A 144,179-nucleotide genomic window follows, 5' to 3' on the forward strand; every position below is an offset into this window, starting at 1 on the left:
AATACAGAATATATAATACAGAAATAATATAATACAGAAAAAAATGCTCGTCAGGACTATTGCAGTCTCAAAATTGTGCAAAGTAATAGGGAATGTGGCGTAGAACAATTCATTCTTTGAAAACCTAAAATTAGACATATATATATATATATATATATATATATATATATATATATATATATATATATATATATATATATATATATATATATATATATATATATATATATATATATATATATATATATATATACAGTTTACATGTTATTCAGAGGCAAGTCGTCAGATGGTAGTTGGACTCTCTTCTTCGTTTATCTTCCACATTCCCTATTACTTTGCACAGGTGAACCTTAGTCATTTAAACCAACATCCACTTTAAACCAGTCTGTCATTCCTACTACACACCTCACTGCTGTCACACAGTTCTTATACATGTCCCTTACTACTCTCACATGCTTCTTCGCCACTCCTGCATCTGTAGTCACTGCAGATCAGAACATTTCCCTTCTACTTCTCCTGTTCTCAGGCATCCTGGGTGACCACTTTACTGCCATCTCTCCAGAGCATTTTTATTCCTCCATGTCATCGGATTTAACGGTTCCATTCTCAGTCCTCTTCATTGTTTTCCTTACTTCGTCGTTAGTAGTTGTCATCATTACTAGTATCTCGATTCCTTTGACCTTCTCTTGCTCTGCGACTGTGGTACAGGAGGTAGAGCAGTCATCTACCAATCCCAGGGTAGTTGGATCAATCTGGTCACATGTCTAAGTGTCCTTGAGCAAGACGCTGACATACCAACTTGGTTGCTCCCGGTGAGTGTGAACTAGCTGCATAGCAGTTCCCCATTGGCGTGTGAGTGTGAATGGGTGAAAAAGAAGCAGTGTAAAGTTATTTGATTACAAATAGGTAGAAAAGTGCTATACAAATGCAGCTCCTTAAAATACTTCCTCCACCTTCTTAGTATACTCTCTTGGCTTGTTAGCACATTTCCATCTGCATCCTTTAGAAACTGCATCACATTCCCCCCAGCTTGGTCCGTCTGTCTGGCCATTCGATACAAGTCAATTCTCCATTCCTAGCGTTCAGCTCATCATATAATCATTGTTATTGCATGGGTTGTTCTAGCTGACAGTAAATTTATCAGAAGTCTGCACAAAATTAAATCCAGCAGTGGAATACAAAACCTTACATACTCACCAAGCATAATTGTATAATGTAAAAATATTCCTCACTGATTGTGTTATTTAAGGAAAAGAAATAACCATTTAGTGTTGTCCCACTTTTGTAAACACGCATGGAAGGAATGTACATTAATTTCCACAGATATGTAATCAAAAATGAATTTAGGCACCATAGAGAGAAGTAGTTTGAAGTATTCAAAGTAAACTTACTTTATTTCTACCACTGGGTGTAACCCATGTGATGCATTTCAATCAGGAATCAATCATATGGCAGACCCTAGAGTAATGTGGATGACAACTGCTGGATTTCCTGAGGAGATGCTGATACAACAGTGAAATGCGTCAGCAAGGGAAGGAAATGAAAAAAACAGCTGTCATTCCCAGCAACACTTGCTCATTCTCCATCAGATTGGATGTTAAGATGTAGCTCGCCTGCTGTGGTGCTGTGACAGAATGTCACTCATTCACCTGGTTATCATCTCAGTTAAAAAAGAAATGTATGGGGGTGGACAGACATGGATCAAGATGAATCAACACTTTCTTTATCGGGAGCTGCTGTGAAATGCTTTGAGTTAGAAACAAGACACACCAAAGAGATGTTGTTTCAGCTTTTGCAAAATTACCAAATACTGTATCCTGACACATTAGACAAAAATTTAATCACTTGGAAACTCCACTTTTGAATATATTTACTTGACAATGAATATATTTTGTTCTGCCAAGATCTGCTGCACATCAAATGAATTTGGGGAAGTTGGGAGGATATCAAACTTTTTTCTGGTTGCATTACCTCTGCCTGAAATCATTCAAAATTTAATCTTAGTTTATTTTTTTCTGTTTTTTTTAGTGGCATTACTTTATTTTCACTATTGAGTCTGTGATCAGCCAAAAACAAAAATTTGGCTTGTAGTGTTTTTTCCAAATACTTGATTTGATTTCATTTGAAGGATACAAACTTAAAATGAAAACGGATTCAGTCATGTACATGTCATGTCATAGCTGTAAATAGAAAGCCCTTGGAATAATTTTTTTTTCAGTGAATTTCAATGTAACTTGTTTGTATATTTATTTTTTTTCTAAATTTCCTCCTTAAATTAAAATTTTATTGTGATGTTTTAAATTGCGTAAATATGTCAATAAAATTTCATTTTGTATTAGAAACTGTTTTTGTAGTACATTCAGTGTTTTTCAGCAGAACACATTGAATGACACCTTTGTTGAATTACACACGTAAAGCTGACTTTTGAAGCACCTATTTTAAAATCTGGTTTGCCTTCCTGCTTATAGTCTGCTTCTTCACTTTGATTAAGGCACGCTGCTACACATTACCACCAGCATTATGAGCAGGATAGTGTGAAATGGAAGCAGAAATTAAAAACAAAATTTTAAAGCACTTCAAACATCACTCTGCAGCATTACTAGTGGTCAGAAATACCACGTGATACATTGTAAGCATGATAAAACAAAGAAATAATAAAGCAAAAACCTCCTTCCCTGGTGGTTTGACCTCTTGCCACACATGCGTCTACCTACAGAAAATGATCACAGTCGGTGTAGAAATGGAGTCAGTTGGTTGCTGTTGAGCTCCAGTAGTGCGCAGCAATTCACTGTTTCTGGCAAAGGTGAATGAGGGACACACACACACACACACACACAGCCACACATGGACTGTGGTGTTTGTTGTATCGACAGAAACAGAATGTGAGAATAGAAAAGAAGAAGAAACACTTCAGTAAATCTGTAATGTGTGCTCTCCTCCACTGTGACTGACACATTTCATATCAGTTTCTCCTTCTCCTCCTGGCATCTTTCTCTGTGTCGTTTTACTCATCGTATCACATGATCGAAAGCTTCCACCATCTGCTTCAGTCCATCTGCAGCAAAGCCTGGATCACTAAAACATATCAATACATCTCATTCACATTTGAGAGGAAAATCCAAATATAATAATAATAAACTTACAGAAAGACTCCACCAACTTATTGCTTTGTAATGTACTATTGCATTTATAATCTTCATTCACTTCAATCATTCATTAAATACTTTACAATGAAGTGTGAGTTTGCAATTGTTGTCTTGATTGCTATATTCTTATAGACATATTTTGACTATTATATGTCAAAACGTTTTACAGACATATTTTGTACTAAAATGTCTTGAACATCCTTAGCATCAGAGCCTCGGGGATCTGCACTGCTGTGTTTTGGATTGCAAGTTAATCATGTATTGCCATCTGGCGATTATTCTATCCGGTGGGTTCCTTCTTCACTGCTGTTAAAGCAAAACAGGCTATGTTCAGTGTGCTACAAAATACAGCCCTTCACACCCGCTCACTGTTTTAAATACACTTGTAATTACAAGAGATTTCCATGATATTAATAACTTTTGTGAAAGTTGTTATAATAACTTTATAGTTATTATAGTAACTGACATGTATCAGTTTGGTAAGGGTTGCAAAGCCATTTCTAAGGCTTTGGGACTCTAGTGAACCATGGTGAAAGCCATTATGATAAAGCAGAATTACCAAAACTACTCAAAGAGCACAACAACGATTCATCCAAGAGCTGATAAAAGAACCCAGAACAAAATCTAAAGAACAAGAGACCTCACGACCATAGAGAACACCAAGGCTCATCTCACATTTGCCAAAAGACATCTTGATCATCCTCGAGACTTGAGGGCAAATAATCTGTGGATTAATGAGACAGAATTTAAACTTTTTGGAAGGTGTGTGTCCCCTTACATTGGGTGTAAAACTAAACAGTATTTCATAAAATTAACATCATACCAACAGTAAAACATGGTGATGTAAATCTGATTAAGTTGCGGTGGCATGACTTTAAACAGGCTGTTCATGCTCAAAAACGCTCCAAAGTGGATGAATGAAAGCAACTCTGCAAAAAAGAGTGGGCCACATTTCTCCACAATTGTGTGAAGGACTCAATGCCAGTTATCACAAATGCTTGATTGCAGTAGTTGCCGCCAAGGGTGGCACAACCCGTTATTAAGTTAAGGAAGTAATTACTCTTTCACATATGACCAAACAGGTTTGAACAGATTTTTTTCCTTTAATAAATGAAATCATCATTTAAAAACAGGACTTTGTATTTGTATTGGGTTTCTTGTGTAATATTAAGATTAGTTTGAAGATCTGAAACATTTAAGTGTGACAAATATGCAAAAAAATTAAAAAAACTAGGAAAGGGGGCAAATACTTTTTCACAGCACTGTATTTTTCTTATTTTAGTTGTCGAAGGAAGTATGAAATAAAACTCAAAAGGGCATCAACATTTTAGCCCTGTTAATGGTGTGCACTGCATGTGTGGATACCCAGTACAGTATTTCTTGAATCAAATATTTAAATAATAAAGTGGCATCTGGTATATCTGTAGCACACAGGCTTGCTACATATGGTCTGTCTCTTTCTCTCTCATATGCTACCTACTCACAAATTACGTTTGGGGTCAGGGCTCTGCATGGGCTGTTTTAAGAAACATCCTTAGATTTAAATCAGTTTTTGACAAATATTTTGATTATTGCTTTTTAAGTGATGCAAAATGAAAAGTCATTTCCACCAAGTTGGCCATACCTTGAATTTACATGTCATTGTGAATTATGGGGCCTATAATGAGGTCTTGAGCCAGAAAAGGTTGGGAAACTGTTCAACTGCTACATGGAGCCATGACGGCAGCATCTGCTACTGGGAGCTTCTGCATGTGACACTTGAAGAGCCTGCAACAGTTCACAGGTGGAAAGCTAAAAAGACAGACAGAGTTAAATTATAGCACAATCAGTAAACAGAAAATAATGCAACTGCTCCCGTGTGCTTCATGATGTACGACTCGGTTTTTGGGAAAATGAACTACTTTGCATGTTTTGAATCAGTCTGGCCCAGTCCTTAAAGCCAGGTCCACCACCTGCTTTTGTTGGCTACGTTAGAAGTTGTAATCCTGACCATGAATGCCCAAACTCCCTGAGTAAATTGGTGGTGCATGAGGCTACAAATCCATGGCAACAACATTCCACAGGGTTTACACAAGTGGCACAGCCTCAGCCCCAACTGCTTGTTTTGTGCTCCTTCTGCCCATATGCCTCATCTTCAGCAGCTTTCAGTGGCACAGTTAGTTTGAAATAGTAATCAGTCCTTTGAGTATTGGATCAAAATATCACATCAGGTCAGAGTGGTGCTGATTTTCTCTGACAGCAAATTGAAGCTCAGTGACGGAATACATTTTAAGCCTTCAGTGTGAGAAAACAAAATGTTTTCTCCAGGGATTAGAAAACCTTGACTTAATTCTTGAGAGTGCAGCCACAATAAGCAACATGAGTCAACTGGTGTTAATTTTTTCTCTGCTAGATCTGAACAATCAGATGAGTACTTAACAAGCTTGTTCGGCTAACAGGTCTAAACCACTACTATTTTCTGCTTTTGTCTTCCTTTTTTTTTTTTTTCCTGATAAAGTGACATGAGTTAAGGGAGTAAGACACTAATAAACGTCATTCCTCCTTCTCTGTTTTATTTAAAATCCTACAAACAGGTGTCTCAAAAACATGTATAAAATACATTTTTTCTTGACTTTTTTATTTAAAAAAAAAAAATTGAAATTTGAAAAAAAAGGAAATTTCTCCATTGCCTTAGTAAAATACTAATGTTGGGCTGTGATGTGCTAACCATTTTTATAAGTGGTGGTTTTAAATTTTATAAAGGAGGTGTCCAACAGACTAAATCTTTGACATAATGAAATAAACATAAAAAATAACTAAATTTAAATGTCCTTGTAACATAAAGAAGCCCTGTCCTAGTGTTTCTGTAAACACCCTTTGCCTCTAAATTTTGCTTGTTATCTACAGACAGTTCAAAAGCCTGCATCTCTAATACAATGGAGGTGCATTAGTGCCTATGGCGTGGGCAGCTTACACATCTGGAAAGGCCCCATCAATGCTGAAAAGAGGTTTTAGGGCAACATATGCTCCAATCCAGACAAAGTCTCTTTCAGGGGCGGCCTTATATATTTCAGCAAGGCAACGCTAAACCGCATACTGCATCCATCAAAAAGCCTGGCTTTGCAGGACAAGATTCCAGGTGGCCTGTCTGCTGTCCGGAACTTTCTCTAATAGAAAATATTTGGTGCATCATAAAACAAAAAAATTTGGTATCAAAGTCACAGGACTGTTTAGCAGCTACAATGCTGCATCAGACAATGGGACAACATTCCTCTCCTAAAACCACAAGCAACTGGTCTCCTCACTTCCCAGACATTTGCAGACAGTTGTTAAAAGAAGAGGCGATGCTATGCAATGGTTAACATCACCCTCTTTCAACTTTTTTGAAATGTGTTGCTGCCATCAAATTCAAAATAAGCTAATATTTTCCATGAAATGATAACATTTCTCAGTTTCAACATCTGATATGTTGTTTATGCTCTATTACGAATCAAATATGGGTTGATGAGTATTTGAAAATCATTGCATTTTGATTTTTTTTTTAATCCCAACTTCTTTGGAATTGGGGTTTTAAATAAAATTAACGAAATTAAATATGATCAGTAAAGAATTCAAAATGTTGAAGAAATGATGTGCAATGAAGGCAACAAAACAAACTCTTAATCAAACTGGCTGGATGAGACCTGGGAGGTGGTTAGAGATCTAGCCATCTAAAAAGCTGTCTCTCTAAACAATAGGCTGAGGTCCACTTTTTTTGCTTGCCTTGTACCTCACTTGTAAGTCGCTTTGGATAAAAGCATTTGCTAAATGACTAAATGTAAATGTAAATGGATCTCCCTACTCCGCATATTGGCTAATAAACCAAGAAGCCAAAACCAGCCATAAAAGCAGCAGGCAAAGGGAAAGGGATGTCACCCCACCAGAAAACTTCAAGGTTGACCAAAAAGAGCAATCGTAAACACAGTCAAATAAGTTTGATCCAATAATTTCCCCAAATGTTACTTTACTGTTACTTTAATTCCACACATTTGACCAGACAATTTAACATTGTTCACACTCTCAGTATTCAGCCCCTCTAGCAAATGCAACTGTACAAGAAGCAGCTCTGCCCTATTTCAACAACCTCCAGACTCCACCCTGTCATCCAGTGCCATCTCAGCAACCTTGGACCCTTATGTGCATATTAAGAGATTACATGGACTGGAAGAGCAGACGTACAACATATGGAACAAAGGCATGATGGACACAACATACTTATTTTTCATGGTGTATTAGCAGTGTTTTAAGGAAACAGCGTCAATGTATTTAATATTCGGTCAATGACAAAACACCAGTGTCCAGATGTTGAAGTGGTCTGCATCTAGGCAAAGCACCAGTATTAAAATGCTCTGCTGTTACACAATTTCAGCTATCAAAACACCACCCCACCTCTCCCCAAAATGGAATTAAAAAGTTCCTCTATCCCAAAGGCACAAAGGCCCTTCAACCAAAAAACTGTCCCAATAAACAAGTGCTAACACAAAGAGGACTTTGCTACATTTACAAAAGCTCAAACCATGCACAACAAAAAATATCTGATAATGACATGTGTTGACAACATAAAGAAGAAAACCAGGCAGGGACAGCCACCACAACAAACCGACCCCCCTTACCAACATTAGCCAATTAACTGAGATTAACATCAAAGCAAAATGCTGCTTCTCTTTTCTGAGCCTGCACCAAACAAACAGCCAAATATAAGTGATGTTGAGAGTTGCATATCCTTTGCATACAATGACAGATGTCTGCAAGTCACTAACCAACTGCAGATTCTCTTCTCTTGTGATGCTCTGCCAGGCCTGCATAGGAGCCATCTTTAGCCCAAGCTTATTTCAGAAGCTAGTCACATTTAATTTCTCTTCAAGAAATGATGATTGCTGGGATTCTGTTTTGGTTATTGACTTGCCCACCCAGTAATTATGTATTTCTCAGTTTTATTGCTTAAGCAGGGTGTTTAAGATCATGTTTAAAATGATAAATTAGTTGGTTACCACAATAGAGTGATAAGATACAGTAACTAAACCATTTCCTAAAGCAACCTGCATGTCCAATCCATAAGATCCCTATCACCCTGAATCACAGAGGAAAATGGTATTTTTCTGGATTCTTCAGTTGCTTTTTTAAAAACTTCTTAAATACTTGGCCATTGCATTTTTTGTAGCTTGCATTGTATTTGTTTTAGTTTCTGCTCATGAATGATCATGCCAGTATCTTTGTAAACAAGCTTACAACTGCTTTCCATAACTATGTTCCATGTTTTTCTTAAGCCTAAGGTTTTGCTGGTGTCTCTAGCCGTGTTATTCTTGTTTTTTAGTTCATAAAAACTTCTTTCACTTTCACTGGCACAACAGCTGATTACTGTAGGCCTGGCAGAGTATAACCAGAGAAGACACCCAGAAGTTGATACTTCAAGCTGTCATTCAATGCAAAGGATATGCAACAAAGTACTTAACATGAGTAGTTTCACATAACAGTTCTATGTTCCAAATATTATGGTTCTTATAATTTGTAATTGCTACTGTATGTAGTAAAACGAAAATAATAAAAAATACACTTATTAAACCTGAGGAAATACACTTAATCGACTGATTCTTTGTTACAAATCTCAAATTGAGGAGTACAGAGACAAATGCACAAATGATGGGTCTTTGTCCCAAACATTGTAAAGGGCTCTGTAAACAACAGATTGCTATTAAACATTAAACATATGTTGTTGTCAGTAAAAAACTAAACATTCATATGCATTTCATGAAAATGTTTGTATTATTTCTAAGTTCTTCAAAATAAAATTATAAATCAGGGACATTATTTCTAAACTGATAAATCTATCAAGAAAGAAGGGTGGTTGATCCTGTCACTTGGAAATGTTCAGCTGTGAGCCAGCTGTTGCTGTTTGCTTGCTTTGCCTGGAATATTCTGCACTATTGCTTTCTAATGAGCTCAGCAGAGTGTTGGCGCTAACAACGAGTCACCACAGCTAAAGCTCATGCTCGCTGCTGCAACACACGGCGTGTTTGGCCAATTAGAGACTGTGTTTTCTGTCTAGAAACGTAAACCTCTTTTTTTCTCCCTACTTCCTCATGCTAAAATGAAATAAATAAATCAAAACTGAGAACTAAATGTGTGAGCACATAAGCTCTTTAAACAACCCTATTATGTCACATAAAGGACGCTTTAAGACATGTATGTGCTGATTCTGTTATGCAATATTTGTGTGCAAGAGAGTCAGTGCATACTTGTTGCCATAGTAAAAAGCAATATTGCTGGACAAATCCAGTGATGGAAATTTGTATGTGTACCTTCTTCTCCTCTGCATCATTTTGACATCATGAAATACCATCCTACTACCGTTCCTCTCACTTGACATTTAGACCAAACACTCAGTGTATACATGAATCTGCTTTTGTTATTGAAAAACTGGTAGAAAAAAAAATCTGCACTCTAATAACTCCCCCTCTGAACACACTCAAATGCACACAAACAAATACAATCAGTCTTCCTCAGAGCATTGGGAACTCAGAACCAAGTGCAGTGTTTTGCAAGAACTCCTTTAACAAACTGATTATATCGGTGCAGTTGAACAGCAGGTGCTGCCCAAGTGGGCTGTGGGTGCCCTGGGCTGGACTGTAACCATTTTTGATGAAAAAGAGTAATGATGCATAGCTGAAAATTACCTGGATAAATTAAAAGAAACTTAGCATTTTGCGGAGAAAGTTACTCCTTTAGGCTTTGAAGCTTTTTTCTGTAATTGCTGTTTCATTCTCTTTCTGTGGGTAATAGGCACTGTGGAAATGAATACAAGTCCTAGTGGAAGTGAGAATGGAGCAGGAAGTCACCCAGGCAGAGATAATCCTGCAGTGGCAGTGGCTTGGATGACGAAATACACACTTCCTCTCAGTTTGGGCACACGCGGATAATCAGAGCCCAGTGTGTCCCCAGACATCTTACAGTAGAGGAACGATCATTGTTTTCATCTCCTGTCCCTTTTGGGCTTTTAACCCTGCAATAATAAAAAGGTTTTCAAGGCAATAGGCAAAGTAGCAAGTTGCCTTTTATCAAGCAATTGCGACTTTTCTGTACAAGGTGATTTTTATTCTGTGGGCACTTTCACAAAAGCTCTCCCATGCTGAGACATGTTGTTTTCACCCAGGACTTGAGTCTGACTGTAACTGAAAAGCCATGTCCCACTGAGACTGATAGAAAACATCCTACATGGCTATAAATTCTGTCAGATTCAATGACCCCTGGAGTCTATATTTTGAGAGATTTGGGTACTTAACTGTAGCTAAAGCAATGATAGTCATCTCAGATGAATAGGCAGGGAAGAGAGTGAGTCAAACACAAGCAAGAGGACGCCAGGATACATAGTGACAGAGATCTCAGAGAGGAGTGTACAGACACCACAATTGACAAAGACCTAAAAACAGTTAACATTTTTAACTTGACCTTAATCAGGAACACTTTGTTTTCTCATTTTCTCTACATCTTGTCCAAAACTACAAATGACTCATTTATTCACAAAGGATTTGTTTCCCCTTTTTAATGTGGACACATTAGCAGTGGGACATCTTTAAGTATTCTTTCACACCATTGACTGCCTTAACATGAGGTTCTGAGTCACTATCCTGGCAAGACACCTCCTTCATGTCCAGATGCTCACTCAGAACTCCATTGAATGCATTCCCTTATGAACCACAAACACACATAGTATGCTTCTGCTCACCATTTTTAACCTTCCTAGTGGTGCGGTTCAGGGAATGGGAAGGGCGGCTGGTCACCCCCAGACTCAAATATCTGAACAGCTAGATGAATGGTCTCTGGAGGATAAATCCTTTTGGTAATCTTCTGCTTGTTCATACAGCACCACCATAAGGTTAAAGTTTCCACTCATTTATTGGAATATCTCCACATCCAGATGACAGATTGGTACCAACTTTTGTCCAGATATTACAGTGTACATCATTTTATCTTAATATGGAGACATGCTTTCTTAACCCCTTTGGTCACACAAACTCCTGAATACCACACACCATTACCTTTTCAAGCGAATGGAGCTAAGTTCACTGTTGCTAAATAATCCGACAAGGTCAAGGATTTCTGAAGGTTTAGAATTTTTTTTTTAGCATTTTGTTTATTGTAACTAGAACCTGAAGGGCTGAAGAGCTGTGCAGGGCTGTGCAGCAAATGGTGAACCATAACAAGCCAAGAAAAGCTGTATCAGAGCAGGGAGAGGGAGAACTGGGCTTATAACTCATTTCAAGTTCCGCATTAGCGCTAGGTTAAGTTGGACACTGTCACTTCAATGGCTGCTAGTCAATGTATCCAAATGATAAATAATCCTCTAATGCCAGCCTGAGACTGCAATTTGCTTTGAAACATCAAAACTGGATGGATGAATGGCATGACATTTGGTACACAGGTACTGAGAATGAATTGTAAATGCATTTATGTCTGACTCTTTATCTAGTGACACGAACAGATACTGCTATGAAACCCAGACAATGTTATCTATCTTATGGAAATGAGTTAAGTGGAAACAGTGCTTGCTCGAGTAACCAAGTTCAATACCCAATTACACAAGACCAAGTTATTTACACTGTCTCAAAATAAAAGAGGCTCCTTTTAGTTAAAGGCCACCAAGGTACCGTACAGTAAGTGCAGTCACCGAAGGAAAAAACTAACAAAATGAATAACAAAAATCAAAATAAAGAAAGAGGGAAGCCCCAATCTGCTGCTGTGCAGTGCAAATTTTTGAAACTAGAGAATTCAGAATCCTGACTTTTAGTGTTAAATGTAGTATTGAAGTACCTCAGTCAGGCATCTTTATCTTAGAGTTGCAATACTGTCTATATAGTGGTCACATGCACAGGCACACAAACACACTCCCATATAAACACAAACAAATATATTTATTTGGAAGGACAGAGAGAGAGAGGGAGAAAGAGAGAAAACAGTGTTAAGCTTACACACCAAATGTCAGCTACAAGTTACAAGACAAATTTTAACACTGCTAAAAACAGCAGTAGGAAAACTAAAACAACTGCAGTGTATTTACATGAATGATAGTGGGTTAAGCATGTTGATTTTTGTTTTAGTAGACCATCTGTAGTTTGGTATCTGTTTTCACAGAAACAATGAACGCATATGTCGGTGCAGCTTAACAACCTAATTTATGTAGTTTCTTATCCTTTATCATTTCACATGAAGCCAGACTTTTTTTCTCAAATGTAAGAAATCGTCCTTTGCAGCAAATAGTGTTATAAATGGACCAATTAATGTACTAACAGTATTTACTGTCTAACAGTAAGTAGTCAGATCTGCTGCCTCACAGCTAGAAGGTTCCCTGTTTGAATCCCCAGCCAAGTGTGGAGTTTGTATGTTCTTTTGTTCTTGTGTTTCCTTCAGCTCCCTTATTATCAAAAACATACATTAGGTTAATTGGTGACTCTAAATTGCCTGTAGGTGTGAATGTGAATGTGAATGGTTGTCTGTCTGTATCTGTCTGTCTTTGTTGGCCCTGAGATAGACTGGTAACCTGTCCAGTGTGTACCGCGACTCTTCCCCCATGACCACTGGGATAGGCAACAGGTTATCACAACCCTGAACAGGATGAGCAATTAAGATGATGGATGGATTTACACCTACTGTAAAACCACTGGCTGCATTCTTTCATAATGCAATTACATCAGTTTTATTGAAGAACATTGCTTGGAAACTGAAAGAAGAAAATCTATTTATTCTAGCTTTGGCTACTTGCCAGCTGGTTGTAACATGGTTTTCAGATTTTTGCATTCAGAACATGAACATTCTCTCCTCTGGCTTTAAGTTGTATTTGTGTTCTTCAAAAATCCATCATTTTACAAACCTAGCAGCTATCCTTCAATAATTATGCATGTGGAGAAAAGCCCAGGGCAGCTGCTACTTTAGATTTGGCTGATCAGGGGAACTGGTGCAGTTCTATTGCATCGCCACTTACTGGAAACCACCACAGAAACGCTGAATAAGTGGCTTATCATAAGGAAGGGTTCCTCTGGGGTTTGGGCAGGTTAAGCCACGTAAACAGACTGTATATATTAGATTTCCTATTTAATAAAAACTGACATTAACTTGAGCTCCTATGTAGGTTCAGATCAACATAACTATATAAGTATGAAATTCAGGATATAATCCACAATTAAACTAATCTATACAGTAAACAACATTATTATTATGTTTTTAGTGTAGTGTGTAGTGGTATAGGATTTTGCTATGAGTGAAAAGAAACATTTTAGTTAAGAGCATATTATGTATCACCCTAAAGGAAAACAGCTTCAAATGAATAAAGCAAATTACCCTCAGGTCTGCTCCTCCCCATAATCTGTGGCTCCTTTGTTTGATAGCATATGATCTTAATTAAAGTGGAGAGAGAAAATTATTTTGGTGTGATTTTGTCATGACTTAGCTTCTGTTTACAGTCAGATCAGTGCTGTCAGAGGAAAAGAGGAGGAACAAGATGAACAGAGGCCGCTTTGGGGAATGAAAACCATGCTGGGACAATGTCATTGATCTTGCCTATAAGCATAGGATTTATTGAATGACACAGAACTGTCAGATGTTTCAGAAACACATCCGTTTGTGTTTTTTAAGCAACTTGTATAATTAACCTTAAATGGCACTTTGAATTTTTGGGGGAAATTTGCTTTCTTTAAACCTGCAGTAACTGGGTTTTCGGCCACCATAGGGGCAGCAGAAAGCAGCTGTAAACACAACACTTATGTATTGAGCAGATACAGCACATTTTTGGCCAACTGGCAAATCTAAGTCTAATTTGCACTGTTTTTTCTTCTTCTGTTCTCCACCAACTCCTCTGAGGAATTTGAGGCTTTTTGGCCCATAGTTACTCCATTATGTTCACCAAGAAGTCACTAAATTTGTCTGTCTGCTTTTTGGGGCTGTTACAGCTGTTTCACTGATAACAGCCGTCCACTGTTGTTGAAAAGATAACTATGAAATTTTAGCAAACCAAACAGTAAAACTGTAGCCAGAAATACCCAAAAAATGAAAGGGGTTAAAAAGCTCCTCAAAGTGGAACAGCAAAAATGTTTCAGCATGAAACCCATTCGACCACTTCAAGCTCCTCCCCTGTGGAACCAGCTCCCAGTTCAGATTCGGGAAGCAGACACCCTCTCCATGTTTAAGACTAGGTTCAAAACCTTCCTCTTTAAAAAAAACCTTATATTTAGTTATAGTCAAGCTGCTATAGGCTTAGACTGCTGGGGGATCCACTCCCGATGCACTGAGCTCCTTCCCTCCTTTTGTCCCTCCCGTAATTGTCTTTCTACTTCTCTGTCTCCCTCTCTCTGTCCCTTTCTACAGGTGTCCCCGGCTTTGGAGCCGTGTGTTTTCCAGTGTGCAGCTACTGGTCCTACCAACCTGCCCGATGTTTTGTTGTTGCTTGTTGTTGCTCTTTTCTTTTCTTTCTCCAATTTCCACTCACCCCAACCACTCAAGGTGGATGGCCGCCCACCCTAAGCCTGGTTCTGCTGGAGCTTTCTTCTGTTAAAGAGAGTTTTTTCTTCTTGCCTAAAGGATTGCTCAAGGGGAATTTGTTAGATTTTCTTTACATATCTGTAGAGTCTTGACTTTATTATGTGAAGTGCCTTGAGATGGCTTTGTTGTGAATCGGTACTATATAAGAAAACTGAACTGAGTGAAATGCTGCTCTGAATTGTATGACTGTGAATGAACACATAAGGGGATAAAAAGTTAACAAAAAGTAAGAGAAATTGGACTTGTTGGTAATTAGTTTGTTTAAGCCTATTGTCGTAGCAAAATTCAGTCAGGGAACACATTTAGTGACCACTTTTGCCAAAAAGACACAGGCCAAAAGAAAACACTTCAGCACATCAAACATTTACCTCACACACACTCTCCATCTTTAAAACATACACTCTTCTCCTACTCTAAAAACCATACCCCTCCAAGAAACAACACTTTGCTGATTCTCTCAGCCGCAGGATGCAAATTGTGTTTTTAATAGCTAAATATTGTGCCATGATCTTGTTATATCTCTACTTTAGAGCAATTCAAATTTGAACTACAATATTTCACTGTGAAGACTAAGAAGAATGACTCAAAGAGATGTTAAGGTAAGATGAAATCAGGACACACTGTAAGCAAAAGCCAATCAGATGCTGCCTCTGAATTATGCTGGCACTGTATATTGAGCAAGAATAGAAAAAGATGTGCTTTTCCTAATTCAATCACAGGCTTCAATGAACAATGTGATCTACTGAGAATCTCTGTGCCCAGAAGCAGATTGAAGTTTGGCTAGGACCTCAAGGACATGGAGCTGGTGGGAATAAAAACCATTTGAGCTAGTGACCAGATTTAGAAACAAAGAACGCCAGGTGGTACTATATGGTTTCACAGGCTGAAATCATAATTATTTCCCTGGCAGAAAGGAAAAACAATTGTCTCCAATTATTGCTGTGTATTTCATGCTGGTTGCAAAATAGTGAAGGTGAAAGGTGTCCTTATGTCCTCATTTAGCATGTATAACAGTAGGCTTAATGGCAGCATCATTGTTGGTGTCGTTTATCAGATTGAACTGTTATTATTTGTATCCACTTCTGTTTGTTAGCACTGCCACAGTTATCGTTGAGATGTGAGAGTGACTCCTTTCAAAGAGTGACTCATTTCCTCTCCGCTGAACTAAATATCTGGGCAAGTGCATTTTGGTGCATCTTTGCTTGCATGTGTGTGGCCTTTTCAGAGTCTGCAAGCAACCTCTATTATGCTTTTTGTGAACACCCCTTGAATGCGGCACATTCCGCCGCTGCCAACACGCTGTTTGGCTGGACTCGGAGATCGCTTAGAGAAAACCCCTGCAGTCTGCAGTAGTATGTTGGCTGGCACAGAGCTTTATAGGGTGTGACTGATATGTGCTTTTATATGCCTGACACCCATGTCAATTTTTAGAGTGATGCTATCAGGATTTTTGTGCTGACAGGAATATACTTGGGTTTGCGTATTTATAGTCCAAAAGCTCCCCTAAAGTGCAAGGATACATGGTCAGCCTAAAAATGCCCCTGAAACAGCTACGAGAGCAAAAGGACACTTAAACACAACAGTGAAAGTCAGACTAATGAAGGCAGACACTTACATGGGTTTTTCAGTTCCATAAGGCAGAGTGACACGGGTTTCGTTAAAACCTCCCACACAGTTACTCACAGTTCGTACAAAACGCAAACTGTTATTTAGAGGAGAAATTTTTTGCAGTCATTAGTCTGCAGTTCAGCAATTGCATGTACAGTGTACACAAACCAGGCAAAGGCTAGAAGGACAGACGTATAATTGTGTGCGTGAGTGACTGACTTGGTCTTTGCATTGTCACTGCACCAAATTCTCAGAGCACCTTTGATTACTCTATGTGTCAGTGAAATGATAATATGGAGTTTCATCAATCATTTTGATGGCCAAACAGAGCATTTGGTCACACCATAAAAGGTTTATAACTGCTTCTATACTTACTTCAGATGAATTTCTATACAGTGTCGTTTGGAGCCCAGACTTATGTATTAACCAACACAGTGGTGCGGCTGTCAGCTGGTCCACTACTTTGACCCAAACTGAAATTGTTTATCAATGTTGTTGCTCAGTTTGGTTAGACTTAAGGGCTTACTGGTCCCATGATGTCCTATCAGGCACTTTAAAAAGCCTGCTGCTGGACTAAATATTTTGGCTTGATTTGTATCTCACCTACTGTAGAAGTTGCTTTGGATAAAATCTAAATCTGCCAAATGACGTATCAAAACATTTTGTGCAGACATTACTCATAACTTTGGTGAATCTGTGACTTAGCCCACGCAGCAAGTCAGCATCCTGTGAGAACATCTGTATAATTAGTTGCAATGTCTTAAAACCTATTAAAAGAATTGTCATGACATGTCTTACAGATGTTTTTGGTCCCCTTTAGATTTAAGTAATCACTGTGGTGATACCTTACCTTTTCATATATCACAATCAGCATATCGGGCATTTAATTTGTCCAGTTCTTTGCTTCACTAAACATTGCCATCAGCTTAAAATGTGCTTTGTGTTTAGTGGTAATTAATTACTGCTAACTCACTGACATGCAAAACTTACTGTAAGTGGTCAATATTGTAAACAATATTTTTAAGTGTCATTACACTTTCAGCATTGTCATTGTAAGTTTGTTAGCGTGCTCACATCCCCATTGTGCTTAACTGCAGGCTTGCAGAGCTGGAGTCTTGCCACCTATTTTTTCAATCAGGGCATTTAAGTGTTCATTTATTGCCCATTTTATATGTCTCAGCAACAAGAACATCCAAGCTCTTCATGTCTATGATTGAAAATGCCTATACTCAGCAAACTATAATTACAAGTCTGAGGAAAACCGAGTAAATGAGCATGCCAAAAAAAAAGAAGAAATTAAAAAATCTCTTTTCCATCACTTCTTCCAAATACAATAGTGTGCAGAATGTGAATGCCTGCACAGTATAATGCAATCAAAATGCAATCACCCTGCATTATGAAGCTTGTAATGTTGGGTTTTTGTTGAGACTGAAGCAAAGTAGATGATTCAGCTTGTTGGTAATTTTTGAATCTCTAGTTTGTGCTGGTGGTGTTGTGTAAGGTGTCCCTGAGAGTGAAGTTTGCTCAAGCAAGAACATTCTTCCTCTGAACTTTTCACGCCATCTTTAGAGTTTAAAAGCAGTCAAACTGTAACGCCACACATTTTCCAGAGATTCTCCAGTGATCAAAATAACTTTTGTCTGTTTGCAAAAGTTGTATTTATTTATGTGTGAACCTGCCTCAGTTCTTACTCAGCAGCTCTATTGGAACCTGAGGCAGATGTATGGGGGATCTGAATTCAATAAAAAAATGTAAAATAAATAAATCATTTCAGAAGGTAATTTTTTTTTGTGCTCGTCACAAAACACAAACACCACGCTGGATAGGTCTTTGATTTTAAACTTCAGGAGAAATGGATATGAGACTGCTACAGACAGTATAGAGAAAATAGAAACTATTACACGTTGAAATTTGATTACATTGAAGGAGCCGTACCAACCATCTGTCTCTCTTAAATGACTAATAGCTGATGAACACTGTACTCTCGTGTTATACAAGTGTGACTCGAGGTTGTTTCGCGCTGTCTACCTTCACTACTGTTCCCACGCTGTGGATAGAACATTTGGTTCAAATTATTTGTGTTGCTCTTGATATGCAATTGTGTAGGTGGCGAAATAGCTGATTTGTTTTGGAAATAATGGACTGCAGTTCAGTGAAATCGAAAAATTATGATTTGAATGCTCTTTTACCAAGTGCTCCTTGATCTTCAAACTGGTAATTTATTGCTCCCGTCAAGGAATTTGAGTTCAATTCATAAAAGGCGAAAAGCAGGACTTTAAGAATGGGTACAATAACCCAAAACCAAGAAATAATACACACAATCCTAGTTTGGAGAATTAATATTTCTTTTTTTATCCGTGTAGATAAGACACAAGGCACACATTTGCAGACACGCTGTGGTGATTCAAAAGAGCCCTAATCACCAGAGCTGTGTTGTGACACATGAGAGGCTGGCATCTCTGCAGGGGTGTCAAGTATTTTTTACTGATCTGACACTATGCATCCACGCAACCCCAACTTTGCATCGAGTACTTATAAATACAGAAGAATGACGGAGATATTATAATTGTAATCAAAGGGAAGGCAACAATAACACCCAGTTCTCCTCAGCATTTGTTACGGGTCCCTTTAAATCAACATATGTGTCAAGCTTGACATTGTGGCTCAGAGGTTCTCATTGTAATTTCACACTTTTCCCTCCTTAGTGCAGTTCTAATTGCATTTTTGGTTTCCTGTAGACCAATAACATAGTTACCAGGTGTTTGGACAGCAATAAAAAAAAAATCATTGATGTGTAACATGCACATGGGTCAGTCTTCATGGAACCTGTAAATTGCATCTCAGGCTAAGGCATACGGAGCTTACTGTATGTGCTACTTAAGCCCATTGCATGCACTTGCTGTAAGTTTGGTGGGTTTTCAACCTCCACAGCGTAATAAATGCAAAGCTATTTCTGGATTCCAGTCACTCCAGTGGAAAGGTGAGCAGATAAGAATGTGGTTTAGTCAGAAAGAGGAAGTGTGGCCACTGGAGGGTTTTACTATCTCTCACAAAATTTGAGCATTTGTAATTCATCTTAATTACCCCAAATTTTCTCAATAATGTCTATAGTCCTAATTGCTGGTTGATACAATTCCTGTGTTTTTCTCTCTTCATGCTTCATATTGTTGCAACAAGACAAACTCATTGTGTTGCTACACAAACAACACTGAATAAAACATAAGATTGTCAGTGAGAATGCCATACTCATGCAACCTCTTGTTACTGTGCACTATTTAGAAATTCTGTTTTAGCTAAATGACTAGCAGATACCACACCAGTTCTATAGACCTGCAGGCGTTTGTGTGGCTGAACTTGTTTGATAACTTCCATGACAACAAAATGGATTGTAAAGTATTAGTAATGGACAAGACATTTTATTTTACTTTGCAAGCTTCAAGTGAACCCAAGCCATGTCTGTCAAAACATATTAGCTGCTCGATACCATCCTACAATGTACATTTTAAGACATAAATACCTGGCAACTTGAATCAACTATTTTACCACTCACCTGAGGATTCAGAGATTGTGTGATTTAGCATGCATTGTCTGATTGCTAACTGGTAATTAGAAAGGCAGCATTAAACTTTGGTGTTCAACACAGTGACAAGCACACATGCATAACTAAGCTGTTATCATGCTTCATTAATTATGCTGGTTAATCTTGACAAGATTAGAAACGAGCAGTCTTAGCTAATTAACAACAACAAGGTTGAATGTAATTTTTAAATTAAGCCATCTTAATTACGTTTCTTTGTAACAAAGAATGGAAGAACAACCTTTTTATATGGGCATAGGTTTTGCATTGCAAAACAATGAGGACATGGTGGGATGATAGCTTTCGGTGATTGAACTGTATTTTTTTTGTAGGTGACAAGAAAGTTGCCATAAACACTACAGTGAATCATGATCAATTTTCAAAGTGGGCTAAGTGTCTGCCCACTAGGAGCTCAAACTGCACTGCCTCCATCAAATCCTCTGTCTTTCCATTTCATGAGTCCATGAAGCTTGTTCACATTTGACAGCTGCATGTCCAAGACCCCAGAGGAGAGGATACATGCACAAACATTCACACTACATTCTGTTACATTTTTCAAGTTGTTAAGACATTTACAAACAGCTAATTTAAAATTTTAAAGGGAGTTTGGACTTGACTAGTAGCCAACAGATAAATAAATTTAGGTTTGGACAGAACAGAATGTGAATAATTCATACTTAACAGTCTTTTACTGCACCTTTCCCTACAAACCGTGAATATCTGTGTAAGAAAATACATTGGGAAACTATTATTAAAACAACTATGTAAATTATTTTAAACATATTATGTTGGAAACATGTTTCAAACCCTTATGCAAGGTGTAGTTGAATTCTCCTGTGGCTCAGACTCATTCAGAAGCACTGGCAGCATTGCAGAGATATTTGCTACTGAGAATCACCCTTCAAACCAGATTATTTCAGAATGTTCTTCTTCATTAGAAAGTTTTGCAGCATGATCATTTATGTAATTTGATGACTAAATCTTGAAGTGCTGGCCAGACCGTGGTGGAGCATGGCAGAGCAAGGAGATGGAGCGCTGGGCTGGGCTGAGTGGACTGAATTTAAGTTTCATGCCACCGCTAAAGATCAAATGGCACATAGCTTTAATTATAGTGTTTTTCTTTTTTTCATTTCACCTGCCTCACTACCTGCACTACACTTGCCAAACTTCGTGCCTCTGCTCTGTATACCAGTTGTTACAGTTAAAGCTGAAATCATTTAAATTCTTTATTTTGAGTATTTGAAATACTACAGTACATCTGTCAGCCTGAAATAATTGCTTCTCAAGCAAATTCTTTTGATCAGAAGACACAGTTGGAAGAAAGCTAGAAAAGTGTTATTCCCTGGTTGAGCGCCTGCATTTAAATGCGCTTCAAATTGAGGGCGCATGCATCAGTTAAAGGGTTAAAATTGTCTAACTGAGGCTATTATTTTATAACCATGATCTGTTAGTGACTAATTTCAAGCAAAATTAATATAAATATACATTATAGCTTCTTACTAAAAGGTAATAAAAGGACTCACACATGGCTTTTACTCTCAGGCATATTTAAGTTCATTTTTCTGGATCTCATGAAGAGGATAATGAAATTAAATCACTTTCTGAGGGGCTCTTAGTATTTCTTAAAGAAAAGGGAAAAATTCCCTTATGATAGTCTTGCATCGTGCCAGAGATACTCAAGTACTATTCTCCCAGGGAACATAAGAGCTCTCACCACACACTGTACAGCTACTACCAGCGCCCGAGAGCAACTGTAGCACATGCATTTAAAGATAGAAGACTTCTTTTTGGGTGGTTCGTCAGAAACTGGTGCACTGCTGTAATGAAATAGTTTAGCTGCAGGCATTTTCATAGACAATTCTTTTCATTCTATGAATTGGGCTTCAAGATGTTTAAATGGCAGCCAAAGTCCATACAACACCACTCACTAGAGTTTAATATTATAGCTTATCTTTTAGGAAATTGAGCATTTGTCCAAGAGTCGCTCCATATCCTAGTATCATCATTTATTCTGTCAATACTTGATTAAATAGAGGTTTTGTATCATTTGGCAGCCGACATTTTGTTCCCTGTGACTAATATCGGCTTGAGCTTCACTGAAGTGTTGTTGTAGGCAGCAGCTATCATACTGCTTCATCACTGTAGCCAAGACAAAGTGAATCCACTGAGGAAAATGTCCAGCTTAATAACCTGTTTATTCTATTTTTCACCCTTTAGACCTTTTCTTTCATTATATTAAAGAGCTAAATTTCTCAAGGTGAGAAAATTCAACATTTCTCATCAAAGCTCACATCTTTTAAAGAATCTGAAGGAAAAAAAATGATTTCACCAAGGATAAATGGGTGTTCACCATCCATTTATCAAGCTCACTATGAATCACTTATTGTCTGTCGGAACAGTTTTGGCTTCTCTTTTGTCAATCCTCAATGCACATCAGCCCACACATTACATCCGAGCGTTCACATTTTACCTCCGCAGCTCGCTACAAAACCAATCCCCATCCCAACAGTTAGTCAAAGGAACTTAAACATCAGTCAGTGATTTCTTACAAGAAAAGTGACTACACATTTACATAACACCCAGCTACATTAACAGCAGGGAGAGCTGCAGTGTTCAGAAGGAGGTGCGTTGGGAGATTGATGGAAAATGTAACACAACACCTCCAAATCAAGATCACGAGCCAGCTCATTTTATAACCAGTGTTTTCCAATTCCCTAATTACATCATCACCCATACCCCTAATATTACCAAAATTACATCAATGGCCTTTTCTACATTTAAATCAGCCTTTTGTAGATTCTTACATAATATATTTCGACTCTTTAATGGACCTTTCCATCCCCTCTGCTTTAAATGACTTCACACCTTCGCTGTAAAATAAGTGAGTGTTACTGTGATACTGTGAACCAACTTGTTAATGTGAGCAACTTGCATATTTTTTTTAAACAATGTCTATAAATTTTCGCAGTCTATAGAGCATTTCGTGGCCAGATTTTCTCTCATGTCTGGCACAAAATGTTGGTCCAAGTCTAAGTCCCAAACTTAACAACTACAAGGGATGAAAGGAGGCTTCAGGTCAGTTATTAGGTGTCTGGAGTATTTTATCCTGCTGGCCACTGTAACACTTATGGTTTCTTTAGCCTCAGAAAAGTTATAGAGTAATCCCGAAATATAATTTTTCCATAAGCCCAATACGTAAATGTTCTATTATTTACTGATTATAACAAGTTTATGGCTTGCTGTTTTATATTCAAATGTAAATAGATTTGGGACATTAATTAATTTGTTTCATTTTTTTTCTTTGTTTTTAAGCAAAATATAGTGGAATATTACATTTAATATCATTCTCTTTAGACTTTTATCTTCACAATTAGGCTGCATAAATAAAGCAGTATAGGGTAAGATCAGAGTATGATGATAATGACACAGACTCCTTCTGATGAAGTTTCACGGGAAATGTCGCATTAACTTGGTAGAGAAAACGATTGTCTTCTTATTACCCTTGGTTACAGGAGGGCTGTTATTACTCTTATCTTGTCTTCACACCTCCTCCTTACAGACGCATCTCTCCTTTGGTCTGTCTGTAGCCAGGCAGCGCGTTCCCGTTTGCGCGTCCCCGCTCCGTCGACACAGTGAGGGGTGTCGGCGTGAGCGTCGCTGTGCTGTGAATGGACATCAATGGGAATGTAATATTCTCCTCTCGTTGCCTGGTTTCTTCTGTCATATAATCTGTGCAACGGAAGCCCGGTAAGTTCATTTTCTGCAGGTCATACATTTGTTAAGGGATTTAGTTAGGCGGGCAACGCTTCTGAATTCCTGGACCGAAATTGTGAAGTAGTTTCTAGACAGTCACTCTGCGTGATGTGCACGCTGGATTTAATTAATATGAGCATAAATGGGATGTTGTCATCTTAACTGGTTCTGGAAATATGAAGGTCTCATCAGCGGTGTCACTTATCCATTTAAAAACCTATGCAGAGAGATTTGCCTCCACCTTTGTGCTAAGCATAACTATTTTCATGCATATAACTAAACAAAGTCAGGGATGTATAATTTTGTAGACTTTATGAAATGTATCTATGTATATTTGTCTTACTAAACACGTTTCAATGTGTCAGTGGAGCAGGATCCAATCACAGTTTATTTGTCCCCTTAGGTCTAAGGGAGTGACTACATTATAATCAGAGGGTGGTTTCAATTATGTATGACAGAGAACAAACAAACAAAAAAGAAGCTACATGCAGCTGTATAGAGTGATTGGCATTGACTAACTACTGGCCAGATCTTGACTTGGCTCACCATGACAGAGTAGTGATGAGGAGATTCCTCTTCGTTGATCTGAAAGTAAGGCTCTCTAGTGGTTGCATTTGTGTTTGTGGGTGTCTACATAGTGTATCTGCTTACAGGAACTTCTCCACTGGGGTAGATTTTATTATTTTATTATGCAACATGCTCTCCATGCATTTTTTATTTTTTTTTTACCCGTTTGTTCAGCTCTTCTGGAGCAGCTCATGGAGGATCCAACCCCCGACATTATGTGTGATCTGGAAGAACAGTGTGTGTGGATGAGAGCATTACAGTGCATGTGAGGGGGGTGTATGTGTGTGTGTGTATGTTTGTGTGTGTGCTGCAGCATTTGCGCAGGATTACTGTTGGACTGGTTTGGTGTTGTAAAGGGTCAGACACTGAGGGAATCACGTAGGTTAGAGACTTGCAAGCTTTTTCGTGTGCATTCCCATGAGTGTGCATGTGCATACAGCTGATTGTGTGCATTTGTGTCTATTGAATCTCACTGTGTGACACGAATGTCAACATTGGGGAACTCTGCAAAAGCCCAGACTAATATCAATGCCAGTTGTATTTATTTATGCATTTTCAATGTCCAATGGCAACACTTTAAAAAGTCTGTCAGTATTGGCACATGGCAGCTACGGCGTAGCTATGGTTAGAGAAAAAGTCATCGTAGATTTGCTATGGTTAGGATACAAAAATCTTGAGGGATGTAAATATGGAGAGGTTCATATATGGCCTTACTGCAAAGTCACAACAAATTTGTCTTTAAATTTAGGTGCAATAAAAGCAACAATTTCGTCAGTGCTGGATCGGATTAAGGACCCTTTCATTTAATGACTGAAATAGTGAAGGAAGTCTCCACACTGAGCTCTTCTTAGCCATAGAGACACATTTACTTGTGGTACTTAATTACAGCAGGGAAGTTATCTTGGAAAGAAAAAGAAAAAAGGGACGTCAGTGAAGAGTGGCAGAGTCAAACCAAGGACACATTGTGGTTGCAGATGATGAGACCATGGAGCAGCAAGTATCTAGTGTAGCTCTTCCTGTTGCAGTTAAGCCAAGTCTACTTTTATTTACTAATTCACCAGTCCCATTTAATTATTTTTAAAAACATTTTTTCATATTGCTAGTACATACAACACTGATTAGAACTATTATTCATCTTTCTGTTCTGTTTCAAATGAGACTAGTGTACTTTAGCTACAGTACATGCCTATTTAAACTCTAAATGCCATCTGCACTGATGCCAATAGCAATCCATCACTTATACTGAAGACATTTGGAAGCAGGACATCTTCACAATTCTTTGTACAGTATTCCTTCTTTGCTTATGTTCTTATTGTAATTTGATGTCCGACAATTAGAACTACATTTATGTTCACATTAAAGGGCAGTGGGGGAAATTTACTAGGTTTCATCCTATAATTGCACTAAAGCTTTAATAGTTTTTTTACTTACATATTTCTTGACTATGGTTGGAAAGTGGTCTACAGGACAAACATACAGACCACGCTATAAAAAGGAAGATAAAAGTAAAGAGAAGCACTAAAACATCAAACACAAGGAGAATGAAAGACCATTAACAGCAAATGGAAAACATAAAATAGCAAGAGTGCAACAGTAAAAACAGATACGCAAGTAAAGCATCACAAAAGCTCTCCACTAATTCTCCTACAGCCTATTATGGTAGGAGAAGTGATAAAAGGTAAAAGCATCCTTACAAGTTTATGAAAATCTGCATTTGACATCAGTATTTGCGCATAATTGACCCCAAAATGTAAGAGGTAGGTGAAAATTGTGAATTTGAAAAGGTGACTTCAGTGAACCCCAGACAGCATGCTTTATATCAAAATATGCCAAATGCATTAGAAAGAGAGAGTGGCTGTAGGTCTCCGCTGAGTCACCTGTTAAATGGATGTTTTGGCATTGCACTATTTACGAATTTTAGAGGGTGAATTACCCTACTAGCCAGAAAGCAAAATATCAAAGATCAGCCAATCTGAAAGAGTAAAAGACCTTTTTTCTTGTTTTTCCAATGATATTTAACCAGTGTTTCAGCTCTGTTTATCGGGTGCATGAAAGGTGCTCAGGTATATTTGTTTTGTTTTTTTACCTGCTGAATCTTAACTGTGAACTAAAAGAATATTGATCCATAGAAATACTTTGTGTAAATGTTAAAAGGCTATGTTATCTGTAGTTTATATGGCTGGTACATGGACAAGCAGCTCAATATTTTTAATTAGTCACTGTCTTTGTGTTTTTACGCAGTTGCTTTTGATGATTCCACATTAAGCTATTTGCACTTCTAATAATCTCAAAAAATTCTACCACCTTCAAACTAGAGAGAGCCTTATGTTCTGTGACCTAATGGTGACTGTTTGTTAGCTGGGGTGTATACTCTTAAATTTCAGTTTGTCATTGCCTGTGACAGAGTTGTCTTTACCTCTGTAAAATGTCACAAATAGACAAATGCAGTTTGTGAGGTTCCTCTACTCTTATGCTTATGTCATGTAAATTAGGTTGAAGTACATTTTCCCAAAGAAAAAAAGATTTATGTAGCTTCTAAGAAAGACCTATGAACTGAGTTAGGTTTTGGTGTTTTTCTCTTTTCCACAGGCTACTAACAATATCCAGACAGATACTGATGATGTACATCTGTATAGCTTCACTGACATGTCACAGAGGCAAGAGCCTCAATCAAAGTCTGTCTCCATATCTTACCTATTCATGTCAGTAAAACAGGCCTTTTTCTTTTAACACTCTTTCTATTATGTGTCTGCCAAAACTGCCTTTTATGAGGAGAACTACGTAACAACTTCACTCCTATGTTAAAAAACCCATGGCCTTCGGGAATCAACATTTAATTAATTGTCACCAATCCATGACAGATGAAAATTCAAATTAGATTGGAATTTTTATGCCAGTGCTAGCTGCCAAAAGTATGCAAATGCTAGACAGTGCACGTTGCTTTTTCATGGATCTTTGAAGACATTTTAGGGGTCTTCAAAAGCAGGACAGCATGCCAGCACAAGCAGGGACAGCTCTGTGTTTGTTTATGTGTATAAGAGAGGGAGAGAGATAGCATACAGCAACAGAATAATAAACAGATGGAACACCTTTCTGCTTGCACCTATTTGTTTTGTTAAAAGAAATTAATCCTGCAGAAAAGTGCAGCAATGAGCTTTTTACAGCCAAAGTAGTACCTGTCTCTGAATAACTTGTCGGTGCTGAGGTAGCCCTGAAGAGACCACCCATCAACTGGACACATCTAATAGAGTGGCTCATGTCTGAGAGATGGCCTCTCCTCCTGGCCTCTAGTATTAAATTGACTCCTAATGGAACAAAAGTAAAAGCGTAAAGCCCCAAGAGCAGCACCTAAAGTCTGCAATGTCCATTACATTCCACAAAACAGCACAGTTTGATGAAACGAGCAACATGTCATACTTGAGCCTTGGCTTAAGATGCGAAATTTGTCTTGAGGGTGGAAACAGGGGAAGACCACAGGCTATTTATAGTGAAAATATTCAACGTATTGTGTCTCCTTTTTTCTGTCCTGTGGTTAGATGTTTCAAAAATGACAATACTTTTATGAGTTATAAACGTAGTAAAGGACCATGCCAGACAGGCCAGGGTTGTAAAGCCAAGGCCTGTATTTCCCGCTTTAGGGACTGCTCTATAGACAGTTTAGTCCTTAGTAAAGACCAGGTCATGTACAACACTTGCATTGCAACAGCTCTTGCTAACCTTTCATTAAATCAATGCAACATGGAGTGTGTGATTGGCATTGTAACATCAGATGTCTACTATTCTAAATGTATCCCGCTTAACTAATAAAAAAAAAAAAAATTTTTTTTAATTACATTTCACCCATATAAAGCCTTGTAACAGCCTTGTAGATGAATCTTGATAACCTTGCTGGCAACACACAAATCCCGTTTTTTATTTTGTATCCAAGTGAATTAAATTCATTTTACATTGTTCTGCTTCAAGTTCTTCCCCTTGGTAGTGCAAACTCCCACTAACATGGCTGAACAATTCTAACTTTAGGAAGCACTGGTCTATCGTCAAAAGTAAGATGTAAATATTTCTGTCAACAAGTCCTCCAAATTGTTTGTCCTTTTCTCCTCATAGAATTGTTTTCCAGTTCAATGCTTTATTCAACATGGCAATGTCATTTGTCTCTGCCTTCCAGAAGGTTTACAACACAGCCATGAAGTCAGACTCACAGAACAGTACTGACAACAGTACAGAGATGTTAGCTCCCATATACTACAATGTATTCTTGTTTATTGTAATTGATAATGACTAAAGATTAATTTATGTCCCAGCATTCAAAATACATTACACTATAGGATGTGCAAGTGGGCTATGCTGTTGTGAACGTTTGAGCTTGTGTTATTGTATGTCTGTTTTGCTCTACAATTTCTCTGTTCCCCTGCTTGTTAGCAGTAGGGTTTCTATGCCACCATACAGTTTTCTTCATCACTGTGGCATATTCTCCATTCAGCCATCTAGTGCCCATGTTATACCTACAGCAGGGACTGACGCAAGTATAATCAAATTTATTACCTGTATGGTTGTGCAGAGCACGTTCAAAGGTAGCGGGTGCATGTACTGGGACAGGGTACAAATGAAGCAGATTAACTCGCCATTTTCACACTTCTAATCAAGAATATGCCTGATAGGAAGTTACAAATTGTCCTGCCGTTGTTAATACGGTGGTGTCTACAGTGCCTAAGCTGAGGTGAGTGGTCTCTCTCACTCAAAGGGAGCAATGAGCCAACAAGCAGCTGCCGATGAGGGTCCAACTAGTGCCATGTAGTGCCAACTACTACCACAACAGTATCATTTGTCACTTGAAGAAAAATAATTTAGAGCATTTTTGGAGCAGGTGCTGATGCTGCTGTTCTTCTTGGGAGGGCAGTTTTTGTTCTTCAGTTTTTTCGCAAGGATGCTTCTCTTTATTTTACGTCCTTACAATTATAATCAAATCCTGTGACATTATCAAAAGCCACTAACCAGGATTGTGTGTAACCACAGTCTGATAAAATGAATACCTCAGGTGCCATACTTGTCCTTTGAAGTCCACATTAATGCCACACGATTCACAACATATCTAAGCTGCTAACATGAACAGAGGTTATGTATGGTCTCGATTGTAGCGTCCGGTAGCTGTTGTTCCATTTGTTGAGCTCTGATATGTTTATTAATAATAGATAATCCCCAGAACCAAACAACAATCTCTAGGTTGCTTGTAGTTAGGCTGCCAAACACACACTAGTTTAATATTGCATCTCCATACAGACAGTCTGACTGAGCAACGTCACTATCACCGTACCCAAGCTCAATACAATTATCTGCATGGCAGGGTACATCTTTCACATTTATGCATATTCATCAATTATATGACTTTATGTACACTAACCATTAAAACAGGAATCACACAAGGACTTTCAAAACCTCTTCCACTGTCACAGACCCTGCATCTGTAAAGGCTGAAGGTTGCAATCCCAGCTATTTTCTTTGATTATTACACGAACATAAAAAAGTGTACACTCATTTTTCTCCCTCCAATATTTCCCTGATGCTCCAAGGAAAGATGAAAAAAAAGAGTTTTCTTCATCCTTCATGTGACATTGATTGATTTTTGTTTGTGTTGATTTCTTTCTAAACAGTGCTTTTTGCAACACAAATGAAAAACATCTTGTGAATGCAAGAAATATGTCAAAGTTCAAACCTAATTTGCTTTTGAATTTCAGATTCAGAGAGGAAATGGGGGAGTTGCTGCATGTCCACATTTAATTATTAGATCATAGAGAATGTAAATGATGAAGAAGTTTGGGAATGTCATGTTAAAAATCTAAAAGGTCTGAACACAAATTTCACATTGGTTTCACACTGGTTTCACTCTGCTTGTAGTTCAATTTCAGTTCAGTTTTAGCTGGGGACACAAGTTGTGTGTCATTTCAGGGGGTTCTTCATGGACCACTAAGGGTAAAATTATTTACTAAATTCTCAACATTTTATAAATGAGGAGTTCAGATGTGTAAGAGTGTTTAAAAAATACAGTATTTGATTGTGCCATACTTGTCCATTACTCATCTCATGAGAATTTACAGTGACCTCAACGACTGTTCCAGCTACTTTCAAAGCTGTTAACTTTGTCTATGTGGGTGGGTTGTAGATGCAGGCTGGATAATGTTTCATGAGTATTTTGCAAATGACTGTGTTTTTGTGAAAAATGCTAACAAATGTAAGACTTATGGAATCCACTGCTAATTGATGTATTGCACAAAAATTTGACAAAAACACATGTTTTTTGTGAATTATTTGTGATTTGTATGTGTTGTAAATGTACTGAAAAATACGCGTATAGGCCAAAAATTTCGTCTTTCCGTGGAGTGAATGGTCTTGTGTTCCCTGCAGGGTTTTATTTAATGCATTAGTATATCCCTTGTAGATGTGTTCCCCAAGCGTTTAAGCCCAGTTTTATTGCACTTAGTAAACCGGTCCTTCATTCTGATGATATTGTAGTATTAGATTTTGGCTTAATGACCATTGTTCCAAGCTGTAAATAAATACTTTGAAGTTTTTATGTCCATATTAGGTTCTTTGTCCAAACCCTCTGATATTAAACAACAGGACTGTGGGTTGAAAGAGCACCTCCCTGTAGAGAAGCAGACATATAATGAAATTTTGGCAGATGATGTAAAAATTTTTCCTTGAAAGAAAAAACTCAAAAATGCAGAATGTAAAGCTGTGCAATATATTGGTTGGGTAAGGTTACTAAAAAACATGGTTAGGGTTAGTAAGAAAAGTTGCAATTTGTTTTAAAAATCACTGTCTTCTGCACATCACATGTCACATAACTGGTTACAATAACAGAAACACCACTAGTTTTCACACTAGTATCAAACTGTGGTCTCCTGTTGGAAAGTCACCTGATTTGTTGTCCATCCACTCTTCTTTTTAGATACTTTTGTTCGAGGTGATGGTCTTATGTTCACTACAGCTGATGGATGTTACCAAACAGTAATATGTTTCTTATAGTTATTTTCGGCTGCTGGAGAAAACAGCCTGTCATATTTTAATGGAGGGTAGTCTTCTCAAGCTACTGTTTGTGTGATGAACCATGAAGGGAAATATAAAGTCTCAGTTCCGCTCAGCTGTGGTAGATTGCAGACTAACAACAAGGGTTTGAGTATTTAACCTTTTACACACACCAGAATTTCAAGACTTTAAAGATGATGGTCGAAACACTGCTCCCTTTTTCTATGCAATAAACAACTTATTAGCAAGCTCCCATTTCCCATTTGAAATGGGAGATGTCAACAGACTCAACAAGTCTTTGTTGAATTGATTGTATCTTTTTTCTTTAGACTGAGCAACTGGATGATTTAATTTACTAGTGTCCCGTGCATTGATTATTGTCTTAATGAGCATATAGTAAAATTTGGGATGCTTCAAACACTTATAATCAATTTCATCTGGAAACACACTAATCGAAATACCAGTTATTTGCACATTGTCATGCCTTCTTACATTGTGTATACAAAAAATCTAACTGATGTATTAAACAAACCCCTAAGGTCATTCAACAAATAGGAAATGTTAATTTCTGTTTAGATATGGCTGGGTTGGTTGGTTGATGAGTTTACAAGAAACATCCATTAAATGACTTCCCTTTGTCTTATTTACAATTAAGCAAATTTCATCTAATTGTGACAATATTTTCTGAGGAATCCATAATTGGCTTAAGATTATTTGAGTGTAGTTTGTAACACATAAATCTTGTAAAGTTCGAAAATGCACATAGATCAAAGTGTTTAAAACCACTATTAAATTCAAAGACATATGATTCTAATGGACCAGACAATTTGGATCCAGTTCTGATGATGAGATGATTCTTAAATTGATCTCACCAAACCAATGATCATTCTGTCTTCAGCTTGACATTGGCTTAGCATCTAAGACTTCTAGTTATTATTTGCTGTGCAATTACTGTTTGGGCACCAGGAGACCAGGAATCAGTTTATGAGCTCAATATATGCTAAAAGGAATTCCAACTCCTCACAGGATAATTCAATTGTAATGTGGGTCTTATTAAACCCCTGCAGCTCCTCTAAAGACATTATTTAGCATATTTCTACTGTAAAGCTGCTTGCTGCTGCACTCAGAGTGTTCTCTCACCTTGCAAGTTCTAATCATCCATCTGTTTTCATCAGTGACGAGCATGTTGCTTGTGTCAGCAGCATATCAAACAGAAATTCCCTCATTCCATTTACTTTTCCATTTACTAAAGTAGTTTATGATTTTCTTCTATTTTCTTCTATTAACATGTTTTTAAAATCTACACCAAAGCACCATATTTTTTGCAGTATGTACACAAAGTATGCCAAGAAAATGCCTGTTTTCAGTTTTTAATTGCAGACAAAATATGAACACTTTTTTATTCTAATTATAAATTGTTTTTGCAGAGTGAGAGTGTTACTCCTGCCAATAGAACGTCATCACACTTCATATTTTTTGGGACAAAGTTGTGTTATCACATGATAGTTCTGTTGTGATGAGGGACTATTTTTGTGGCCCTTGCTGTCGATGACATTTCAAGGACATGTCAGTCTTTAGAGTTGGCTACTGAACAGCAAAGTATAAATAAGAAACATCAAATTTATCCTTCTTATTGTGTCATTGTTTCCTTGATGTTGGTATCAAACAGAATACGCCTGCAGCAGTGGGAAAAGAGGGCATGATAATAAAGAACATTGAAATAATATTCCTGCATTAAGAGTATTTTTATGAACCTCACATCAGTTGAACCATTCGCTTAAGTGCCACCATCCAGGTTATTTACACAAAGGTGCACCCATTACATGGTAACTCTTGTGGAAAACAGTAAACATTAGCAGAAGATATTAGCTCATGCTGGTTTGAGTAACTATGCATGAGGTGAACTTTAATTAAACTCATGTGGCTGATTATGTATTTGGGATAATTATATGTGTGTGAGGATTGTTTGTTTTCTGACATAATTCAGAAGATGTTTTTAATTGTAGTAAAATGTTTACTGATGATAATTAAAACTGATGTCTTCATACGCCTAAGCATAAGTGTGTGTGCATGTGTGTGTCTGCTTGAAAGAGAGGGGGAGACAGAAAACGTAGTCTACAATACCATGACAATAACAATAACATGACACATGACTGCCATACATGTAATGGTAGCTTGTGCAAAGCCACAGTGATATTAACTTTTGAATCAAATCTGTGTTTGATGTTAAGATGTTTGCATATAGTGGGGGCATCACAGAGCATCACAGCTTCAGCTGCATCTTTTATGTCTTTCTTTGTCGATTGATTTTCTTTTATTTGCAGTGGTTGCGTCTCAGACTTGTTTATTAATCCCCATAGCAAAATATATTTATACAAAATACCACTACTGTAATTTGCTTTGATAAATAGATTTTAAAAGAAATATACCTTTCAAATTATATTCACTGGCAATGTTTATTCAACAAAAACAACAATGATTCTTAGTTGTAGGTGGCTCTGCATTTACAACGTGTTCTGTTATTTTCCTGAGCAATTACCTCAGCTGCTTACAGAAATAATATATAGTGTTGTTGTTGTTTTAGGGAAGAACAGTATCCTAATAGCTGTAACATTTTAATATCAGACCATTAACTATATCAAAGTACGCATAAGCTGTAAAATGAATAATTTCTCCCATTCAATAGTCAAACCGCTGTAGCACTAATTTGCAGAGAGATGTGCTCTTTTCTCGCAGCTACTGTGGGCAAACATTTCTTTGAAGTAAATGGCACAGGTCAGACCCCTGACAATTTTAGCCTTACGACAACCCATATTTATCTCAAAATTATCCTCAGTGCACAACCCAAGTTCCAAAAAACCCAAGACACTCTGTAAAATGTAAAGTCCAAATACACCTATTTGCAAATCAATAAAACTAAAATTGTACAAAGACTACACATAAAATGCTGAATCTGAGACATTTGACTGCTTTGTTGGAAAGTTTTACTCATTTTGAATTTGTTGCCATCAACAAAAATAAAAAAAGATTGGGGAAGGAGCATGTTTACCACTGTGTTTGGGAACGGAGGAGACTAAATCTTTTATTTTGAAAGCTTTCCCATTGTTGCTTGCTATGGAATTCTACGGCCTCCGACATATTTTTTGCTTCATTTTGTGCCATGTTTTTCATTTTGCCAACCTTTTCTAGTGGGGACAGATTTGGACTGCAGGCAGTTTAGCACCTGATTCAACACATATAATATCTGAAATTGTTTCCTTTGTGTTAAGCTTGCTGTATATAATGTGTTTTGCTTGTGTGAAAAATGAATTATGTTTACTCTTCTGGGTTGTACCAAGCTACACAATCCTTCAACTTTAGGTACTGACAGTAATAAATAATATTTGTGTGTAAAAAGTGTAGAAAACACAGTATAAGGCAATGTGTTATACTGTAAGTGATTGAAATAAATGTGAAAAGCAGCTACATAAATAGCCCACCATTGTCTTTTTTCATTAAGACAAATATAGAAAAATAAATATACAGTAGGCATACAAGTAGCTACATTGTAAAATATTTTAATAATTTAAACTCCAGCTAATACTTTCTACATTTATTCAAAATATTTATTTATATTTAGCACATTTTTCAGCTTAAAATTATATTTTGTAGGGTGTTATAGTGGTAAGCACTGCCAATTTTGGTCCTGTTGGTTGTATGAGAGGGTAGTCCCAAATTATATATATTAGTGTATCTGTGTTTTGACTCTACATATAAGAATTGGTATATATGATGCCACAGTAGGTGAACTTCACTTGGATGGCAAACATAATAATAAAGGAAGTTTACAAAGACAAGAAACAAGCATTATATTCCATATTATTGATCTATGACGTTGGAATATAAAAACTAACTTTGACTTGTGTGCAATGTGTAATGGCTGAGTAATGTTGTCCTTGTGACATTGAGCTGAAAAAATCTGCTTAAAAATCATCCCAGTGGGCCTCCACTGACCCCATCACATGTGGGTGGTTGCAGCTCTACAGATGTTTCTATGTTAGTATAACAATGTAATTAATATTAAGATCCACTCCGCTGTCTCTCTCAGTAATCTCAGTGATTTGGATGAGGACACCAAGAGAACATTGGTGGGACTGTGCAGTTGTTTTGTCAGGATGTTCAGTGATTTAGAGAGAAAAAAATTATCTTTTATGCAGCTGTGTGTGTCCAGTGCCTCCCCACAATGTCACCCTGTGCCACATGCACAGAGGCTTGTGTGGCTGTTTCGCTTTGATTTGGAGCCTCTAGATATGTAGGACTGTTTGCCACAAAGTCAAAAATGTTCATATCCTTCATGCAGTAGAAACAAAACTGTTGATGACAGACACTGGTAACAATTACTCATTTATTTTAAACTCAGTACAGAATGCCTCAGGCATTTATTGCTATAGTCACATTTAATCAGTATTGTTATATGGGAATTCAAATGCTGCTCACTGCAGGCTTGAACAGATGCTTTTTCCTCCTATTATTATGGAGAACTTCTTCTTTCTTCAGTCTTATTTCACATTACAGTATACCTACAGTATACCACAGATCCCACAGTGTAGTGCTTGCAGGAAAGAAAGCATGAGCTGCGTCAGAGAAGTTGTGCATTAAAGGTATACCTATTATTAACTCAAGGTGATAATGAGATTTCTGTGCACAAAGAGGAAATCAATCCCATAGATTGGCACTACAGTACTTTTTTCAAGCCATTTTCAGACTTTTTTTTAACAGTGATTGTATTGTTATGAGAAACATAGCTTCCTCTTTGCAGCCTAATGCAAGATTTTTGTTTCCCTCCACGTGTTACTGATGCACAACTGTGTAACAACAAATCTCAGTCTGCTTAGCAGTAATTGAGACATTTTATTCTATCATCTGTACAAAGAGCAAGCTGAATTTTGCCACCACATTTCCTTTCTGCAGGAGCTTTGATAAATTGTTTGGTCACTCTGACCTAGACTCAACTTACATTTTCTCTTTAAAAAACAAAAGAAAACAAAGAAATAAAAGAAGAGGCAGCACGGTGTAAGAGTGGTTAGCACTCTTACTTCACAGCAAGGAGGTCCTGGGTTCAATCCCTGGACTGGATTGGGCCTTTCTGTGTGGAGTTCCCCTCTCTCTGTTTTCCTTGGGTTTGTGTAGGTTTTCTCCAGGTGCTCCGGTTTCCCCTACAGATAAAAGCATGTGTGTTAGGGACCAGGTCAGGTTGGCCCATAGTGGTGGCGCGCTCAGTCGCAGGGGCTCAGGACTGATGCAATTTCATTGTATGCCTTGTGTGTATAATGACAAATAAAGCACTTTACTTTACATCCAGTGGAAGAATTTATGTCTTTATTTGACCTAAACTCAGACCATAAGTGGCTGCACTTATTATATAAAAATTAGCCAGACAGTACTTCCTGTACATTCAATAAATCAGTTGGTTCACACCGTTCAAATACAACAAACACTGTGGTAAAGCTATTAACTTTGTCCATTTGTTTCTACAAACTAAACAATTTCAAAAGAAGATTAAGCTATTCAACAAAATGTGCAAAAGCTCTGCCCTGTTTCTTGAGCGCCTGAACCAGTTAAATCAAATCCAGTCATTAGGGAGCATCTCAGCAGCTAATACTTATATCTGTAGGAAGCAGGTAGAGAAACCTGCTGGTGACATGATGTGCCTTTGCTTGTGCAGTGAAACCCAAGCTGTGATGCGCGTGAATTGGTCCAGCCAAGCTTAAAACAAGGACACAGGTCAATGAGTGAGAACAGGGACTGCTGCAAAGGGAACATGACAGCAGTTTAGCTGACTCTGAGAAATTGGAGTGATATCACTCTTTTGTAGAATGCAGGTCAGAATGAGTATGAATCACTAAAAACTATATGAATCACTTAATCACACATTACCATTAAAAACTATTTTTATTGTTCTGTATTCATACTTCTCTGCATAAAATATTAATCTGTTGAAAATTAATTAAAAACAGCTACATGAAATAAAATGTAATTGAAATATTTGAGGAAATGGTTTGTCATCATCCACTGTAGTAGTAAGCACTAAGCACTAAGCAGAGTGCTTTTATGCCCTAGCTAAAATGAATCTTAATTTTCACTTTTGTGTGGCACCTTAGACAGTGTCATTGCAGCATTTCCTTTTTGGACCAACTTCATAATTTACCAAATAGCAGCAGGTTTTGACAAGCAGATAAATATAGAGACAGAAGCAGTAAATAAATAAGAGATGCTCTGTGCTCACATGGAGCTTAGACCTGTCACTCACATAATCAGCTTCGTCAAAACAACACTTGGCAGCCTGATGTCCTGTCTAGGCCAAACTGCTTGAGAGATTGGACTGAATGTGATAGATGAACCTTTGGAGGACAGAAATAGTGATTGAATGTAAGTGTTGAATGCAAGTTGTTTGGAAATTAGAGTGATGTCAGTATTTGTATGTGTTTGTACATATAACTGGTTTGCACATAAGTTCGAGCTGTGAGTAAACTCAGGGTGGATTATAGTAATCTCTATATCTCCATCTCCAAGGAAATATTTTAACGTGTTACTGCTGTGTCAGCCTCCTTGTTATCTGTGCAACCTGAATCTGTTGCTTGTAGACAGCATTGGCATCATCATACAATATTTTTACACTGTATCTTGATATTACAGCCTCATAATAACCTTGCATCTTAAATTGTTGCATTTTAAAAACAGTTATTTAAATGCTGAATAATAAACTATAGAGCCCATTAAATATTACTGAGCACTATCACAGTGTGCCGTTCTTATTTTACCTGTTACCATAACCTATCAATAAAAAAACACACATTTTAAAGTTATGGTATCATTTTAATGCAGTGTGATTATCAATCTCTAAATGAAGCTGTTCTCTGTTTATTGAATTCATGCAAGTTCACTTTAGTTCTGACCACAGTGGTGAGCAGGTTTATACTGCTACTTATTTTCAGATTGCGTTGTGATTTAGCCTTTGTTTTCGAACATTTCAAGGCAACACTGACTGTTTATTAGTTGTATATACTGACTGGCAAACACTGTTAGTGCATAACATCAGTCACTGCAGTTACAAATATGCATGCACATGAGAATACAGAAACATTGTGTGCTATACAAATACTGTATGTCTAATAATTTAAGATGCACAGCTGAGAATACATCAGTGTAGCCACAATTATAATCCATCTGTGGCAAGTAATCTGCATATTATATTTTCTTCCAAATTAATCCGAGAGTAAACCGGAAAAAGTGTAGAATTGTATCAAAACAGAGACAAAGACAGTTTATCATCCTTAAAGCCTGAAATAACAGGCATAAGGGAACAAATCCTCCTTATTGTTGAACTTCACAGTAGCTAAGCAATTTGTTCTGGATAGGTTAAAACAATTTGTTTTTAAATTCATTTTTTTCTGCCAGCATAATAAAACGAACTGTACCTGACTCTTCTTAGCAAGGAGTCAGCTTTTTAAGTGTTTTGTAAAACTTCATTTTCGGAAGTCATTTCCTTTGCACTGAGCCTGAAAATCTATTTTAAAACCTTTGCCAGGAGGCTAAAACTCCTGTTTTCAACAAACTGTGTATACAGTGTACATAATATTTAGAAATACAAGCTGAGAAATCCCAAAGGTTCTTTGTGTCAGCATATGTCAAACAACAGTAATAAAGAGTAAAAATGATTTCTTTTATGCAATAAAACAGTAAGCAGAGATAAACCAGGTGACTCAGTCTGGCAATGGGAGTGCCAATGCCCACTCCTTAAGGTAAGGTAGTGAAACAATACTTCACGTATGCCTCTGCACTGCTCTTGGTGAACTTCACCTACATATTACATAAGCTGTTCATGTTTGTAAAGATGATGAAAAAATAAAGACAATTCCATCTTGATTTTGCATTTCATGCCACTTGGAGCCTTTTATACAGTTTCGCACTAGTAAGAGTTGGCCACATGGTCCAACGGTAAAACCAAATTATTTTATGGTAAAATTTTTTAGCAGCCGCTTCACCTTGTGTGAGGGTTAAGTGAAAGAAAATCTCCTATCACATTCAGCTGTCATATATCCTTGCCACCCCAATTACCCACCCACCTACTTAGCACCAGACCTAACACTTGAGAATCGAACAGTCTCAGTAGAGACCTGACAGTCAGAGTTTGGATGCCACGGCACTATCACAACATTAAGTAAAACTACTGTACTTCTTGTGTTTCTATAGCAACAGTTCCCACTCATGACTTCAGGATACTGAGCAATGCAGAGAGCGAAGGAGAACCGCATTGACAGTCATACCTGGACATTTTAATCATAGAAGCTGTTGCTAGATAAATGGTCAATCAGTAGTTACATTGTGTGATATAATGTGCAGTGATATTATTTGGACTGCAATAAAACTTTTAGAGGATGTTTGTTAAGAGATTGTAATTATGGCATTAAAAGTTATCAAATTACTCCCAAATTATGTGTACTTTCCACAGTCAGTTATGCCTTATCACATTTGAAAAGCTTTAGTAGAAACAATTTTGTCATCTTACAATAAATGGAAACCATATTAATAATTATCCTACAAAACACACATTTGAGGGACAGAAGTCAAATTGATTAAAAAAAAGTAGTCCCCAGATCCAGACCCAAAGAATGCGCTTTACATGAATTCAGTAAACACAAAAATTAAATTCAGAAAAACGATTCTCTGCATCTGCAGTGATTTTTACTGTTGTATAAATGTATTTGTCCTTGGCTGCATTTTTACTTTGGTGTTTCTAAGTACATTTTCATTTCTCTCTTCAATCTCCTGTCACTCTCTCTACCTCTCTCTTACTTCCACATAAATTCTCTCTCTTTATCCCTTTGCCTCTTCCACTCCCAGATGCTGATGAATGACAGGAGTATTATGATGGCAGATCTGGCCAGCAGGAAAGACCAGAGCAGATTGTCTACTGTACACTGAACTAACGTAAGAACTAACGTTAGAACTTCAAAAGGTAAGAAAGGACTACTAGATTGGTACTTTTAAAGTTTCACAAACCTTTGCGGGTAATTATGCAGATTTTAAAAGCATTGCCAGTAATTAATTAAAATCTTGAACGTAGTCTTTAAAATCCATTATGTTTGAAATCATATTTTGACCTTTCTTTCATTCAGTCTAACATGTTCATGTATGAAATACCTAAAGCAAAGTTATTTGCTGCGAATATTTAGAAAAGCCAAATGGAAAAGAGAACTCCATATAGGCAGATTACATAACATGAAACAATAAACACAGCAATCACATGAAAAGTATTGTCTGCCTCCACCCCCCCCAAAAAGCTAAAGTAAATTTCCCTAAAGTTCCTTTATGTTTAATTCTCAATTGTTTTTCCATTCTACTTGCAGAATGGATTTCCCCAACTGCACTGAAGGGGTGTTTGCTACAGGCAAATGTTATGAGTCACTGGAAACCACTAAACTTCCTCCCAGTAAAATCCTTCTCACACTGACCCTGTCTGCACTGGCCGTCCTGACTACATTCTTCAACTGCCTGGTAATAACAGCTATCGTTGTCACCCGCAAATTGCACCACCCAGCCAACTACCTCATCTGCTCATTAGCAGTAACCGACCTGCTGGTGGCTGTGCTGGTCATGCCCTTCAGTATCATTTACATCCAGAAAGAAAGCTGGGTCATGGGTCAGGTGGTTTGTACCATCTGGTTAAGTGTGGATATCACCTGCTGCACCTGCTCCATTCTGCACCTTGCTGCAATTGCCATTGACCGATACAGGGCCATTACTGATGCGGTGGAGTATTCACGCAAACGCACAGGGGCCAGGGCTGGTGCAATGATTGCCGTGGTGTGGCTGTTGTCCATCCTCATCTCACTTCCTCCTCTACTATGGCGGTACTACAGTGGGGATGCAGAGCAGCAAGACCAGTGCATCATCATCCACCATCACATGGCCTTCACGTTGTACTCCACCCTTGGAGCATTTTACATCCCTCTGCTGCTCATCCTCATCCTCTACTACAAAATCTACCGGGCAGCTCAGACCCTCTATATGCGTAGGGAGGCCAGTCGAGCCAGCCGTCACTCATGCATGACCAATGGGAGCATGATCCCCTCATCCTACCCTGCTGGAGAGGATGACAATGATGGGGGGCCTCGTAGTCCAGAGCCCGTAAGCCCACCAGAAAAGTCTTTCTCTGAGCCGTCAACTGAGGAACCTCCACGTGAACGGGTGCGTGTGTCGGTTAAGGCTTTCCAATGCAAGTCGCGCCGGCATGAGTCACGTAGTGAATCACGTCGGAGTCAGTTCTACCAAGGACCACGAATTTCAGGCTCACGGGAACGCAGAGCAGCATCTACACTGGGATTGATCATTGGGGCGTTTGTCATCTGTTGGTTACCATTTTTTGTCAAAGAGGTTATCGTCAATACCTGTGGTGCTTGCAGTACTTCAATGGAGATGGCTGACTTTCTGACGTGGTTGGGGTATCTCAACTCTCTGATCAACCCCCTCATCTACACCATCTTTAATGAAGACTTCAAAAAAGCTTTCCAAAGACTTGTTCGGTGCAGTCATTACCTCTGATGGTCAAAATTATGCATGATCATGTCCATACAGCATCAAACGTACACATGTAACGGGGAGATGACCAACTAAGAGCTGGAATTCAGAAAATACTGACTAAAAACTGACTCAGTGTGCTTGAGAGAGACTAATTTCAAAGAGGAAAAGATTGACACTCATTTCCAAACTCTTCACCAGGCACTTCAACCTAAATGTCATCAGCTCACCAGCTTAACAGTAAAGTTCCACACTGTAATACAAGTCCTGCTATTAATAGAACAGCCCAAGATCTCCCTGATGTTAGTTAGTGTGTGTGAAGGGACACTAACATGTTGGTTTTTAGGAAAATGGGCCATCGCTGACCTTTTTGAGGTTGGGGTTCCGAGCATTAGTGATCAGCCCTATTTAAAGGTCTCAAAATAGCTGACCATTATGCCTGTTTCTGGCTAAAATACTGAACATGTGTCAAATACCACAGCATACCAAGCTGTGACTTCCTGTGGCTCACTGACTGTAACAGTGACTGTTAACAGAAGTAGCTGATGAATGTGGCACATACAAAGCCCCGCAAAGCATTCCAATGAATAAAAAGTATAAATTTGGATATTTGTTTAACCTTCTTGATACATAAAGATTAATGATACAGATTTAATTTACACGACAATCCAAAATCTTAGTGCCTGCCATTCATAAAAGTTACACACCTGAACTTAACATGCCCTGTATTAAGGATTAACAGAATGCCTTAAATACAGCGGTTCACTTTTGTAGGAGGTTCTATGTCACTATAACTGATATTTTTGCCCAAGTTTTAAATTTGCTTTTGGTAATTTTTTAAAAGATCCATTTATTTATTTATGTGTTTATTTATTTATGTGTTTATTTATTTATTTATTTATTACATATGACTCCCACATCATAGCTCACATTAGGTTAATGAATGTGAGAATCAACGGTGGAGAAATCCTCATTACATTACTCCCACTCAAATACTTGGAATAGAACTACTATTTATTTACTGCCTCCAAGAGGGCACATGATATGTGGCTAGAAATATTGTGGATGAGTCAAGTGTGAGGGTGTACTGTATGCCAAGGAGATAATAAAAGGTATGTCATTTATTTACATACATCTCTGACAGTTTGACCAGAATCTGTATGCTGTTTTTTTATTTGTTAGTCACTGTCTCAATAGCCTGTTCAGTAATAAACAGTCCACAGCTGAAGGATGTTCCCCCCATTCTTATTTGAGCTGATAATAATTTTCTGAGTGACTGTTTCGAATGTGAGATAAGTACAGACACTATGTGTGACAACAGAAAGATTATTGAAGAAAATCATAACTCACAGATAATCTCTATGTGTGATATGATATACTGCCATCTCATATTTCAGTTTGTTGACATCGTGCTGTTCAACGTGAACCATGGATGACAAAATGTGCCCTATATACCAATATGATGGCGCTCCCTTGTGGTCATCAGCAAGACTGCACACATTCACAGCTCCAACAGAGAGTTTATGAATCGGCATTTATGGCATTGTGCCCTGAGCCAGACTACCCTGCCTCTCCCCCAGTGACAGGTGGGACAGGCTCCAGCACCTTTGTGAACCTTAAGAGAATAAGTGGTTAAGTTATTGGAAGAATGAATATATGGTATTGTTCATTTGACCTAACATGTCAAACAAATAAAAACCTTAAAAAAGTCCTTTCTGATTCAATATTTATTAAAAAATATATTTTATTTTCTAAAAAAATTAAAACTCCAAAAAATGTTTCAAATGATAACATGAAACTAAATGCTAAATGTCTATATAGAAGAGGGTTCATGTCTATGTACGCACAGAATTATGGGTGTGCTCACAAAGTCACTGAGCCCACATTTTTTGTTGAAGCAACTTGTTGCCTTGTCTGTTTCCATAGCACACAATAAACTGCTGCAGCAAATATATATACACCCAAGTGAACATCAGGGCAGGCATCACACACACGGCAAAGCAAAGTTTTCTGTTTCTATTCTTAAGCCACTAGATGAGATGTGCAGGACCTTAAAGAACTGTTGTGGTTCTCCGGGGTAAACCAACAATTACAAGACAATAATTCTATGCACAAGGCAGTTATGCTCTTTTGTGATGAGGATTTTTGCATTAAAATCTTAATTCAAATTGAGACTTTGAAACCTATATTTTGAAACCTACAGTTTGATATGTGTTAATGTAAGAAGTGTAAGTAATAAGATTAACAATGGCTAAATACTATTGAGCTGCTTCAGTTTTAAGGTCCTGTTGTACAGGCTACTGAGACATCTGTGCTTTTCTGATACCTGAAAAACGCCCATTATAGATTGAGATTTAATATTAAAATCTATAAGAGATTCTACAGTTCATGTTCAAAATTAAAGATATTTGTTTTTTTCTATCTGTTTCGAATGTATCTGCATTTGTCTTGCATTTAAATATCTATTGTTTTCATGAGTTACAAACAGAGCTTCAAACACATAAGGGTGACTGATTGTAACTTCTACTTCGAACTTTTTTCAAAACTAAAGTCATAGTTGTTGCTTCTTTTACAAAGAATGAATTTGTTAAATGGTTAAATGTAAAACATTTATTTTGCATTTTGAACTACCACCCTATGTGAACAAAAGTTTGCAAAGTGGTTCAACTACATTTATTGACAAATTGATTGTTATAAAAATAATTAGCTAATAAATTATGACATATTATTATGGTTTACTACATTTCACCACTTACTACATGAAGTGATTTAAATCAGTTTAACGTTTATCTGCTGTGGTCTTTTTTCCACACCAAGTCTCAAGGTAACACCAAACTTGATCTTATTTATAGATCTTATAAATCTTACAAATAGATTTTTCTATTATTTTTTCTAACTATTTATTACATTTAATTATTAAATTTAATTTCTCATCATTTTCACCACTTATTAGAGTCGACTAGACCTGCATACTTATGCTATCAGTAACATCAAACTCATCATATTCTTAATGCATTACTAGTAGTTTTGAACTGGAAGTAAAATTTGGAGTAGGCTACTTCCATTTTTCAAGTCGTTCATAAACTGTAGTGGAGTTACTTTAGGGTGAGCATTTTACAGCCCTTTTTGATGAGATTTTGTGTACTGATGTCATGTAAATTACACTCATTGTTGGCAATGGAGACATAAATTATTCAACATTTTGCATAAGATTAAATACTGAAGCCTAAAGCCAACTTGTAGCATTGTGACGTTCACCTCCTAAATTGTGCCGACCAATGGCCTATTTACCATGCGATTGTTCCATTTCAATAGTTGTTTATAATCTTTTACATTTTTAAAACTAACCTTTTATTCAACCAAACTAAAATATTTGCACGGGGTTGCCAGGTTGGTAGGGTTTTGTTTTGAGGGGTAGGAGGATACTATCTTACGAACCCGGCAACTTTGACTATGCGCTGGATACAGCATCAAGTATGGCGGACAGCGAAAGTGATTTAGAAACAGACGGGCTTGAATTAGCTCTGGACACACTGTGTAATAGACATTGCAGCACTGCGTCATCTCTGAAAAGCAAAGACTATTGCTCTGAGTTTTGTGAGGTATGTGAGAGTTTATTTTATTAAGTGGTCCGTCGGGTCGGTGTCTGTTTGTGGCTTATGCTACTAGCTCCCCTAGCTAAGGTTAGCCTCCAGTCTAGCTCTGTTAATGCAACTGTATAGCTAGCTTAGGTAAGACCGTGACATACAGCTCATCATAAACACAACAGAAATTGTAATGTAATGTAAACATGCATTAAATTTATTGTTGGTTCTGTTACTTTGTGTAACTTTATATGAGATACCCATGTCTGACATTTTAGAAGCTAAAGCTAATGTTTTTTAGCGACCTGTTTCACTAACGCTAGTCAACTCCAGGGGTATTGTTAACACGTGAATTATTTGAACTATACAACATGTCCTGCTTTCATAAATATAAATGGTTATGATGAAAGGCCATTTCAGGCTACCCAATGACGTTAGCTAACATACAGTAAGATTTATAGCCACTAACAGGAAACTTGATGTTTAACCATCATGTATGTTGCTAACACAATGTCAACAACAGTAGGGTTACGTTAACGTTAGCATTAATCGAACAAGGTGCTAACCGTAGCCAAAAGTGTGGAATTGTTGTAGTTATGTGTCTCGTCTGTAGGCATTCAGCATTAGATAGCCAAGTTTCAGCATGGTTTTTAAGACATGGAGATTAACAATATCCAGCCCGAATTAGCAAGGTCACTACACTGATCTAAAAACAGTGTTTGATCAATACATAATAGCTGTTGAGCTCCATCTTTTAAATAACTTGTCTCTTTACTCCATAGAGGTGTCTTTCTCTCGTAACATAGGTCTGTTAAGAGTTCTAATGTATAACACGATAAACCATGAAATACTACAACATATCACACTACTGTGGGCAAAAGAAAGCAGCAAAGCTAGATTAGTTACCATACTGCATGCACTGAATCTTATAAAGTTACAGTACTTAATTGTACCTGGTGCACTGACAATAAAGGCATTGTTTGACTCCATTAATTATATGCTCCAATATATTAAAACAAAACATGCACCATATATTGTAAACAAAATAATAACTATGAAGAAAGCATTACAGAAAGCTAATTACTTTTAATGAAATAAAATGGGTAGCGTTTGGTTATTGGAAAATGTGAGCTTAACTGTTGCATTGCATATCCTTTTTTCCAATTTTATTTTGCTTTCTCATTTTATTTGTTCTTCCTAAAAAGTTGGTTGAGGAATACACAGGGCAATGGCACGTTCCTCTGCCCCAGCTGAAGGTGTTGCGGACAGCCCTCTGCAGTTTCACCAAAGCTACTGCTGCCTTCCCTGATGACTGCCAGCACATCCACTATGTTCTCAGCAGTCTGGCGTTGTAAGTACTTTACCCGCTAACTTAATATGTTGTTAGTCTTACTAGAATGCATGGCAGTTCAGCTTTAGTGTATAAACAGTTGCTGTCATGTGGATTCATTTTACCATGAGTGAATGCAGTTGGTTTAACTGTTGTTCATTTGAATAGTGTTATCCATGCAATCTGATTTCTCTGAGTTACTTTATTTATGGTTGAGTGCAAAACTTTGCGTCCCCCAACTTTAAAATGGCAAAAAGAGTAAAACAATTTTTTTCATCACAATATTTAATATCATCATAAAATTTACACATACATGCCATTTATAATTGCCAATTAAACTAACATGCATGTCTTTGGACTGTGGGATGAAACCAGAGTACCCAGAGGAAACCCATGCAAGCACAGGAACAACATGCAAACTTCACACAGAAAGCCTGCAGCCGGTGGGTAAATTTGAACCGAGGACCTTCTAGCTGTGATGCAGCAGATCCAGCCACTGTGCTACCTTAATGCATATTCAGCTATTACAAACGTTCCTTTCATCAGAAGTTAACCAAATGGTCAAGGAGTGTATTACTAAGAGAGTTGTAGTTAAATATTAAACATTATATTAGTGCAAAAGTTTGCATTCTCCATGATAATTAAATCAACTTTAGGTTGGAAAGGAGCACTTTAAGACAGAGATGGATCAAAGTCAAGTGCTCCACAGAATAACAAAAGAGATCTTTTCTACCAGTGGCCATTAAACTGCTCAAGTCATGTCCCTTTGTTAAAAGGAGGGGGACTGGAAGGTCCAAATGGACAAACTATTATTTACATTTATCCATCTTATTTAAAACTCAATCTTATTTACATGGTCTATCTTTGTGTTTAGCTGTATTTTAGTAGTTTATATTGATTTATTTGTCTATATGGTTTCTCCTTTGTGTGGTTAAGGTGTTTTTCCTTTCTTTTGTACTTTTCCCATGGGGAGCAGCTGTAACAAAGCAACATCTGGAATCTTATATTCAGAAATGGTTTAAAAAAAATTAAGGTGATTTAAAATGTATTATTTAAGGTTATTTAAGATTTAAATAATATTGAAAATCTCTGGATAGATTTGGAGAAGGCTGTAGATGGCAAACAACCGAGCAATCTGGTAAATGTGGGCTAAAATAACACCTGAAAGAATACAAACACTGCATAGAGGATACCCGGGGGGTTAGAGGAGTATTAGATAAAATTAAGGGGGATCTAAACATTTGTATTTATATAATTTATATTATTTTACTAACTTTATTTTTATACACTCCTTGAAACTTTTTGTTACTTCTGATTGTAAATGAAAATTTGTACTAGCTTAATGTGCATGAAATACTATGTTAATAAAAAAAAAAGCATTGTTTTACTCCTATCGTGCAAAGTTTCACACTTAACTTTAAGTGCATGTGGACGTAGTCCATTCTTTGGAAGTAACACTTGTAATGGAAAGGCTCTGGGCTTGAGCTGAATTTAAAAGAGTTTTTTTAAAAACTAATGTCTTGTCTTTCAGGAGCTTCTTTGAACTGATGCTTTTTTTCAGCAAAGAAGAATTTGTGGAAGAGCCTTTAAAAGACATCCTTGATTGCTTTCAGGTGACAAAAACTGTGGTAGTGTTAACTGTTTTAGAAGGAAAATATGAACATAAGCATCTTAAAAGTCCTTGTTGCAACTGGTCATCTCATAAAAAAGTGTGTTTTGAGAAGGACGTTTGAGGGAAATTATTTTTTTTTGCAGGAGTGTCACTGTCAACTCCTTCGACACAGGAACATCCACCTTCAGCATGTGAAGCAGATCATCAAAGCAGGAGGTCCATGGGAGAATCCAGTGTTGCAAGGAATCCTAAATGAGACAGACTTGCCACTAAAAGAGGGTACGTTCCTACCTATAATAAATAGCAAATACAGAATGCATTTAGACAGCACTATGTTTTTGCATGGGGTGCACTGCTCATGTGGCCAGACTTTCTGTTGATAAGACCAATTTGTTGTTTCATCAACCGTCACTTTAATAGAAATGGATAGGTGAAGCAATGTTTATCGATAGGGAGCATCACAGGTAGTATTCTTTCCACATCACTACCACACTCAGTCCACACTCTTAGATGGAGGTTACTTGCCTTGTTCTATTGATTTGCTCTAAATACCTGCGTTGAATGCAGATTTAAAATAAAATCTACAAACATAATTCAGAATTTGGCGCCTCCAGGTGTGTGGCTGCACTATTAATAATTTTCAGTTTGATGATATCTTTGTGTGTGCTGTTTTTGTTTTTTAATAGATTATTGATCAAGTTGTCTTGCAGGCTTTCCCTGCTGTCATGGTTAGAAAATAAAAAAACAAATAACTTTTTGGTTACTTTAAAAAAAGTTTGACTCTCCTTGGCCAAACAAATTTTGTTTAAACATGCCTAAAATTTTAAATCCTTATAATTGTTAAACAAAGTCATTGGCCAGTATTAAACAATAACACCGGCCTCAGTGGAGGTGTGTTAATCTGAGCGCACACTTGTACAGAAATACCACTGTATGCGAAGCATTAATACAATTACTCCCTTTACAGTTGAGGTGTACTTGAGTTCAGAGTTACCAATATTCTTGGAGCTACGGATCCGGTATCTACAGGCCTGTGAACGAATGCAGGAGGCCATGGCCCTGGCTAAAAACTGCCTGGAAAATCGTGAAAGTGGAAAACATCTGTACTTCCATCAGGCCTACCTGACCTGCCTCTACAAGGCCTCACTGCATGAACACCTTCTCAAAGAGGTAAGAGAAGAACAGCACAGGCAAAGCAGAAAGGAGTAGCAATATGAGAAACCCATTTAGATGGCAGAGATGGACATAAAAAAGGATGATACATAGAAAGGTAAATTGTTAACAAAACCCAAAAAACATCTATGTTCAGTTTCATTGGATGATGATTCATAGACAAATATATTAATGAAGAATCCTGATGCACTTTATTAAAGGGTTTTAAAACATGCAGTCATTAAATATTATTAGAATAATGAAAAACAGTTTATTCTATTCCTGATGTCCTTCATATATGGTCATGCAATTTGGTGCAGTTTTTATTAAAAATGTGTGTGCTTCAATATGCTTTCTGTTTTTTAAATAGATGGCAGAGTTGGATGGCCATGATGCAGTAGAGATCATTTGCAACACAGAGAGTGTTGAAAAAGATGATCTCTTGTTGTCACTGTGTAAAGCTTTCCTTACCCAGCAGCTGCACAATGGAGACATGTATTACATCTGGTATGTAAGACTTTAAGACAAAAGCGTGACACTAATATTGCATTGGAATACCTCCTTGCCATTTTAATGGCCTAATTGTATCATTCTGTAAATTACCCATTGTTTGCTCAATATATCATGATGTATAAATCCCTCTGGCTAGATGTATACATTCATCAATATCTTAATTAGGTTCAGTACTTCTCTGTCCAGTTAATTTGAAATTATAACCTTATGTAGATAAAAAATATTAGACTTATGACTTGAAATCCACTGCTTCCTTTAGGGACTTAGTGTTCATCTGGAGCAGGTTGCATCTTAGGGCCCATCCCTCCAGACAAGGCTTCCTTGCCGAGTGCTTGCTGCTGGCTTCCTCAGCTACCAATGTCAGAGCTGTCTTCCCTTTCATCAAATTGGTCACCACAGAGGTGCGACATCACATCATAGTATCATCTTTTTTCATTTTCTATTACTATTGCTTGCATGCATTCTGATCTCTAATGCATTGACCCAGAAAGGAATCACTTTTGCCACATTTTGTTATGTTACAGCCTTATTTCAAAATCGACTCAATTTATTATTTTCCTCAAAATTCTACACACAATACCCCATAATGACTATGTGAAAGAAGTTTGTTTATAATCTATATATTAAATATAAAAGACGAAAACAATCACATGTACGTAAGTATTCACTGCTTTCGTTTAATACTTTGTTAAAGAAGCTTTAGCACCAATTACAGCCTCAAGTCTTTTTTGACTATGATGCTACAAGCTTGGCACCTATTTTGGAGCAGTTTCTCCCATCATTCTTTGCAGTACCTCTCAAGCTCCACCAGAGTGTAGGTTCATAGGCATTTTCAGATCTCTCCAGAGATGTACAGTAGGGCTCAAGGCTTAGCCACTCAAGGACATTCACAGATTTGTCCCGTAGCCCCTCCTTTGTTATCTTGGCTGTGTGGTTAGGGTCACTGGTATTGGCCATGTGGTGGCGAGTGGTGCCTGGTTTGCTCCAAACGTGACGCTTGCCATTCAAGCCAAAGAGTTCAATCTTTGTTTAATCAGACAAAATAATTTGGTTCCTCATGGTCTGAGAGTGCTTCAGGTGCCTTTTGACAGACTCCAGGTGGGCTGTCATTTGCCTTTTCCTGAGGAGTGGTTTCAGTCTGGCCACTCCACCATACAGGCCTGAGTGCTGCAGAGATGGTTGTTCTTCTGGAAGTTTCTCCTCTCTCTGTCGAGAAACGCTGGAGATCTTTCAAAGTAACAGTCTGGTTTGTTGTCATATCCCTCACTAAGGCCTTTCTCTCTCGATTGCTCAGTTTGGCCGGGCAACCCGCTCCAGGAAGAGTCCTGGGGGTTCCAAACATCTTCCATTTACACGTGATGGAGGCCACTGTGCTCATTGGGACCTTAAGTGCTACAGATATTTTTCTGTACCCTTCCCCAGATCTGTGTCTCACTACAATCCTGTCCATGAGAGGTCTACAGACAATTCCTAGGACTTCGTGGCTTGGTTTGTGCTCTGACATGCACTGTTAACTGTGGAACCTTATATAGACAAGTGTATGCTTTTTCAAATCTCTTTAATTTTTTATTTTTGATCATTTTAAAAGATTTAAAACAAACTTCTGTTACGTTGATATTATGGGGTACTGTTTGTAAAGTTTTGTGGAAAATAATGAATTTAATCCATTTTGGAATAAGGCTGTAACATAATGTGAAAAAAGATAAGCGCTGTGAATACTTTTTGGATGCACTGTAAACTAATTTTAGAATCATTACACATACTATGGAAAAGCAATCTTTAAACTGATTTGTTTCCCCTATCCAGGACTTTGCTTTATTTTATTCATTATTGTACATTTATTTAAACAGGTGGGTGCTGAAGGAGTCCAGGTCTGTGTAGAGCTGTGTGCCAGGGCCTTGCATCTGTGTGATTTGCAGGCTGACTCTGAAACCCGGTCACTGGTCTTTAAGACCATTGCCTTCCTGTTGCCTCATGACCTAGAAATCTGTCGAGCGTGTGCCCTGTTGGTCTTCTGTCAGGAACGCAGCCTGGAAGCTTACAGAACTGTCTGTCTGCTTTACATGCATCCAGACGAAGAGCCACATCCCCACAACAGCACTCTCAGAACCAGTGTTCGTTTCCAAATTTTGCAGGTTGGGGGGGAATCTTGTCATTGTTATAAGATATATTGACTGAAATTGCATTGCAGTGTAATTTATAAAATATAACATTTTGACATATTTGATTTCCAGATGCTCAAGGACCGTCTATGTTTTGACCCTGAGTTTTGGAATCTCCTGACCCTCAGGACCCATTGCTTAGAGTTGATGAGTGACAAGGTCATGAAGGCTGCTGTTCTAAATGAGATGAAAGAAGAAGAAAATGAATGCAATGAAAAGTTTATAAAAAATTATTGTGTAAATGATTCATGCACACAGTGTTTCAATTTATGCCAGTGTGCTGAAGTTGCATTTGTCAACCAAGACATTTCAGAAGAACAAATTTTAAATGGAAAGCCGGAGATGTGTGTTACAAATAATGCTCTTTTGAAGAGACGGAAATGGAGGAGAAGGCTCCGAAGTAGAAAACAACCTATGTCTGATGATGAGGCAGACCTTGGTGATGATCCAGAGTTCAAATACAATCTCAAATCCACATCACTGAGTAATAAGACCATGTATTCCCTGAGACGCAATTACACAAAAATGGAAAATTCTGCTTCTGCAAAGCTCCCTCTAAATCGCAAAAGAGAATACTTGTCTAGATGCGTAAAGAGCCAAATTTTGAAAAGGAAAGGTAGGAAGAAACGATGGTTGCAGGGAATTTCAAGACCAGAGCAGGTACAGACAGTCAAGGAGAAGAAGCGCAAAGTTAAAGGGAAAAAGCGGGGCAGAAAGCCTTTACAGAAACTAGAACTCTCTTACCCTGATAATGATATATTCCTTACCCACCCTGAGTGTGGTTTTGAAGAGAATCTTGGCATAGAAGATGAAAAGCAGTTAATGGAGAATGAACTTGGACCAAAGAATGAACAAAAAGATCATCATCTTAAGGAAATAGTTAAAACCGAGAAGGAAAATGGACTTATGGAACATAGTGACTTGGTCTGCTGTAGCAGTCTCCGTGAACAAACCCTGGAAGACTCTTTAAAGCAGCTTGGTTTCAAGCATGAGGCACGTCCTCTTAGTGAGCCTCCAGTTACTCTTCCTGCTATTGAAGGTGACCCTGAGCTTGATGGACCAACCTTAGAGTTGCTTGATTGTCCATTAGAGTTGTTGCACAGTTACTCCCTTAAATCCAAAAAGCCTGACGGTGAGAAACTACAATCTTCCGAGTCCTCAGAACTAGATGGGGTTAATGGTGATACAGAACAGGAGCCCCAACCCCCAGCAGAAACAGCAGTGTCAAAGTCAGAGGTCAGTGATTTCTCTTTGCTTACCATGATTTTACTTGGTTTGGTTTGTAATTGAAGGCCACATGTCATTCCAGTAACTAACTGACTAACTACTTTAGCAATAACTTGTTTCAAATCAACTGCAGTTCTACAGTCAGTTTTATATAATGTTTTGCCATCTTTTCTGATGAACTTGTAGAAATGATTTTAGTGGTTTATGTGTGTTTTTCTCCAGGTCAAAGCCAAGAGAACGTGGAAGGACAGAGTTCTCCGTACTCAACAGTATGCCCATTTGATGCACCATTGCAACTTCTGCTGCAAAGACTATAAAGGCTTAAATGTTATGCGGCATGCTCTCTCACATCTTAAGAGTAGAAAACTAAGGTGCATACTCTGTGGAAAACACTTCAAACAGCTTTCTTTTGCCAAAAAGCATGTTCTGGACCACATTGATGAAATGTGCAAGCGGAAAAGCATTAAAAATGAGCCTTGCACGAAGGACACTACAGTTGCTAATGGAGTTGTAGATGATGTAGAAAAACATAACCAGCCTGAGGATCAAAATCAGACTTACATTTCTAATGAGGTAACTATTGAACAGAAACCTGGAGGAAAAACTAAAGTGTCTAGCCTTAAGAGGGAAGAAAGAATTATCAGGAATCTCCGCACCCTTATCAAAAAGACGAATGTGCTTCATAAGAAGTCTAAGGACCCTGATGCAAGCATTTTAAGGCAGGTAGACTTCAAGGATGAACAGGTAGTCATTAAAGATGGCCTGGTGATTGTAAAAAATCCTTTGACGGAGAAAGACAGAGAAAGAGAGGAGACGGAGAAGCCAGCAGGAGAAAATGGCTACGGTGTTGAAATCACATATCAGTTGTGCCCCTCTGAGTCCTGTGATAGGGTATTCTTGAGAATCGGCACCACACTAACAAAGCATGCTATGAAATGCCATCTTAAAGAAGAAAAGGTGTTGGAAAAGACTTTTGATTGGACTAAGCATAAGTGCACTCTTTGTCCCAGGTAAGCTATACAGTATCAAGCATCCCAGAATAACTTGCAGCACCTTCAACTTCAATATGAGCGTTTTTACATACTGCAACTGATAATTGTGTGCATATACTCTCATTCTCACTCTCATTCTATTTTATTCACAATAGAAGATAAACAACATTTCAGATGTTGAAACTTGAGATATTTTTAGATATGTTTGAGATATGTTTACCATTGTGCAGCATCCCCTCTTCTTTTAACAGCTGTCTGTATATATCTGGAAAACGAGGAGACCTGTTGCTGGAGTTTTAGAAGAGAAATGTTGTCCCTTTCTTATCTGATGCAGGATTCTAGCTGCTCAACAGTCCTGGCCTTTGTTGCCAGACTTTTTGTTCTATGATGCACCAAATGTTTCATATTGGTGAAATATCTGGACTGCAGTCTGGCCAGTTCAGCACCCCGACTCTCCTGTGAAGCCATGCTCTTGTAATGGATGCAATATGTGCTCTAGCATCATCTTGCTGACATATGCAAGACCTTCTCTTTTTCTGGATGGAAGCAAATGTTGCTCATAAACATTAACTTTTCAGCATGTATGGTGCCTTTCCAGTGTGTAAGCTTCCCACACCATGGGTACTAATGCAACCCCATACCACCAGATAAAAAAAACTGGATGGTCCTTCTCCTCTTTAGTCTGCAGGAAACATCATCTATGGTGTCCAAAAAAAAAGTAAAAATTTGATTCATTTGACCATAGAACAATTTTCCATTTTGCCTCAGACTATTTCAAATGAGATTTGGCCCAGAGAACAGGGCGGCATTTGTGGATTGTTTTCACATGTGGCTTCTTCTTTGCATAATACAGCGTTAACTTACCTTTGTGTATTGGACAGTGAACTGTTTTCACAGAAACTGTTTTATACAGTTTATTACTGTAACCACAAGTGAATATAGTTTAATTGCTTTGAAATGAACAAAGACAAAATCTCCACTCATCTTGATTAAGATATTAAGATCTACTGAATTGAAACAAGAAAAAACAAAAATGACAAGGCCAAAATCATAAGCCCTCTGACAATTAATAGTCAGCAGTGTAGCATTTCTGACAGCTACCTCCTATGGTTGATCTTAGTGGCAAACTTTACAGGTAATTCAAATTGCTTGTTTTTAATCATTAACCTTGAGCTACTGCCACACATCCCATGCATTTAAACAAGCTTCCTTCTGCCTGAAGCAGCAGAACTTTCTTTGACATGTCTATGATATTCAAACGTTTTTAAAATGTTGGACCTCTGACTCTGCCCAAGTTTGTTTTTAAGGGAATATCTGAGTTCTAGAGTGATTTCTTAACTTTTTAGCATGATGAAATTCTTGCCAACAAATTAAGAGTAGTACATCTTAATCAAGTGTCCAAGTGCCACTAGCACTTCCCTAATTCAGCAGTTCCCTAATTCCTTTAAAAAGGTGTATTGCTGATTGATTGTTGACGTGTGGTTTATATGCACAAACTCATATGAGGGACGATAATTTGACCACTTCAAATTTTACTACATTTGTTAAGAAGCAAACTGTTTAAGTATGTTAACTTTTATAAATGATAAAAACATTGGGCAAAAATGCAAGGTAATGTTCCATGGTGCTTGGGGGGGCTAGTAATTTTGACCCTTACTGTAGTAAATGTGCTTACTGTACTTTTGTCCAACAGGCAGCTCCAGTTGCTCCCGCATTATAAGGATCACATGAAACTCCATGACACTCCTCTCCAGCACTTCTGCTACCACCTAGAGTGTGACCAGCGCTTCCTGACACAACAGGAATTAAAGGACCATGTCCGTACCCATAAGCCTTTCAAACCCCAGTGTCCCTTTACAGACTGTGAGAAGCTATTCTCAAGCCTTCAGGGTCTCTACGACCATGAATGGAGGCACTATATCCCAGCACCTCAAAAGGAGGAGTTAGAGCTGGGACCCACGAAACTGAACCAAAATGATGAAGCACCGTGGAAGCAGAGGGTGAAAGTTGAGGAAATATGGCTGCAGTGTAAAAAAGGCCAGCAGGGCAGTCCCATTCCTGATCATGTTGAGACTTCTAATGTTGAGGGTCTTGGGGTAATTATCAAACTTGAAGAAAAAGCTTGTGGAATAACTATCCCAACCCATGGTGAAGACCTACCCAATTCAGAGAATTTAGAAGACAAAGACAAAAACACTATAAATGGATTTGAGCATGTGACACAAACAGTTTCCACGGGATTGATCTCCAATTCCCATACTGGTGCTGCTGCAACAGCTCCAAGTAAGAAAAGTCGAAAAAGAATGCCAGTTGAGTTGGACCCCTTAAATGTAAGAGATGTTGAGGATTTGTCCACTTTGGCAGAGGGAGTCCAGCAGAAATTGGGAGAGCCACACATCACTGAGCACAAAACCTTTAGACCTGAAGATCCCTCTTATGCCACTTTTGTTAAAGCCCCCTTCATCCGGCCGCCACCCTCCACCTACTTGGATGAGTCCCTGCTCTCAATGCGAAAGAGGAGGTCTACTGATGAGGTTGCCCCTAAGAAACCTGTTTACTGGAGCCATAAGAAAAAGAAGGAGCCTGTTCCAGAGAAGGAGCAGCCAGTGGATGAGGTTGTCTCCAAGCAGAAGATCAGACATCGCTGTGACAAATGTCTTTCCTCATTTGGCAGCTCGGAAGAATTACAAAAACACCAAGCCCTAAATACTTGCTCTGCACTCTTTGGCTTTGATTCAGATGATGATAGTAAGTATTCTTAATTTACTGATTTATTAACCTATCATGCTATTGATTTGCGAATACAATCTACTTAAACCACGGAATCTTCTTTTTTTTTTTCGTTTCTTGTAGGTTAGGGTAGTAGTGTGTGAAGAGGAAGTGCAACTGGATTGACTAGCATACCGTGGTACCTGGCTCAGGGCAAGCCCAGCATAAATGAATACTGGAACCCTTTCTCAGTGCTCAGATACAATACTTGCAGTCGCAAGAAAAAGTAAATGGTAAATGCGAATGCACTTGTATAGCGCTTTTCACTCAAAGCGCTTTACACTGCTTCTTATTCAACCATTCGCATTCACAATCACACACACACCGATGGTGGAGCTGCTATGCAGCTGGCAACTAAGTTGGGGTTCTGTGTCTTGCTCAAGGACACTTTGACACGTGGGAATTGAACCAACAACTGTGAGATTGGTGGACAACCGCTCTACCTTCCTGCGCCACAGTCGCCCCTGTAATGGCATGTTTTCCAGTTTCCTGGTTTTCTGCATACATTGGTTATGAAATGTGACATGATCTTCCCCAGAGTCCCAAATCTAAACAAGCACAACATTTCTAAGCTGATAACACAAGCATATATGATCTTTAGTGTCTTAAATAAACACACCTATTCAAAATACAAAGCAGTGGTGGGAAAAGTAACGACAACAGCGTTTTAATAACAGGGTTAACCATCTTTGAGAGCAATACCTTCGAGTAAGTGCTTCCTGTAGCTGTAGATTAGAACTGCACAACATTCAGGAGAAATTTTGCACCATTCTTCCTTACTGAACTACTTCAGCTCAGATATGTTGTTGGCACGTCTAGTGTGAATGGCTCTTTCGAGGTCATTTCGAGCAAGTCTATTGGCTCGAGGTCTAAGCTCTGTAAGGGCCACTCCAAAAGGCAGATTTAGTGTCTATGAAGCTATTCTGTAGTACAATTACTTTGTCCTGCCGCATCACCCAGCTTCTTCTTAGCTTAAGATTGTGGACAGCCAGCCTGACAGTATCCTCTAAGATACCTTGGTACCCCCCCCCCCCCCCCCCCCACAATGGCAAGCACCCCAGGTCCAGACCCAACAAAGCACCCTCAAATTATGATGCTGCCTCCACCGTGCTTCATTTTTAGGATGATGTTTTCTTGTTGGTACATGATTGTCTTTTGATACTATATGTACTGCTATGTTCTTCTCAAACAACCCTACCTTCCATCTGTCTACAAGTTGTAGTCTTTTGGTCATGACATTATTCTGATTTTACGCAGCCCGCTCCCTAGTGCAAAGTCCGGATTATCTCCAACCGAAGTTATTTGTGAACAGAAGAGGTAATACTCTGGAGAATTCAACATGAGTGAGTGGGCGTGTTAATTATGTCCATTCCCTTCGATTGCCATGAAACCAGGCAAATACAAACACCCGAAGGTGACTCATTCATTCAGCCCAACAATAATGTTGATCTGGAAGGACAACGATAAGGGCAGACATGGAAATCCTCAAACAAATACAAGGAACAGCATGAGATTCTGTGTTATATGACCAGATTACAAAGCAAAACACCGTCACTTCTGCAGCTTTGTTTTTGCGCCATGTTCTGCCCCCTGCTCGAAGTGCCCAATTACATGGAATATTTCTTAACATCTGAGAACACATCTAACAAGGACAATCTTCTGATGTTCGCTACAAGTCTGAAAGGCAATGTCAGTCCAGACAATTTCAGGACCTGATCCTCCTGACACTCTCTAGAGTTCATGTCTAAAATAGGCTTAGGATTCTTTTTCACCTCACTGAGCATTCTGTGCCTTTTGGAGTGATTTTAAACAGACCCCCTCTTTTTATGGAGAGTAGCTCCAGGTATACAATATGTATTACCTCTTGACTTGTTGTTGTTGTTTGGACTAGGTTAGGTTGCTTACCAACTCCAGTTGATGTAAAGAGGCTAGAAGCCTAGTGTTCCCATTTTAATTTTTACCATTACTTTGAATGTATAATGGGTGTCTTCAATAAATACACCAAAGATTATGACTATTTTATTAGTCTACAATTATTGTTTAATACTTTTGTGAATATCAGATTTCATTATATGGCCAATTTATGCAGAAAACCAGGAAATTGAAATTGCATTTTTATTGGTTAAATTATTGGATTTTAAAGCTATATGCCATGATGGTTAATTAGATGATTTTATTTATTAATAGACCCTTTGAAGCAATAATTATGACTTTAATTTTAAGTGATTACCTTAAAATGTATTGTTTGTTCTTCAAAACATGAGTGTGCACTTTGTCAAATTTGTAAAACAATGGTATAAATCAGTCAGTCTTAATATGATATGATATTTATTGGTTATAAAAACATACAACATATAGCCATAAAATAACTTCCCACAGATCACAGTATTTCAGTTTTTAGGGTACCGAATTCCAAGACTGAAACACATATGCTGGACTCACTATACTGTAGCACAGTTCTACTACTACTACAGAACACTATACACCATTCAAGCATAACACTATGACAACCTGTGTTATTTAATTCAATCTAATATGGTGGGTCTGCTATGAATTCTACTTTTACAAGGTTATAATATCTTTTTATTTTAGAGTGAAACTATACGAACGGCGATAATTCTACTGTGTTTTTATTATTGAGGTCAACGTGGGTAGTGGAATCATAAGAAGAGATTGTCATGTTTTGGCAACTGTCATTTGGAATCCCATCAATGTATTTGCATTCATAGAATGCCATTATTGACGCCACTATACATGTTTCAACCAGACTTTTAAGCTTATTCATTTGCAAATACTGACAAACTTAATTCAGTCTGTAAGTTTTTTCTAAATAGGTTAAAGAAAATATTTAAAGCTGACAGAGTTCAGGTCTGTCTGATCTGATTCATTAATGCTATTTTGGGTGTAGCTTGCATAACACTAAATGTCAGATCAGTCATGGCTTTGCAGTATTAAAACAATAAGGAATTACATTTGTTTTTGTTTTTTTCATCTGAGACAAATCTGCAATTTTGCCCCCTCAGCTGTGCGTTACATGATGCTTGAAACAAGGCAACATTAACAGCTCCAGCTTGTAATTTCAAAAACTATTTTGTCCAAAGAGTGCAATTTTTTGTTGCATTAACTATTGTAAAACATGGTGACTGATGGTGAAATCTGATTGTGTGCTGCCACCTCCAGTTAGCATGTGTAGTCTTCCAAATAAGTCATCTAACACTCTGAGCTTTGGTCTTTGTTGCATTTGTTGCCACTGTTAATTCTGAATCCCACAAACACAAGTTTACAGCAAATTTAAAAACTATAAGAGGGGGTGTTTTGGGATTGTGTATGGGCTGCTGTTTTTCGTTAGGCAAATTGGGTTTCCTTGCATCTGTTGATCATGGTATGAGATAAATAATTTAAGTCATGAAAAACATGGTCCAGTTGTCTGTAAATCTGCCTTCACAATCATTAATTCCCTGTACAGCACATGAATTATTTTCAATTTTATCAGTGCCAAGACTAAATCAGTGTTGGACCGAGGGAAAGGTAAACATCAATAATACAGTACCAGTTTGCTTTTTAATTTCTGTTTAACTCAATGATTGTGCATTACATTATGTAGAATATTTTACATTGGTTGGTTGATATGTGTACAATTTTGAGATGGTTGATTGATTAACCTTTTTAAATGTAATGTTTTTGATTGTGCACTTAAACCTGCATATTTATATGTACAAATGTCAATAGATTGGATTTGTAAAGGTAATAAGTATTTCTGATCTATTTTTCTTAAAGAAACACTGATACATTTGTTTGAATAAACAAATGATGAATCAAAGTCTTTTTATATATTTATATACTCGAACAACCAAATATTGTTTTGGTGTTTTTTGTTCCTCCACTGTCTTGTTTCAAAGAACAGGTTAAATCCAGTGAGATGATACAGTAAAATAGACTGACTCAATACAGCATACACTTTATTGTAGTTTAGGCAGACTGCATTGCATATTTTCTGTACATAAACATATTGCTTTATTAATGACCAGAACAGAGGGAAATAGACATTTAGAATTGCCAGTTTAAAATGTTTTGCATGTTATTTTCCTGATGAGGTAATTTTACAAAAGAATGAGACTTGTCAGTATAAGTCTATAAATTCTGTTCTCACATTAGCCCACAAAACATCTTCCCTTTTTGTTTTAATTTCCCAGTAATAGAGTTAATACTATTGAAGCAAATGAAACACATGTCACTAAAGGCTTGTATTCAAAGAGTAAGTGAAGTCAGGTAAAACTGGGCAATGTTTAAATGTATTGCTCATTTTAGTTGACAGTCTAATTACGTCTGGATTTACCAGCCGTAATAGTAAGAATTTACAGGGTTGTATTCTATTATGTCTAATTGTTTAGTTCTCACAATTTGTTAAAGCTAAGCTTTCAGACAAAGAAAGGACAAATAAGTGGTCCTGCTACAGACCAGCATTCAAGATCTAGTATGTCATGCCTTCCAGTTTTAACACATCCAAATTTAACCATTTGCTTTGGTTTAGTTTGTATTTTAAATACAAGGAAACAGTTGTAATATGCAGAATGTGAAAATGGCTCCATAAAATATGCTGAACTTTTTTGTGATAGTGCTATCTTACTTTGTGCTACATGGAAGACACAAATATCAGAATATTTTCATTTGAGCCCAAAAATATTAACATAAAATCTGTCTTAGGAGGAGATAATGTAATGATTTGAAAAATGAATCTTGAAAAAGCTTAAGACCAAATGAAACAGAAAAAAGGTCTTTTAGGTGAGAAACTAAAGCTGACAACCTATAACCTAAAAGTGCTACATTTAATTGCATTTACAACAAATGATTTGGTAATCAAAATTTTTCAAGGCAGGGTTAGGAGGTTTTTTTTTGTTTCTCCTGACATGCTAGAATACTGCAGAAACAGATTATTTTTATATAAACCATCAAAGAATATTTTTCTTGGTGAGAAAAGTACAAATGTATCTGAGCAGCATTCCAAGGTAACGATAAACATGCAAAGTGTCAAAGAGCATCCCCAAATTGTGTTATTTTGATAAACATTTAAATAATTGAAATACTAAATGACTGTTTAAAACACAGTCAGTCAAAAACATGGAATATGATATAGGCTCACATGATTACCAGGAGAAGCACAATAGCATCAGAGGTTAGGATTAAAATTTAAGTCTAAGTGGTGGTGAGCATGGCCCTTGGGAGATTACCAGCCTCTTGCTGCTACTCTGGTACACTACCTGCACATGGTCCGACAGCATGCCCTTACGAGACTGCATTTGTCCAGTGATAAAGTGCTTGATAATGGGTAACTGCCCACTGGTTAAAAAAGTAATAAAGGTAAATCTTCAAAAGCTAACTATATGTGGTTTTACAGCCACAATCAGTATTTTCAGGATATCCTTAATATCCATTTCCTTTAAGTGTTAGAACTGAAGAAGAAGTTAGGATTTTTTTTTTTGCTCTGTAGAATGCCAACATCATCCTCTAGATTGCAAATGTTGCTGAAAGGAGGGACCAGCTTTTTTTCAGTTCACTACACGGTTTTGTGAGTTCAAACGTTTTGCTATGGCTTGTTTGAGACTGGAATGAGTTAAAACCAACAAAACGTCAAAGTATAGTTATAATAAGCCTAGTTCTAAGTCTGTTTTGCATAATATATTAGCACGACTGGGTAGCAGTGGACTGCAGTTGACCAGGGGTTGCCAACCTTCTGGAAGTAGATGCAACCCAGCATTAAGTGGACAGATGTAAGGAAACTGTTTAAAGCTAAACGTCTGTGTATTTGTGTGTTCAGTGTGTGCTGTTGGAGCTCCAATCATAGGGGAGGAAGCTGATTTTGGTCTTCCCAGCAGAAAGGACACCCTGCAAGCTGGCCTTCTTCGGAGAGTCACCCATGTGATCCAGCACCCACTTCAGCAGCTATGAGAGACAGAGTGGAAGCAAACACACAGTAAGGTTAACAAAATTTAAATGTGTACAATCAAAACGATGACGATTAAATAAAATTACTGATGTATCAAAAGTGGATGCTGTGTCTGCAGCTGCCGTTAACTCTACCTTCTCATCAGTGCCTCCAAAGTCAGCCTTGTACCACTTGAATATCTGACTGAGTCGCACTTCTCTTTTCCCAGAATCCACCACACAGCCATTGTCGTTCTCCAGGAAGGCTTCAGCTGCTGTGCGGAGTTGGCTGTCAATGTCCTGATAAGTTCGAGTAGATCAAACTTCATGCCACACCAAACAAGCTCTTAGCTCTCATTACCGCATATGATGTGTAATTGAAGAGTGTCACATGCCTTAAATTTCTCATTAAAATAAACCAATTTGGGTTTTTTTCTTCAGAATTGACAAGGTCGGCTAAAAGTTATGCAGGGTCACAAACAACATGAGCAACAAAGCTTTTTACCATTGAAAAATAGTATGTTTTCTTGGTTCACTCACTTAGCACCAAGAAATGTGCTCTATCACAAGCCCTGCTGGAAACATTTATCACCTACTGATATAAACTCACAATGTCTGGTCGTTATTTTCAAAGATGAAGCCTGAACAATACTTAATTTATACCTACAGGTCTAAAGATGGCATAACAGTGTAACGAATGGGCTATTAATACATATCAGGACACCACAAGAGTTTAATCTATTACTCTATTGTGCTCTTTAAATCTCCGTGATTTTGGCTGAACTCACTATTTAATAAATCTAACTGCATAAACAATAGCTCCATTAAATTAACACAAGGTCAAATAAGCCATTTTTGTTCATATAGATGAAACAGAAGTAAATTTAAGATGTAAAAGGTGTGCATCAAGAAAACATATAAATGTACATTGAGTGTTTCTGGAATCCCCTTACCTGTGGAGTGTATGTTTTAATAGGGGGGCAGCCCTTAGCACCACAGTTCAAGGCAAAGTGAATGAGTGGCTCAGCGTCAGGAAGAGCCACCTAGTGGACAACATAGGAAATTAAATCATCAATACTAACGAGTGTAGATGCTGAAAACATGAAATGTGCAGCTATAAATACATAGAATCAATACTTGTAGCCGTGGGTCCGATTTGGAGAAGGGGCGTCTGAGCTGTGCAACACCTTTTCTGTTCCCCCTCAGAACGCCATTCTCAATGTCCTGTAATGTGAACACTTCTCCCCCAATCAGGTAGCTCACATAATTGAAGAACTATAAAACAGGACATAGATATATAGATTTTAATGAAATGCTTTCCCTTTTTTCAAAAGTGCCCACCCTCAACTTCAGTAAAGAAATATAAGACTGAATACTTCCACTTACCCATAAGTTTGCATGATAATACTGTACGTACAGTCATTGAAGAGGGCTGTATTAGATTGCATTAAATTGTATGGGTGTACCTAATAAAGTGCCCAGTAAGTGAAAGCACACCAGATCATTTTAAGGTCTTGGGGGTTCTAGGAACACCTGTAAGGGAACTCTATAGGGACTTATTGTAAGGTGGTAAGACTGGACATGTAGTTTTGGAAAACAGTGTGGCAACTATGAGTGCAGCTATGTGATCCTACCCTGTATCTTTGCCACATGTTGGTGGGAGCCCCCAGGCGCAAGTACCCGTGGATGACCAAGGCGTTGTAGATGTTTATGAAAAAGGCCAGTTTCTCCTCCCGACTCAGGGAAAGCAGCTCCACCCTCTGCAACTGAATGGCTAACTCACAGTAACGCTCAAATGCAGGGTTCACAGATAGGCCTTTGTAGTCCACAGACTGTGGGAGCAAGGAGAACACATACATACACCTTATTTCTCCTGTAAAAATGCCTTCACACACAAAAAACATTATAATAACATAATAATAATACTACTATTTGGACGACGACAGCGAAGAAAAAAAAACCTGTGCATCCCTTTGCTTTTTCTATGGAGGAACAAATAACCTGCACAATGCACAGCACACACTCCACGTGCACTTTCATAAACAACCCTGCAGTCACAAACCCGACGTTCGTACAGATGAAAACACTCAGGGAGTCAGAAGCCTTCTGTAGCCAATGAGAAAATTACCGTGCCATCAGTAGAGAGATGCTCAGAGAATAATTTCAGTATCATCTCCCGTAAAAGCAAAGAGAGCTCAGCAGCTGAGAGAAAGAAGAGGAGAGAGAGATGGTTAATGTCTGAAGCTGTCAATTGTTTTTGCTAGTGGTGATATAAATCAAACTGATATCTGATTGGTGAGAGCAAGAATCAGGCTAACCTTCATGTAGAACACATTTTTAAAAACATTACTGTGGGAGAAAGACGTTGCAGATAAAGAGAAAAACAGCCAAGCATAACACCACTCAGTGTGATAATGTCTATAGCACAGCACAGATTAGTTAGTAAGTCAGCCAGAAGAGGGATGCAAGAGATACTAATACAACAATACAGAGCCAAACATTACGCATCAATACCAACCCCCCCCCAAAAAAACCTGGAAGCTGGAAAAGCTGGAAAAAGAGTCAATTGGGAAACACTTTATATACAAGATCACATTGCCCAAAAAATAAAAATAAATAAACAAACAAATAAACACACACACACACACACACACACACACACAAACATGCAGCATAATGTTGAACCTATGAAAAACCTTAACATCCACTTTTTAGCGTTTGCTTGTTTTCAATTCGTATTTGTTGGACTTCGTGAGCAGGTAGATTTTGTTCAGTTTACATGGCAGCAAATGTGACAACTGAACAAACACCATCTACAATTGGAGACTGGACCTTGTATTGGAAAGTGCTGTAATAAGTAGTAACTGGACTTTACACGATTTTTATTTTATGACTACTACAGGTAACTTTAAAGTCAGAAATAGACTTCCATGATCATACATCATCAAAGCCATCATAGAGGTTAGAGAGTTGCAGGACGGGATTGGAAGGTTAACCGCTAACTGGAATGTCCAAAGCCTGTCGTGACCTACCCTGTAGGGTACTGCAAACTGCTGTCTGTGTTATATTGAGGGTTGGATTCATCCTCCAGCAGCCTGTACAATGTGCCCATACTTTCTCTCCTTTCTCCAAACCTGCAATCCCCCTGCCCACATCTACTGTACACACACACGCCGTACTTTTTCTGCAACAGTATTACAATCCTTAGCCCTAGCTAGCCCACAAATGGCCACAGTCAGTGGGTGACACATTCGGATTAAACAATACTTGAATCAAGACATTCTGAGATAAATTAGTGAGTTTCCAGACTGTTCTCCTAACTCCTACAAAATCACTGAGTCTACAGCTTTACCCATGACCTTCTCTTTCTGCAGCCAGTTAACCACCTGAGAAGCTCTTACTGTATAGTCAGCCCCCTCCCATGACTGCCAGTCACAATGCCATGTACGAGGTCCTCTCCCAGGTCTACCAACTCGTGTCTCTCACACGCTCTGTAACTCTGTGAGGGAAATACACCAAGTCACACATGTACAAACAAACCAAAATACATATGTTCACTCCACAGGCAAGAAATAATATGTTAAGTCCAGCATGTGCACAAAAATATCTGTGTGGTGAGGAAAAGATCACCTGAACTTTGTCAGGTCATACAGCTGCTTTACATTTTTAGAAAGACATGTTTTGGAGGAAGAAATTTATAATGTGAATATATAATGTGAGGTAAAAACATGGTGTTCCTTTGGGGAAAAGGTGCATTGTAACTAATTGTTTTTGTTTTTTTTACATTTTGACTAGTGGAGGCTGGAAGGTGTCATGGAGAAACAAAATGTAATTTATGCTCTAACCTAAATGTTTTCTATACACACAATTTGTTTTTTTTGCATCAGAATGAATATTTTATGAGCACAAAGTTCCGCAATTAGATCATTTTCTATTTGAACATATGTTCAAGGGGTGTCAAACATAACACTATGCTGTTAAAAAAAAAGTATATTTATAACATTAAGTGGATCTGTAAAAAACTCCTGCTGCTATGGCCACTTACTTTAGCAGTAGGAGCAGAAGTTACAGGATGGTCTGGCTGATTGATATTGACCTGTTACTACTTACAATGAGGTTGCTAATACTGGATCAAAGCTAACACAAACAGCTGTGTATGTGCCCCAGAGGACAGACTCCGTTTACACTGCAGGGAGCTCAATAATCACATCTGTGGGGCAGCCGGGTGCTGCCAAGCTCACCCAGAGTATCTAGTTTCCTGTATCAACTGTCTGTGTTAGCATTAGCAACATGAGAGGATCATCCACACATAACCTGCTGTTACCCAAACATACTATCGTGCCAGCCCTACTTTATAACCACTGTGTTCTTGGCTCATCTTCAGACAAAGATGACTATGCAAAGCCAGCACTGCTGCCTCTGGTTGACTCTCACTTTGAATGCTGGATGAAAGCTTCTTTGTTTATAACCACAGCTGTTAGACAATGGCTCTTACTACAGTTCACAAGTTAAACTCAAATGAAGAGTGTTTCCCCCTCAGTTTGGTTGACAATGCATCCCAAACTAACCTGAAACAGATCTTGTGTCGAACGAGTGATTGAATATTGCACAATCAACCAAATGAGAAAACATTTCACTACGCTGTATAAATGGCACTAGATTTGGTAAATAGTCTGGTGGAAGCATTAACTCAATAATTACGATAACTTCTCACTTCCATCAGTCTCTCTAGCTGTGTCCTCTGACTGACTGTCCTCTGGTAGAGGTGGAGCATCTGCTGGAAGAGCCTTTTCCTTGACCAGACACACCAACCTCTGAAGTTCATCAGGAGCCTGAAAGGAAGAAATGAATGAATTTGTTGCACGCAATTCGAAACAAAGCTAGATGCAACAAGAAATATCTTAGTAAAAAAACATACATTAGACCAATTTTCAATGGGATAAGAGTTTCTTTTTAGGTTTCTCCCCCTTCTCACCAATTTCTGCAGTTCATCGTTGCCTCCAACATGAACATTATTAAAGAAGATCTGAGGGACTGTGCTGCATCCTGTCAGCTCTTTCAGCCTGGCCCTCAGCTCTGGATGCCTGCCCACATCTACGTCACATAATGGTACGTCTAAAAGCCCGAGAGCAGCTTTAGCCTGCACACAGTGTGAGCAGCCCTGGATGGAGTACACTGTTACTCGACCCAGAGCACGGCTCTCAATCTCTCCCATCTGCAGCAATAAAGACAAGAGTAGTACAAAGAGGTTTGAGCTTTAGTAACCCAGAGATATTCAGGTCCATTATTTGTACAGGTGTCCATTTTGGCAAAAGTGTATTTGTCTTTCTGCTTGTGGGTACAAGTACGGACAGTAGATGATTTATCTGCCATATCCTAGCTATTATTTATCTGCCATATCCTAACTATGCCTAGTTATGAACCTATGTAAAGCAAGGCTTATTGGGGTTGCTCTATATTCATTTTGTGTTCCCTGGAAGAGAACCCAATATTCTGCTGCCTTTTTGTTGTATAAGGGTTCTTATGAGCAGCTGAGAGTTTTAAACCATTTCTCTTTCAGTACTTTGTTACTTCTAGAGGTAACTATGACGAGTTAAAGAAGTCAATTTGCCAGACTGGGAAAATTTTTGGTGTAATTGCCAAGCTGCTCATTTCTGGACATTTCCTTGAATTAAAGGGCAGGCCAGTGTGAAATATTCATAACTAGGTTTGTATGTAGTTATCCAGTGGCACAGTACAGTTCCTTATTTACTCTGACCCAGTGTTTGGGTAGGAGTCAGTCAATAGCAGTCTAGTGTTGGATCAAAACAAACCTTTTTGTGGATTTCACTTTATCAACATGAGTCCAAGTCCAAAGATTCGTCCCGATTTCTAAGCAGCTTTGCCTTCTTTTCAAAATATACCTGTAGTTTGTACAAGAAATGCGTAAGCAATAGATCTCACAAGTTTCTTTGACTTTAACACGGAACATTAATTCACAACACAATTATTCAAGCTTTTATGGAGTTTGTAATGAGAGTATGTTAAGCATTTAATAACTTATGAGCGAATTAAATAAAAACCTACCAACAACAATTAAATAATTGCACAAGCCTCTTAGCAACATGTAAGTTACCATTTAACGTGGGATGGAGCGTTAGCCTCACGGCATATACGCTAAATGACAATACAGCATTTAATTACTTTCTGTGGATAATATTATATTAGCAAATGATAACATTACATTACCTCTCAGCGTTTGTCTCCCGTGGTTGATACGTGACTACAGAGGACGGGTTGAACAATGGTCCTCTTTCATCAAATACTTAAAACATGGGTTAATGGATACGTATAATGCCATAAACAATAAATAATTTCCCACCTGCAGCAACAGCCCTCAACCACTCGCAGCACGGGCTAGCCCATGTTAGCTGCTTCACGCTTGCTAAGAGAGCTAGCTTGTCTTATGATTCCTTCACGGGCTCTTCGTAAACACAATAATTTAAACAACTTCTAGAAATGTTAACGCATAATCCAATGAAATTTAGATGTTTTGACTATATATTGCCTTTAAAAACTGTAGTACAAAATGTCAAAATAGTAATTATACAGTTAAGTACATTGGATTGTTTCAGTATACGAGTGTATGGTGGCTTGAATTGTGTTGGCAGATGTTGGCGAAGTAAAGCTATTATAAAGTCTTTCCCTTACGAAATATATATTTTCTTTGTATGCTTTGTATGCTTAGAAATTATTAGTAGATTGCGCCATTTAATTATTAATAAATAGTCACCGTAACATTAATGGCATGGCGAAGTGTGAAGAGGTTAATTTACTGTATTTTTTCACATAAGCAAAATGAACGGTTTCCAAAATTACTGAAACCATAAAGGCAGCAATGGTCGTCGCTCAGCATCCACGCTTGTGTACGGAACCTTTCTTGGCTGATACTTGTTCCCGTACGGTCAGTTTTCAAGCAGGACACGAATGGCCGAAGAGAAGCTTGGATTTTGTTTAGCAGTGTCAAAGATGTCAGGACTATCAGAAACAGAGCGTGCTGGGTGCTCCGAGATATTGAAGTTAATGTCACAAGGCGACATATTGTCACTTAGTAATACCGTCACGAATAAGCTGATACTGGTGGAAAATGTTACAGGTGTGTTTTTATTTTTCCACCGGATAGCAAAGAGCAAGTTAGCTGGGATTCCTTGTTATTACATTCCATTCACTCACATGCCGACAGACTCAACAAGTTGTTAAGGTCTTTGTTAAATACATTCTTTGTTGTACGATGTGTTTTTCAACTATCCACTGCTGTAAAATTTCTGTAAATTAACCTTCGTTATGTTCACAAAGCACGGTGGGTCAAGTTGTGTTAGGTAAATCCTTTATACATCCATAAGGATATATGTGTTGCACATGTTCAGCTATAATGAAATTATTTTTAAAACAGGAATTTACATGAAAATCTATATAGAGAGAGAGATTTCTGCTGAGATTATTGTGTCTCAGGGTTAATATATTGAGATGGATGAAATAAAGCTCGTGCTTTACGTTCATGTTTTCGTATAATAGAAGCCACGTCAGCAATTCTCTCTTTCACTAAAAATGCTGAGGAGCTCCTCAGAAGAAAGAAGGTTCATCGTGATCTACTTTTCAAGTACCTTGCCAAAGAAGGGGTATTGATGCCTCCAAACATCGAGAAACATCAGCTGGTGAAGAGGACTCTGGAGCTTTGGTCATCTGTGAAAGTAGCAACAGGAGGTCAGGTGAGTTGCCCCTGAATGCTGATGTGGTTCACATGTTTAGGCAAGAATTGCAGTGTAGGTTGGACTAGTTGTAACTCTTTCAGAATTCACTAGTATGTGCCAGCGTATTTAGGCATTCATTTAGCATTCATGGTATTTTTGTTGTTTTATCTTTCATCATTTTTAGGTGATTAGTCCAGATACAAAGTATCTCTGAGTTTAACAGTTATTTTTATTTATCAAAGGACGTGGAAGATGAAAAGTTTCAAGTCGAGAAGGATAAAACAAGACAGAGATGTCCCACAGAGATGGCATGTGAATCTAGAGACTCAAAGGAAGAGGTGGGCTTTGACCCACTGATCCTCGGAAGAGAGTTCTGCCACTGGTTTTTCCAGCTCTTAAACAGTCAGAACCCTTGCCTCGGCCAGCAGCCTCAGGAGTGGGGAGCACAACACTTCTGGCCAGATGTGAAGCTACAACTCATTGCCAGGTAAGAATCTCAACTCAACAGTGAAATGGAAAGATTTTAAATTGACTGTCAACATGGGGCAGCTTCAAACAACAATGCATTGTTAGTTTTACAACATTGACAACAGCTATGTGTTTTGGGCAGGACTTTGGCTCAGATTTTGGTCATTATAGATTGGCTTGAACAGGGACTGCCCTGTAGGGAGCAGCATATTTGGGTTCTCATGAATTACAAAAACCGGACAATTAGTTAAATATTTTCTCTTTAGTTTAAGTGTCTTGATTTATATTTAATTATAATCATTATTATATTTGAATTGGTTATTATTTATATATCTATAGCTTTGATCATTCCTACTGGTGGAACAATGCAAACAGTGTTGCATACATCAGTGCATGGTTTTGTACAACCCAGGCACTGATGTATCATAATAAATTTACCTTATTTCCAGATAAAACTAAAAGCAAACCAACCCAAAACAAACCTTAATCATAGAACGGTGTCTCTCTTTCTTAGAGCTGGCAGTGAACAGAGGGATGAGTTCTTAGGTGCTGAGCTAGTTAGCCTCCGACTCCTGGCCTTGATCAGGGAAGAGTGCCTACTCCTCAGCCCCAATCTGGAGCCTCATGGCCTCAGGGCCGTGGCCTCGCCCCATGGCCTGGTGCTGGTGGGTGTAGCTGGGACCATCCACAGAGATAAAGTCTGTCTGGGCATTTTTGAACAAATATTTGCTCTCATACGTTCTCCATTGGAAAATAACAGCTGGAAAATAAAGGCTATTTACCTGAAGATCAGAGGGCAGGATGCTCTGGATGGGTCAGAAGTGGCAGCACCTGCCTTAAGTTACAACTCAAGTGAACTGCAGCTTCTTTGCAGCTGATGACACCTTTTTTTTATATATATCTAGGGGAAGGTTTGAGTGAGCCCATTAACCTTTCACTTGCCACTCATCTAACTTGCCTACTTTACTAGCACACACTCCTGTGGACACTGTTGCATTTCAGTTCATGTAGGATGCATATCGTTCATTTACAATGAAAACATCATAAAACCTGAGGTAGGGTTTCCTTATTATTCTTTTTTTGTTATGCTCCGATGGCATTTGCCTTGTGTAAGATAATGTATAAATATCAATATGGACATGCTTTTGTAAATATGTATTATTTCATATATAAAGATTATATGAAGTCTTGTGTATACTTGTGCTTTTATCTAGAATCTTTTTTCCCCTTCACAATTTGCACTTGTGATGATTGTTTTGTTTTTTTCACATGGATGGAATTACCAATTTTATAAATCTATCTCCGTAATCTAGATATTTTAACCCAATGTCTGTTTAGTGTATGTTGAATTTTCCTGTATGTTGAAGATTCCTTTGTTGCACAATACCTGTCTTTAGAGAGAAAGCCTCAATCACCCACCATTACAGAAACAACACTGGGTACATTGACATAAAAGCAACTTGGTTGTTACTGGTTTTCAAAATGCATCAATGAACATAGTTTCAAAGGTCTAAATGGATATTTTTGAACTGACCAGGCTAATGTGTTGTGCTACTAATCAGCATACCCTATAGGCATGTTTGATTTTAGGTTGCATTACAAAGTTACAGCTTCCTAAACCATGTTGGAAGGAAACTTGCATCAAATCACATTGTTTGTTGGACAAAATTATGCAGTGACAATAATAGCACCTCAGCCTGATTTTCAGAAGCCAGAATTTAGTGTAGTCCTCTTTTTCTCTTAGCAAATTAAGATTATAGATGTTCTCTCATTTACATCTGTTTTGCATGGTGAAGATATGGGCCAGGTGAGACTGCAGGTACTTATGAGGCTTTAACTCACTGTGTTTGTTTTGTGAATATAAACTTGATCCCTTTAGCAGCATTTTTATGTTTTTTCCAACCAGTATTTTCAGGTAGATTTCAGCTATATGACACAATATTTTTCATCATTAATGCATTGGGTTGGGATGCAGAAGGCAGCAGGTTTGAATCCCACCCCACCAGGTGTGGCCCTGCCCAGTCATCAAAGGTCACCTCAGTGACAGTCCCTAGCCTGGATAAAATGGGAGGTTTGCAGCAGTAAGGCCACTCGGCGTAAAAAGTCATGCCAAATCCATGTGCAGAACACGTTCCGCTGCGGTGACCCCTGAAGGGACAAGCCGGAAGCTGTTGATCATTTGAATGCAACAAAAGTAAATAATTCATCTACAATTTCACAAGCTTCAAATAAACTCCCTATTAATGAATTAGGTTTGGTTTTCCATTGATTCTACTATGTCACTCTTTTTAGAGCATATAGGGTTTGGTGGGGCACAGAATACGCCAGCATGACTCTGTGGTTTTGGTGGGAAATGTTACATGTGGGAAATTATTCTTGGCAGCCATTTACAAAGGCCCATGGAATAGTTAATATCATTGACTGTAAGGGTCGAAGCCGCATGGCCCCTCTGTGCTTTACTGGGCCATAGCTGTGGTGGGGGAAAACCACCGCTGCCATTGATCTCACCTCTCAGAAAGAATAATAACAAGCTGGTTGCCTTCTGTCTTTATGGCACTTGGCTTCTCTGCATTTTAATAAGTGGTTTGGCCATGGTTGCAGCTCTGACGCACGGGCTCAAAAAACCACTGCAGTGGCGTCTGGTGATGGTTTTGACTCCGAGGAGCTTTTCTATTTTGTCATTTTTTTCCCCTTCAATAATAGGTAAATGTGTTTCTCATAAAAAAATAAGCTAAAACTTAGAATCGTGGCTCTCTGATATAGCACGTGGGCAGTGAACCATGGAGACTGCTGCTTTAATTGTTAATCAATTTTTTTCCACACTTTTTGCTTTGATTGTGAGTGATTGGATGTTGGTTTTACTCTTAGAAACAGCCTCATTACCCCATTAGTCATCAAAGATTACTTCATTAAACGCTTCATGCTATGGCCATTTTTCACTCTCTGACAATCTGATGCATTAATGCCAAAGTGTATTATCTTTTAAATGTCTACAGCTGTAATTTTAAAGTGGTTTTCAGGGACACCCAGGATTTTTTTCTGCAATTTTAAGAAATCTTTGAAGTGCATGTTCCTGGCATTTTAGTTTCACCTTTATACTAATTTTATTTTATTTCACCATAACTTCCATCTTATAGAAGTGACATTTTCTCAGTGCAGTCATAATTAATATCATTTGTATTTGTTTGAGGTAAGTAATGCCCTTTTGTAATATTTTACAAGGCTAATAGTTCTTAGTTTTGGTCATTGATGAGTCAGTCTGACTTGACCTCATGACAACATGAAACCAGAAGATGGCAGACAAGTTACATCAAAGATCAGACAAACTTTGATCTCTTGCCAAGAAAAAATGAGGGGGAAAAAATCCTTTAACACTATTACATGAGCAAACTCATCAATTCCTAAGAGCAATCTAAGTGAGCTGATGTTACCAGCCTGTTTCCGTCTGGCTACAGCCAGGAGGAAAACTGTAAATTGTCCAAGTTTGAATTGTCCTCCATTAAAGTAATGGGGTTCCAAAAGAGAGACACGTTAAACTGTTGCCTTTCATAAGCACAAGAGCACGTATTTCACAAGTTATTGAAGTGTCAATAATTTATCGTACCAGTGAAGGTGTCATAGACATCTTTAACACAATCCTCTCTGCAGACTGCGCTCTCAAGACAATAAAGAACAGGATTTATGAATAGGTAGAGAATCAATCAATAGGCAATGATATTTTCCCTCCCGACAAAACATGTTAGAGGAGAATTCAATCAAAGTTTGACAGGGTTGTTTTGTCATTTTGTTGGACTTGCCCTCCAACCCAACAGTGTTTCATAAACCAGTTCACACTTAAACTGCACTGAAGCAACCGCATAACGCGGGAAGGAGGGAATGAGGTCAACAGTGTTTGGCAGTGGTGTCAAAGCTACAATCCACAATTCTCCAACCTTCTACTTTATCTTTTTTTTCTGAAAAGGTATTACATTTTTACTTCATTCTTTGGATTACAGAGCTACAGACAGCTTTGCCTTACTTTGCTGAGATTTTATTTGCTCGTCTGCTGTACACTGTTTTGACACAGGTTAATTATACTTCCAATCAGTTCTCCACATTACATCAGAAGCTATTCTCCAGTTCTTCTGAATGCCACAAAGTAGTGGTAATTTCCTTGAAATGTCTACGTAGACTCCTCTTAATCGATATGCAAGTAGAGTAATAACATTTCCATTTTCAAGAGATAACACAAAGAGGGAATGAGCTCGACAACATCTGTAGAATCAGGTTTGGCTCCTGTTTGATTGACCTTGAATGACCTATAAGCCCTTGTTGGGAATAACACAGAACCTTTATTTTTGTGTGCATCACAGAGCCTGTAGCTCCTATAGCCAACAGGCATCTTTTTCCCTTAGGGTTTGAGCTGACTTCATTCTTCTGTTTTGCCACAGATTGGTTTGGTCTGACGAGGCAGCCGTCATAGTTCATATCAGTCCCTCTCTTGGCCTGGTGGTGTATCCTTACACATGCATCATTATCTCACATAAACAGTGGAAATGCGAGACCGCCGGGGGAATGAGCGCCATTCTATGCAACAAAGCCAGGGCTGAGTGAAAAGATCCTGGGCGGTGACACTCTCATTTAGCTTCAATTAAAGAAAACAACAAGCAGGGCTGTTTTATAAGGGCAGCTGGTTCAGATATGTTTGTTTATACTGAAACAAATATATGTGCTTGAAGGAATGCATGCATCCAAGGATGTTTCAATCAGAAAAAAACGTAGAGGGAACACAGGGGTAACAACATCACATTGAGATGTACTTGAGTTGAGCTTGCCCACAATGCCCTGCCCCCTCTCCCTCTTTATCTCATTATGTTTTTCTGTCTCTCACTCTCTCACACAGTAGCTCCACTGTGCAGTTTTGCACTGAGTCCCTTTCGTATGCAGTGCAGGGGCCCCGATGAGGGCCTTCCCCTGGCTCTCGAACTAAAGAGAAGATTGTGTTATCTGAATACTGCCAGGAGGTTGTCAGCTCGTATTGGGCTGGGCTGACCGAGTGGCCGGTTGGTGAATGCATGTTGATGCCAGGCTCCCAGCACCATCCATCCATGGACATCTGCTGTGTGTGGAAAAGCTGTGTATTTTGTCTGTGGTTGCATCTTAATCCTCCATCTCTTCAGCTCCAGCCATGCCTGGCCGAGCAAACCAGCAGCTCTGCTCATCTTGCTTGTATTAATTGCCCTTGCCTGGCTCGCTGTTTGCTTCTGATTACACTCATTAATTTCAATTCCCCGGGAAGCCACCACCACCGTAGCTGCATTTAGACAAGCACACATAAACAGACATGCATGGACAGGCATAAATGCATATTTGTGTGGAGAACCTGGCATTGTATGTATGGTGTGAAATATTAACAATCTTTAAATGGGTGTCTTTGTCTGAGCACGCTGTACTTGTTTGGCACAAGGGTGCAGCAGCTGTAGAATTATTATATTAGGATTAGGGTAGGGAAGTATGTTTGGGCAGTGATCCAAATATTTCACTACATATTTATCATCGTAAATGTTTTTAATGTATTTTGTATTTTTCTTTTGAAGCTAGATATAAATTTGAATCATTACAAGTAAGTTTTTGGTCAGATATGCACTATGTCTGGGTCTGGGTGATTGAGTGATTTTGTACAAATGCTGACTAGCATTAAGGTCATGTAGCCACTTTCCTGTAACCATATACACAGATGCAAACCCACCCTCTGTATCATCGGTGGCTGGCCATTTGTATGTCATTAGCAGCTGTGGTCTGCTTTCTACTCTGGCTGCTCTCTCTTGGTAAGGCAGAGGACTAGAAGAAAGTTGTGCTGACCTGCTGTCAGTGTCCTCGTCCCAGCAGGTGGAGCGCATCTGGAGAAATCCTAACATCTGGGCTGGGAGGGTGGCCTTGTAATTATAGTAGTGCTACAGACTTTGTTTAAAATTGGTAGGGAAAAAATCACTGTCAGACCATATTATTATCTTTGACTCATTAAATTTCCAAGCTCATACACAAACACTAAGCAAATGGAGCATAGTCGCAATAGTGATGAGATAATCAGGGATTTTTGGAGACATGAACATAACTGTGACTGTTTTATATCTATATTGTCACAAGTTTGGCTGCTATTCCTCCTCAGCAGCCTCTAACCCGACCTGAGAAGCAGTAAAATCCTTCCATATTACCAACTGTGTGGCCTCTTCCCTTGTGTCACCCTATCAAATCAGAACCTGGGATTTTCTGGGAAAGTGGGGCTTCTGCACTGACTCATCAGACAGCTGTACCTTAAAGGGCCTCATGGGGGCATCACCCCGAGGGTCACTACCCAGGGCTGTGATTTGACAGCCAGGCACAAATAAAAACCCCTGAAGCTTGACAACTTCCTCACTGAGTCTAAGTAACCCAATTAGCGGATCAGTCCTCAGTCTGAGAAAATGAAAACATTCCAGTCTTGAATTCCCAAGATGGCTGTATTCGGTTATCAAATTCATTGCTTGTTCCACCAATTTCCTGAAATTTTCTAGGACTGATTTTAATGGTTCACCAAGGAGTGACACTACAACTTAATGCCATGCCAGTGGGTTGCAAATGTACTGTACTCCTGGCTGTGCAGAATCCCTGCAGACAGTATTTCATATCATTATGTTAACGTGCTGCTATCTTCTTCAAAAGGACACCCTGATAATGAGCAAAGATTGCATCAGCTCTGTGGGTGCTAAAAGTCTGAATTACCCCGTGGCCTGTGGGGCTGAAGATGCTGGAAGGGGAAGCCAAAGACAAGAATTTGTGCAATAGAAGGTCATATTGATTGATAAAGCACCCCACGGATTGGGCTGTGGGTTGTTCCCCCCCTATAGTGTGTTTGTGTAGGGATACCACAATGCTGCCTAAAGGCCCGGAACAACACAGACAAGCAGAAAAAGACAGTGAAATCAATGATCATCCCACACAGGGCTCTTATGGATTCTTCCAAATTATCTAAAGTGGGTCCCTTGACATCTCTCCTTGCACCTACCTCTACAGGAAAAAATAGCATGATTTGTCAAAGACACTGAAATTCAGGAATGGTTAGCAAGCACCTTTTGCACTAAGGAATTAATCAATGGCTAAAGATTCATTTCTACCTTTAAAAAAAAGGCCTCCACTACAAAGCCACTTAAAGACACAAATACCTCAAATTCCAGCATGTAAAAGATGACGATGATGAGAAAAGCTTGGGAGGAAGATTGCATTTGCCTACTGAGACAAACCCCCTTGTGTCCTCTGCCTCTCTTGTGGACTTCTGACAGAACCAGATAGGCCTCTGCACTGCTGACAGCCAAATGTCCTCATCCATCCTCATCCAAGAGGCCCACAGGCGTCATCCACCCCATCTAGATTTCCCCTGATGAAACCCCAAAAGAAGAAATCTTTTGCTCCAAGCTGAGCAAAGTGATGGAGCTGGGGGTATCCCTGTGGAGCCTCTGTCAATATGTCATCATCGTCATAGCTGCCAGTTGGCAGCATAGTGTAGTAACCCACTGCAGATGTGTCAGCAAAATAACCTCACTTTTATTATTATTTGTTTTTATTGAACAGCCGTTGCAGTATACAAATTTTGTCTCTGTATAGAGTTAGATCATAACTCAAGCAGCCCAGGATGTGCTGCCTGTTCCTGTGATGGAGAGTGTTTGCAATGATGAACAGACACAAGGGGGATTGTTAATTTTGTGCAAGAAAGGAACTTTTAGTCAAATGGAGCTGTATGAGCAGATGTAAGCACTTATGGTCCCACCTGGCTGTGCTGACACCACAAATTTAACACCAACCATTTCCTAGTCTGCTACATGTTCAGTTCATATGTAGCATATGAATTATTTAGTTTTGTCTTTGTATGTGGAGCTGTCGGGGTGTGAGGCTTTGGCTATAAAAGAAATGTTTTGTCTTTTACAGAAAAGATGGCTCATAAAAACAGCTTTAAGAGGAGTAGACCTACAGTATAAGAAGAGCAAAAACCAAAGTATCTTGTGAAAACAGAAAGAAATATGCAAATGTCACCACCCAGGCCCCCAGATCAGCCCGAAGCAATTTGCAACAATAATACACAAAAGTATCCATACATTCTGAAGACTCACACAGAAATGAACAATATTCAGTAAATATGAAGTTCTTTTCTAAAAGCCAGGAGATCCCATTAATATTAAAGCCATTTGAAAAACAGACTCATATACAGTCGAAGATACCTGGGCTTCATATCATCATGCCTGAGACGGAAGTTATCTATACTGCATTTAGCAAGGGTCGCAGAAAAAGCGACGGAATAAAAAAAGTTATAAAGAGGGGAGGCAGAGGCAGAACAAGTGAAGACTGATTCCCTCCCCACAGAGCCCCTAGCAGCATGTCCCTTCCTAGCAAATTACAGGAAATTGCAACTTTGCAGCTATTGTGATGAATTAATTCTGCGTGTCAAGGAAGAGAGCAGAACAAGTCTACACATGTTGTCTTGACCTTCCCTAGGCTGTAATGTAATGCACGGTTAATAGGGGACAAGATGACTCTGAGATTTCATTTCAGGAGCAGCAGCGGTAATGGCAGAGATGATGATCATGTCTGCATTACATGCAATTGGATTTAAAACACTGGAGATATTTTGTTTGCTTCCCATGGGATGCCAATAGGCAAACTTTTCTCCGAGCATTTAGGGCAAATAAGCTTTAACTATACAATAATGACTTACAGTAATATAGTATTAGGTTTGTATTGAGTCTAGAACACAGACTCAGGGTTTGAGAGAGTCAGAAGTTGCATGTGAAGGGATTAGTGAACTTTGACGGAGGAAAGTTCTTCATTGTCGGATCATCTATCTTCCTGTTCTCCTGATAGTTACAATGCTGTACATCATTAACAGTAGCAGCACAGTGTTTGAATAGCTCACTCCATTAGACTCAACACACCCTGTCATCCATCAGTAAAATGTTTCAATAAGAGCTTACTGTAACTAGATGTTCAGGACTAACTTTCTTTGGAATTATAGGATTTTTAGAAATGACTCTAGACATCTAGAGAAATTCTAATTGATAATGTTTACTAAAAGACAAATCAGACAAATGTTCTTGGGAAAAAAATGCAAAAAAAAAGACTTTTATTGTAGAATTTCTTGCTTTCTGTCAATACCATTTTCATTTAAGAAAACTTTGTGCTACACTAAAGGCAAGATGTTACAAGTCCATTCTAAATAATACAAATCCAGATACATGTGGCTATCTTACTTGGTAAACATGATTTTGTTTCTTTGTAGCTGACATCAATTTTACAATGTGGGTAAATTAATTGTTTTTATTTTACATAAATGTATGTAGTTTTACATTAACAAATAACAGATCCCCAACCTGCATTTGATGCTCTAAATATACTACTTGTATAAATGACTGGACGGTAAAACAGAGGAACCATTAGTTGCAGTGGTTTATTTCCATTCTGTCTGGTATAAAGTGAGCCATCCCTACTGCTTCTATAGATCCTGAGACATAAAAAGAATAAAAAGCCATCTTCTCAAGGACACTGATTTTATACAGTGCCTGTTGCTTAGTGGTATTGATGGCATTCAATTTAGCTGTATATTTTTTTTAAATAAGAGGGCTGCCACATGCCTGGTACTTTAAAAATGCTCTTTAGGAGACATTGAATTACAGAAAAAGGGAGGGGGCCAGAACGTATTAAGTGATATGCTTTCTCTAAAGCACAAATGTTCTGTTTCGATTGGATGGTCGACAGGACTTAAGGAAGTGCTGAACCAAAACATTAAATGTGTTAAACGATGACTTTGTCCTCATTTGACTTTTCAATCGGGGCTAGGGTACAATATTTATTCCCAGTCATCTTTTATTAATCCATATGCAGCCCCCAAAACTAGGACAGTCACTATCCCATACTATCCCCTTGTCCTTTGTACAACGCTGTCTTCTAAAAAGGAAATTTCCATACAACAGAAGTACAAATACAAAAACACTGTTGCACATAAAGTTGGAAAAATTTTGTTTTTAGAGGCATTCCTTTTTTTTTGCAAAGGTTAATTGTGGTTCAATTTTCATTGTAAATTGTTCGGAAGACATTGATTAACTAAGTTCTGGTAGATATGCACTTTATATATCAAGAATAAATCATATTGTCACAATAATTTCATTCGCAGAATGTAAAAATGAAAGTATTTTATTCCAATTTTATGGGCAACAGTGTACATGTTTGTGGATGGAAAGTATTTACAACTGGATTATTTTTTCTAATAAGATAATGAGAACATGTCCACTTTTATCATTTGCAAGTAGCAAATATGATGATGCAACTCGCCTCTCCATTAATAAATAAAAAAACTTCAGTCATGGGTATTATGATTCTATTTGTTTTTATGCTTAGGTCAAATGCACAGAATAGCAAATATTTTAATTTTGCTCCAAGAACTCTGGGGACCGGTTACCCATCAAGGAATAAGCAACAATGCACAGTGCGTGATTAAATGTCACATTTGCAGTAACGAGCAAAAAAAGTTTGCAATGTGTTTGACAGGCCCTCGTGTCCAAACAACAGTAAACGACTTGTTTTAATTCACGAGACTCCTCGTGGTCCTTTCCCCAACCATCCCCTTTATAAATGCCATAGGGCATGCACTTAGTCTAGACTCTCGACCACACAAGGCGACACTGGGTACCCCCAGTCTTAGACACTGCCATCTCTGTGTGTGTGTGTGTGTGTGTGTGTGTGTGTGTGTGTGTGTGTGTGTGTGTGTGTGTGTGTGTGTACAAAGGTACTTACACAAAAGGAAAAATATATTCATATGGCAATGGCACACATGTGCACCACATGGCTAAGACAGAAAGAGAGAGTACAAGGAATCTGTGGCAGACAATGTCAGCCGCCTTGGCTACTGCCTTAATTAAAGCCCTAATGATAGGCTTTCAACTGAGAAGCAACTTATCATCGCACATAATCGCGCGGCACTAGTTAGTGCTGGCAGAACTGCAACCATCTGCTCTGCTAAGAACACATTCTGATCATTCTTTTTATAGCACTCGTGGTTCACGTACAGTATTTATATTAGAAGACCCCCATTATGTGAAAGTCTGTTTAAACATTGTACGTTAATGGGGCACATCTGTGTTGGAGGCGCTTGGATCAGCAATGTGGATGAATAGCCAAAAATCCTCTTTCAGGGTATTAACAAGATAATTGCACACTGTAGGTGATAGTTGGTGAGGCAATACCGGATAAATTTTTTCATCATTGTGCAGTCATTTATTTATATAGTTTTCATCAAGGAAAATGAAAAGGTAAACAGACGTATCTTTGAAATGAGTACATTCAAAGGCACCACTTTCACATAATGTGTTATATAGAAATACATGTTTGTTACCCTCTCAAGCTGTGAGATGTAAGTAACGCAAATCAACATCGCACTGTATTACTTACTTGTGTTACTTACTGTACTGGAATAAGCAGATTTTGCAGGGAGCCACTACAAAACTCTTCATGTATTTATCTTTATTAGTTTTTCCCTTTTGTGACTTCATTTCTCCTTTTCTCCTCTTCATCTCCATCAAGTTTACACAATTTATACAACTTATTAACCAAACAAAAGATATGCAAGTAACACATTTTAACCACTGCAGCAGGTACAACTAAACAGACTGCATAGATCACAAGATGGCTCCCACACCCCCCAACAGCTACCATGGTGTGACATAACTTAAAGGAAGCTTTCACTAATATTGAGCTTGCTTCTTTTGGGTCTACTTTGAGAAGTACATGTAAATGAACGCCATTAAAGTTCCCTCCGACTTTGCCTAATAGTAATATATCTCCCTACTTCTAGCTGAAAGAAGGCCTCCTGATGACATCATATAGAAAAACCTTTTGTTCAGATTATGTCATCTTGTTGCTCACACTACGGAATTTGTAATCATGGTCAACCTGCCTTTCCAAAGTTCACGCAGATGACATCATCTGAACTCCTAATGATGAAAAACTCCACCCAGGTGATATTATCTGGAGGAGTTTTTCACCTAGAAGCAGGGAAACATTTAACATAATTTTAATACATGGGAGGTCAGAGGGAGGTTTAAAAAGATTATAGTACATTTATACCCTAAACTAAAGCCATAGAAGGTGAAAATTGATGAAGTTGCCCTTTAACATTAGTCATACTGCAAAATAAATTAAATATGGTTGTTACAAGACTAGAAAAGGTGCAAAAAGCCAAGAAGAAAGCCTCCTTATAGAAGAGATAGAACAAGTTTAAGTTGTTGTGAATATGTAAAAGCTTGTTATTTGATGAAATTTCCCATGAACATCCACATATTAATGGTGGAAATTCAAGAAGCATTAAACTACCTCCACAAAACCCAAGTGTTAGGTATTTATACATCTTCATATCACATTTACAAAGTAGGTTGAAGAAGTTTATTGTTTTTGTAATATTTGATTAGCTGACGTGAACTAAATGACTCTTTTTAAACTTTCCTCAGTCATTTAATTTGTGTGCACGGTGGAATGAGACTAACTTCCAAGTAATCAATCTGGGGTCATATCAGGAGCACTTGGGGATTATTTAACAGCTCTGAGACACAGTCAAAATCTATCTGACAGAAAAGCTGCACCCTAAGAGCTGATGTAATTCTTCTCCATGTTGGGTGCCTCCAATGCTCTGCTGATAGAAAGGGCTTTGGCACAGCAAAGTGATGAGAGCAGCTTGCTACCACTTATGTAAATCCTGCCTCTGTTTACTGAGAGCTCTTGATCAAAGGACAGAAGGAGAGATGGGGAAAGAAATAAAAAGGAAGTTGCATAGTTGCAAAGCTGAGTCACTGTAGGTGTGTGTATGAGATGTATAGTGGGGATGATGGTCTGAGTGTGTTTGTGTGTGTGTGTGTGTGTGGGAGTTTAATGTGGTGGTCTAATAGCCCGCATTAGGCTGAGAAGATTAAAATGTTTTGGTTTTTCCTGGCATTCTCAATTCGTATTAGAACAGGTCACTTACCAGGGTCTTTTTAATATGCCTGTGCAATAAAATAAGGTTCTGCTTCAAACCTCCCACTTTACACTTCTTTCATGATGAGATAAACTTCTCTTTTATCTTGTCTTTTATTCCCATTGTTTATCATATTTTAGTAAATTGTCTGGTCTCCTTCAAGTTCACCCTGTGGCACAACTCCCCTTTTTCTTTTTTGTCTTTCTGTATCTCCTGCCCCCAGCTGAAAGTGAACAGAGGATGACACACAATAAAGAAAAGGTTTACTGTCTGCAGTGTTTGACAACTTCTCCCTGTGGGGCTCTTTAATCATTCATGCTTCATTAACAGACTGTTATCATTTTTGCATCTTTCCTGTGAAGGGGATAACAAAGGTGAAGGGCTATTTAGCAATAATCAATTTTTTGGTAACACAACAGCAGTTTTTTTTTTTTTTTATCTACATGAGCAGAATAAGATTCACTAAAGTAAACACTTGGACCTAAGAGCAGGTCACCTGGTCCTACTTTAAAACTATACCTTTCACACATTGATTTACACTCTTTTTCACTGTATAATGATGTATAATGATATCAGAAAATGGTGTACAACTCTTTATGGTGCTGTAAAAATTGAATCTAACAACCAAGTTTCACCTTGACAGATCTACTGTACTTTATATCCACAAACTGCATGAGTGCTGTGGCAGGACAGAGCATATTTTCATTTTTGCACTGATTATATTTTTATAGATTAACTCAAGCTGATTAACTGAGCTCGTCTGGTTAAAAGTGTCCAGTCTGTTGCACCTGTAACCACAATATAGCTATTGCTGAAATATAATGGTATAATTATAATGATATAATTTGCATTGTGTAAAATTATTATAGTTGGAGTTATATATGTAGTTTCAGTTTAAGACTTTGTTTACAGAGAAAAATTTAGCCTTAAAGGCACAATTACAACAAAAACCTCCTGTGTTTTTCACCCTTTTAACATGATATGATATCTTGAACTACACAAGTGGTGGCTTTAATTCAAATTCATTATTAAATCTTCACATTCTCATGCTTTTTATTTTTAACTTTCAAAGCACATTTAGTTTGTTACAAGCTGAACTCCCTCTTCAGAAGCACACTTAACATGCACCACAACCTTTGTTTGCTAAAAGAATGATTCACCAACACAACCTGACTAATAAGGCATTTCCACTTTTCTGCCTTTTCTCCAAAACACTGTTTGGTAAAACAGCCAAACACTCTGTGGATGGTAAAGGGTTGGTCCTTTGTCAATCATCAGTTCTTCCTGTTCCAAAGTGTTGTGGAGCTAGAAAATTGACCCTCAAATGCTGCATATATGCGAGTGTGCAGTGGAAAAAATGTCATTCACTTTGGACAATGATTAAAAAAAGGCGGCCACTATTAGGGATTTAGAAAATCATATCAGGATGTTATAAACATAGATTAGTTCACTGAGAGAAAAATATTACAATAGAACAAAGGTGCTTTATTTAGGAGCAAAATATCATAATAGCTGATTTGATATTCATGTCCTATACTTTAACTAAAAAGATCTGTGTTGGAATTGCAATGACATTTCCTTCTGCAGAATTTCACCTCTGGTCATTCTCTAGAGAATAAAATCTAATAAAAAATGTAATCCTGCATAAACACATCTTTTTATTGGTGAAGCGGAAATGTTTTTATCCAAGTACAAATCTTACATGGTTGACTTAGAATGACTTGAAAGTATGTTTATAGCTTTGTTGCTTACTGTTTAGATCTCCTCTGACCATTTACCAATGTTGCTTAAATTCAAATGTGTGCTGCTTATGAGCCATGACATACATTACAACCATCAGCGTTCACAGCTGGCTCCTAACCAATGTATCATGACAGGCAATTGACTCTGTGTGATCTCTGCTGTTCCTCTCACTGAACTGTAGAGATATGATCAGAGCAGGGGTGCAGATGTGAGGCTGGGAAATAGTGGCAGTTCACTGGAGTTGAATTGCGCCCTGGAGAGGAGGAAGTGTAGTTTTTCTATCAGATGGAAAGATCAGAGGAGATGGCTAATTCTGTTATCACATCTGCAGTGATTAGAGGGACAGGACGCGGTTTGCCGATAAGGATCAGCGGACATCTCAGAGACTGTTCTCTTATTAAGAAGCTGAAAACTTGTGAGCAAGTGTTCTTGCTGTGTCATCTGTCTCATTTTGTCCACTTGGTTAATCTGCTCTCACCTCATTTATGAAGGCAGTTGTGTACTTGTAACAGTATCAGCAGTCATCCTTTTACTTTTTCAAATGGTCTCATGAAGTAAAGTGACAATTTGTCTACTTTAATTTATATATATATAGACTTCAGTCAAAGCAGAAAAACTTCCACCAGATATTTTAAACCTTTATCTCTTTGCACATCTTCAGGCCTCGAACCCCTTTGTGTATTTTAAATTGTAACTTATATTTTAAATAAAATGTTCTGGAAACTGTTACATAATTGCAAAGACATCACGCCTAGTAATAAACAATGTATGTATAAATGTAAATGTATAAATTCTTCATGTAAATCACCTTCTTTTGTCAGCACCACCTGCGGACTAGTGTGACAATCTTTCTTACTTTTTCTATCACAGTAATTAACAGTGTCGTCTGTGACCGCACACACACACACGCACACATATACAAAAAAGCCCTGAAAAGAGCCAAACTCCTTTAAAACCCATTTCTGTTTCTTGTTCTGCCTATACATGTCAGCCCGGTCATTATCTTGTCATGTTGGCTCTGTCAGATCTCATCACAGACTGCTAATTTACTGCTGAGAGGAGATGATATAATGTGAATGTGTGTTCATATGTCCCTTTGTGTGAGGGCTTGTGTGGTAGGTGTGTGTTCGTGCGCATGAGTCTTAGATAATTACGTTAGTATAAAGTGTAGTCATTTGTTGTCAAAGGAGTTTGAATTTGAAACATTTTGTCTCAAGACCTGTTGACTCTAATAGCTACAATATGTAAAAGAGGATGAATTATAATTCAAGGTTTTGCATTACAATAGGTTTTATTGATGGGTATCGTCACAACAGTGGTGGTCTACAGTATGGAAAAAGGCATCTGACTAGGTCACCAATGTGTCGGGGACTAGGAGAGAAACTTAAAGGAGGAAAGTTACTTGCCATTTGTCAGTATTTCAACTGTATTTTATAAGAGTCTATGATGATGCTCCCTCGCATAGTTCCACACATCCAAAACCAATAGTCACACCAGTCCACTTTAGACACTACTTCATTATATTTGCATCTATCTTAGTCAGTGCTTGAAGAAGCCCTTCTAACTGCACTGCCTCCTGCCCCCCATGCATCTCTTACAGTGACAGCTACAGCAGACAAAGGAAGTGGAGTAGGAGGGTTCACTCTCCAACAGAGCAGAGAATATACCACCAGTATTTGTGACCAGGGTGACACCTACTAGGAGTATAAATACATTATTGTACGTACCATTATTGCTTTAATCATGTGAGAACAATGTTTTTGATTGTCTCAAACCCCAGAGATTCCCTTGTATTAATAATCAGGGAAACAAGTTATTGTCAGTGCTTCAGAATGTACTGTGGCTTTTACACTGTGAACAAGTGTTTACAGCGTTTGTCCAAATACCTCTGTTATTCTGTATTATATTAGGGACAGAAGGTGGGACTGATGATGGCAATGTAAGGGAACATTGTTCTGACAGATTGTTACTTCAGTTTTGAGCCACACACCTTTAAATTCACACCTAACTGCACTACAGTAAAGTCGGGAAGCATTAGCTGCTGGAAATGCTGTGTTGTGTCACTGTGAACAGCGTATGCATGTAATAACGTATGACTCTCTGACAAGCTCCCTGAATAAATGAAGGTTATGTGCTTTTTGGCAACTTTTATGGGCATCAGACATACGCCAGTAGCAAAGCAATTAGATTTGAAGCAGAAAGATGTAGTTAATGGACATATATGAGGTAAAAAGACACAGAGCAATGACCAAACATATGGTCTGGGGCTGACTAAGCACTGCAGACGGGACCATCAGGCACAGATGGCACACCTACTGGCAGGTAGACAAAGGCTGCCGGTCAAATCAAGGTGTTTGAATACTATAGGGGCTGGTTAGTATTGTAGGGAAAAAAACATTTATGGACACAAACAAGCTTAAATCTGTGAATTATTTGGGTCTAAATCGACTTAATTTATTGTTGCAAATTCCAACTGTTTCATTACAAGTCTACGAACCTTAAAGACCAGTTTTCCCACGATTTCAAATATTTCACATCAGTGGTCATCTGTACAGAAAAAGCCATTCTGGCTAACTGCAAGAGCTACATTGGGAGCAACATGCCCACTTTTCTCACAAGATCTCACATTTTTAATTTCAGGAAAATGTATAATTTGGCTATAGCTAGGAAGATCGGCTAGTATACTGCTAGTTGGTCATATAATAAGCAAACCATTTTACATTTTACACGCTTCACTTTTTCTTACCGTATAGAGCCTCTCTATTTCATTTCTGTTGATTTTGAGGAGGTGAAGCAAAGTCTCCTGAACGGTGATGTTGACCAGAGCTGCAATTTTATATGTTGTAACTTGTTACACAGCTGGGATGACTCTCATCCAGAGACCCATCTGTTTTCCGGTTTGGTATCAACAGGTCCTGCTCTCTGCAGCAAACGTTTTCCTCATCTCCGGCTTCGGGCGACAGTTCGGTTGCTTTTCTGTCTCCAGTTCCACCTCCAATCTTCATCCTTCCTCTCTGATTTAGCTCCTTGTCGGTTTGAATCAATACAGTCAGCCATCAAACTGAAATTATAGTGATGGTGATCATCACATAGTAGGGGATGCTTTGATCTTTCTGGGGTTGTAGAAAGTAGAACAATAGTGAAAACTGACAAGCTGCTGTAGATGTAGATCCCTATATAATTAGCCCTACTGGCTTTGTCATGAGAATATATGTCCTGGGTTTACTTTCAGTTGGGCTCAGATACAAGCATTTGAAACGATTCATGTAAAAATCACGTTGCAGTGGAAAGCTGGATCAGGTTCTATCAGCTCCTTATTTCCCTGAAACGTTACCACAGAGGTAGTGACTGCACGGTTAACATGACCCTTAGAGCAGGAATGTTTATGGAAACAAGGCCAAGTTTAAACACACCAAAAATTTGCCTTTAACCATTTAAACAATTTCACCTCAACCTTGAACATATCACAACCTCACTAGATTTGGCACAAACAATCTTGTAAGAATAAACCATAAACATTAGAAGATATATTCAATACTCGTTCTGATATGCAGCAGAAAAACTTAATCCAGGCAGCATCATATTTTTACCCAAAACTTACTTTGCTAATGCAAATCAGCTGCATGAATGTAATTGGTAAGAGATAAAGGCTGGCCTGCAGCTCACTTAGAGCAGCCAGCCTTACTGTCTGTCTCGCTCTCTCGGTGCTCTCCTCGCCCTCTCTTTCCTTTATGTTTGGGTTTTTTTGTGATTCCGTGATTGCTACAAGCTCCCAGCAGCCAAAACATGAATTTGTCATTGCACTCACTGCTCTCATGAAAACTAATGGAAAGAAATGAACTGTGCCCAAGGGGGGTGATTGTGACAGTTGGTGAGTTGGCGGGGTGTGGCTGTGGTGGGGCAGTGAGAACAGGGTACAGGGTTGTTTTGACTGTGGTGTAATTAAATGAACCTGCAGTGTTGCTCACCTGCATGTTGTCTGTGCAGACTTGGGCCGTGCTGGTTCGCTAAGTAGGTATTTGCACGCAAACTGGCGTTATTTGATCCACCTCAGTGTCAAGCGCTTCCATAATTTAAAAAATTGAAGAGGAGGAGGTCCTCTCGTGGCTCTCAGCTGGCAGTTTGATTCAGATTTTATTATCCGTGCTTGGTTCTATAATAAGCCGGAACTGTCCTGTCTGATTAGGCACGCTCGGTGGCGCTCTCCGTCCCCCCCAGTCTTTCTCCACCCCCACTACCCTCTTCCTCTATTATTTTATGAAGGGAGCTTCCAACAATCACCAAAATCTCGCTCTCGAATTTTCTCTTCTCTCTGTGTGCTTGAGCAGGGAGCAGGAGGGGAGTTGCCCCATACACTTAACACGTTAACTGCCATAGTCTTCTTGCTCATTCTCCCCACTTTATGAAGTTGGCCTCTGCGTAAGTCTTTTCCTCATCTGGAGTCTGACCAATATACTATAATATACAATAATATTAGCTTCTTTCCATCGTATCTTCAAGTGTAGGGAGTACTGAGCAAGGGCCCAAGAGGGAGCCGATGTGCCAGAGCCTCTAAAGTTTCTGTTCATATTTTAGTTTGCAAGAGCTCAGTTAAAGGACACAAACTGACCGCAACTCAAAATACCAAAAACACTATCAAGTTGGCACAAGCATTCAGAAATAAACACAAAATGAAGACAGACAGAAAATGTCTGAAAATAAACATCAAATAGAAAATAAAAAACAAACAAACAAAAAACTGTCAAACAACAAAAACTGGTAACACAACTTTCAAAAGCAAACAAATTTATCCCTTCCCATGGCTGTGCCCAAGGGTCCATTCATCACAACATTTTTTTTTTCATATTTTGAGTTGTATAAAACCATTTTTTAGAATCTAAAGTGAATCCACCATGTTTGTTTATTTATTGAATTATTTTATTTTGTTGGGGACAATTTTGACCTGTGAATTAATACACATTTAATGAGCAGTAGGAAAGTGATGACAATCTGCATAGTGCAAATGGCCATATGGACCTGTTCATTGTCATAAAAGTACATTACAACTAACTGATTGATGACACATTTTTTTGCCTTTTTTTCTGTAAGATCAGGTTGCTTGTTAAATGAGCGCATTATTGGTTCATTTTTGCAAGAAAGAAATAATAAGGAGCTATTATTGTCAATTTCAACAAACAAAATAAAAAAAAAGACTCAAAAGCTGAGTTGAAGTCTGACTGGTCCTGTGTTTCTACACTGTTTCCTGTGTTTTTATTTGCCTTGGGCTGACAGAAACACAGGACACGACAGGCTATTAAAAACATTATTGATTCTAAAGAACACAGTGCATCAAACAACAATCACAGACATCTATAAGAAGACCCATTGGAAAGATGCACATTTACATACGATATCTGTCAATGAAACATACTGTAATTAGAACTGTTAAAATAACATCACTTCCATGTGATATTCAATATTCAGTTCTACCAATCTTTTAAGTGTTCTACAAAATAATTTTGCTCTGGAGGATGAGGCAGAGATGAAGTCCTGGAATCTTTAAAGTCGTGACAGGTTTGTTTGTTGTTGTCCAGTACAGCTCGATTGCTGGTGTGTTTCCACTGTCTCCACTCAGCCCGGTCAGCAGCTGAGCTGTTGGCTGTTGCTATGATCAAACCACTGGGGAAAGATTGTCTCACAACTGTCACTGTCTCGGACTGTGTTTGCCTCCTAACATTCTAACAACGCTATATTTAGAGAAAGAACTCTGTGCCCAACAACACTTTGTTTCAAGAATGTCAAGGAGGGACTTGAGCTAATTATGTTTAAAAGAAAAATACATCCCAAAAGTACACACATTGATATGCATAAGTAATAATGTAAGTAATTAAAGGCAGCATGGCTTAACAAAGCTGACATTTTTCATACACCACTTTAGTAAAATTAGCTGTAGTCAGTTCCAAGAACTTATTTATGCAAAATACTGAAAATCCAAAGGTGTTGTCGTCGTCTGACTGTCGTCAGAACTTTGAAATATGTTTGTTTTTTTTAATTTCCTTATTTGATTGCTACAAACAATGCTAGTGATCTAGAGTTGGCAGGCCAAGGCAATTCAGATTTTTGCCCTAGTCACAAATTTCCTTCAGGAGACGTTAGAATCTGCTCAATAAATGACACCTTATGTCTTTACCATTTAACAGAAATCTCAAGAACAGCAGTGAGACATCTTCCAAAACAGACATGAAATAGATGTTGTGTGTGCAAAGCAGACCAACAAAAAAGACTTGCATTTTAGACAATAACAACATTAACGAATATGAAGTCCTGCAAAGCATACAAACTGCAACACACAGAGGCAAAACTGAAGCACAACACTCACATGTCTAGGAGAAGGAAATGAGCACACAGAACAAAGAGAGAGACAGAAAAAACTTGAAAGCAAGGGATGGAGGGACAGGGAAAAGGCTGGTATTTGTAAAAAGGTAAAAACTAAGGCATCTGGAGTGAATCAACATTAACCGGCGGAGAGAGAAAGGTCCCGGTGGTCCGATACATTGGCTGAGACCTGAGTGAAAAGAGAGATTTTCCTTGTCAATCTCTGTCAGAGCGTGCCACTCAGACACGTGAACATCCTATACAGTAACCTCACTTTTCTAGTGTGAGACTGTATCACCTGTATAACCTGAAACAGCCAGGCAGGCAGGCTGCTGCTGATGTGAAAGATCCAAAGGGAACCAGAGTGCACACTGTATATTTGTTGGTTACACAATGTCTCACACAGCCAAACAAATCTAACAGCCAAAAATCTGTTTTACAAAAAGTAAAAAGAAGCAGGAAGTTACCTTCTTCACAGTTTGTTTATGTAATTTTTTTTTTCATGGCACCAGAAAATTGACCCAGGACTCATTTCTAGTAAATAGGACAAGCGGTGCATATGCTGTCTGCACATTTCGTCGTTTTCTGGGAGGGTGGGTTATGCAAGCACCCTTTCACTGCTAATTCCATCAAAGCTTTGGGAGCAGTTCTAATTGGGCGTCTCTATTTTTGGTTGTCTTCCAGTCCTGTTTTGCTGCCTTTGAGAAAAGGCAGCGCGGCGAATGTAAAGCTGTGTGATAACAGGGCCATTCGCCACAGTACTGAGTTTGACCCTGCAACCAGCCTCCATGACGGATGTGAGATGATTCCTAGCCCTCCAGCTCAGCACGACACACTCAGCACCACTCTCATACACTCTGTAGCACTCATTTTCCTGTGTTCCCCGTCTGATTCTCCATCTCTGTTGCTTTTTCTTTCTCTCTCTCTTTCAGTCTCCGTCACCCTACAGATTGACTCTGTGCTGTATGCTGTATATTTAAAGCCAGTAAGAAGTGGTGACTCACCTAAAGAGATCAGCCCAGTTGACTGAATGTATGGTTATATCATCTGGGCTTTAATTCTTCTTTTCTCTGGCCTTCTCTGTTTGGTGACAAGTGCAGCTGCTTTCTAACGATAGCACTCGTCTGTGTGTCTGTGTATCTGCAAGATCCCTAGATTAATGCAAACACACCCTCAGACTCACATACACAGACTCCAACACAATATGTTCACTTAGAGTTAGTGAGTTATGTGCTATTCTGGGTGCATCTGAGGGACTTCCAGCTTATGGGAAAAGCAAATGATCAAATTTGCATTTTTTCTACTTTGCCCAGTAATAGGATATTTCTAAAGGACTATTTAAGCACAAAATGAAGTGTGGATGAAGGTTCTGTGTCTGGAAAGAATAGGAATGGCTGCCAATTAGAAACAAACAGGGCAATACATATGGCGTGTTCTGTATCTGTGGCAAGAGCTTCCAGGCAGTCGGGCTGAGCAGTTTGCACTGCCGTGGTTTTGTGTCTCCCCCTCACTTCCTAACTCTGCATTATTAAATAATCCCTGAATAATTTACTGCCTGTCGTATCAAACAAATATTTTTGCAACTTGCACCTACAAATAGAGGGGAGGACTACTGTACCGCATTTAGTCCTTCAAAAGATAAAATTGTGGTTAAGTGTTAGTTTATAATCTAAATTCTGTGTCTAGTCAGGAGCTGTGTGTTGCTGCCCAGTGGCACGAGTCCTATCCTTACACTGAACATCCATTCTCTCTTTAACACACACTGTGACATGCAGTATAATGTCAGTGTGTGGCTGGTGATGTAAGGTCCTCTAATGCTGACTCCTGAGAGCTGCACTGACGCATGGTTTCTCAATGTGGTATTTACACAATCTGTAGTGTGTCACTTTCATGTTGCATTTGTTTAGAATGTCTGTGTAATACATTTAATAATTTTTGTATGCTGAGGCGTGTTCTTTGTATTAAATTTGCATTACTTGTACATCACAGCAGTTTTATGCAATCAGTACTCATTAGTACTTAGTCATTACACAATTAAAGTGAAAGGGAATCAACAGCTGATTACGAGCATCATCCCATTACCATTAGTAATAATGACAAAGTACATTGATACAGTATTATTATGCAAACTCTGTGTGAAGATTTGCAGATGCTGCCTGAACGATGATAAGCGACGTCTAAATCCCAGCAATGACGGCGCAATGTCATGGCGGGCAAGAACTGACTCATGTGCTGACATGTTAGTCACGCTTTGGTGCACAGTTTAAAGAGGACTCCAGGAAGCCTGTCAAATGCGCATGTGCAATTCATACACACACACACACGGAAAACACACACTTTTTTGCGCATTTGCACAAAGGAACACACAGCCGCTGAGAGCTTAAAAGGAATGTGGCTGCATCATTTGGTAGTCTGACATGAAACCTTGATCATGTGTTTCCATGAGGTGACTTCAGAACTATATCACTGTCAAAATATAGCAGAAACCAACCTTGGAATCAGGACATCCATTGTAAAAATATAGATATTTTTGGCTCTAAAAAAATAAATATGTGATATATTATATTATCATATTACTATTACTAGTGTTTTATTCATGATTCCTCTTTTAATATGTGTGTCATACTATGAGCTAAAGCATGATGAGAGAAAAAAAAAAGCTTATGGAAATTCTTCACTTTTAAGGTTAAAAACTCATTTAAAATCTATGTACATTTACAAAGAATCCTCTAAATATTGATTTAAAAAATCCGGCTTGGCCTCTTTGGACCTTCTGTGAAGTCTGAACATCATTATCATTTCCTGTTGGCTGCTTTACACAGTTATACTCAAAGTCAAAGCCTGTAAAAAATAAGTACAAGGAACTTTTTCAGTATCTGTAATATAAAAAGTTTTCAAAGTAAGTACTCCTTTAAAACTGATTTTCTGAATTTCAGAATGAAAAGAATTTTGAAATTTTGTTATTATTTCCAATTAATTCCACTATAATGACCTGCAACTGTGGGCTATGTAGGTGCTTGGCATATTTAAATATCAGGAGCACTGTAAATAAACAATTTCTAAAAAATACCAACTCTGTGTTAGAGTTATTATCTACTGTACTAGAAAACAAATATAGTAATGGTGCATAGTCTTAAAATGTTTAAAATTTCTTATGATCACTAGTTGTCAGTAATGATCGGCACCTGCTCATTTATATCTATCAGTGATGTTGATAATTTTTTAATAATATGAGAAAAGTAAAAAATAATCCAAACATTAATCTAAACATATAGACAGTAAATATCCAAGAAAATTACCAGTGGTAACAGTTCATTTAACAGTATGTCAATAACTTCAATTTTCTTTCACGTTTCTTAAATAACTCTCAAAATATGTAGTTTCCACATTCATTTTGACAATGTCAATTTTTTTTATCAGATTTGGTTTTAAAAATGTATATTTATAGTATAACATGTGAAATGCTAATTATTAGTGGACATTTAACATTTATCTAGTAAGACTAACATAAACCTACAGCATAATTGGTAATGTCCAATTTAATGTTAATTTAATGTTCAAAACACAAAACAATGCATGAGGGATCATTATTGCATTTGCTGGATCATTTTAAATGAATAAAGATTTAGTTAAAGTACAGTTTATTATTGCAGCTTTATTGCAGGCCAGTGTGTAAGTGGAACCACGCTGGCTTAATGCCAAATATTTGGCAGCGGAGCTCTACACGGTCCATTTATTAGAGAGGTGCTGGCTCATTATTTAGCAAGAAGGAGCGAAGTAACTCTAGCAAACACTCAGCAGCTGCAGCGTGTCTTACTTCACATGCAATAAAGTTTGCTGCCTCATGTGGGGGATCTCTCCCTCTTTTTGAAGCAGACTTTTTTGGTCCATAATTTATACATTTACCTTACTTGCTTCTGCGTGCGTTGGCCTCCTGCATTTTTTAAAGGGCGGGTATTGAGGGACTTTCTGTCATGCTCTCTTGCTTTGTTCTGATCACGCAAGCTGCTGCCATCCCACAAACAGGAACATGGGCAAAAACAGAGGCCTAACTTATGCCATCTATTTGGAACAGAAACAGGCACGTGCAAATACACATAGATGCAGTGTCATGCTAACAAATAGTCTTCACACACACTCATACACACACATATACACACAGACACACACTGGGGAGAGGCCCATTCCTATCAGCTAGACTCTGGGACAAAGTGTCTCATGCCACTGCATCAATGTTTTTTACACACACTAAAGTGATCCATCCATGTGTGTCTCAGCAAGGGGTGTTGAATCTTCATCTCACACCCATGCATGCAGAAACAGTCCACCTCCTCTGCTCCTTAAAGAGCACACATGGCAGACAAAAATAGGGAAAGAGGGAGAGCCCGAGATGAACAAGGAAAGGAAAGACAGAGCTATTTAATAAATTTTATTTTTTGATAATTCTACAAATAAATAAAGAAAAGAAATAAAATGTTTTTCAACAGCAATTCTATGCCAGTTTGTATAAAAATGATTTTTTTCTAGTGAGCTAAGGCAATTATGCATTAGGGAGCCACACCAAAATGTTGCAGCAGAAAATTAATAAAGAAATTAAATACGATAATATTTTTCTTTCACCAATGAAAGGTCATAGTGGCCACAAACTGCTGCTGAGTTTACACAAAGATAGTTCACACACTGAGTTGTTCTAGTGCAAAATGCTCAATCACTATTTTAACTATAAACTGTGGAATATTGTTGATCTAAAATTCAGTTACATAGTATATGGCACTCTTAATATGTAAAACCAAAATAGGGTAATCTCAAACATCTCATAAACAACTACTAAGTACATTACTATAAAAAAATAAAATAAATACAGAGCAGCAATTTAAATACTTTTATTTTAGATTTTAAAATTGTATGTTATAGTTTTGTGGTGTCATATTCACAATAAATAATTGTGGTAGTTGTCTTTCTCAAGCTTGTTTTAGATTTGTGGCAAAGTAATGACGCTATGATATGGTGTATGTATATAACATTAAAATATTGGACCAGTTATGCCTAAATCATTATTGATTAGTTCATTTTGATACAAATGCTGCATAAACACTTATGTATTTAAAATGTATGTATTTAAGTATTTATGTTCCGTAGCAAATATTAGCCATCTACAGTGCTATACCTATTTGTAATACAGGCACTGGTTCTTATTTATTATATTGAAAAAAGAAAGTTGTAACTTTTAAAGTTTTCCATTTGAACAGAAACATTGATTCATTTGTTTCTCACTGTCCGGACAAGACCTCATCTCTTGGTCTTTCTCCCTCTCCCTCCTCCATGTGCTGTCATGTAGATTCCCTTCCTAACATGTAAATTTAGGTCAGGCCACAGTCTCCTCCCCGGCTTTCACAGGAAAATGTGGAAATGGATCGTTTCACACCAGTTAATCTTATTGGGAGAGAGGGAGGAGAGGGAGAAGCAAAAACAACAGGGACTAATGTGGAGGACAGGGGAAATGAGACAAGGAAAGGGACTACAGAGTGGGTGTAAAAACAAAAATGGAGAAAATAAAATGAGAAACAGATAGAAAAGCAAATTAAGAAAGAAGTTGGAAGGAAGTGGAAGAAGAAGAAGAAGAAGAAGAAGAAGAAGAAAAGGAAGAAGAGTAGTAGTGAAAAAGATGGGTGCAGATGGGGAACAGAGAAAAGACATTTGAGGAGATAAGAAGAAAGGGGAGGAGAGGAGAAGTGAGGACAGAGGGACGTGCAGAAGACAACAGGAGGATGAAGGAGGAGCAGAGAGCAAGAAAATAAAGAAGAGAGAAGAAGAAGACAGGAGTATGCCACTCACGTCTCATCTCAGAGCTCTTTGCCAGCATCACAGCTCCCAGTGCTGGCAGCTCGCATACTAACAGACAGGCCATATGGCTTCATTATGAGACACACACACACCATGCATGAGGACACACCAGTCTCAACAAACTCCGAACCATACACCCACTTAAAGATACATGCGCACATACACACACACAGGTGCAGCCACTTGCAGGGAGAAGAGGAGGTGTGTGTCGAATTGAATGAAGGGAGCTAGGAGGGGGATGTAATGGCAAGTTGAGTTTTTCTACCTCCAGGGGCTATGAGGGAGAGCAGAGCTGGCCCAATTACTGAGGCTTACATGGACACACACACACACACAAATACACACATATGCATGTTACACACTTAGTCACGCACACCTATTCTTAGCACTCTGGGAAAACTGGGAGAACATAATCATCATTATCAGATACAGGGAGAACAAATATTTGGAATACAGAAGTGCAAATCACAGTCTTTATGTAGACATAGTAACTCCTCCAGTAGACACACACACACACAAACTTCAAGTGGACACCAGGGAGGACAAGCCTTACAGATGTGGAGGCGTTTGGGATAAAGGGACCGGGCTGGGCTGCTGTTTAAACCACGTGACGCATTTTAGTCATTATTGTCATGATCCTGAACATAAATCCCAATGGAACAGATATGGTTCTTGGTTGGGACCCTCACCAGGGCTCTCTGCACATGTTTAGGAAGGGATCTTTGAAAAGTGTCCATGTTGGAGTAGGGACTTTGTGTATTATTGTTTATTATTTTGTAATAGATGTAGTACTTAACTAATGGCAATACTAAAGTATGGTATTTACTCCAATTACTGTACTTCATGAATATTAATGTATTATCATGATGTAGCCACCTATCAGTAAAATTGGTAAAATCTCTTGTACCAGCGGTGCCTTTTTTGTTCCAGATCAAGGTACCAGGTAACTTTGGCGCTTGTCTCATTTTATTGCTATAAGTTTTCTTTGGCATAATTTTCATTTTTGAGAGTTTGTTGAATTATACAGACTACACTTGAACATTCATATTATCAACAGCATTAAACTCTGCACTATTGAAAATACATTGTTTTTTTAGAGGAGTACAAGTACTTTTGTACTTTAAGTACATTTTGTAGCATGTACTTTAGCATGAGCAACACATTTGAAGTGGCGTGATCGTTAAGGAAAAGTTTGTGTACTTCTACCACCTCTGAGCACCTCAAGTTTCAGTTTCTGAGACGTTTAAAAAATTATACCATCGATGAGAATATCACTCCACACAAAAGCAAAAGGAAACTTTTCTTTTCAAAACTTGTTTAGGTAACTACATTTGGTGTGGGACTGCTAATTGTTGGTTTCTGTGGAGACCGTTTAGGACTACCACCCCTGCATCATTGACACATTTACATTAAAACCCATTGTGGTGGGAGTAGAGTGAAACAGCTGGGCCACAACTGTTGTGTCCTATCAGGAGCTCTAGAAAGTTGCATCATTTCTCATCCAACAAACAAAAATCATACTGAAGTTGACAAAAAGTAATAAATTGTGCAGCTAAAGTATCCCATTATGTTATATCTGGCATTGTATTTTTATTTTCTATTTGTAGCTGTTTTATAAAAATATAATATATATTTCTGAATAATACTGAATAATGCACATAGATAAATTGATAGTTTGTTGAATAATTTCTATTAAAAAACAAAACTGAACAATTTAAAATAATTGTTAATTTATAACATATGCAATAAACATATTCAGATTATAAAAACATATCAAATAATACATCTTAATATTGAAATTGTGTGTGTGTTAGCTTATAAAAAGAATACAATAAGTGCATGCTTTTTACAAATTGTATGTGCCCAGGGCTTCACAGCAGTGTGCCTTAAGGCTGGGAACTACTGGGACTCGAGTAAACTTGCTGACTTCATATAAACGGCTCACATGCTGTCCAAACAACAGTTTCCAGACTTGGGTTTATTTATTTCATTCAATTCCAAAAACATGTCCGTATTTCAAAAGAATCCAGCGAATAATATAAGAAATAATTTTTTTTTTTTTTAGTTCAAACTAAGCTTTTTATCTGTTAACTTTACCACATTAAAACCTAAAAAGTCACTTAGAATTCGTTAAAAAAACTAACTGCAAGCTGCCAGTAAACTGGTATAAAAATGTTGATTATAATCAGTTTTAAAAAATGTAAAAATTACATTGGGAGTTAATTTTCATAGTTCCCTCTAGATCAAGATTTAAATGTATTGGTTTATTTATTTATTTATTTTTTATTCTTTTAGACGTGTATATTGTTGTAAAGGTGAACTCCCCCTTAAACCCCTGTATTTCTCTCCCTCTGACTTTACCAGCCTTCAGTATGGAAATATTGAAACAAATGCATTTGCTACTCAGTGTGCTTCTCATATATTTGACCCTACCAGCACACAACATTAACGATCCATAGTTCACGGTGTTTTTAATAAGTATTCGACTGGTGCAAGATAATTTACCACTGCTGTCTCATATTGCTCTTTTGTAATCAGCATATTATTCTGAAATTAGCACGAGAACGACGTGTTTTTAATAGATTTAACAGAGTCCTGCCGAGCAGCGAGCAGACATTTTTATCAGATGATGTGGTAAGTATGGATTTTTCTGTGGTTTCCTATTACAGTATACAACAGCGTATTGAATTTAACTAAGCATGTAATCCTGGAATCGCTGACTCCTCTTCATTTCAAATCACTTTGTAATTCAATTGACATTTTAGATACAAAAATCATATGTTATTCTAATATTTGAATAGCTTGAAAACACATCAGCGGGATGTTTTGATGGTGCTGCATTGAATTTATTTAGTGATCCTGTCTGTAACTGTGCTGCTCTATGATGCAATATGGCTTCACTAAGCTCAGTAACATTTAGGTCGTAAATTACAGAGCAGACACACACAAACAAACACAGAACAACAAACTACATCCAAGTTGAAACCTTTATTCTAGGTCATTACATTGTACTTTTTGTGAAGAAAGCAGAATCTAAATGTACTTGAATGCAGATATTGAAATAAAAACTAAGGATCTGCACAGGAGAGCTACAAAACGTTAATTTCATTTTCAGCCAAAAACTGTGCAAACAGTCTCTTTCATTGCGCTCCGTGTTGACAATAGTTAACGCTTTAATGACCTTCTGTTTCTATTGTTCAGGTTAATTTATCTGGGCCAAGTTATAGGGACACATGAATGGAAGCTGATGAAAAAAGAATGGAGCCCTGCAGTCTCAATCACCACTGGATGGGTGCTCTCATGGTTTGGGTTGGGGGGGTGATGCCAGTTGCCAGGATACTGGCCAGATCCAGTCTGGTGGTCCCACTGTTTTATTGGACAACATGTTTGACCCTTTGGCGACCCCAAATTGGCCCCTGACCTGAGTAGTCACACCTAATCAATGCAGCCATGCACACGCTGACTCATGGAAAGGTTGGTGCGGCCTACCTGCTGATAGAGACACACAGTGCCGAGCGGAACCACAGATCAATATCATGCAAAGTGACATCTGCAACCATTTAAAACCACATTTTGTATAATTACTGTTTGATATGTTGTCATCAACATGACATGTGGCATCTGAAAAATGTGTTTTAAGTGGTTCACTACTTTGTGAAGGATTTTGGATCCGCAAAATGATACACGGAGGGTAAATGTTTTATAATTATGTGCAGAGTAGATATTCCAGTATGTAGTGTAGGTGCATGCATTTACATCCCTGTGCTGTAATTATAGATCTCTATATAAAGAATTAACTATTGATAGTTAAGAATAAATAGGACAGAAAAGTGTAAAATAAAGTAGTTGAAAAAAGTCAGGGTTTAATGGTGGAGCCATCTCCCTGTGACAGAAAAGCAGTAAAGTCTTCTTTTTTCGTGCGACCTGATGTCGTTCTGTGTAAGATGCATACCACATGACTGCATGGCCTGCGGAGTTTGATTTCAGTAGACCACTGTGCATTTCATATCTCTTTCCAGTGCCTGTATTTTCACCGTTAGCCAATAAGGACCCAAATGCCAAAACATAACATGAAACATTAAAAAAACCCAAAGGGCACCCCCTATTTATTTCTGGGGTTTTCAGTAGACAAACCAATAGCCCTTATAGTGTATATCTTGAGTATGCAATTATTCACACTTTCTAAAACCAAATATAGTGCTCATGTCTGCCCGGGCGTGGTACACTGAATATGAAACCCTGCCTCTCAATATGGCCTGTCACCATTCTGTCATCAAATACAAACCATGCACTAATCCCATGGATTTCTTCATTCTGCGGCCTGACATGAAGAGAAATAGGACGACACGCCCAGCGATCTTTCAGATTGCTTTGGAGTGGCCAGCTGTCTCAGACAGTTCACACTGGTGGGACAGACAGACTGGGCTCTGCACTCAGGAACACACTTTGAGAAAAACAGCTACACACCAAAAATTTGGAGAGCAATTAAAAAGTTGCTAAACTGTGAGTCAGCGACCATCACATGGTTAAAAAAAACTAATAACTTAGAAATCTTCCTGCTTGTGAAAAACTGACATAATAATTGGATTTGAATTGTTTACACTGCTCTGATATGGGATTGTGTTTTCCTAAATCTTGCTTTGGGAAGAATCAAACACACATGTTCATTTTCATTCCGCTCATACAAGTCATTCGTCAGTTTTAAACCCAGCTTAGCTCAAGAATACAAACAGATCATAACACTGTTGTGCTTGCTAAATTAATGGCGGTGCGCTCATGTTATAAGTATGTACTGTATGTTATTGTTGAATGTTAGGCCCCGTATGTGGGAAGTGCCAACATCAGTGAGCTAACAGTCCAGTGTGGCCCTACTCTACTATATTTATTGAGTCATTGTGATTCCATATTTAATTGTCATGCTTTACAATAGTAGTATAATAATAGTTATAATAATTTAAAAAGTTTGTTAATATTTTTTAGGAAAAACAATTAAAAAAAAATCTTCAGCTTGTTTGGAATGTAATTTTATTTACTGTGAACTTTCATGGGAAACATTTCCCCATTGTTCTATAAAGAACCATGTCAAGATTTCACTGTGATGCATCACTTACTGTGCAATACAGGCCTATAGAGTCATTTTCTGGTGCACTTGAGAATGGCTTTTGTTGTGGCTCTAGACCAATTATGGAAGTCTTCCTTAGCCGGACGACACAGCTTACCGCACAACGAAGTTTCCAGTTATTGTGGCTAAAAAAGCAGAACGTGGAATTAGAGCAGAGGAGCTGGCAGTGATCATCTGGCAGAAATCTAATCTGTTTGGATAAACACAGCATGTGTGTTGTGTTTGTGTGTGTGTGTGTGTGTGTATGGACAATGCCAATTCTGCCTCCATTTTGACTCCATATGCACTAACAACAGATTTCTCTGGGCCTGGTCAACAGCCAGCTTGTTCGTGGCTCTTTTTTAACAATCAGTAACAGCTGAGTACAAGTTTAGGGTCACATTCTTTTTCACCGCAGTGAGTGAGTTTGCAACAAAGGACCCAGTGAAGTAACGCCCAAATAAACATTGCCACAAATATTTTTTCAGCATTCATTTATCAATGTGATTCTGTTTTTAAAATCACATGTCCATTGTCCAAGTCAATATAATTATTATTTGTAAGACACTCCTCACAATTATCTTATTTCTATTACATAAAAAGCTCTTTTTTTTCTGTAGGAATACTTGAAACGTTACTGTGCATATCTTCGAGTATGGCAGAACTGTCATTGGATTTTTTTTAAAAAGACATAATTTATCTGCACAAATCAGCTATTGGAATGATTAGAAGGTTTGTCTTGGCCACGGAAGCTACAGAACCCACCCACCATGCCAACTAACCAATCTATTCACCTGACCACAGCACCTCTGCTCACATAAATCTGTTGGACTGCTCTGCTTTTGCCTGCTGGCACTTTTTAGTATGTGTGAGTCTCCCTGTGTGGTTTTGTATTCATGTATATCTACGTGCTTGCATCTCTGTGTGTTATATGTGTGCGGAGTAAGAGTGGATCCCAGCCCACTGTCCATATTGAAACATTTTTTTCTTCGAGATGGATTGGAGGTTTCCTGATCCGGGGTGTGCCATGGACATTCATCACAGTGGCAGTCTGGTTTCCTGGTGATTTAGGACTTTCCGAAGCAGCCCTACTGGCCACTGTAGTCTGGCCACAGCTGTTCCATCACCCTCCCACCTCCTAATTTCACAACAGAGACAGTCAGGACCTCGGTCCGTTGCTATGTATCTTTGTCTCTGTGTGGGTTTTATTAGTAAAACTGATTAAACCGAATATTACGATTTGTTCCAGTCTGATTGGGTGAATATGATCACTCTGTTGGAAATGTGTGTATTGTAGTATACTTCACTAGTAAAGTTAGTTTCCATGTGGTTTTCCAAGTTGTCTCCTCAGTTGATTCTATCATGAAACGTCATTTGTTTGCATCATAAGAAGGCTGATCATCAACATGCTTTCCCTGTAATGCCTACAAGCCTTTTAGAAGCTGCTTTGCAACAAGCAAAAACCCTATTACTGTAAGTGTTTAACATGGAAAAATGCAGTAACAGCTATCTGAAACACTAATCCAACTGAAACAGTAGTGTCCATTTCTGCATAAAGCTGTTTGGTAATGATAATGTAAGTCCCATCAGAGTTTGTTCTTTCGAAGCAGAGGCGCAAACACTCACACATCCTCTCTAGAAGTCTTTAAGTTGAATCTGTTTCAAGTCATATCAATGAATTGAGAGTACAGTCAAATTGTCCTCGACTCTCTGGCTTTTTTGAAATTTTTTTTTGACTGCCGGCTGTCCATTTACACAAAGCGGATTTTGCATCAGCAGGCTTAGAAATGAGCATTGCTTTGAAGTGCTCTAATCCTTCCTCTACCTTCAAACAACCTTTCCTTATCCAAAGCAGAGTCACCAGCTAACTCCACAGGCAGGATGGTCCGTGCCACTTAACCTCACATACGGTGTATGTATATATATAAGCACAGACCACTGGTATAAACATTTAACCTAAGCTATACAATACAAATTGTCTTCTTTTTGCATTGAGCAGTTTTAAAAATAAACACAGAAAATTCCTTATGGTTTGTCTAAACTACTACTTTTAAAAAGAAGTCCTGTATTTAAAAATCCAATAGCAATTTTTTCATTTACAAATTTCATTTATTTTCAAGGCCAGTGTACAGTAAATAATGATAGTCATTTTTTATTTTATTGATTTCATATATGTTCAGATTTATGTTTTGACCACTGAGACCACCTCTCTAACTAAAACTAACCTCTTTCAGCATTTTTTTCATTTTTTCTAAATATAGAACAAATAACTAGCAAGCTACTAAAGATGATGACTTGCATATCTGAAAGTAAACAAGCACATACATTACATTCACAATTTCTTTAGGAAACATCCACATCCACATGTGGCCACGCACCAGATCACGCAGACATCTTACATCAGATCCAGCCGAAGGCCCCAAATTCGGTTTCAGTGAAACTCCTTCGCCCTATTGAAGAGGCAGAGCTGTCAGAGTGGGTGGCATAACCAAGCTGACAGCCTGCTGTGGGCTGCTACTCTTTATTCACCAGACAGAGATCAGCAATTTTCAATTTCCTTCTTGCCGCACACTTTAAACCCACACACTACCAAGACACTCTTCAACAACAAAGGGCAACTTCTTTTACCGAGGAAGATGACTGACAATTGGACAGAGCGATGGATTATCCAATCTGGACTGTTGTTGTTGGTGGGTGGTCTGTCTCTTTCCATACTCTTCTCTCTTTTTTGAACCAATCCCCTGCCAGATGGGGTCACTAAAGTCTCACCAACAGCACCCCTATTGGCCAGGGCTGTTCATGGGGTGATATTGTAGGGAGGAGAACAATAAATGACATCAATAACGTGACTTGTCAAACCCTGTTTGTGTGTGTGTGTGTGTGTGTGTGTCTGTGGGTGCGTTCTGGTCTATATGTTTCAATCCAGCTGTTGTTGCAGACTCCTGAATAATCCACATTCCTCGTTTGTTGTCTTTGCCTGACCATTTATGTGTATGTGCACTCATTGCCTGCCCAGTGCTGGAACCAGACGGTGTATGTTGGCTGCCTCTCTCTCCTTTCTCTGTGAGCCAGCTTGCCGTCTGAAAGGAATCTCAGGCTTTCAAGGCTCTTTTTGTGAACTGCTCATCAAAGCTTTCACAAATGCTATACTGCTGGTTTTGAAGTCAATATCCATTTTTACTTTGGATGGGAACTTCGAGTGATGGTTTTGTGACTCTGTCTCCTTGCGTTTTAAAATTATGTGTATGTGCTTTAATAAAAATGAGGCCATTGTTTTTCTGGAGAAGGTAGCAGATTAATTTAAATTGTACAATATGATTGATTTCCATAACTGGCCCTTACTGTGTTTTTTTTTTTTTTTTTTTGTTCTGCCGTTTAAGTTTCTCTTTTGTCTCTTAGTATTCTACTGAAGTCTTCAGCATTGAAATGAAAACCAGATTGACTTTCATGGAAACCCTTAAAGACTAAACATTTGTGAGCTTTGACACACTTAATTTTAAATATACTCTGCCAAAGTTCAGGGAACATATTTGTAATAAAAGTGCTCAAAGTGACATTTGCAGCGGGTTAAGTTAAACTCTGGGAATTAAAAAAAAGTAAAATTTCATTGAAATGTATTAGAATTAGGAATGTATTTGATTTCACAAGATTAAGGTCATCTTCATTTTAATAATACAAAAATAAAGACAAGTCCTGCTTTATTATGATCCCAGCCTTTCTCTCCAACAGAAGGATAGTCAATATGGTTGCATTTTTCCTCCTTTGCCGGGCTCTCTGATGATTTGGCCAGACAGCCAGTGGAAAGCTGGAAAGTGAAATTATTTGGAGGGGGGTTGAAAATCTTATATCCCTACAAACACACTGACAGTAAGATGACACTTCCCCTCCTGCTGAAGTGCTGAAGACTGCTTTGTCATTCCCCTAATTGGATGTGATTACATTATAACTAGGAGGGCATGATCCCAGTCGTTGGCAGGGGTGAATCAGGATGCTTGTTCTACCACAAATTAACTCTTAGTGAATTAATTTTCTTTGAATAAAAGTTGGCAGCTATTTTGTGTATCATGAAGTGCCATCACAACATTGTTTGGACACATCAGAGCTCTGACAGTGGGTGCGGTAATTTGCTGCTCACAAACAAGCAACACAACAAATTATGAGGCTGATTCTTACATTACATGAAATCAGTTCTGACAAAGCAACCTCCCTAGGTACTCATTAATTTAGGTGCCTGAGCCCATAGGCCGGCCTTCTGTTCCTGACGCTTTCTTGTCCTGTCTGGTTAAGAACAACCACATGCTTTATAAAAAGAGTTTCAAAATATATTGAATTGGTCAAGTAAAAAGTAAAGTTGTTAAAACCTGTTACCTCGTGTAGTATTATTAGTATTAAGGTTGCGGGTTCATGCCCCAGTCGGCCGTGGCTTTTCTGTGTAGAGTTTGCGCGTTCTCTCTGTCCTTGTGTGGGTTTCCTCCGGCTAGTCTGGTTTCCTCCTGTGGTCCAAAAACATGCATGTTAAGATAATTGGTGAATGTAAAAATTGTAGGTGTGAATGTGAGTGCAAATGTTTTATTTGTCTGTGTATGTCTCTCTGTGGCCCTGAGATAGACTGGCAATCTGTCCAGGATGTACCCTCACAGATTCACAACAAAACTACTGAATGTCTAAATAGTAAACGCAGTCACTGACAGTTACTTTCTCAGTTGAAGTGTCATTGTCATGGGACCCAGGCCTTGTAGAGAATAGGTGGAAATTTGTTATCACACTATACTACCACCAATTCTATTAGTTTTACCATCTAGCAGGCAGAGTTGAGTTTTTGTTGTTTAGTTGTCCCTTATTAACATTTATTGTTAACCTTTTCAGGTAAGATACATTTGAATAATATACTGAAGAAGTGTATGTTGTTCCTATAAAAAAGAACTAATAGATTGTATTCATTGAAATTGATTGTATTAATTACTAGTGGCTTGTCTTTGTAGGAAGGGTTTCAGAGCTATGAGGCCTGGAGTAGAAGCTCATGGAGAGATTTTGTTTTGCTGCAGTTTGGAGGTAGTTCTGTTGCTTGCTTCCCAGTAGCAATAGGCCTAGCTTAGTTTTTCTTTACTGGTGAATTTTAGTTTTCTTATTTTGTTTTGATCAATTCTGGGTTTATTTTGTTTCTTTGTTTGTTTTTATTATTATTTTGTATATAGTTTTGACAAAAATCGGTTTAACCTGCTGTTTGTCTAAAACATTGGAAATTAATCTCACACTGAGTCAGGATATGCTCCCGCCTTCCTGCGTGCGTCTTCCACCACTTGCCGAAACCTTACAGTCATCATAAAATAAGTCTTTTCTGGCAAATTAAAAAAAGCAAGACATTTCTTTGTATACTTCTGTCAGCAATATTTTCTTATCTGCTGTAATAGATGTGAAGAGCATGATAAGAAAAGATTGAAAGTATCAGGTAAGCAATTAAACTAAAGTGCCCTCTTGTCATTCTCTTCTCATCACCTTTAGTTCTTCCTCCTCCTCTTCCTTCATGCTGCTCAGCATTCATTAGGCCTTGCTTCCCCAAACACTGTTTTATCTACAGGAAACTTTACTGTGTTGAACTCCTGATCACCCTGATAAACCACAGGGCTAATTAAACAGATGATCATACAATATGTTCCTGCATGTGTATATGCATATTTATGTGTGTATATGTGTGCGTAATCCATCGACTGTGCCTCTTTATCTCCTCTTCAGTTCCTCCCCCTCCCTCACTTTCCCTCTCTCCTTGTCTGTCGGGCTCAGGGAAATGATGCTGAATGCTGAATGCTGAAAATATGGCACACGCTGAAAGCAGCATTTAAATCTTGACAGTAGCTGGGATTAGCTAGGTAACGAGGAGGACAGCTTGGGAAAAACAAGCTGGTGAGGTGAACTTGAGGACAGAGAGGCGGAGGAAAAGGATTCTGTATCTGGGGTGCATTGAAAAATGGGACAAATTTCAGCCCTAAGTTTCATAAATATCCCTGAAACTATCAGCAGTTTTTTTTTTTTTGTTTCACTTTGAAGATTTCTCCACTTTTAATGATTGTCAAACTGTTTTCAATGTCCTCCCAGTCCAACTTCATCCATAATGCCCTGAAGTTTTAAAGTCCCCTCATGGCCTTTTACAGTAAAATCCACACGTTACATAAGCAGTGCCAACGTGCATTGACTCTATTAGAGACATAACAACAAGCGATGGAGTAAAACATCCCCCAGCGTTGTGGTAAGTTTACTGGTTAAAAGATGCAGTGTCAAGATTCCTCTATTTTTATTTCTTTAAAAAACAACTTGATATCTTCTCAATCAAGAACATGTTAAACTTCTACTAAACACTATGGCTGTAAGTGTTTCTTAAAATATTTCATTTCGAACAAGCGGCAAAAGTTGCCATCATCATAAGTCACTAGCGCTAACTTCAATAAATTAGCAGTTAGCCCCGAAAGTGTTTTCTGTTTAAAGTAACGTGACATTATGACAGCTAGTTTGTTTCCTATATTCGCAGTAATAGAGAGATATATACTTTAAATAATAAGAGCGGGCCATGGTCAAGTGAAATTATTTTTTAACAGGATGGCATTGCTTGATTTTGGAATTAAAGTTCAATTATTTTTTGAGTTACTGAATATTACCTGAGGCAGATGAAACAAAAATCTTGTATAGACTAATGCAGTTAGCTTGCCACCACAGTCTATAGCTGGACACCTGAAACAATGCCTTGTTATACTAAAATAAATGGAACATTTGATTTCATAAAGGTAGGTGGGAGTTAATGAAGGGCAGTTCTGCTAGAGTTCATTAGACTGTTCTGTGATGTAATTTACTTTTTCTGTGACTGTAATTAAATAAAGTGCACTAACTTTAAGAAATCATTTGCTTGTGGACTCCTCAGGACGCATGCTGCCTAAAGTTAAACTTGGAGGTGTGTAATATTTCAGAGTATCAGAGCTAAGTCTGAAGGAGTTTTTGTTTGGTGCCGGAAGACGCACACAGTATTTTATTTTAGTACCTGAAAGTAGATTCTTTAATCCGCATTGTATATTGGATTCTAAATTCTCTGCATTTTGCAAGCTTTTTCATTATGTTACTGATGTTTTATGTTAATCAATCACTCTTTAGATATAAAAAAAAAATTGTATATCCACTACCTGAGTGTTGGCATCTTTTGTTGGGTCCCGTCTGTAATAACAAACTTATCTTAAGCCCATTTACTGCTTAATCTATTAGTGATGATTGACAATTATATTTCTAATAATTGTTTAACGTGAGGCCCACTTACAAATCAAATTTATTATTTAATGAAAATAAAAGATCTTCATTTCAGGCTTATGTAAAAGGACCGTTTATTCTGCTATGTCTTGCTCATGTTGATGATGTTTGGTAACAGTGGCCACAGACGTGTCTTCTGACTGGTCCCAGTTATCATCGCCTCATTCATCAGACTCCACAGGATACAGTTAACATTTCAATTAGCCTTTACAGGAAATGCAAGACGCTGGATGCCGAAGATAAGCAAGGAAGAGATAACACACTTCTACTTTCTTCTGACACTGTTAAAAATTAAATTCTTGAGCTGTGTACACATATGCACCCCAGACTATGTCAGGATAATCAGATCTGGTATTTGTGCACAGTTGTGCATTCACACATGCAGCACACAGCAGGAGAATGTCTGGGTAGGAATGTGATCTTACTTGGGGAAATAATGAAATTCAGTGGGGGGGCATGTAGCAGGCATGACGTGACACAGATAGTTCACCCCAGAAATCAACTTTGTTTTGGTTACAGCACATCAGAGCACAAACACTGCCAATCACATAATTGGAGGTCTTACAGGATAAAGTCTGTTTAATGTCCATGCTGACATACTTTGACATTCGTGTTGTCTCACAGCTCACAGGGGTAAAGTTTGTAGAAGTTCAGATTCCAGTGAAAGTGGGAAAGCAGCTTTAGAAGTGCTGTGTCATTGTGATATTGTCTTATTTTGTAGTAGTTTTACTTTGAATTGTTTATTTTAACATTCAGAAATGTTTTTCTTATATTTTAAAGTTGGTGGAATACATTCTCACCAGCAAACCTGGTGGGGAACATATAATAAATAAATACAATTGAACCAAGTCCATTGTGGATTGAATCAGAAGAAAGCTGGTAGACCTCTTGCCAGTGGACATGACAGAAAAGGATGGGTGATTTATAAAGTGTTTTTAGGCCCCGTGTTTTTTAATGTAGTTTGCAATTAATTTAACATCTGGGTTAATTCAGGAAAGCTGAGAAGTTTTCCTTTTTATTTTGCAGTACATCACCACCACGACAAGTGAATGAAATGTACGCCAGAGGAACTGTGACCCTATTCCCCTAAGTGACCCGCACAAAGCACAACACAGAAGCAAATTGTTGATGTTTGTGTTGCAGCCATGAATCAAAACTCTCACTTGTCTAAGGTTATATAAAATCCAAGTTGGTGAGGGCTTTCAAATCTTCATTGTTGCCATTAGTTTTAATATCGATATATATATTTATCGATAGATATATAATATATATTTTTTTGTTTTTATTCTAGCATCAGGAAAAGGACCATCAGGTGAAGGTCAGTATGGAGGGCCAACTGTCAAACGGGAGTTACAGCGAAGACGAGTGCAGGGAAGCAATCTCATTAAGAAACATTCAACTGATGAAGACACAGTCAAGCAGAAGATGAAGCTGACATATCTCAATTGCTGCAACATGGTCCTTGCAGTCAAGCAACATATTGTCCGACTTTCCATGTTTGAAGGATATCAAAGGCTTGGTAAATATTTTTCATAACTTTAGCGATAAGTGTTTTTTAAGACAATTTCACTTTTTGTCGACAGAAGGTATAATTTCCACCAATCCCTATTGCAGATTGAACAGGATTTTGTACTGATGTTTGGTGAGGATGCAGCTTTTTGAAAGGTGGCCAAAAACATTGAAGAGAAAGATCATCCAACAGTACAGAAAGCTCCTTTCACTAGTGACCTGGAAGAACTTCTGCTGCTAGCTGATCTGTCTGAAGATGGCAATAAAGATGATGGTGACTTTGGTGAGCGTTTCACACTTCCCTTTACTTTGGAAATCACAAAGCTGGTTTTGCAGTATATTCAGGAGAACTGTTTAAGTACTGAACAACTTGCTGGTAGCATTTGACTATGGCTACTATCAGCAGTGAAGCTGGCTTCCAAGGGTAAGGTTGTTTGAAGACAGTAATCATTTAGGGTTGAATGCTATTCAGTCTTGGTGCTCACTGCACAACATCCCTTTGTTGCTTGGTAATTTAGTACAAGAGGATTATAAGTATTGGAATCTTATACTTTTGCTTCTACAAATTGCCAACATTGTATTTTCACCAGTGCTGTCAGAAGGCAGGACCATTTACCTGAAACATCTAATACTTGATCATCACCTCTTTGAGTTATCTTACCAATTAATTTTGTGACACATTACCCTCAAAATATATGTAAAACTGGCCCAATTCTTAAGATTTTGTGCATGCTATACGAAGACAAACACAATTTCTTTAAGAAACAATTAAACAGTTTTAAAAACATTACAAAGGCCTTGGCGAAGAAACCCAAGTTGTATGGCAATGTCCTGGGAATCCTTTAGCCAGGAAAGACTAACTTTAGGAGCCAGAAAGATGATGACGCTTAAAGAGCTCAACAAAGGTCCAGATATTGCTTTAAAAATGTCAACTTTATTGTCTACCAGTGTGTTAACTAACAGCTGAGAAGTGGTTCAGAGTACCGCCCTGACATCTTCATCTGTGCAGAGGTTGTGTCTCATATCCCTGTGTTTTGTAAGATCAAGACTATTGCTGTGAAAAGTGAGTATTGCTCTGTGGAAAACTGATGGAAACCCTGAGTTTTGATAGCTGGTACCATGCATTTAGGGTCAAAGTGCTTCCAGATATCATTGGTGAATAGTCACTTAAATGGAAAAGCATTGAACATAAATGAGATTTGTTACTTTAAACCACTGGATCTTCAAATGAAATATGGCACATCAGATTCTCGCTGTGTGTTGTTCCATATTGCCATTTTATGTAGAGCTAAAGTCAATGTTTTGTATATACTACAGTTTTATAGACTGCAATCGATGTTTTTGATACTTAGAACCTGATGTAGTTAGGAGAGGAAAATATAGCTGTTAGATCTAATTTTTTTTTTTTGCCAATTGTGGTTTTTGTTGCTTGTTGGTTTCACTTGTTTTATTTTTTGTTTTGTTTTTTTTAAAGTAAATTGGATGTAAATCGGCTACTGTTAAATTTAAATAACACTAGGCAGTTAGTTAGTTAGTTTTGCTCTAACATTTTACATTAGAACAAGAGTTAACTTTCGATTGGGAATCGGAAATTCCAAATCATTTCTGATTGCGACTAAATACACTCGGGAGTAGTGTTAAATATAAATCTTAAATAATTATATTTAACACTGCAGAATGTACAGATATATCTGTAAAAACAGACACCAAAGTGACTCTTCAGTAACAGTTGAAGAAACCTGTGGCTACTTCTCTACCCATCTCCATCACATCACAGCCTACAACATCTGTGAGTCCTCTGCCTCATCTAGATTCTGAACTGGCATCTACTTTGGTCCAGACAGAGGATGTGGTGGAGAGAAAATACGAACAGAAGAATGACAGAAAGGGAGTTGGGGGGGGGGGGGGGGGGGGGGGGGGGGGGAATTCCACTTAAGCTGATTTCTGAGAAGGCCACATTTTGTGATACAAATGTGCTCATGCAAACTCAGCTTTATAATGGCCTTGTAGTTCCTTGGCTGGGCAAAAAAAAAAGAAAATAGGAAGTTACACCATATGCCCACCTGCATATGCAGTGCCTAATGTTTTATGTATGAGCTGTTATGCAATCTCTATGTGAAGCAGTGTGACTGCTTTTCTATTCAGACAGCATAAGGATTTTATTTTTTTCATCTCATACTCCAGGCTTTGCTTTGACATACACAGAAATATATTCCACGATGTCACTCATAGCATAGACATAAGCTTATGAAAGGAGGGCAATCCAACCTCAACTTCAGTGACACTTATATACATTACTGCTTACAATCGTCACTGATTGAAATATATCTAGTGCAAACATACTGGCTAAATTCACATACCTAGCTAATCCCTAATCTTTCAGGAGAATATGAACGATCAATTAAGGCCTAGTAGTTAACTAAACTTTTTATTAGCCTTTTTTCCACATCAGTAACTTTGTGTGATCCCAGTTCTCTACTACTGGGTTATCATTTTGATGGATTTTTGGTGGATTTTGATATTCATGTTTATGTTTGTACTGATCTAAATATGCTTCATTACATTGTTCAATATGTGAGCCCCGGGACAGTCAACCTGTACTGTGTTCCTCCAAAACCTAAAGCATGAATATTTCTAATTACATATCTGATCAGGTCAGTAAATTTTACCAGTCTTTCAGTTGTGTGGCACTGCAGGATCATCTCTACCCTGTTTTAGTTTTGTTGTTGTTTTTTAAAAAGTTGTGATCTGATATGAGACTCTGACAGTTTTTCTTACACGGATTATCTTCTTACTGATTCAAGGGGATCAAAAGAAGTTTTGCTGTGCATTTGCTTCTTTTCATGTTCTGGTAGCAAAAGCAATTCAAACAGTACAAGCACCAACTGACCAGTTTGTGTCAAAATATATACAAGTTTTAAATATGACCACTTGCAACACCACATCTTCACACGTGTACATAAAACTGTGTTGGTGGAGAGCAGGATAAAATATTAGGTGGTGTTAGATGTAGTTTGTGCAGTGACTACTGATCTCTCTGCTTTAAGGCTCTCAGGGTGCAACTTCTGATGGTTTGATAGCTCTGTGACACCATGGATCACTTTTCTCACTGATATGCTGAAGCCTGGGGTTTGATACTGAGATCTTTGGACTCAAGCTGGTGATAGTCAACATTTTCAGTTTCCTTAATGCCAAAACAATGGCAGGTATAAAAAAAATCTTGTAATGCTAATCATGTATTACAATGATGCATGCTAATCAAATTATTTTAGAACAGATGTCTATTTTTAAGCCTGCATTAAGAAAATTCATTGTCATAATAATAATAATAATAATAATAATAATAATAATAATAATAATAATAATAATAATAATAATAATAATAATAATAATTGTTATTATTATTGTTGTTGTTATTGTTATTTTTTTTCTTTCTTTATTTATTATTCTTGGCGGGGTTTATCCAGCTTGAAACTAAAAGGGACACTTTTGGTCATGTTTATCATTCTAACCTTGTCAATGATGTGTCAGTGAAGTGTTTGCGCTTTGGCTTTGTCACTTTACTGTCTTGTCAGACAGAACCCCCCAGAGACAGCAAAGGCAACCCCTGAACTCCCGTTCACTGGTTCAAAATCTGACACACACACACACACACCAGACTGACAAATTTGGCTGCTGGCATACTGACCATGGAAAATTATACACAAGGTCACTTTGTTTTTGACAGCTGCAAAAAATGCAACAATCTTTTCAGTTGCTAATCTTGCTCCATGTTAACTCATAATTGCCCTTATGGCTGCAGTACAGTATAAAACTCTCCAACTTTGGGAGAAAAGAACAAAGCCTATTGTTCTTCCTCTGCCTCTGCAAAAAAACCCAAAACCAAAAACAATTTGAAACTGTTGTAAGTCATCATTTGCCGGTGTTTGTTTTGTCAGTGTGACTTTTTGGTCAGATGCTTGAATTGTTTATTTCTCTGCTGCTCCATGTACTTGCTGTACTATGTTCTTATTGTTCTTATGCCAACCCTCTATTTTCTATGTGCTGTATCAGCCATAACATACATATAATACCATTAACACAAATAATAATACAGCACACTGTACTTAAAGTGCTCACGATTTTAAAGTATGCATGATGCAATATGCAGGCATTTCTCAAATTCATGTACAAATAACATACCAAACAGGTCAGTATTATTACTCCAACAACCTGGTTTTCAATTCTTTACAGCAAAATCATGGCAGTGCAGCATGGAACTGGAAATATTGGAAACAAGTGAAATTAAAAGCTTAATCCAACTGGTTAGACTAGTTAACTTTTCCACGTCTGTTTTCTTACATTTATAATTGTTTTGCTTATAAGCTACCTCTGGTCCTGATTGTCGTTTCTTCAGGAGCCATTTTAAGTCTTGGAAAATAAACCATATGAATTTTGAAATATAAGGAGCAAACTTTCAGCGTGGAGGTAAAACACATTATCCACATGCACAAGTAATTCATTTTGAGCAATATATAGCATGTTAACCTCACAACCCAGCTGCATTATACTGTTAGTTTAGCTGTCCTTACCAGCTAGCCTCGTTTTTGCAAGTTTGCAATTAATTTATTTGGAGAGTTCAACGACTGACTGCTTTCACTGCGACAGCTTTCACTGCAACAGCTGTTCACAGATGAGTTGGTGTGTGGAGAGTGAAAGACAAATGAGAGAGAAAGAAGACAAAGAAAAGAAGAGCTATGTGCCTCAGAGTGCTGCGTGCAGCTCTCGAATGAAATTCGATTTTACGAGTTTCCAGCAGTAAACGAAAAACAATAGAAAATCAATGTGTGGTGGTCAATTTTGATATAGTGACTGGCTCCTACAAATTAATGTATGGGAAGAGTAGAGAAAGGTGGCGGCAGCTGCAGGCTGATTGACACATAACCCAGCAATTCATATAGTTTGATCCATATTTTGCTGCCCCTGCTGAACTGCCACTAGAGGAAGTCCCATAGTTCACCTATATGGTCAAACTATGCATGGCCCTGTGCAATGTATTGATAAAAAAAGAAATTAGCTGATAACAACAATAAAGGTTCTGGGGAGGGAGAACCAGAAAATGCGATAATGACCGAGCAGACCTGAGAATAAGGATAATGCCAGCTTCTGAGAGGTACATTAGAGGACAGGACAGATGTAGGGAGGTGTTGCTTTGGGGCAACAACAACATAATCGACTCAGGAACACTGAACAGTCCCCTGTTACCGTGTCCTCTTATCCTTGTGGCTCAGCAGCAGCCTTTGTTATTTTTACAATAGCAGCTTTGTGTTGGCATGTCATCTTTTCACAGTCATTGTTTCTCACCTTTAGCTCAGTGGTAAGGGACGGTGTCTCTGTGGAAAAAAGTGTGACCGCTCCACACATTGGTTTGCCATTAAATCATTGTCTCTCCCTCTGTCTCTTTGTTTTGACTCTTTCTCTGTATAAATTCCATGTTAGATCATTGTCATGGGTGATAGTGACAATACAAAGTGTAAAACATAACATTTAAAAGCCTCTCATCCAATGGGCTGAAAATTGAATTCACTTCCTCTTTAGTTCTCTCTGTCCGATCTCCTTTTCTCTCTCTGTCCTTCCCTTCACATCTATTTCACATCACCCATGTGGTACCAATGATATGTCTGAGTAAGGGGACTAGACATATTCACACACACATACATGCACACACTCATTACAGAGCAGCAGCTGGAGTCTGAGGCATTATTAATCCAATTTCTGCTTGTTAATGGGATTATGTCTTTTAATTAAAGGCAAGTGAAGAGCAATTATGAGTGGTGAGAGGATGTGGCACAGTTCACTGTCGTGTCATCTTGTCGGTAACTAGGGTGCTCACATGTAAGTGGACAGTATATGTTGCTGTTTCAATGTTTTTGCCACATCAAACGCCTTTTTATCTGTCTACTTAGCAACCATAGAGCTGTGAAATGCTCCAACCAGTTAAGGAATTGACATTTGTCCAGCTGGTTGTAAAGACAGCAGATGGTTAGATCCACTTCTGTGCACATAAGATGAATACCAGTCACTGAGTAGGTGTGAAAGAATACTTTACACATCTCAGACCAGGAGTGCCAATAAAATATATTCTCTTGTGGTGAATTTTTGTTGGCTGACCTTGGAAGAAAGGTATTTAATTAGAGGCTGACTGGGGACTGAAGAGCAGCTGTGAAGACAGGTGAGTGGCTCAGGTGATGGGCTGATGTGGATACTCCATGAAGACAACAGGTGGACAGATGCAATTGGGCAGGTGTGGAGAACTGGAGAAGGATACAGAATAGCAGGAAGTAAACAGTGGAGTTGGAAGAGGAATCAAAGGATGGAACAGCTGTCACCACAGCCTAAAGTCATGTGCTATGGACTAGTTTTTATGAACTGCTTTTTACAGCAATGATTTACACTGTTAAAGGGCAACACACACACACACACACACAAACACACAGACACACAGTATCACAGTATTTTCTATCGATCGTTTGATTGTGCTGTGCCACAGTTGGAGAATCCTCGGCCAAAATCAGGTACTGTTTGGCCTCCAACAATAACAAGGATATTTTAGAAACTGCCTTGCTTGGTACAGGAACAATATTTGTTATACAAACAGGTATTTAAATGTAAAGATTCTGCAGAAAGTTATTAGAGGTTCTGTTTTCCATGAATGACAGCAGTTGAACTCCTTTAGCATGCACGTGCTCTGAATATCTTGTGTGACTTGTCACTTTTCAGCGTCAGGCATTGTAATTGGCCCTCATTCCTTCATTTTCTTGAGATAATAAATAGCATATTCATTTTATAACAATTATACTATTTGTATTATTGCTTTGTTAAAAACATAACTTCTGTTGAGTCTCCTTGTTGCTGTGGATGGAAATATGTAGGATTATGGGTAAATGGACAACGAGGGTATATCACATTTCTGAAAGGGGTTAGTTATGTGACCGTCCTGTAGACTTGACATGAGTGAAGCAAACTTAACTGCTGTCTCACAGTGCAGAGATTTCAATTACAAGGTGGAAATGTCTGTCCATGTTGTTTCACTATATCCACATCCACCTAGGCATTCACCTGGCATATGTCCTGCACTACAGGGGCACTGACCTATAGAGGAGAACTTTTCTTTTTTATCACACTTACATTATGCATGCTAAGAATGCATGCATGTACGGTAGGCTACTGTTTGTACACATACACACACCAATTGATTCTCACTGCTCTTAGCACGCTCCTCCAATTACCTGCAGTTGGAGACATGTTTCTGTCTTTATCACTCTGTTTCTCTTTTTTCCCTGAGAACACGGGAGTGTTTTGTTCCAATTAGTCCCAGCAGACGAGCTTCCAGCAGCCACCCAGCCAGCCCTCAGGATGATTACGTGCAACACACCTTGCACCCCTCCTCCCGCAGATTAACATACAACTCTGCTGGGAGGCAGAAAGAGAGGCCGACAGAGAAATGTAAGAAAAAAGATGCAGAAAGAAAGACCGCAATGGTTAAGATAATTAAATAAAATAAAACTGACTTGGCAAAAGGAGAAGACAGAGAGAGTGATGTAAAGACAATGAAACAAAGGTAAAAGTGATACCAGAAGGGAAAAAATATTTATTTGAGGGTTGGCTCTTGTTAATTTTTTGCATTTTGACCCCAGAATGGAATATCTTGATGCAAACCTAAACACAATTTCCATTTTTATTTTTACCCTTCACCTTGACAAGTTGTTGATTAAATTAGACCCTTAATTCATGTAGACTTGGTAGGACACTATGTTGTTATTAATGTATCGCACTTTAACAAGAAGGACTGTGTGTGTTGATCACACATCACTGTAAATGTTTTAGTTTTGTAAGCTAAAGTTTTTATTACCACCACAAGGTGGACACGGTAGATTCACTGAATTACAGACATAGAAGGTCTTCAGGAATTTCACATCCTCAATACCAAACTAAGGGCTAGTAAACAAACAAAGGAACAAACTATTGGGCTCCTTGCTTCTGTCCCATGTGCCTTCACTTCAGTCGTTTTTCCTTACAAATATAAATTGGTCTCCACACCCTAAAAACCTAAACACTGGCATGGTGCACAATTCAGGTTGTTAAGTTACTGACATGCACATAAAAACTGGAGCACTTTAAAAAACATAAAAAACAAATGACAAGATGCAAGCCGTGCTCAGAAAGTGCGCTGACCTTTGCATCCCCTCATTGAAAATCTGTCAAAATGAAGAAAATGTCTTGGTACGCCTTTCTCACGCAAACATTCTGATAATAACATTAAAAATTGCTGCATTCCATTAAACTGTGCCAGCTCCAGGGATCTGTTGTGGTGCATGCTGGCTCCCTGGATCCCTTCAATGGTACGCAGTCATCATTGATGTTCGACCTCCACTTTGCTGATTTCACAAGCCAAGATACCCATAGAGTGGTCATTTGTGTATGAGAAAATCTTATACAATAAGTTTTATCCAAGAAGCATTTTTTTTCCTCTACCTTTGTTAATGTTTCTCTTTTTATCTGTCACTGCATTTACCAATTAACCCCCAGTAAGGCAATTTATTTTCCCTCCTCCTAGGGCTTTATCTTCCTCACTTGCTCCTCCCCATCAGTTTAAACCCGATAAACAGGACTATTACACTGCAGTGACCCTAGCAATGTTTACTGTGTTAACAGCACACCGGACCCCAAACACACTCTCAGAGGTATCGTGTGTGTGTGTAAAGAGACACTGAGCCAAGCAGTGATAGTATTTGTTCAGTTGTGCTGTATTATTTTCAGCGATGCCTGTGTTTGAATTAGGAGGAAAATATGGTGCTGATCAGCTGAATGGGCAGAACAGAAACAGGAAAAAAGTTTTTTCCTGTGTCAGAACTTCTCATAAGCGAAGTTTGAGGTGAATAGGTCAAATGTAGTCAAATACTGTATTTAGGTGATTGTTAGGAAAAAATAATAATGAAATACTGCCTTGCTGATGTATTACTTATATCAAAACTAGCATATATGCTGCATCATGCAAAAATGGGCAGCATTAAAATAAAAGTACATAAACAGTAATGGCTCAGGAATACAGAGTAAAAAGGTTATACAATAGATAAAAGGTGGTTTGAGGTAACTCAGAAGCAGACTTTACAGTGTACAGTATGATCAGAAGCAGCCTTCCTCAACATGTAAGGGTAAGGCAGGTGTCATAGCCTGGCCCAAAGGCTGTGGCAAAAATATGAGTAAGCTGCCAATTGAAATTAGTTCATCACCAAACAAATGGATTAAACAATGAAAACATATCCGTGTGTAAAGTCTGTGTAAGCCAATGGTGAAAGATGTGGATGAGTAAAAGGAAAACAACTTCAACCAAATCCAAAATGCCAGGGTGTGTAGGCTGCTGCTCTGCTTTACAGGTCTCGCGCTGCTGACAGATGAACGCAGCCACAGAAATAAAAGCAAAGTAAGGAGCATCACAGGTAACAGGTCACAATAATGCAGACAGGTACACGAACACTGGACCTCTGAGCCTCAGTTGTACAATAGACAATTTATAAGAAGTTTATTAAGGGAATCTAAGGAACTAATGAGAAGAGGCAGAGCAAATAGTGAAACTCATGTGATGATATAGCAGGAAATACTTAACATAATTACGGGGAGGGAATAGCAGGATAGTTCCAATACTTGTCCCTACAAGTAGTCATACAGTAATAAGGTTCACACGCATAAACTTTGAGGATTAGGACACGATAATAATAAGAATTCTGTTTTTGGAAACACTTGTGCAACCTTTATGACATTACTGTTTCTTTAAATATATATTCTACCTCATTGCTGTATTGGCAGTTGTTTGAATTTAAGATGACTCATCTTTAAACCTTCAGTGGTTGGTGGAAAAAATAAAAATAAAGTCCTCACTAACACACACAAAAAGATCTGGTGTGTGTTTACGTTCACATGTATGTGTCATGGCTCACTTCTCGGCTGTGAGGATTACATGTGCTACCCAGAGCTTTGAGCAGAGCTCTGTTGGGATATAGGGATAAAATCACCACATGTCATTATGAAAGTATGAGCTAATTAACTCACTTCTCTACTCCCAGCCAATCCACACACTCCATGACCTTTTCCACATCCTGCTGACCTGCACAAGTGCTTCACTGGTCCTTGAAAGCATGTGTGTATTTTCAGAAGCACCAATCCGTATTCAATTCTCTAACTTCGCCTCTATGTACCTGGAGGCATAGCTGAAGGCTGAAGCCTCTAGGAACACCAGTAAAATCATGTTGATCGTGGAGAATCCCCCCACTCCCAATAGACACGTTTTCCCCTAACCTTACCTTGGTTTCTGCTTTCACCTTACAACTACAGTTCTGCTAAAATCCTAACCTACATTTAGGCAAAACACTGCCTCACCTTCAGTATCTTTTGTCATATTATCTATTTCAGTTTTTACAGGGCCTTTTGTTAAGCACATTTGAATAAAACATGACAGAAGCAAGATTATGTGTGAAAATCCCCTCCAGAACATGGGCGGGGATTTTTAGCTGAACTTTTTCCTCAGCTGTTGATACCTTAGATGTGCTAGTGCTGAACAGTATGGTAAACACAATAATTTTAAACACAAGGTTTCTAATAATAATCGGCTTAATTCGCGTATACATACATGGTAACTCTATTTAGGCTCCTGCATGTTGAATGAATCAATATTTTTACAGCAGCACTTATTACTTTTCACCTTTTACTACAGTCTTTATACTTACTAACAGAGAAATGATCATTGTATTTCCACACATCTATATGACCAGATCACATTTTAAAAGAATTGATGATCATTGAGTGAAGTCACTAAGGAGCCTTTAATGAACAGATATTAAATCTGAACTTATGACCAGGTGGTTGTTCTTCATGAGCACCAACAAAATGAAAAAACACTCTCTAGTGAAGGAAAGATTTTACTTGGAATGGATAGTTCCGGTTTTAGATTAAGGGTTTCCAAGGTGAACAATTTTTTAAAATATATTAACTTTTAGCATGCCAAAGCATAACTGAAGTGTACTTGTAGCCAGTTTAATGATTAGTATTAGTATTAGGTTCGCTGTATCAGAACTAATTTTGTATTAACGAGGTGTATTGTAATTGTATTTAAGTTGTAATTATTATAATGTTTCTACAAAAGAATTTAACTCAGTTTAACTGCCTTATACCCCTACAATATATTAAATATTCTATGTTATAAATGGTACATGTGAGTGTGAATGGTTGTCTGTCTATGCATGTTTCTCTGTGTTGGCCCTGAGATAGACTGGTGACCTGTTCAGAGTGTATCCTTCCTCTATGACTGCTGGAATAGGAATAGTAGTAGTACATCAAAAGCAGACTTTTTGAATTGTACTATCCATAAATATAAAAACCAAAGTACAACTAAGTGCATTTTAGAAATGACAGTATACATGGAATGCACAGAATAATTAAAAAAGCCATAGTCCCTCAATATTTTGGCTATTGACACTTCATGTATAAACTCTTTGTCCCATCAATAGTATATGTTTAAGATACAAGTTCGACTAAAGCTTTCTGTTTGGATTGCTTTATTTTAATATGTTTTTGGAATTCAGGGCCTCTATTTACAAGGTGTCTAACACTAGGAAATCACCACTAACTGGCCAAAAATGCTCAGTGTGAGTGTGTGTGGGTGATTTTGTGTTATTCTAAGCCACAAATCTTTCCCAGACATCAAACAAAATTCCCACCCTCAATGTCAATGATGCGATCGAATACCATCACTATGCCTTACAATTTTGTCAACTAGTGCCAGATCCTCCCGAACCATCAGCTATTAGTACAACAAGTGCAGCTTCCACGCTGATATATTCATTAAGGCGGCACCACCATCCACACAGCCCTGGACTGAGCTTTTATGTTTTTCATGCATTTATGTCTCTGTTTTCATTACTTGTCTCTATTCTGCTTGGTTTACAGTTGTAATCTTGTGTTCCTTTTTGTGTTTGTCTAAGCAAATAGCTAAAATAAATCTAAGGTGGCCTCACACACACACACACACAACAAATGTTGTGGGAATGTGAGAATGTGAGAGACGGGGGACAGAGGGACAGACTTGGTAAAACTACAAAACTGAGGACTGAGATTCTTTTGTCAGTAACACTATAAGTGACACGTGTCCTTGACTGCCTGTCATATTAGTCATGAGCTGCTCTGTTTAGAAAAATACTTTTAGCATTTAACTTTGAACTTTGTCCTGTATCCACTACTTACTTGAAGTTTCTGCTTTGTAAAAGTCTATATTTTTACTCTTTTACTCTATTTTTACTGTCACGCATTTATGCTTACAGAAACATAACAAAACCTTTCCATATTTGCACTGCTTCACACATACAGTGTATTTATACACACATTGTGCAAACACATGCTGTGCTGCCTGGGAGAACCACTCTATCAGCATCCATGATAAATGCTGCCCAATCTGGCAGTGCGCTCACCATCATCCCAGCCATCTGCTGGGCTCTCAGCAGCTTGTTTAGAGGTTAATAGCTTCATGATCCCTCTATCAGTCCTGCCCATCTTCAATTGGCTAATTCTTCTTCTCTGGCAATGATTAGCAGGGCCTGTGGTGCAGCCTCCTTTGTCCTTTTTCAGCATCACCCCAGTCACCATTAGGACAACTATACCCGGTCGTTACCGGACATGCGATATCAGTCCAGAATAGATTTTACAAAGCATACAGCCACAACAAAATGACACATCTGGAGCCGTTGAAGATAGATCAATATTCCATTCTGAGAGGCCTGAGGGTTTGTAGCAGGCCGAAGGTTTTTAACAGCCAACAGATTTGGCGAAGCTGCTAAATAATGACATTTTTCTGAGTTGACAACTTTGTAGTGTGATGAAATCTAATACGTGTCAAAGCATGCAAATTTTTGTTACATAGATTTATGTTGAAAGCCACCAATATGGAGGGAATGATGAATTCTCCAGTGGCACACTGAATTTTATGTTTGCACATGCAAGCTGGAGGAGAGATAAAGAGTCCCACAGGACTTGTACATGTATGGAAACTTTAATATGGCTTGTGCAAGTTTTTTTTTCCCTGAGGCCTCATAGACTCCACATCTCATTTGTAGGACATGCTGCCCATTGCTGCGGTAGGTTCCTATGGGGAAACTGATGGAGATGCTGAGTGTTAATGTGGTAGCTGTGGGGTTTAAAACAGTGCAGGCACAGGAAATCTGACGAGATCAACTTGTGTCAAGGCTGCAGGGACCTCTCTGCTCCCTGGAGGAGTCTGCCAGTTTGACTTCTACTGAACCCTATCCATAACTGACTGGTTTTCTTAGAAAAACCTCCAACTGCCTCTCAAATTAAGTTTAAGGGATTTTTTTTCTCAATGTGACTTCTTCATGACCCCCATGAATTTGCATATTACATCGCTGAGAACTGAATATTAAGCGCTTGAGCGAATTACTGTCTCTCAGTTGATATTCCCAATGCAGCTTGAGGTAGTGAGCAAACGGGCGGGCGGGCATTTAAAACTCTTTTGAAGATAATGTGATTTTTCATTTGGCTGATAAGGATGTGTCATATAGTGTTTCATTATTTTGGACACTAAGCATTTTTTTTTTTTTTTATAGATTAGTGAAAGAAACAAAAATTAATCCCGCATCATATTATTGCTTGCTCAGATGAGAAAAGAGAGAGGGGAGTCATTCCCTGTGATTGCTGTCAGATCGTCTTCAGGGATCTGCTCTGATTCTGATGATGCTGGCATACGTCAAAGCTCTTAGGCTTGGGGCCGTGAGATGACATGCTTTCACACCAGTGGTACAGTAACTGCTCGTCTTCTGGAAGTTGTGTGAATTACCAACATCCCATAATGCATTCTACCATGACTTGATGATTTCCTATGATCTTGATCTCAGTACTTTGAGGAAATGATGTATAAGAGGCATCATTCATATTTTATTGATATTGCATGTCTCAGAGCTCAGATGTCGACCACATGTTTGTTTCCAACCTCAACCTTTACCTTTCAGTGCAGTATCTCAGGTCCAAAAATGTATTGCTCTGTGAAACCTTTTGAGCCAGACTATGTGGAATTGGGTATCTGGTTTCAGATGATTGCTCCAGCACATGCATATGCATTATATAAACATGAAAAGGCTGGATAGCTCAAAGGGAAACTATGATCTCTCAACACATTTTAATTAAAGATTCCTCCCTTCACTCTGGCCAAAAATGGCTGCATTCCACCTCCCAACAATCTTATTCTCAATTTGTGCTCTGGTTTCTGTTTTAGTGTCTTTACATTTTTTAGACATAAACACTGATCTCATGGTGTCAGCTGAGGAAGAAGATATTCCACTTCTTTCATCTGCTCCTTTACGTGTAGGGATTTACTCTTTGGTGATAATCAGTGAGAGGTGCAGGTTCTTTGATAATGCATGCTGCTCGGCACAGATGAATAGCTGAATGACACTCTGAGGTTCCTGATATCCCCCTTCACCTTTTTGTCAGTGGATGAAAACACTGAAACAGATTCATGAGCCTTCCATTCCAGTAGCTGGGCCAACAGTATGTGGGCTCCCGGTACCAATCGAGGACTGCGATTGGCTGAGAAACAGTCAGGCACACAGCCACACACATCTATGCGATGAGCAATGTGAGAACGAGTGCTAACAAACTGGGAGGAGAAGTGTTATAGTAAAGAGTGGAGAGAGAACTAGCAACAATGTCAAGAATGTTTGCTAGTTTATGGGCTGAACCTGAGGCTAAACCTAATGCAAAGCTCAAAAGCAACAAGATATGTATTTTTCTATTAAAAGTCTGACTGATATAAAGGAGAGGGATATTTTTCCACTACAGAAAATCAATGTTAAAAATTAATCTTCTTTATTTCTTTCAGAATTTTCCTCAGGAAAGACAAAACTACATTTTTGCAAAATCTAAACACTAAAAACTACTGTAATATTTTACCATAAAACTTTTATTTGTAATTTTAACTCATAAAAATGTCTTCTAAATATTTATTCTAATAATTATTTAATAAATATAAGTAAATGCTTTGTTTTAAGAGACAGTCCTCCTGTAAAATATGGGTAGGTATATTACCGTGCAATAATGCATAGCAGGTGTAGCAAACACAACACACTATTCTGACACTCAAACATTTGCCAGGATGTGGTTGGGGTGGACGTGTGGGCCAGCATATTCCCTCAGAAGTCCAGTGTGCAACTTTCTGTTGCTCTGATGTCAAAAATTGTGTCATGTTAGTCATGTGACATATGTTACATGACGGATCAGTGAAGTGAAGGCAAAGCACAACATTTTAATAACAGCTGTTAATGTTTACTCAGTACCTTACTGTAACCAAACCTACCCCTGATATCTTGCCTTTTCCCTGACCAAAGTGCTACTGTGCACAGGTTTGATGGCAAACTAGTGCACCATTTTGGTTCTATTGACTGTAAAAATTTCTGACATTTTGGTGCCTTGTGCCAAAAGAAGTGTAATTTCCACAGGCGCCTGCCTTCCTCATAGGGACGCTACTTCAACAATGATCCTATGGGTCATATAGGGAGGTGGAGACAAATAATCTAAGGTTGGACGACTTGTTTTTTTAAATGACAAAATTGGTAGTACAGCAAAATAAATCTGCTTCTTTACAAGTGAGGCTTTGGTTTTTCATCATAGTCGTTTTCAAGTTTGATCAGGCCAGAAAACATTACTAAAACCATGGCCTTTGTGCTAATTTTCCTCTTGGGTCAGACAATTTAGATTTAGCGGTTAGAATCTAATTAAGGTTGTCTGTCACACTTTTGAGCATGTTGTCAGTGTTAGACTTTCCATGATCTCCAGTCAAGACATTCTAAACAAAATACACTCTTTCAAACTCATCCAACATGTTTCTTGAGATCACCAGTTATCTTAACGCTCTACTAAATATTTATAGAGTGTAGGGTTGGGAATCACTGTATGGCAAGTTAATACTTAACAAATGTCAGATGCAGTTTTGTCATACAGGACACTTGTTTAAAAGTCCTTATGTGCTGAGATCAATGTGATTGTTGGAGTCCTGTCCAAACAGTGGGATATGAGGCAGTGACCTCTCCCAGGCTGATCATTCCTACCACCTGGAGCATGTTTGTCCAGACCAGCCGTGGCTTCAACCCAGGAATGCATGTCTGATTTCCTTGCATCTCTACATCCTTGTCTGCATCTTTACAGATCCACATGCAATGTATAGTCAGTGATGTGAAACTTACCCCAACAGAAGAACTATATTCTGTAGATTGCATCTGGTTTGTTAGGAGACCAAAAGAAACCCATTATGACATGCTGATAAATGGCAGTGCAGAACAACTAAATGATGATGAATGGCCCCATTACCATCCCATGTCCAAGCTGGTTTGTTTTTGTCTGGGGCTGCTGAAGTTTGATACCAGGTCAAGATTTGCCCTTGAAGGGTTAAGAAGACATCTCCAGGCTAAAATAAATGACAGGGACATGGTCCATTGACTTTACTGACAAGAGCTAAATTTAATTAAATTAATGAATTTGACAAAGTAAACAAGCACATTTTAAGTGGAACAGAATAATATTAATATATATAAAAATGATACTTGTATAAAAGTAAATATTCAAAGTCTTAAATTATGGGAAAATCACATACACATAATAGTCAATATTGTCATCCTTGGGACTTATTATCTTTTGTTGTCTTTTTGGAGCGCAGGTCATATATAAGATGCTTGTATGCATTGTATATGGCTCCCACTATGAAACAGATAAAGGATGAAGCCCCACACTGCTTTCCTGGAGCTCTGTCATCCAAAATGTTTCTATGCATCCAACCAGAGTCTGTTTCCAGGGGAATGAGTGAAAAGTTTTCTATCAATCAATTTTTATAGGAAGCGTTAGCGATATTGCCCGTTTGAGTGGTGGATGCTGTTTTTTTGGGTTTACTATGGAGCCCACCATACGTGTCAGACAATGAGGACCTCCCTCACATGCATTTCTCTCTCCTGCTAAGCCATTATGGTATCACACTTGTCAATTACTAGATTACTGTGCCAATCTGAGAAGATGATTGGCCCAAAACCATGCACCCACCCACTAATGGAAACATTTCTTACTGGCTATTATATAATTCTATATAATCCAATTCTATTTAAATGTTTTTTTACTCTTTACTTTTAAAAGATCTTGTTAAAGGCTATAGGCTATAACAGATTGGTCATATAACGATAAAGTTGTTCTGGAATCTGTAAGTGTTGCCGGTGGTTTAATCTTTTCAGTATGCATCCAATCAGGCCTCGCCGCAGTTGTAATCTAGACACTAGTTGTTTACAGTAGCTTTGCCATTCAAAGTGAATATATCACACATTTCAAATTAAGGAGCATTTTGCAGTAGTGTTTTATTTAACACACTTCAGGTTCTCTGGAAACATTAAAAAGGCAGCCGGTGTGTTCAACTTATATACAGAAAATAACCAGTCAGCACTGAATTGGATTGTCTGCGGAATTCACCATTTTAGTGAGCCACAAACTCTTTGTCTTGTTCACTTCTTCTCATACACATCTGCAAATCCTTAACACTAGATCATATGAAAAGCTTGGCTGGCATGGTGGCCTTAAAGGTTAGGTTTACATTTTTGTTACATTTCTGCTTTAAAACAACAGTCAGGTGCTCGTATGATCACTCAAACAAGTTTAATTTGCTGTAATCATTCCTTCTGTTAATACAGGCCATTAGGACATCCCTCCAAAAAAATCCACATACCCCATCTGTGCAAAAATGTATTAAAATGTAAAAACCTTTTCCAAATTGGTAACATTAAGTGGATGTCTTCCAAAAAAATGTTTTTACTTCAAAAGGATACACTGTCAAGAGAAACACAAAGAAAGATTGTTATACTAAGACTGTAACTTTGGAAGACATCTACTTTATGTGCAGTAATTAACTCAGACTGCTTAAGCAGCAATGTACACACTTCGATATATTTTTTGCTCAGAACATGGATTGGTGGCACCCATCACTTCCACTGAAATGCCTTTCAGAGGAGATCTCTCAACATAGAGGAGAACCAGTTACAATAAGAAAGATCATTTCTAGTGTTCATATGGTCACTTGACTCTTTTAAAATACACCTGAAAAAATATTTGCCAACAAGTGGAGCAGAGATGTATTAGCAACTGCTTACTATGATTAAGATTATACCAAAAATGAATTAGACAAACAAGAGAAAATAAAAAGTTATTCTAAAATTCTTTACTTCATGGATTCTATGTTGATAGTAGGACAAGAGTTCTTAGCTACCCAGAACCAAGAAGTGCGATTAAGTCCTTTCATGGGAAAGCAGCAGAGGTCAGGAGCTCTAACTTACCTTGAAATGTCTAAACGGATACCTCCTGTTTCCAGGGTATCAGTATCTCACTGTTTATCCTCATGGAATGTCACTGATTATTATGATTAAGATGCACAATGTCACTTTTAGCTAGATTTGAAGGAACGCACTTTGACTTTTTTCTTGGTTTCAGCTTGTGTTAACACAGGACTTTAATTGCATTACCTGTATACACCACATGTTGTTAATTCACTTGTTTTTCTTCTAACATTGCACATTAACACTCTGTTGAACCTGACAGTGGTATTTGATCCTATTTTTCTTTGCTGTATTCTATTATGCTGCTGTACTGATGTACACACCAAACATCCCCTGAGGTATAAGCCAAGTTTCATCTTATCTTTCCCAGCACTCTGTTCAGTATCTTTCACAATTGGTTGTGGATCACAGAGGTTATTCTCCAGGTCTCTGTGGTGACTTGTGGTGAAGCAGTCTGTCTGCTTCAGCTCTCCACATTTGTGTACATGTGTGTTACATGATACGTGAGACTGTTTCTCCTACCCAAATTATTCAGTATTACGATTCTATTTTCTGAATGAAAAGATCTGTCCTGTACACGATGTGATGGACTAGGGATGCAATGCTTGATTGAGGGCAAATTGTTTTGAGATGTCAAGTTTCTAATATTTATCATACTTTCTAATTTTAATGTCAAGAGCAGACATCCATATTCTCCACTTTTGTAGTGATAATAGTATTTAAAGATACTACATTAAAAGTAAAAGTTCCTAAATATCAAATATCATTACAGTAAAATAACATTGAACTACAAATACAAAGGTATTAGAAGCATAGTGTAGTTAAAATATCAAGTAAAAGACCCATCATGTATTATTTACCCCTTCCATTTGTTCCAATACTACAACTAAAGTGACCAATTAATTTCATCGTATTTTCTGATCACATTTTACATTTACAGTCAGTTATGTTTTATCTTATGTAAAAGTTTATGTGTTAAGTGACTAAAACTGTCTGGGGAATATTTTAGATAATGACATTTATTGTTTTGCTCCAAAAATATAGTAGAGTATTAAGAGTGGAGTATTAAGTATTAAGTGACAATATTAGTTCTGTTAAAAGACTGAAGTATTGAAATTTGTTTTCCAACAAACACTTCCTACTTTCCTACTATATATATATATATATATATATATATACACACATATACATATACATATACATATACAGACACTATATATATAGATATCTATATATCTATATATATAGATATATAATGTCTACAAGACATCTATTTGTATCTAAGAAGTACTTTTTCTTGTATGACTGTCACTGAGATGAGGGTTGATGTGAGTTAAGGTCACCTATTGTTTTGCTGTTAGTGGTGACTATCACCAGACAAGTCCCTCTATAAAAAGTCCCCTTCTGTCCTTTGAGATCTGTCTGTCTCAATGCAATCAATAATCCAATCTGAGTCTCCTTGTGGGGGAAAAGTGCATATGTGCATGTACGTGTGTAACCGTACACCCCAGATAGAGGCCAGCAATAGAGGAAATGCTCCTGTCTGACCTCCAACATACATCATTTTCTTCATCCTTTCACTTCTCGCTTTGTCAGCCTATCACACTGTACACGACTCCATTTGGCTCCTCTGATCTTTTTTTTTTTACACCCCCAACTATCCTTTCATTTATACACCTGTCTTCTTGCATCAGGGTGTCTATCTGTCCATCACTCAGTCACAGCTAGTAATAAATTGGTTTGCTTCCTGGAAACCCTTTGTCCACATTCAGTGCTGTTAACTGTCAGTGTATCTGTCATCTTCAGTGCATGTCAGACTAATCAGTGGAGTGTGCGTTTGTCTGTGTGTGACATCAGTGGAGCCAGCTTGCCAATTTTTGGTTGCTGGATACAAGAAGGTCAGGTCTGCATGGCCCCAATCAATGACTACAGAGCCTAACTGTCTATTCCTTTATTACCCCAACACAAAAGCACACACACATAAACACCCATCTCATATCAGTGGCAGATAAATCAAAGCTCAATGATCAGACACTTAATAAGGAGAAGAGAACTGGAAATGACAGGTCACCTCTGCCAAATCCATAAACCTTAAGGACTTTGTGTGAGGGGGTGTGTGCATGTGTGTAGAATTGAATGGACACCGCTTGTTTTCAAAGGTCTAATAAGCCTCATGTGCAGAGCTGCATTATAATATAGCTGCTGAGTGAGGAGCCAAGGACGGGATTAGGTCCAACACCTGTCTCTATTGTGTACATGTGTTTTATTCATCTGCACAAGGACAAGAATGATTTAATTCATGCATCTCACCAATCAGCTGCTTCACAGAGAAAGGGGAACAAGAATTGACCAGTCACCTGTGTTGTATCTGGAAACCTTAGGGACAGTGTTTTTTTTGTGTGTGTGTGCACTGACGTGTGTGGCTAAGACCGCAGCCTGTTTTGAAAACCAGATTAATTAATAGACTCATTACCTTCCAATCTTGCCGTGCCCTTTCCTCTGTGGCGTCTTATCCTCCAGAGGAAACCTTAGTGATTCTTGTCTGTGGTGAAGGATCACATTGCTGAAAGCAAGACCCCAAAATGAACCCATCTTTGTCAGCTGGGCCAGAGACATGGAGGACACAGCAGCTGTGGCATGGTTAAGACTGAGAATAATTGTAGGGATTTGGAGGTCATGATAAAAAAGCTATAAGCTGCAATTGCATGAAAATTAAACAAACCGAAAACAACCTGAAAAAGAAAACACATTCATTCACATACTTGCAAACACATTTTGACTACAAAAAGATATACTGTAACTTGTTTCCCCGAGTTGATAAAATGTATTAACTTTCTAACTTACACTCAAAATGTGCATAATACAATAATTTGTTCAACTTTCAACTGTGCATAAATATTGATTTTAAGTTGCCCAAAGCTATAAATAAACTTGAAAATCTATTACAAATGCTCTATCAATTACCTCCGAAGAAAAATAAAGATGAGTTTTGAAAAAAAAGGAGATGAAAATGGAAAGAAGAAAATGGAAAGAGAATAAAAAGTGAGGAAGCTTGAGAAAAATACAGAAATATTAATGGTTGGGGTAGATACAGCTTAAAAAGAGGGAATGGCCTGACCTCCTGCATACTTAATTTCTTTCTCTGGGTAGCTGTTAAACCTTCATTACCACAGCACTGGCAGTTTGACTGAGATACATACATCCCTATTCTCCAAGCTTAAGTCACTCAGGAAGCATCCAGAAGGCATTCTGACCATATGCCAAAGGTTGATTGAGGGTGAGCTCAGACTCCCTTCAAAGTAAAAATCATTTTGGCTACACGTACCATTTTTTTTTTTTCAAAACCCAAAGCTTACGATAGATGGAGTTTCGGGGCAGAAAATGGAGGTGTTTACCATCCAGCACTGTGAGAAGCTGTTACTCAAAAACAACTGGGGGTTATCTATTTTCTCTGGTAGAGAAAACTCTGGAGGAAACCGGACACTGTCCTTTCCTGGGCTGCATTTTGACATTCTGTCCATGGAAATCACAACTCACTGGGCTATAGAACACTTTAGGAAAACAACATTATATCATAAAAATGACATGTCAATGTAACTAAACATGGAACAGCATATACCTTTTGTGAAAATGTAATCGCAACTACATTATATTTGTGAGAAATACAAGGAAGAAATGTTGTTTACAAAAACGGCAAGTCACAAATACATTATTTTGAAAATATGTATCAATGCAGCATTTTTATTTACTAAAATATCTAATTCTTCATCTTATTGCTACTGTCAAGAGTTCTCATCAACTAAATGGGAAGAGTGCATGTGTGGAAAGGTTATTTGTACGCATTCCCAATTGTGGAATGAATAGAAGCATGTGTGCATCTGTAGAGCAAATACACATCTGTGGGAGGGCAAACGGAAAGTATGAATTTTCAGTCATGCACTTTGTACTTTGGACATCCAGCCCAACCAGCAACAAACCTTGCAGCTTTGTTACAGTTAAAATTATGTTTCCTTCAAAACATGTTTACCTCTAAACACAAACCAGACGCAATTGCATAATTGCAGCTTAGTTTATTTGAACGTGATTTCTGAAAGACGTGAGTGAAGAACACACATCTGTCTGTCTTGCACTCTGTTCTACATGTAGAGGATCACATAGAGTAAAGGCCAACATCAACAGTGAGGTTGTGAAGATATGTACAAAAGCTAAAACTATTTTTTTTCCAAAGGAAAACATTAAAAACACAAAAATGAATTATTACATTTACATTTACATTTAGTCATTTAGCAGACGCTTTTATCCTTTTCTTTTATTAGGAAAAGAAAATGGGAGAAAGACTAATGTTGAGTTGCATTGGCTGAAAACCTTCAAACAGAGACCATCCGTGCACTGTATGCATTTAAAATAACTAAAAAAAAACCATTTAACAGCATTTTGTTTTTGTTTCCAAATATCTGAACAAATGTTCATATTAGAAAACTACACTAGGACAACAAACACTTGGCCTGATTTTAAATTCACTGAGACACTTTGGTGTTTTCACAGAAACAAGCTGAGGAAATGTTTGGTTTCAAGAGAAATCTTCATTCTATTCTTTGTCACGTACAATACCAAACATTATTTTACAACTCAGTTTTTGATCCATAGAGTATTATGATGAGCAGCACACACAAACATTGAGGGGGATGAGCAGGACAACGCCAAACACTTTCCAAAGTAGACGACAGTGAGCAAACAGCTCTACTGGGAAGTATGTAATGTTTTGTGTGTACATATGCAGATGTGTGCAAATTTTCATGTCAGTTTATAAAACATAAATTATGTATGCTGAGATGTTTTTGCTGCAGACCTTAACTGTTCTTCATCCTAATGGCCGTGACGGCAGTGAGCTTCATTAGCACTCAGTTAGTTGACCATCTCTTTCTGTTTGCGTTGCTCACTCCATCACCGAGGGCCATTTCGCTTTCATCAGTGTGCTCTTTCTCATCTCCAGGTTTTAATCAGGCTATTGTGACCTCAAGTACCAATCACTTTCACCTCTCCAAAGAGATGAGTGAGGTTGTACTAAGTTGAAGTGAAATATCAGTGATAGAAATGCCTGATTGGTACAGCAGGACAGGTTTTTAGACATAACCAATAATTTTGGCTGTCTTTTTATTGGAATGATGTTGAAATTGTTGTTTGTTTGTTATTTGGTTTTGTTCAAAAAGCGTTTGTGTATGCTCGGAGCCTAAATACAGCAGCATCTCTTGGACCATCTATGGTGCACAGTTTCCCTTTTGAATAAGGGATTATTGCTAATATTACAGGTGCATTTCATTCTAAGTACTAATTTCCAAGACTTCAATACTTACCATTTTCCAAATTCCAAAGTGTTCTTCGTGAAAAGGGGACACGCTCTCATAGAGATATAAAAGTCTATTTCTGGGGAAAAGAAAATGCAACAATTTGCAAAAGTTGATTACACACTTAGAAAACAACATTTTAATCATATAAACATTTGCTAAATTAGATAACCTCTTTTGTATTCCATAAAAAGAAAATTAACCAAAGTGCTGGTCTGAATGTGGTGCTTGAACTGTACGTTAACTATCACGTTTTGTTGTACCTCCTACCAATAGTGGGACTAATTGTGCTGCCTGTTTAGCCCACCCACACTTTAGAGGTGTTGTGAACTGGGTGGCTCTAAATCCCAAAACCGAAGCTCTAATGGGGTGATGGATAGTCAACGTGACATTTGTAATGGTCCCATCCTTTGTGAGAATGAGGGAGGGGAGGAGTAAATGGAGGGTGAGAAATGGAGAAAGAGAAATGTTTTCTTTTAGTTCTCTATGCTTCCATGTCCATATAGGCAATAGGGAGCAAGGCAAGGACACAGCAGACATGTATCACCTTGAAGAGTGAACAATAGATGCAAATTGCCACCAACAGTTGTTTTTCTTCATGCGTAAATCTTTTTTTTCGCTGCAAATACCTCTGTTCACATTTCCGAACACAGGCCAGCCCTTAACTTAATGCTTGCTTCATTTTTAAATGTTTATCATTACATTGGTGGATATATCATTTACATTTTTGCAAAACTAAAAGCCTGAGCTATACATACTGTAATTTCTTGGCAATAAGTCTTTGATAAAACTCTTCCAGCACTTTATTTAAGTCATATATAGACCCCATGAACAGATCTTTTGAATTAGGATCTGAATAAACACACCAGAAACAAACCTATCAGTAATATCTTTATACTTACCTAACTACACTACTCAATTACCAAACAAACTCATTAAAAGAAAACATGTGGAACTTCTTCCACATCCAGTGGCATGCTGTTAAATATTTAACACTTTGGCTGTAAATCCTTTGGTAACTCTTTGCTGCTATAACGTTTTTAATTACTCTAAATTCCAACTGAAATTAAAATGCTGGTTACAGTGCAAGCTTGTTTAATTTTCAAGCTATTGACTTTCACACACGTCAGCTCAGCATTTCTTGTATAGCCCCACAGTAGCCATGCTACTGTTGTTCTGTCGTCGGGTCACTCTTTTAGTCCACCGCTTATCTTGCTGACTTTAATTAATACATAATTCATATTAACATTTTATGGATTAAATAGATCATCACAGATGTGATTTAAATATAATGGAATGGTAGAGCTATAGGTCTACAGAAAACTTGTAAGGGGAAGAAAGAAAAGGTTGCATGTTAAAGCAGTCCCTATAAATACAGCCCTCTCCTTTCACATGTTTCTCAAATGCAGCTTGACGTGAGAGAATATTCATTTTTCGCTGCTGACTGGAGCAGAAAAAGTGGAAAACAACTATTTTGTCCATGTGTAGTGGTATGTTTCTGCTTGCGTTGGCCAAAACTCTCTGAATTTGTGTGTGTGTGTGTGTGTGTGTGTGGTGTGTGTGTTGTGTGTTTGTGTGTGTTTGTGTGAGAGGCAGAGAAAGAGAGAGAAATGAAGGGTGAGACAGTGAACAAGAAGAGGAAAGACTGAACTGTGAATAACTGCTGGTTGGCACTGCTCTTATATATACAGCATATATTGATAATGACACCTGAAAAAAGTGAGAGCTGATTAGAAATTTTTTGTTGCCCAGGCTAAATACTACTATACATTTGGAATAACAAACTAAGAAATGTCTTCAACCTTTAACCACCCATCAGACAGATGGGAGAAACAGGTAAAGTATGATACAATGCTTTATATAGAAGAATAATACTTTGAAAATAATGATTTCAATCTCGCACAACGAATCTGCTTAACTCTGGTGTTGTGTTTGTTTCATTTCACCAACTTTTATGTCTAATTTTTTTACTTTTTAAATTTTGGCCAACTTATGTTGGTTTATGTTTTTTATATAGAACTTATGTTTAGGTTTGTTCATGTAAGGAACAAGTATATGACAAATATATACTATACTCAGTAGTATAGAAGAGTAGAATAAGTAGTTTTTTGTGGAATTTAGTGAGTAACTACTATATAGCCAGTAAAGATGGTGTGTTATCAATCCCAGACTAATCGGTTTCAAAGTGTAAATAACAGATACAGACACATTGATTTTCAAACTTGTCACATGTTTGAACAGTAGTTCAGTACAAAATAGCATTTGTGGTGTCAAAACCAAAGACAGGGCATAAGGCCAAAGTATTTACTGAGATTTAATTCAATCCCAAAATTACATTCTAAATATTACACAAGAACATAAACAATAAGAGGGTTAATAAAAATAATTAAAACTACTTCACACTCTGTCAATCAGTTAACCACTGAGAATATATGATGGTTTTTGAATGTGGTTTGCAAATATGTGTGTTAAATGTTAGGCTTAATATCTCTTCCTGTTTCATCTCTCATCAGTCCGACAGACACTGTTTTTTTTAAGGCGCCTTTGAATGAGATGCGTCACCATGGTTTCCCGAAGCTCCTCCAGGAAAAGCCTCATCTTGAGTGTTTTCTTCTGATTCCATCCTGGATTCATTCCACAATACAAATTCTTTCACCATCTATCAGTGGTGCTAAACACATAATTACAATGGGGTAGGGCTCCTGAGCATGCCCTGACATACATATATGTGTGTGCGTAGACTGTGTGTATAAAATAACAGAACACGACAGCCTGGGCTTAGTGTTTTTGCAATGTGTTTGTGTGGCTAGGATACCATGTCCTAGCACAAAGCAAATAGGATTTTCTAGCATCTTTCTCTCACTGTTTCATTCCTGTGTGTGTGTGTGTGTGTATAGAGAGAGTATACTCTATATTGTGAGGCTTAGTTTCCCACTGTGGTCATTCAGATTGCCAGTCACCACAACCCTGTATGCGACATGCAAGATAAATCATGTTTGCACGTAGACACACACTCTCTCTCACTCACACTCTGTCACACACAAACACATGCACACACACGTATACAGGAGCACTTTGTGAGCCAAGAGATGTGGGCTAGCGGGTTCAGCTTAACCACAGTGAACTCTAGTTCAGCCAAAACAAACAAAGACGACCACGCAGGGATGAGGCTTTTAACACACTTCATCAAACTTACATATCCCATTGGTGTAACATCAAGTATTATCTTTATATTTTTTGTGATTTCCAGAGGCCAGAATAATATCTGGCTTTTTCACATAAACACCAGACAGAGGTGGCAAAATTATTTTTTAAGCTCAACATCAACAATCAATTTACTCTTCTAAGTGGGTGCAAGTTCACAGATTGCATTCACAATCCTTGTCTCTCAGCTCCTGTGGCTTATTTAAAAAGTTGGATCGATTTATTTTGGAGTGGAGAGCTCATCATATCAAAAAGGCAATTAGCAGGCTCTTCTGTTGTTGCAGCAAACAAAGATCCTCGCCGTTTTAATTTAATGAGCTAAGTCTGGCTCAGAATGAGAATCTCCGCTGGAATTTAACAACGGTTTCCACAAAAGCTAAGGATCCAGACTGGTGCTGTCACAGTGTTAGGTAGCATCCAAGGAGATTATGGGAAAACAGGCCCAGACAGACTCATTAGGAGATGTCTACACAGGCTGAGTTGTTAAACTCATGACAATGCTAATACACAGGTAAGATTTCACTGGAATAATGGATGTTCTTTACTGAAGGGAGCAGATAGAAGAGGTGTTTTTTTTTATTCTATGATACTAAAGTGTTTTGACCGATTCAGTTGAGAACTAGTCACACTCCGTCATAAAACGGACAGAGAAGCGTGATGCAAATAAAACGTGATGCAAATAAAACAAAGTGGATGACTCTCACATTCCACTATACTTACACAACCAAACACACAGGTTCATCCACACAGAGGATCAGACTATATAGACACGTTTATTCTCTGTGAAATGCGATGTTTTCTTTTTTTCCAAGAGACATTTGAAAAAACACACATATTTAGTTTCCATTCTTATTTCCTGAATCAGTATATCCCCATTAGCACAGAACCAACATGTGAATGGAAACTACACTATTGTTCATTCTGGTCTCATGGAAACCCATTCAAACAAACACATGTTGAGACTTAAAGCGTGGATTACTAACAGACTTCTGTGTGTGCTTCTCAACTGCTCACACACACACACACACACACACACAGAATATCCAGTTAACATTCAAACAGAGGGCTGAAGTATTGTGGCACTAATGGAGCATTAGATTGGGGTTAAGCGCCTGAATGAGGAGTGGTCCACTTGCTCTGGGCCAGGGCTAAGCATACAGGGCCACTGCTTAGCATTAGCATAATTTCTGGACACCGGAGCACAACAGAAGGCACTGAGCAATCCCTATTCCAGCTCATGTAATTCACTCTGATTGAGCTGGGCGGACTGGTGCCGAACTCCATAAATGGTCCTGATGGGATGGGAAAAGTGGATGGATGGTTCTCTTGGTTATAGACTTGGAGAGGATACAGAGCTCCAAAGATGAAGAACAGCAACACTAACCCTGGTGTGATGTTCTTATTTTGGTTACACATCTAATGGGGATATCGTGCACACCCCCCTTGGATGTTTTCACATTTTGTTTCATCAGAGCACTGAATCATAGCTGTTTTAGTTTTTCATATCAAAATGAAAACCGACCTATACAAAGTGATGTTGTTTGTATTTTTTTTTTAAAACAGCGAAATTAAATTGACCATGATTCAGTATTGTATTAAAACAAGTTTGAAAATTTCAAAGGGTATAAATGAATGAACACTGTGCATGAAAATAAACTTAAGCTCAAGCTTATTGTCAATGGTAAAATCAATGATTAAATTTGACATCAACATCTACTGCTAGGTGACAAGTATTAGTAAAAATTAAATTTGTTTTTTGCATTATTTATCACTATAAATATGGAAAGACACAGTAAATAATTTGACAGAGACATTATCTCAGTAGACTACCCCCAAACTGTCTCCTGTCTAAAATGATGATTTCCTTGTGCTTGAAATGGGAATTAGAGAAAGTAGTCCAGGTGATGTGAGGCTAACATCCAAAAATCTTTTAATTTGTCTGTTTATCCCTTTCATGTGCATGTACCATGTTTAGATGTTCCAACTGTAATTTTTCCACTGTTATTGCCTTTGTGTATGCAAGAATCAAACACCATCAACATATTATAAATGTTTAGAGTGCTTAATCAAATATATTTTTTAACCATGTTCTTTGCTGAAATTAAGCCACTGAGTAATTAATTCACCACCGTTTTTTTTAATAAACATTGAAAATTGGCCTCACAGACTCAAACACCCATAAAGGCCATTTAGACTTTACTACAGCGAAAAAACACTTTTATTATTCAGTGCTGGATAAAACAAATAGTGAAGAAAGCAAATTAATCAGCGACTGTAGAGGAAAATAAGCACATGTCTGCTACTCATAATTATCCTAATATCCTTATAAATAAACTCTACACAAGTTTGGCCCTCCCAGTATCACAATGCTCAACAGCCTGAGAAAGTGAGTGAGAGTGAGAAAGAGAGAGAGAGACAGAGATCTAAACTAAGATATTTAGCTGAGCACAATAGTTGGAAGCAGATCTTTGTCTCCCTCACCTCTGCCCTCCAGGAATGGGTTATATTTTGAATTTAAATAAAGAGGAGAAAATATTACATTGCATAGGACACAAATGGGACCAAATTATTTTGGTTGGACAATGTCAAAAACAAATGCAGAGACATATACAGAGACATGCACGGTACAGATGAAATCCCAAGATTAAAAAACTGCTGAAAACAGAACTCTTCTGCACCTTCCTATGTACTTAACTCTATTTAAAAAAAATCCTTTCTGCTCTTTCTTGCACTTGCATCTCATGAAATGTAAACACTTTTCTGACAGGACTTTGCTTTGATGTTTTCTCCTTGACTTAAATTTTTGCTGCCTTGTACCTCACTTGTAGGTCGCTTTGGATAAAAGCATCTGCTAAATGACTACATTTGAATGTAAATGTAAATGCAGGCAGGGGTATACTAAATGTGTAATAGGAGAAAACAAATGAGAGAATAATAAAAAAATATATAATTTAGGAGTATGACACAGATTTCTTGATGGTTTTTGTTAGGTTTTTTCTTTTGTCCATACTCAGTAAGCATGCACAGAATGCATATTTAATATTGTTATATTAAAGTGTTTCAGTTTGATATGGAGAACTTTCTTGTGGCCCCTGTATTGTAGCCAATGTGATGAAAATGGTTCGCAACTTTGTACTATAGGCTCCTCTGACCATGAGCTCTTGCTCCTGCTCCTTCTTGCTTTGATAATGAATAAACGGGAGGTTAGCTGTGAAGTGGGGTTGATTTAACACCATGCCACAGAGCCCCATTTTCTCAGAGTGCCAGCCTCAATGGGTCCTATACTCAGAGCCAGTGCCCTCTACATAGCTCCTGTGAGGGTTCCCTGAACCCAGACAAGTGTTTTCCCTCCCACCTAGCGCTACTGCTCCCCTCCCCTCGCCTTGGATTCCTATTCAGCCTGTTTACCATGCCACCAGGTCTATTCAAACCACAGTCGGCAGGTCTTCCAGAGCCTTACAGAATCGCTGAACTCTCCCTAACCTACTAATCAGACCGCTACTCCCTTTCAGCTATTCAACATAAAGGCCCATCTTGACCACCATTTTGTAGGTCAGCCAGTGTGGGCTTTGTTTAGGCCTTAGCACCATCAGAGAACGGTCCTCCTCTTATTTATGCATTTTGAGCAGCTCCCCGAGCCACCCAGGCACCTCCTTCTGCACATGGAGGCATCCAAAGACTTCCAGTTTATTAAGCTGTCACTGCGCATCTAAATCTGTTCCCTGTTGCAATGGTACAGGCCTTACCAGAGTCCTAGAGTGAGAGAGAAAGCTTTTGTGTTCGACCAAGGCATTGAAAGAGCTATATAAAAATCAGACCCACTAAAACTGATGCACACACACCAGTGAAATGAGATGCAAATCCAGCGATTCACTTGGCAGTATAGACTGTGCTTTTTCTTTGTGTGTGTATATGTGTGCATCTAGTGTGCGCGCATATGGCACTTGTAGTGTGTGTGTGTGTTTATGTGTCTAATTCCTGTTGCATAGTCTCAATCTGTGCTGGCATAGCGGTGCCCGTACAGTTGAGCAGCCATAACACAGTTGTTAGCAGGGGGTCATTGTACGACAATAGCAGGGGTCAAAATAACTTAAGGAGCCAGGACAATCTCCTTAGATTAATCAGGCTACAGTGAGAGGAGACATTCACAAAGACACTGGCAATATAGGAGATGAGTAAGGAAGAAGAAAAAGAAAGGCGATGAAAGGGTAAAGGCTGAACTGTTTCCTGGCTAAGACTTCCGGCTTCTTTCCATTAGACGGACAATCAACACTTACAGATTAGGGTTGCATGGCTAATGGGAGTTTAGAGCAAGGAGGCTTCAGATGGGCTTGGACCCTGGATTCCTGAGCCCAAAAATTTGCCCCAGCATAACAAGATTTCAATGCCAGAGGAGGCTTGCCTCTCAGTTTTCATCCAGTATGTGCACACGGTTGGGTGCAAACATTTGCATTCCCATAATTTGAAAAGTTATGAGTAAAGAGTAAAACAAGATGTTTTTCTTTCATTCACATAAAATATAAATGTTCCTCCATCAGGACGTTATTTAATTTAACCTATCAAGGGATTTGCAAACCTTTGCAGTGATATTTAATTTTCATTCTTTTACTCTTTTTATGCATTTTTGTTACTTCAAATGATGAAATCTGTACTAGATAAATGTGCATTATCATTAAATTAGGTCCACAGTTAAGTTTGCATCCCCTTCAATGCCATTTCACTGTATGGGGCACAAAGTTAATAATTACGCGAAATTGAAAGTCTTAAAATTTATGAAAAAAACATTTGGACTTGCTGAATGTGTGTTTAATATATTTCTGAAATAAAATATTGACATTTTAAGATAGAGGGATGCAAACTCGCACACAACTGTGTGTTGTGAATCCCTTGCAGTCGTGTTTTAAATTTAAATACAGTGCAGGAAGAGGTAGTTAATGAGTCTGAATATTTTGATTATACTAGAATTAAAGCTAGCCATAAGTAATATGTGTTTGATATGATGAAAATCTTAAAGGGTATAATTTTAACTTTGACTTTGAATTGACGTGAGAAAATGGCTCACTGGTTAGTAATTGTGCTGTATGGTTGGTTTAATACCAGTCCTTCATGCTCTCACGTCTGCAAAACTTCACCTCCTGGC

At 38.2% G+C, this 144,179-nt stretch overlaps 4 protein-coding genes across 4 annotated transcripts; 3 read left to right on the forward strand and 1 right to left on the reverse strand.

Annotated features, from left to right (window-relative positions):
• Positions 1–23,476: 23,476 nt before the first annotated feature.
• Positions 23,477–44,200, forward strand: htr1fa (5-hydroxytryptamine (serotonin) receptor 1Fa). Its single transcript, XM_067517343.1, has 3 exons — positions 23,477–23,625; positions 40,105–40,219; positions 40,611–44,200. Exon 3 carries the CDS (start codon positions 40,612–40,614, stop codon positions 41,803–41,805), a length of 1,194 nt encoding a protein of 397 aa, XP_067373444.1. The 5' UTR covers positions 23,477–23,625; positions 40,105–40,219; position 40,611; the 3' UTR covers positions 41,806–44,200.
• A 1,044-nt stretch (positions 44,201–45,244) lies between these two features.
• On the forward strand, positions 45,245–60,942 carry LOC137132615 (zinc finger protein 654-like). The gene is made up of 12 exons (XM_067515385.1): positions 45,245–45,383; positions 46,571–46,716; positions 48,227–48,308; positions 48,451–48,586; positions 49,275–49,477; positions 49,830–49,966; positions 50,232–50,373; positions 51,823–52,107; positions 52,207–53,370; positions 53,584–54,371; positions 56,047–57,101; positions 57,207–60,942. Exons 1-12 carry the CDS (start codon positions 45,258–45,260, stop codon positions 57,209–57,211), a joined length of 4,269 nt encoding a protein of 1,422 aa, XP_067371486.1. The 5' UTR covers positions 45,245–45,257; the 3' UTR covers positions 57,212–60,942.
• A 122-nt stretch (positions 60,943–61,064) lies between these two features.
• On the reverse strand, positions 61,065–69,496 carry zgc:152951 (uncharacterized protein LOC569013 homolog). Its single transcript, XM_067515386.1, has 10 exons — positions 69,273–69,496; positions 68,858–68,947; positions 68,020–68,259; positions 67,759–67,876; positions 65,173–65,246; positions 64,679–64,876; positions 64,182–64,319; positions 63,998–64,087; positions 63,201–63,344; positions 61,065–63,062 (listed from the first exon to the last, which is right to left on the reverse strand). The coding sequence occupies exons 3-10, from the start codon at positions 68,257–68,259 to the stop codon at positions 62,934–62,936; spliced, it is 1,131 nt and encodes a 376-aa protein (XP_067371487.1). The 5' UTR covers positions 68,858–68,947; positions 69,273–69,496; the 3' UTR covers positions 61,065–62,933.
• Positions 69,497–69,971: 475 nt separating this feature from the next.
• Positions 69,972–87,723, forward strand: c9h3orf38 (chromosome 9 C3orf38 homolog). The gene is made up of 4 exons (XM_067515387.1): positions 69,972–70,179; positions 70,599–70,792; positions 71,017–71,261; positions 71,757–87,723. The coding sequence occupies exons 1-4, from the start codon at positions 70,011–70,013 to the stop codon at positions 72,118–72,120; spliced, it is 972 nt and encodes a 323-aa protein (XP_067371488.1). The 5' UTR covers positions 69,972–70,010; the 3' UTR covers positions 72,121–87,723.
• The last annotated feature ends 56,456 nt before the right edge of the window (positions 87,724–144,179 follow it).

The sequence above is a fragment of the Channa argus genome, chromosome 9 (assembly GCF_033026475.1).
Source record: "Channa argus isolate prfri chromosome 9, Channa argus male v1.0, whole genome shotgun sequence".
In the NCBI taxonomy this organism is placed as follows: Eukaryota; Metazoa; Chordata; class Actinopteri; order Anabantiformes; family Channidae; genus Channa; species Channa argus.

Excerpts from the sequence above, each read along its gene's own strand:
- zgc:152951 (XM_067515386.1), bottom strand. The coding sequence starts at position 68,259 with ATGGGAGAGATTGAGAGCCGTGCTCTGGGTCGAGTAACAGTGTACTCC. Across the intron at positions 67,877-68,019 it reads ACGATGAACTGCAGAAATTG|GCTCCTGATGAACTTCAGAG; the intron begins GTGAGAAGGGGG and ends TCTTCCTTTCAG. Across the intron at positions 64,320-64,678 it reads ACATGTGGCAAAGATACAGG|TTCTTCAATTATGTGAGCTA; the intron begins GTAGGATCACAT and ends CCTGTTTTATAG.
- c9h3orf38 (XM_067515387.1), top strand. The coding sequence starts at position 70,011 with ATGGCCGAAGAGAAGCTTGGATTTTGTTTAGCAGTGTCAAAGATGTCA. Across the intron at positions 70,793-71,016 it reads AAGTAGCAACAGGAGGTCAG|GACGTGGAAGATGAAAAGTT; the intron begins GTGAGTTGCCCC and ends TATTTATCAAAG. Across the intron at positions 71,262-71,756 it reads AAGCTACAACTCATTGCCAG|AGCTGGCAGTGAACAGAGGG; the intron begins GTAAGAATCTCA and ends TCTCTTTCTTAG.
- LOC137132615 (XM_067515385.1), top strand. The coding sequence starts at position 45,258 with ATGGCGGACAGCGAAAGTGATTTAGAAACAGACGGGCTTGAATTAGCT. Across the intron at positions 45,384-46,570 it reads ATTGCTCTGAGTTTTGTGAG|TTGGTTGAGGAATACACAGG; the intron begins GTATGTGAGAGT and ends CTTCCTAAAAAG. Across the intron at positions 46,717-48,226 it reads GTTCTCAGCAGTCTGGCGTT|GAGCTTCTTTGAACTGATGC; the intron begins GTAAGTACTTTA and ends CTTGTCTTTCAG.
- htr1fa (XM_067517343.1), top strand. The coding sequence starts at position 40,612 with ATGGATTTCCCCAACTGCACTGAAGGGGTGTTTGCTACAGGCAAATGT.